This window comes from Engystomops pustulosus, chromosome 2, assembly GCF_040894005.1.
Source record: "Engystomops pustulosus chromosome 2, aEngPut4.maternal, whole genome shotgun sequence".
In the NCBI taxonomy this organism is placed as follows: domain Eukaryota; kingdom Metazoa; phylum Chordata; class Amphibia; order Anura; family Leptodactylidae; genus Engystomops; species Engystomops pustulosus.
The window spans coordinates 260,790,797-260,934,975 of NC_092412.1; the positions used below are offsets into that span (position 1 = coordinate 260,790,797).

At 48.2% G+C, this 144,179-nt stretch overlaps 1 protein-coding gene across 3 annotated transcripts; it reads left to right on the forward strand.

Annotated features, from left to right (window-relative positions):
* The first annotated feature begins 23,754 nt into the window (after positions 1-23,754).
* Positions 23,755-111,375, forward strand: CASR (calcium sensing receptor). 3 transcript variants are annotated; one of them, XM_072138967.1, is made up of 7 exons: positions 23,755-24,046; positions 77,962-78,401; positions 80,227-80,533; positions 82,181-83,008; positions 102,817-103,053; positions 106,360-106,483; positions 109,066-111,375. In XM_072138967.1, the coding sequence occupies exons 2-7, from the start codon at positions 78,217-78,219 to the stop codon at positions 110,466-110,468; spliced, it is 3,084 nt and encodes a 1,027-aa protein (XP_071995068.1). In that variant the 5' UTR covers positions 23,755-24,046; positions 77,962-78,216; the 3' UTR covers positions 110,469-111,375. The 3 variants fall into 3 exon arrangements, with proteins under 3 accessions (XP_071995068.1, XP_071995070.1, XP_071995069.1); XM_072138969.1 differs by lacking the exon at positions 23,755-24,046 and adding an exon at positions 56,657-56,731; XM_072138968.1 differs by lacking the exon at positions 23,755-24,046 and adding an exon at positions 77,014-77,072.
* The last annotated feature ends 32,804 nt before the right edge of the window (positions 111,376-144,179 follow it).

Consider the following 144,179-nt stretch of genomic DNA (forward strand, 5'->3'; position numbering starts at 1 on the left):
TGTATAATCTGTATGTAGTGAGCTCTCCCTAGTGGTGGTGTATAATCTGTATGTAGTGATCCCCCCCTAGTGGTGGTGTATAATCTGTATGTAGTGAGCTCTCCCTAGTGGTGGTGTATAATCTGTATGTAGTGAGCTCTCCCTAGTGGTGGTGTATAATCTGTATGTAGTGATCTCCCCCTAGTGGTGGTGTATAATGTGTATGTAGTGATCTCCTCCTAGTGGTGGTGTATAATCTGTATGTAGTGATCTCCCCCTAGTGGTGGTGTATAATCTGTATGTAGTGATCTCCCCCTAGTGGTGGTGTATAATCTGTATGTAGTGAGCTCCCCCTAGTGGTGGTGTATAATCTGTATGTAGTTATCTCCCTCTAGTGGTGGTGTATAATGTGTATGTAGTGAGCTCCCCCTAGTGGTGGTGTATAATCTGTATGTAGTGATCTCCCCCTAGTGGTGGTGTATAATGTGTCTGTAGTGATCTCCTCCTAGTGGTGGTGTATAATCTGTATGTAGTGATCTCCTCCTAGTGGTGGTGTATAATCTGTATGTAGTGATCTCCCCCTAGTGGTGGTGTATAATGTGTATGTAGTGATCTCCTCCTAGTGGTGGTGTATAATCTGTATGTAGTGATCTCCTCCTAGTGGTGATGTATAATGTGTATGTAGTGATCTCCTCCTAGTGGTGGTGTATAATGTGTATGTAGTGATCTCCCCCTAGTGGTGGTGTATAATCTGTATGTAGTGATCTCCCCCTAGTGGTGGTGTATAATGTGTATGTAGTGATCTCCTCCTAGTGGTGGTGTATAATGTGTATGTAGTGATCTCCTCCTAGTGGTGGTGTATAATGTGTATGTAGTGATCTCCTCCTAGTGGTGGTGTATAATGTGTATGTAGTGATCTCTCCCTAGTGGTGGTGTATAATGTGTATGTAGTGATCTCCCCCTAGTGGTGGTGTATAATCTGTATGTACTGATCTCCCCCTAGTGGTGGTGTATAATCTGTATGTAGTGATCTCCCCCTAGCGGTGGTGAATAATGTGTATGTAGTGAGCTCCTCCTAGTGGTGGTGTATAATCTGTATGTAGTGAGCTCCTCCTAGTGGTGGTGTATAATCTGTATGTAGTGATCTCCCCCTAGTGGTGGTGTATAATGTGTATGTAGTGATTTCCTCCTAGTGGGGGTGTATAATCTGTATGTAGTGATCTCCTCCTAGTGGTGGTGTATAATCTGTATGTAGTGATCTCCCCCTAGTGGTGGTGTATAATCTGTATGTAGTGATCTCCCCCTAGTGGTGGTGTATAATGTGTATGTAGTGATCTCCTCCTAGTGGTGGTATATAATCTGTATGTAGTGAGCTCCCCCCTTGTGGTGATGTATAATCTGTATGTAGTGATCTCCTCCTAGTGGTGATGTATAATCTGTATGTAGTGATCTCCCCCTAGTGGTGGTGTATAATCTGTATGTAGTGAGCTCCCCCTAGTGGTGGTGTATAATCTGTATGTAGTGATCTCCCCCTAATGGTGGTGTATAATGTGTATGCAGTGATCTCCTCCTAGTGGTGGTGTATAATCTGTATGTAGTGATCTCCTCCTAGTGGTGATGTATAATCTGTATGTAGTGATCTCCTCCTAGTGGTGATGTATAATCTGTATGTAGTGATCTCCCCCTAGTGGTGGTGTATAATCTGTATGTAGTGAGCTCCCCCTAGTGGTGGTGTATAATCTGTATGTAGTGAGCTCCCCCTAGTGGTGGTGTATAATCTGTATGTAGTGATCTCCCCCTTGTGGTGGTGTATAATCTGTATGTAGTGATCTCCCCCTAGTGGTGGTGTATAATGTGTATGTAGTGATCTCCTCCTAGTGGTGGTGTATAATCTGTATGTAGTGATCTCCTCCTAGTGGTGGTGTATAATCTGTATGTAGTGATCTCCCCCTAGTGGTGGTGTATAATCTGTATGTAGTGATCTCCTCCTAGTGGTGGTGTATAATCTGTATGTAGTGATCTCCCCCTAGTGGTGGTGTATAATGTGTATGTAGTGATCTCCCCCTAGCGGTGGTGTATAATCTGTATGTAGTGATCTCCCCCTAGTGGTGGTGTATAATCTGTATGTATTGATCTCCTCCTAGTGGTGGTGTATAATGTGTATGTAGTGATCTCCCCCTAGTGGTGGTGTATAATCTGTATGTAGTGATCTCCCCCAAGTGGTGGTGTATAATGTGTATGTAGTGATCTCCTCCTAGTGGTGGTGTATAATCTGTATGTAGTGATCTCCCCCTAGTGGTGGTGTATAATCTGTATGTAGTGATCTCCTCCTAGTGGTGATGTGTAATGTGTATGTAGTGATCTCCTCCTAGTGGTGGTGTATAATCTGTATGTAGTGATCTCCCCCTAGTGGTGGTGTATAATCTGTATGTAGTGATCTTCTCCTAGTGGTGTTGTATAATGTGTATGTAGTGATCTCCTCCTAGTGGTGGTGTATAATCTGTATGTAGTGATCTCCACCTAGTGGTGTGTATAATCTGTACGTAGTGATCTCCTCCTAGTGGTGGTGTATAATCTGTATGTAGTGATCTCCTCCTAGTGGTGGTGTATAATCTGTATGTAGTGATCTCCCCCTAGTGGTGGTGTATAATCTGTATGTAGTGATCTCCCCCTTGTGGTGGTGTATAGTCTTTATGTAGTGATCTCCTCCTAGTGGTGGTTTAAAATCTGCAAGTAGTGATCTCCCCCTAGTGGTGGTGTATAATCTGTATGTAGTGATCTCCCCCTAGTGGTGGTGTATAATCTGTATGTAGTGATCTCCCCCTAGTGGTGGTGTATAATCTGTATGTAGTGATCTCTCCCTAGTGGTGGTGTATAATCTGTATGTAGTGTGCTCTCCCTAGTGGTGGTGTATAATCTGTATGTAGTGATCTCCCCCTAGTGGTGGTGTATAATGTGTATATAGTTAGCTCTCCCTAGTGGTGGTGTATAATGTGTATGTAGTGATCTCCCCCTAGTGGTGGTGTATAATATGTATGTAGTGATCTCCCCCTAGTGGTGGTGTATAATATGTATGTAGTGATCTCCCCCTAGTGGTGGTGTATAATCTGTATGTAGTGAGCTCCCCCTAGTGGTGGTGTATAATCTGTATGTAGTGATCTCCTCCTAATGCTGGTGTATAATCTGTATGTAGTGATCTATCCCTAGTGGTGGTGTATAATGTGTATGTAGTGATCTCCTCCTAGTGGTGGTTTATAATGTATATGTAGTGATCTCCTCCTAGTGGTGATGTATAATCTGTATGTAGTGATCTCCCCCTAGTGGTGGTGTATAATGTGTATGTAGTGATCTCCCCCTAGTGGTGGTGTATAATCTGTATGTAGTGAGCTCTCCCTAGTGGTGGTGTATAATCTGTATGTAGTGATCCCCCCCTAGTGGTGGTGTATAATCTGTATGTAGTGAGCTCTCCCTAGTGGTGGTGTATAATCTGTATGTAGTGAGCTCTCCCTAGTGGTGGTGTATAATCTGTATGTAGTGATCTCCCCCTAGTGGTGGTGTATAATGTGTATGTAGTGATCTCCTCCTAGTGGTGGTGTATAATCTGTATGTAGTGATCTCCCCCTAGTGGTGGTGTATAATCTGTATGTAGTGATCTCCCCCTAGTGGTGGTGTATAATCTGTATGTAGTGAGCTCCCCCTAGTGGTGGTGTATAATCTGTATGTAGTTATCTCCCTCTAGTGGTGGTGTATAATGTGTATGTAGTGAGCTCCCCCTAGTGGTGGTGTATAATCTGTATGTAGTGATCTCCCCCTAGTGGTGGTGTATAATGTGTCTGTAGTGATCTCCTCCTAGTGGTGGTGTATAATCTGTATGTAGTGATCTCCTCCTAGTGGTGGTGTATAATCTGTATGTAGTGATCTCCCCCTAGTGGTGGTGTATAATGTGTATGTAGTGATCTCCTCCTAGTGGTGGTGTATAATCTGTATGTAGTGATCTCCTCCTAGTGGTGATGTATAATGTGTATGTAGTGATCTCCTCCTAGTGGTGGTGTATAATGTGTATGTAGTGATCTCCCCCTAGTGGTGGTGTATAATCTGTATGTAGTGATCTCCCCCTAGTGGTGGTGTATAATGTGTATGTAGTGATCTCCTCCTAGTGGTGGTGTATAATGTGTATGTAGTGATCTCCTCCTAGTGGTGGTGTATAATGTGTATGTAGTGATCTCCTCCTAGTGGTGGTGTATAATGTGTATGTAGTGATCTCTCCCTAGTGGTGGTGTATAATGTGTATGTAGTGATCTCCCCCTAGTGGTGGTGTATAATCTGTATGTACTGATCTCCCCCTAGTGGTGGTGTATAATCTGTATGTAGTGATCTCCCCCTAGCGGTGGTGAATAATGTGTATGTAGTGAGCTCCTCCTAGTGGTGGTGTATAATCTGTATGTAGTGAGCTCCTCCTAGTGGTGGTGTATAATCTGTATGTAGTGATCTCCCCCTAGTGGTGGTGTATAATGTGTATGTAGTGATTTCCTCCTAGTGGGGGTGTATAATCTGTATGTAGTGATCTCCTCCTAGTGGTGGTGTATAATCTGTATGTAGTGATCTCCCCCTAGTGGTGGTGTATAATCTGTATGTAGTGATCTCCCCCTAGTGGTGGTGTATAATGTGTATGTAGTGATCTCCTCCTAGTGGTGGTATATAATCTGTATGTAGTGAGCTCCCCCTTGTGGTGATGTATAATCTGTATGTAGTGATCTCCTCCTAGTGGTGATGTATAATCTGTATGTAGTGATCTCCCCCTAGTGGTGGTGTATAATCTGTATGTAGTGAGCTCCCCCTAGTGGTGGTGTATAATCTGTATGTAGTGATCTCCCCCTAATGGTGGTGTATAATGTGTATGCAGTGATCTCCTCCTAGTGGTGGTGTATAATCTGTATGTAGTGATCTCCTCCTAGTGGTGATGTATAATCTGTATGTAGTGATCTCCTCCTAGTGGTGATGTATAATCTGTATGTAGTGATCTCCCCCTAGTGGTGGTGTATAATCTGTATGTAGTGAGCTCCCCCTAGTGGTGGTGTATAATCTGTATGTAGTGAGCTCCCCCTAGTGGTGGTGTATAATCTGTATGTAGTGATCTCCCCCTTGTGGTGGTGTATAATCTGTATGTAGTGATCTCCCCCTAGTGGTGGTGTATAATGTGTATGTAGTGATCTCCTCCTAGTGGTGGTGTATAATCTGTATGTAGTGATCTCCCCCTAGTGGTGGTGTATAATGTGTATGTAGTGATCTCCCCCTAGTGGTGGTGTATAATCTGTAAGTAGTGATCTCCCCCTAGTGGTGGTGTATAATGTGTATGTAGTGAGCTCCCCCTAGTGGTGGTGTATAATCTGTATGTAGTGATCTCCCTCTAGTAGTGGTGTATAATGTGTATGTAGTGAGCTCCCCCTAGTGGTGGTGTATAATCTGTATGTAGTGATCTCCCCCTAGTGGTGGTGTATAATGTGTATGTAGTGATCTCCTCCTAGTTGTGGTGTATAATCTGTATGTAGTGATCTCCTCCTAGTGGTGGTGTATAATCTGTATGTAGTGATCTCCCCCTAGTGGTGGTGTATAATGTGTATGTAGTGATCTCCCCCTAGTGGTGGTGTATAATCTGTATGTAGTGATCTCCTCCTAGTGGTGGTGTATAATCTGTATGTAGTGATCTCCCTCTAGTGGTGGTGTATAATGTGTATGTAGTGAGCTCCCCCTAGTGGTGATGTATAATGTGTATGTTGTGATCTCCTCCTAGTGGTGGTGTATAATGTGTATGTAGTGAGCTCCCCCTAGTGGTGGTGTATAATCTGTATCTAGTGATCTCCTCCTAGTGGTGGTGTATAATCTGTATGTAGTGAGCTCCCCCTAGTGGTGGTGTATAATCTGTATGTAGTGATCTCCTCCTACTGGTGGTGTATAATGTGTATGTAGTGATCTCCTCCTAGTGGTGGTGTATAATCTGTATGTAGTGATCTCCCCCTAGTGGTGGTGTATAATATGTATGTAGTGATCTCCCCCTAGTGGTGGTGTATAATCTGTATGTAGTGAGCTCCCCCTAGTGGTGGTGTATAATCTGTATGTAGTGATCTCCTCCTAATGCTGGTGTATAATCTGTATGTAGTGATCTATCCCTAGTGGTGGTGTATAAGGTGTATGTAGTGATCTCCTCCTAGTGGTGGTTTATAATGTATATGTAGTGATCTCCTCCTAGTGGTGATGTATAATCTGTATGTAGTGATCTCCCCCTAGTGGTGGTGTATAATCTGTATGTAGTGATCTCCCCCTAGTGGTGGTGTATAATCTGTATGTAGTGATCTCCTCCTAGTGGTGGTGTGTAATGTGTATGTAGTGATCTCCTCCTAGTGGTGGTGTATAATCTGTATGTAGTGATCTCCCCCTAGTGGTGGTGTATAATCTGTATGTAGTGATCTCCTCCTAGTGGTGTTGTATAATGTGTATGTAGTGATCTCCTCCTAGTGGTGGTGTATAATCTGTATGTAGTGATCTCCCCCTAGTGGTGTGTATAATCTGTACGTAGTGATCTCCTCCTAGTGGTGGTGTATAATCTGTATGTAGTGATCTCCTCCTAGTGGTGTTGTATAATGTGTATGTAGTGATCTCCTCCTAGTGGTGGTGTATAATCTGTATGTAGTGATCTCCCCCTAGTGGTGTGTATAATCTGTACGTAGTGATCTCCTCCTAGTGGTGGTGTATAATGTGTATGTAGTGATCTCCCCCTAGTGGTGGTGTATAATGTGTATGTAGTGATCTCCCTCTAGTGGTGGTGTTTAATGTGTATGTAGTGATCTCCCCCTAGTGGTGGTGTATAATCTGTATGTAGTGATCTCCCCCTAGTGGTGGTGTATAATCTGTATGTAGTGATCTCCTCCTAGTGGTGGTGTATAATGTGTATGTAGTGATCTCCCGCTAGTGGTGATATATAATCTGTATGTAGTGAGCTCCCCCTAGTGGTGGTGTATAATGTGTATGTAGTGATCTCCTCCTAGTGGTGGTGTATAATCTGTATGTAGTGATCTGTCCCTAGTGGTGGTGTATAATCTGTATGTAGTGATCTCCCCCTAGTGGTGGTGTATAATCTGTATGTAATGAGCTCCCCCTAGTGGTGGTGTATAATGTGTATGCAGTGATCTCCTCCTAGTGGTGGTGTATAATCTGTATGTAGTGATCTCCTCCTAGTGGTGGTGTATAATCTGTATGTAGTGATCTCCCCCTAGTGGTGGTGTATAATCTGTATCCTAGTGGTGGTGTATAATGTGTATGTAGTGATCTCCCCCTAGTGGTGGTGTATAATGTGTATGTAGTGATCTCCCCCTAGTGGTGGTGTATAATGTGTATGTAGTGATCTCCTCCTAGTGGTGGTGTATAATCTATATGTAGTGATCTCCCCCTAGTGGTGGTGTATAAACTGTATGTAGTGATCTCCTCCTAGTGGTGGTGTATAATCTGTATGTAGTGATCTCCCCCTAGTGGTGGTGTATAATGTATATGTAGTGACCTCCCCCTAGTGGTGGTGTATAATCTGTATGTAGTGATCTCCCCCTAGTGGTGGTGTATAATGTGTATGTAGTGATCTCCTCCTAGTGGTGGTGTATAATGTGTATGTAGTGAGCTCCCCCTAGTGGTGGTGTATAATGTGTATGTAGTGATCTCCCCCTAGTGGTGGTGTATAATCTGTATGTAGTGATCTCCCCCTAGTGGTGGTGTATAATGTGTATGTAGTGATCTCCTCCTAGTGGTGGTGTATAATGTGTATGTAGTGAGCTCCCCCTAGTGGTGGTGTATAATGTGTATGTAGTGATCTCCCCCTAGTGGTGGTGTATAATCTGTATGTAGTGATCTCCCCCTAGTGGTGGTGTATAATCTGTATGTAGTGATCTCCTCCTAGTGGTGGTGTATAATGTGTATGTAGTGATCTCCCCCTAGTGGTGGTGTATAATGTGTATGTAGTGATCTCCCCCTAGTGGTGGTGTATAATCTGTATGTAGTGATCTCCTCCTAGTGGTGGTGTATAATGTGTATGTAGTGATCTCCCCCTAGTGGTGGTGTATAATGTGTATGTAGTGAGCTCCCCCTAGTGGTGGTGTATAATGTGTATGTAGTGATCTCCTCCTAGTGGTGGTGTATAATGTGTATGTAGTGATCTCCCCCTAGTGGTGGTGTATAATGTGTATGTAGTGATCTCCTCCTAGTGGTGGTGTATAATGTGTATGTAGTGATCTCCTCCTAGTGGTGGTGTATAATGTGTATGTAGTGATCTCCCCCTAGTGGTGGTGTATAATCTGTATGTAGTGATCTCCTCCTAGTGGTGGTGTATAATCTGTATGTAGTGATCTCCCCCTAGTGGTGGTGTATAATCTGTATGTAGTGATCTCCCCCTAGTGGTGATGTATAATCTGTATGTAGTGATCTCCTCCTAGTGGTGGTGTATAATGTGTATGTAGTGATCTCCTCCTAGTGGTGGTGTATAATGTGTATGTAGTGATCTCTCCCTAGTGGTGGTGTATAATGTGTATGTAGTGATCTCCTCCTAGTGGTGGTGTATAATGTGTATGTAGTGATCTCCCCCTAGTGGTGGTGTATAATGTGTATGTAGTGATCTCCCCCTAGTGGTGGTGTATAATCTGTATGTAGTGATCTCCTCCTAGTGGTGGTGTATAATCTGTATGTAGTGAGCTCCTCCTAGTGGTGATGTATAATCTGTATGTAGTGATCTCTCCCTAGTGGTGGTGTATAATCTGTATGTAGTGATCTCCCCCTAGTGGTGGCGTATAATGTGTATGTAGTGATCTCCCTCTAGTGGTGGTGTATAATGTGTATGTAGTGATCTCTCCCTAGTGGTGATGTATAATGTGTATGTAGTGATCTCCCCCTAGTGGTGGTGTATAATCTGTATGTAGTGATCTCCCCCTAGTGGTGGTGTATAATGTGTATGTAGTGATCTCCCCCTAGTGGTGGTGTATAATCTGTATGTAGTGATCTCCCCCTAGTGGTTGTGTATAAACTGTATGTAGTGATCTCCTCCTAGTGGTGGTGTATAATCTGTATGTAGTGAGCTCCCCCTAGTGGTGTTGTATAATGTGTATGTAGTGATCTCCTCCTAGTGGTGGTGTATAATGTGTATGTAGTGATCTCCCCCTAGTGGTGGTGTATAATGTGTATGTAGTGATCTCCCCCTAGTGGTGATGTATAATCTGTATGTAGTGATCTCCCCCTAGTGGTGGTGTATAATGTGTATGTAGTGATCTCCCCCTAGTGGTGGTGTATAATCTGTATGTAGTGATCTCCCCCTAGTGGTGATGTATAATCTGTATGTAGTGATCTCCCCCTAGTGGTGGTGTATAATGTGTATGTAGTGATCTCCCCCTAGTGGTGGTGTATAATGTGTATGTAGTGATCTCCCCCTAGTGGTGGTGTATAATCTGTATGTAGTGATCTCCCCCTAGTGGTGATGTATAATCTGTATGTAGTGATCTCCTCCTAGTGGTGGTGTATAATCTGGATGTAGTGAGCTCCTCCTAGTGGTGGTGTATAATCTGTATGTAGTGATCTCCCCCTAGTGGTGGTGTATAATCTGTATGTAGTGATCTCCCCCTAGTGGTGGTGTATAATCTGTATGTAGTGATCTCCCCCTAGTGGTGGTGTATAATGTGTATGTAGTGATCTCCCCCTAGTGGTGGTGTATAATCTGTATGTAGTGATCTCCCCCTAGCGGTGGTGTATAATGTGTATGTAGTGATCTCCCCCTAGTGGTGGTGTATAATCTGTATGTAGTGATCTCCTCCTAGTGGTGGTGTATAATGTGTATGTAGTGATCTCCTCCTAGTGGTGGTGTATAATGTGTATGTAGTGATCTCCCCCTAGTGGTGGTGTATAATCTGTATGTAGTGATCTCCCCCTAGTGGTGATGTATAATCTGTATGTAGTGATCTCCCCCTAGTGGTGGTGTATAATGTGTATGTAGTGATCTCCCCCTAGTGGTGGTGTATAATCTGTATGTAGTGATCTCCCCCTAGTGGTGGTGTATAATCTGTATGTAGTGATCTCCCCCTAGTGGTGATGTATAATCTGTATGTAGTGATCTCCCCCTAGTGGTGGTGTATAATCTGTATGTAGTGATCTCCCCCTAGTGGTGATGTATAATCTGTATGTAGTGATCTCCCCCTAGTGGTGGTGTATAATGTGTATGTAGTGATCTCCCCCTAGTGGTGGTGTATAATGTGTATGTAGTGATCTCCCCCTAGTGGTGGTGTATAATCTGTATGTAGTGATCTCCCCCTAGTGGTGATGTATAATCTGTATGTAGTGATCTCCTCCTAGTGGTGGTGTATAATCTGGATGTAGTGAGCTCCTCCTAGTGGTGGTGTATAATCTGTATGTAGTGATCTCCCCCTAGTGGTGGTGTATAATCTGTATGTAGTGATCTCCCCCTAGTGGTGGTGTATAATCTGTATGTAGTGATCTCCCCCTAGTGGTGATGTATAATCTGTATGTAGTGATCTCCCCCTAGTGGTGGTGTATAATGTGTATGTAGTGATCTCCCCCTAGTGGTGGTGTATAATCTGTATGTAGTGATCTCCTCCTAGTGGTGGTGTATAATGTGTATGTAGTGATCTCCTCCTAGTGGTGGTGTATAATGTGTATGTAGTGATCTCCCCCTAGTGGTGGTGTATAATCTGTATGTAGTGATCTCCCCCTAGTGGTGATGTATGATCTGTATGTAGTGATCTCCCCCTAGTGGTGGTGTATAATGTGTATGTAGTGATCTCCCCCTAGTGGTGGTGTATAATCTGTATGTAGTGATCTCCCCCTAGTGGTGATGTATAATCTGTATGTAGTTATCTCCTCCTAGTGGTGGTGTATAATCTGGATGTAGTGAGCTCCTCCTAGTGGTAGTGTATAATCTGTATGTAGTGATCTCCCCCTAGTGGTGGTGTATAATCTGTATGTAGTGATCTCCCCCTAGTGGTGGTGTATAATCTGTATGTAGTGATCTCCCCCTAGTGGTGGTGTATAATCTGTATGTAGTGATCTCCCCCTAGCGGTGGTGTATAATGTGTATGTAGTGATCTCCCCCTAGCGGTGGTGTATAATCTGTATGTAGTGATCTCCCCCTAGTGGTGGTGTATAATCTGTATGTAGTGATCTCCACCTAGTGGTGGTGTATAATGTGTATGTAGTGATCTCCCCCTAGTGGTGGTGTATAATCTGTATGTAGTGAGCTCTCCCTAGTGGTGGTGTATAATCTGTATGTAGTGATCCCCCCCCTAGTGGTGGTGTATAATCTGTATGTAGTGAGCTCTCCCTAGTGGTGGTGTATAATCTGTATGTAGTGAGCTCTCCCTAGTGGTGGTGTATAATCTGTATGTAGTGATCTCCCCCTAGTGGTGGTGTATAATCTGTATGTAGTGAGCTCCCCCTAGTGGTGGTGTATAATCTGTATGTAGTGATCTCCCCCTAGTGGTGGTGTATAATCTGTATGAAGTGATCGCCCCCTAGTGGTGGTGTATAATCTGTATGTAGTGAGCTCCCCCTAGTGTTGGTGTATAATCTGTATGTAGTGATCTCCCCCTAGTGGTGGTGTATAATCTGTATGTAGTGATCTCCCCCTAGTGGTTGTGTATAAACTGTATGTAGTGATCTCCTCCTAGTGGTGGTGTATAATCTGTATGTAGTGATCTCCCCCTAGTGGTGGTGTATAATGTATATGTAGTGACCTCCCCCTAGTGGTGGTGTATAATCTGTATGTAGTGATCTCCCCCTAGTGGTGGTGTATAATCTGTATGTAGTGATCTCCCCCTAGTGGTTGTGTATAAACTGTATGTAGTGATCTCCTCCTAGTGGTGGTGTATAATCTGTATGTAGTGAGCTCCCCCTAGTGGTGTTGTATAATGTGTATGTAGTGATCTCCCCCTAGCGGTGGTGTATAATCTGTATGTAGTGAGCTCCCTCTAGTGGTGGTGTATAATGTGTATGTATTGATCTCCCCCCTAGTGGTGGTGTATAATCTGTATGTAGTGATCTCCCCCTAGTGGTGGTGTATAATCTGTATGTAGTGATCTCCCCCTAGTGGTGGTGTACAATGTGTATGTAGTGATCTCCTCCTAGTGGTGGTGTATAATGTGTATATAGCGATCTCCTCCTAGTGGTGGTGTATAATCTGTATGTAGTGAGCTCCCCCTAGTGGTGGTGTATAATCTGTATGTAGTGATCTCCCCCTAGTGGTGGTGTATAATGTGTATGTAGTGCTCTCCTCCTAGTGGTGGTGTATAATGTGTATGTAGTGATCTCCTCCTAGTGGTGGTGTATAATGTGTATGTAGTGATCTCCCCCTAGTGGTGGTGTATAATCTGTATGTAATGAGCTCCCCCTAGTGGTGGTGTATAATGTGTATGTAGTGATCTCCTCCTAGTGGTGGTGTATAATGTGTATGTAGTGATCTCCCCCTAGTGGCGGTGTATAATGTGTATGTAGTGATCTCCCCCTAGTGGCGGTGTATAATCTGTATGTAGTGATCTCCCCCTAGTGGTGGTGTATAATCTGTATGTAGTGATCTACTCCTAGTGGTGGTGTATAATCTGTATGTAGTGATCTCCCCCTAGTGGTGGTGTATAATGTGTATGTAGTGTTCTCCCCCTAGTGGTGGGGTATAATGTGTATGTAGTGATCTCCTCCTAGTGGTGATGTATAATCTGTATGTAGTGAGCTCCCCCTAGTGGTGGGGTATAATGTGTATGTAGTGATCTCCCCCTAGAGGTGGTGTATAATCTGTATGTAGTGATCTCCTCCTAGTGGTGGTGTATAATCTGTATGTAGTGATCTCCCCCTAGTGGTGGTGTATAATGTATATGTAGTGACCTCCCCCTAGTGGCGGTGTATAATCTGTATGTAGTGATCTCCCCCTAGTGGTGGTGTATAATCTGTATGTAGTGATCTCCCCCTAGTGGTGGTGTATAATCTGTATGTAGTGATCTCCCCCTAGTGGTGGTGTATAATCTGTATGTAGTGATCTACTCCTAGTGGTGGTGTATAATCTGTATGTAGTGATCTCCCCCTAGTGGTGGTGTATAATGTGTATGTAGCGTTCTCCTCTTAGTGGTGGTGTATAGTCTGTATGTAGTGATCTCCTCCTAGTGGTGGTGTATAATCTGTATGTAGTGAGCTCCTCCTAGTGGTGGTGTATAATCTGTATGTAGTGATCTCCCCCTAGTGGTGGTGTATAATCTGTATGTAGTGATCTCCCCCTTGTGGTGGTGTATAGTCTGTATGTAGTGATCTCCTCCTAGAGGTGGTTTAAAATCTGCAAGTAGTGATCTCCTCCTAGTGGTGGTGTATAATCTGTATGTAGTGATCTCCCCCTAGTGGTGGTGTATAATCTGTATGTAGTGATCTCCCCCTAGTGGTGGTGTATAATCTGTATGTAGTGATCTCCCCCTAGTGGTGGTGTATAATCTGTATGTAGTGATCTCCCCCTAGTGGTGGTGTATAATCTGTATGTAGTGATCTGCACCTAGTGGTGGTGTATAATCTGTATGAAGTGATCTCCTCCTAGTGGTGGTGTATAATCTGTATGTAGTGATCTCCCCCTAGTGGTGGTGTATAATCTGTATGTAGTGATCTCCCCTAGTGGTGGTGTATAATCTGTATATAGTGATCTCCTCCTAGTGGTGGTGTATAATCTGAATGTAGTGATCTCCTCCTAGTGGTGGTGGATAATCTGTATGTAGTGATCTCCCCCTAGTGGTGGTGTATAATCTGTATGTAGTGATCTCCTCCTAGTGGTGATGTATAATCTGTATGTAGTGATCTCCCACTAGTGGTGGTGTATAATCTGTATGTAGTGATCTCCCCCTAGTGGTGGTGTATAATCTGTATGTAGTGAGCTCCTCCTAGTGATGATGTATAATGTGTATGTAGTGATCTCCCCCTAGTGGTGGTGTATAATCTGTATGTAGTGAGCTCCTCCTAGTGGTGGTGTATAATCTGTATGTAGTGATTATCCCCTAGTACTGATGAATAATCTGTATGTAGTGATCTCCCCCTAGTGGTGGTGTATAATGTGTATGTAGTGATCTCCTCCTAGTGGTGATGTATAATCTGTATGTAGTGATCTCCCCCTAGTGGTGGTGTATAATCTGTATGTAGTGATCTCCTCCTAGTGGTGGTGTATAATCTGTATGTAGTTATCTCCCCCTAGTGGTGGTGTATAATCTGTATGTAGTGATCTCCCCCTAGTGGTGGTATATAATATGAATGTAGTGATTATCCCCTAGTAGTGATGAATAATCTGTATGTAGTGATCTCCTCCTAGTGGTGATGTATAATCTGTATGTAGTGATCTCCCCCTAGTGGTGGTGTATAATCTGTATGTAGTGATCTACTCCTAGTGGTGGTGTATAATCTGTATGTAGTTATCTCCCCCTAGTGGTGGTGTATAATCTGTATGTAGTGATCTCCCCCTAGTGGTGGTGTATAATCTGTATGTAGTGATCTCCTCCTAGTGGTGGTGTATAATCTGTATGTAGTGATCTCCCCCTAGTGGTGGTGTATAATCTGTATGTAGTGATCTCCCCCTAGTGGTGGTGTATAATCTGTATGTAGTGATCTCCCCCTAGTGGTGGTGTATAATCTGTATGTAGTGATCTCCCCCTAGTGGTGGTGTATAATCTGTATGTAGTGATCTCCCCCTAGTGGTGGTGTATAATCTGTAAGTAGTGATCTCCTCCTAGTGGTGGTGTATAATGTGTATGTAGTGATCTCCTCCTAGTGGTGGTGTATAATCTGTATGTAGTGATCTCCCCCTAGTGGTGGTGTATAATCTGTATGTAGTGATCGCCTCCTAGTGGTGTTGTATAATGTGTATGTAGTAATCTCCTCCTAGTGGTGGTGTATAATCTGTATGTAGTGATCTCCCCCTAGTGGTGTGTATAATCTGTACGTAGTGATCTCCTCCTAGTGGTGGTGTATAATGTGTACGTAGTGATCTCCTCCTAGTGGTAGTATATAATCTGTATGTAGTGATCTCCCCCTAGTGGTGGTGTATAATCTGTATGTAGTGATCTCCTCCTAGTGGTGGTGTATAATCTGTATGTAGTGATCTCCCCCTAGTGGTGGTGTATAATCTGTATGTAGTGATCTCCTCCTAGTGGTGGTGTATAATCTGTATGTAGTGATCTCCCCCTAGTGGTGGTGTATAATGTGTATGTAGTGATCTCCCCCTAGCGGTGGTGTATAATCTGTATGTAGTGATCTCCCCCTAGTGGTGGTGTATAATCTGTATGTATTGATCTCCTCCTAGTGGTGGTGTATAATGTGTATGTAGTGATCTCCCCCTAGTGGTGGTGTATAATCTGTATGTAGTGATCTCCCCCTAGTGGTGGTGTATAATGTGTATGTAGTGATCTCCTCCTAGTGGTGGTGTATAATCTGTATGTAGTGATCTCCCCCTAGTGGTGGTGTATAATCTGTATGTAGTGATCTCCTCCTAGTGGTGATGTGTAATGTGTATGTAGTGATCTCCTCCTAGTGGTGGTGTATAATCTGTATGTAGTGATCTCCCCCTAGTGGTGGTGTATAATCTGTATGTAGTGATCTTCTCCTAGTGGTGTTGTATAATGTGTATGTAGTGATCTCCTCCTAGTGGTGGTGTATAATCTGTATGTAGTGATCTCCACCTAGTGGTGTGTATAATCTGTACGTAGTGATCTCCTCCTAGTGGTGGTGTATAATCTGTATGTAGTGATCTCCTCCTAGTGGTGGTGTATAATCTGTATGTAGTGATCTCCCCCTAGTGGTGGTGTATAATCTGTATGTAGTGATCTCCCCCTTGTGGTGGTGTATAGTCTTTATGTAGTGATCTCCTCCTAGTGGTGGTTTAAAATCTGCAAGTAGTGATCTCCCCCTAGTGGTGGTGTATAATCTGTATGTAGTGATCTCCCCCTAGTGGTGGTGTATAATCTGTATGTAGTGATCTCCCCCTAGTGGTGGTGTATAATCTGTATGTAGTGATCTCTCCCTAGTGGTGGTGTATAATCTGTATGTAGTGTGCTCTCCCTAGTGGTGGTGTATAATCTGTATGTAGTGATCTCCCCCTAGTGGTGGTGTATAATGTGTATATAGTTAGCTCTCCCTAGTGGTGGTGTATAATGTGTATGTAGTGATCTCCCCCTAGTGGTGGTGTATAATATGTATGTAGTGATCTCCCCCTAGTGGTGGTGTATAATATGTATGTAGTGATCTCCCCCTAGTGGTGGTGTATAATCTGTATGTAGTGAGCTCCCCCTAGTGGTGGTGTATAATCTGTATGTAGTGATCTCCTCCTAATGCTGGTGTATAATCTGTATGTAGTGATCTATCCCTAGTGGTGGTGTATAATGTGTATGTAGTGATCTCCTCCTAGTGGTGGTTTATAATGTATATGTAGTGATCTCCTCCTAGTGGTGATGTATAATCTGTATGTAGTGATCTCCCCCTAGTGGTGGTGTATAATGTGTATGTAGTGATCTCCCCCTAGTGGTGGTGTATAATCTGTATGTAGTGAGCTCTCCCTAGTGGTGGTGTATAATCTGTATGTAGTGATCCCCCCCTAGTGGTGGTGTATAATCTGTATGTAGTGAGCTCTCCCTAGTGGTGGTGTATAATCTGTATGTAGTGAGCTCTCCCTAGTGGTGTTGTATAATCTGTATGTAGTGATCTCCCCCTAGTGGTGGTGTATAATGTGTATGTAGTGATCTCCTCCTAGTGGTGGTGTATAATCTGTATGTAGTGATCTCCCCCTAGTGGTGGTGTATAATCTGTATGTAGTGATCTCCCCCTAGTGGTGGTGTATAATCTGTATGTAGTGAGCTCCCCCTAGTGGTGGTGTATAATCTGTATGTAGTTATCTCCCTCTAGTGGTGGTGTATAATGTGTATGTAGTGAGCTCCCCCTAGTGGTGGTGTATAATCTGTATGTAGTGATCTCCCCCTAGTGGTGGTGTATAATGTGTCTGTAGTGATCTCCTCCTAGTGGTGGTGTATAATCTGTATGTAGTGATCTCCTCCTAGTGGTGGTGTATAATCTGTATGTAGTGATCTCCCCCTAGTGGTGGTGTATAATGTGTATGTAGTGATCTCCTCCTAGTGGTGGTGTATAATCTGTATGTAGTGATCTCCTCCTAGTGGTGATGTATAATGTGTATGTAGTGATCTCCTCCTAGTGGTGGTGTATAATGTGTATGTAGTGATCTCCCCCTAGTGGTGGTGTATAATCTGTATGTAGTGATCTCCCCCTAGTGGTGGTGTATAATGTGTATGTAGTGATCTCCTCCTAGTGGTGGTGTATAATGTGTATGTAGTGATCTCCTCCTAGTGGTGGTGTATAATGTGTATGTAGTGATCTCCTCCTAGTGGTGGTGTATAATGTGTATGTAGTGATCTCTCCCTAGTGGTGGTGTATAATGTGTATGTAGTGATCTCCCCCTAGTGGTGGTGTATAATCTGTATGTACTGATCTCCCCCTAGTGGTGGTGTATAATCTGTATGTAGTGATCTCCCCCTAGCGGTGGTGAATAATGTGTATGTAGTGAGCTCCTCCTAGTGGTGGTGTATAATCTGTATGTAGTGAGCTCCTCCTAGTGGTGGTGTATAATCTGTATGTAGTGATCTCCCCCTAGTGGTGGTGTATAATGTGTATGTAGTGATTTCCTCCTAGTGGGGGTGTATAATCTGTATGTAGTGATCTCCTCCTAGTGGTGGTGTATAATCTGTATGTAGTGATCTCCCCCTAGTGGTGGTGTATAATCTGTATGTAGTGATCTCCCCCTAGTGGTGGTGTATAATGTGTATGTAGTGATCTCCTCCTAGTGGTGGTATATAATCTGTATGTAGTGAGCTCCCCCTTGTGGTGATGTATAATCTGTATGTAGTGATCTCCTCCTAGTGGTGATGTATAATCTGTATGTAGTGATCTCCCCCTAGTGGTGGTGTATAATCTGTATGTAGTGAGCTCCCCCTAGTGGTGGTGTATAATCTGTATGTAGTGATCTCCCCCTAATGGTGGTGTATAATGTGTATGCAGTGATCTCCTCCTAGTGGTGGTGTATAATCTGTATGTAGTGATCTCCTCCTAGTGGTGATGTATAATCTGTATGTAGTGATCTCCCCCTAGTGGTGGTGTATAATCTGTATGTAGTGAGCTCCCCCTAGTGGTGGTGTATAATCTGTATGTAGTGAGCTCCCCCTAGTGGTGGTGTATAATCTGTATGTAGTGATCTCCCCCTTGTGGTGGTGTATAATCTGTATGTAGTGATCTCCCCCTAGTGGTGGTGTATAATGTGTATGTAGTGATCTCCTCCTAGTGGTGGTGTATAATCTGTATGTAGTGATCTCCCCCTAGTGGTGGTGTATAATGTGTATGTAGTGATCTCCCCCTAGTGGTGGTGTATAATCTGTATGTAGTGATCTCCCCCTAGTGGTGGTGTATAATGTGTATGTAGTGAGCTCCCCCTAGTGGTGGTGTATAATCTGTATGTAGTGATCTCCCTCTAGTAGTGGTGTATAATGTGTATGTAGTGAGCTCCCCCTAGTGGTGGTGTATAATCTGTATGTAGTGATCTCCCCCTAGTGGTGGTGTATAATGTGTATGTAGTGATCTCCTCCTAGTTGTGGTGTATAATCTGTATGTAGTGATCTCCTCCTAGTGGTGGTGTATAATCTGTATGTAGTGATCTCCCCCTAGTGGTGGTGTATAATGTGTATGTAGTGATCTCCCCCTAGTGGTGGTGTATAATCTGTATGTAGTGATCTCCTCCTAGTGGTGGTGTATAATCTGTATGTAGTGATCTCCCTCTAGTGGTGGTGTATAATGTGTATGTAGTGAGCTCCCCCTAGTGGTGATGTATAATGTGTATGTTGTGATCTCCTCCTAGTGGTGGTGTATAATGTGTATGTAGTGAGCTCCCCCTAGTGGTGGTGTATAATCTGTATCTAGTGATCTCCTCCTAGTGGTGGTGTATAATCTGTATGTAGTGAGCTCCCCCTAGTGGTGGTGTATAATCTGTATGTAGTGATCTCCTCCTACTGGTGGTGTATAATGTGTATGTAGTGATCTCCTCCTAGTGGTGGTGTATAATCTGTATGTAGTGATCTCCCCCTAGTGGTGGTGTATAATATGTATGTAGTGATCTCCCCCTAGTGGTGGTGTATAATCTGTATGTAGTGAGCTCCCCCTAGTGGTGGTGTATAATCTGTATGTAGTGATCTCCTCCTAATGCTGGTGTATAATCTGTATGTAGTGATCTATCCCTAGTGGTGGTGTATAAGGTGTATGTAGTGATCTCCTCCTAGTGGTGGTTTATAATGTATATGTAGTGATCTCCTCCTAGTGGTGATGTATAATCTGTATGTAGTGATCTCCCCCTAGTGGTGGTGTATAATCTGTATGTAGTGATCTCCCCCTAGTGGTGGTGTATAATCTGTATGTAGTGATCTCCTCCTAGTGGTGGTGTGTAATGTGTATGTAGTGATCTCCTCCTAGTGGTGGTGTATAATCTGTATGTAGTGATCTCCCCCTAGTGGTGGTGTATAATCTGTATGTAGTGATCTCCTCCTAGTGGTGTTGTATAATGTGTATGTAGTGATCTCCTCCTAGTGGTGGTGTATAATCTGTATGTAGTGATCTCCCCCTAGTGGTGTGTATAATCTGTACGTAGTGATCTCCTCCTAGTGGTGGTGTATAATCTGTATGTAGTGATCTCCTCCTAGTGGTGGTGTATAATCTGTATGTAGTGATCTCCCCCTAGTGGTGGTGTATAATCTGTATGTAGTGATCTCCCCCTAGTGGTGGTGTATAATCTGTATGTAGTGATCTCCCCCTAGTGGTGGTGTATAATCTGTATGTAGTGATCTCCCCCTAGTGGTGGTGTATAATCTGTATGTAGTGATCTCCCTCTAGTGGTGGTGTATAATGTGTATGTAGTGAGCTCCCCCTAGTGGTGGTGTATAATCTGTATGTAGTGATCTCCCCCTAGTGGTGGTGTATAATGTGTATGTAGTGATCTCCTCCTAGTTGTGGTGTATAATCTGTATGTAGTGATCTCCTCCTAGTGGTGGTGTATAATGTGTATGTAGTGATCTCCCCCTAGTGGTGGTGTATAATCTGTATGTAGTGATCTCCTCCTAGTGGTGGTGTATAATCTGTATGTAGTGATCTCCCTCTAGTGGTGGTGTATAATGTGTATGTAGTGAGCTCCCCCTAGTGGTGATGTATAATGTGTATGTTGTGATCTCCTCCTAGTGGTGGTGTATAATGTGTATGTAGTGAGCTCCCCCTAGTGGTGGTGTATAATCTGTATCTAGTGATCTCCTCCTAGTGGTGGTGTATAATGTGTATGTAGTGAGCTCCCCCTAGTGGTGGTGTATAATCTGTATGTAGTGATCTCCTCCTAGTGGTGGTGTATAATGTGTATGTAGTGATCTCCTCCTAGTGGTGGTGTATAATCTGTATGTAGTGATCTCCCCCTAGTGGTGGTGTATAATCTGTATGTAGTGATCCCCCCCTAGTGGTGGTGTATAATCTGTATGTAGTGAGCTCCCCCTAGTGGTGGTGTATAATCTGTATGTAGTGATCTCCCCCTAGTGGTGGTGTATAATTTGTATGTAGTGATCCCCCCCTAGTGGTGGTGTATAATCTGTATGTAGTGATCTCCCCCTAGTGGTGGTGTATAATGTGTATGTAGTGATCTCCCCCTAGTGGTGGTGTATAATCTGTATGTAGTGATCTCCCCCTAGTGGTGGTGTATAATGTGTATGTAGTGATCTCCTCCTAGTGGTGGTGTATAATGTGTATGTAGTGATCTCCCCCTAGTGGTGGTGTATAATCTGTATGTAGTGATCTCCCCCTAGTGGTGGTGTATAATGTGTATGTAGTGATCTCCCCCTAGTGGTGGTGTATAATCTGTATGTAGTGATCTCCCCCTAGTGGTGGTGTATAATGTGTATGTAGTGAGCTCCCCCTAGTGGTGGTGTATAATGTGTATGTAGTGATCTCCCCCTAGTGGTGGTGTATAATGTGTATGTAGTGAGCTCCCCCTAGTGGTGGTGCATAATCTGTATGTAGTGATCTCCTCCTAGTGGTGGTGTATAATGTGTATGTAGTGATCTCCTCCTAGTGGTGGTGTATAATCTGTATGTAGTGATCTCCTCCTAGTGGTGGTGTATAATGTGTATGTAGTGATCTCCTCCTAGTGGTGGTGTATAATCTGTATGTAGTGATCTCCTCCCTAGTGGTGGTGTATAATCTGTATGTAGTGATCTCCTCCTAGTGGTGGTGTATAATGTGTATGTAGTGATCTCCTCCTAGTGGTGGTGTATAATGTGTATGTAGTGGTCTCCCCCTAGTGGTGGTGTATAATGTGTATGTAGTGAGCTCCTCCTAGTGGTGGTGTATAATCTGTATGTAGTGATCTCCCCCTAGTGGTGGTGTATAATGTGTATGTAGTGATCTCCCCCTAGTGGTAGTGTATAATGTGTATGTAGTGATCTCCTCCTAGTGGTGGTGTATAATGTGTATGTAGTGATCTCCTCCTAGTGGTGGTGTATAATCTGTATGTAGTGATCTCCTCCTAGTGGTGGTGTATAATCTGTATGTAGTGATCTCCCCCTAGTGGTGGTGTATAATGTGTATGTAGTGATCTCCTCCTAGTGGTGGTGTATAATGTGTATGTAGTGATCTCCTCCTAGTGGTGGTATATAATCTGTATGTAGTGATCTCCCCCTAGTGGTGGTGTATAATCTGTATGTAGTGATCTCCTCCTAGTGGTGGTGTATAATGTGTATGTAGTGATCTCCCCCTAGTGGTGGTGTATAATCTGTATGTAGTGATCTTCCCCTAGTGGTGTTGTATAATGTGTATGTAGTGATCTCCCCCTAGTGGTGGTGTATAATGTGTATGTAGTGATCTCCTCCTAGTGGTGGTGTATAATGTGTATGTAGTGATCTCCCCCTAGTGGTGTATAATGTGTATGTAGTGATCTCCCCCTAGTGGTGGTGTATAATCTGTATGTAGTGATCTCCCTCTAGTAGTGGTGTATAATGTGTATGTAGTGATCTCCTCCTAGTGGTGGTGTATAATCTGTATGTAGTGATCTCCTCCTAGTGGTGGTGTATAATGTGTATGTAGTGATCTCCCCCTAGTGGTGGTGTATAATGTGCATGTAGTGATCTCCCCCCTAGTGGTGGTGTATAATGTGTATGTAGTGATCTCCTCCTAGTGGTGGTGTATAATGTGTATGTAGTGAGCTCCCCCTAGTGGTGGTGTATAATGTGTATGTAGTGATCTCCTCCTAGTGGTGGTGTATAATCTGTATGTAGTGATCTCCCCCTAGTGGTGGTGTATAATGTGTATGTAGTGATCTCTCCCTAGTGGTGGTGTATAATGTGTATGTAGTGAGCTCCCCCTAGTGGTGGCTGTACAATCTGCAGGGAATAGTGTTCAGAGCTGCTAGTGAGTACATTGGGGGTCTGGGAGGGGGTGGTCTGGGCTGCAGTTCTTGTTGTCCTGGGTCATTCCCATACAATATACTGTAGATCTCATCATCCTCTCACATTACGGTTCTTAAGTTTTCACCTACTTAAAGGGAGGATCTACAATTAGTTAACATGACCGGCTCACCTCTCTAACCAGGGCTGGGCCATACCAGGAGCCGTAGGTCATCACACCTAAAGTCTCGTTAACCAGCGTCACATCTGGAGACATTTCCCATAGACTTGTGGTGCAGTGTTGCGCCCTCTAATGGCGTCTGCTTGTATTGCACCCAACAGCCTGAGCTCTGGCAGCTGAGTGGATGCAGCGGTGCCTGCAGAAGAGGAGAGAAGAAGCAGAAGAGCAGAGCCTCAGCCTGAAGACCACAACAGGACAAGTGACAGGACAGGAGGCTGCAGACAGGACAGGACAGAAGAGGGGGAGCAGATAGGACAGGAGAAAAGACTGCAGACAGGACAGTAGGGGGGCGATTCAGACAGGGCAGCACAGGGAGCTGAAGACAGGACAGTAGGGGAGCTGCAGACAGGACAGTGGGGGGCTGCAGACAGGGCAGGACAGGGGGCTGCAGACAGGACAGTAGGGGAGCTGCAGACAGGACAGTGGGGGGCTGCAGACAGGGCAGGACAGGGGGCTGCAGACAGGACAGTAGGGGAGCTGCAGACAGGATAGTGGGAGGCTGCAGACAGGGCAGGACAGGGGGCTGCAGACAGGACAGTAGGGGAGCTGCAGACAGGACAGTAGGGGGGCTGCAGATAGGACAGTACTGGGGCTGCAGACAGGACAGTAGGGCAGCAGCAGACAGGACAGGAGAGGCGGGTGCTCAGGGCTGTGACCAGCCTTGCACAGGACTTCTGGCCATATACTGTGCTGTGCTCTCCTATAGATCCAGGACCAGTTGTGGGACTGTATAATCGAGGACTCTGTAGTGCAGCTTATTTAGGGGCTTCACTGGGAAAGTGTTGGAGGGGGTGTAGGAGTCTAAGCAGTTCCATATTGATATGTATGTGTATAGTGATGTATACATACCTGTGGGTCTATAGGGGTCTGTGTAGTGTTATATGAGGACATCATTGTGTGTACAGTGCTATACAGGGACAGCATTGTGTATAGGGGACATATCTGGTGGTACAGCGCTCTATAGGGCACAGTGTGTATAGGGGTCTGTGTAGTGTTATATGAGGACATCTCTGTGTGTACAGTGCTATACAGGGACAGCATTGTGTATAGGGGTCTTCAGGAGGTCCGGGCACCCTATAGAGCGGCGGCGGTGCCCTGAGAGGGGGGTCAGTGGGGAGCAGGTGTCTGTAACTGATCCCTGCAGGGCTGTGCTGCTCACTGACTACTCAGACTCTGCTGTGCAGGGAACCAGCAGGAGGGTCCGGGGTCTGGATACAGGGGGCTTATATCTCATCACCTATAGACCAAAGAGGATCTACCACACCAGGATCTAAGGACTGAGGGATCCACAGCCTTGTACTCTGCCTCCTTACAGGTAAGTGACCTTCACTTTGGTCTTAAACTTTGCCTGATCCTGTACCAGACCTGAGATCATAAATGTAGATGACACCTGCAGTCCCATGTAAAACCAAAGATAACACAGTGATATCTCTGAGTACAGATCATGTAGTAGATGTGTCCTGCAGTCCCATGTAAAACCAAAGATAACACAGTGATTTCTCTGAGTACAGATCATGTAGTAGATGTATCCTGCAGTCCTATGTAACAGCACAGATAACACAGTGATATCTCTGAGTACAGATCATGTAGTAGATATATCCTGCAGTCCTATGTAACACCACAGATAACACAGTGATATCTCTGAGTACAGATCATGTAGTAGATGTGACCTGCAGTCCTATGTAACAGAACAGATAACACAGTGATATCTCTGAGTACAGATCATGTAGTAGATGTGTCCTGCAGTCCCATGTAACACCACAGATAACACAGTGATATCTCTGAGTACAGATCATGTAGTAGATGTGTCCTGCAGTCCCATGTAACACCACAGATAACACAGTGATATCTCTGAGTACAGATCATGTAGTAGATGTGTCCTGCAGTCCTATGTAACACCACAGATAACACAGTGATATCTCTGAGTACAGATCATGTAGTAGATGTGTCCTGCAGTCCTATGTAACACCACAGATAACACAGTGATATCTCTGAGTACAGATCATGTAGTAGATGTGTCCTGCAGTCCTATGTAACACCACAGATAACACAGTGATATCTCTGAGTACAGATCATGTAGTAGATGTGTCCTGCAGTCCTATGTAACACCACAGATAACACAGTGATATCTCTGAGTACAGATCATGTAGTAGATGTGTCCTGCAGTCCTATGTAACACCACAGATAACACAGTGATATCTCTGAGTACAGATCATGTAGTAGATGTGTCCTGCAGTCCTATGTAACACCACAGATAACACAGTGATATCTCTGAGTACAGATCATGTAGTAGATGTGTCCTGCAGTCCTATGTAACACCACAGATAACACAGTGATATCTCTGAGTACAGATCATGTAGTAGATGTGACCTGCAGTCCTATGTAACACCACAGATAACACAGTGATATCTCTGAGTACAGATCATGTAGTAGATGTGTCCTGCAGTCCTATGTAACACCACAGATAACACAGTGATATCTCTGAGTACAGATCATGTAGTAGATGTGTCCTGCAGTCCCATGTAACACCACAGATAACACAGTGATATCTCTGAGTACAGATCATGTAGTAGATGTGTCCTGCAGTCCTATGTAACACCACAGATAACACAGTGATATCTCTGAGTACAGATCATGTAGATGTGTCCTGCAGTCCTATGTAACAGCACAGATAACACAGTGATATCTCTGAGTACAGATCATGTAGTGGATGTGTCCTGCAGTCCTATGTAACACCACAGATAACACAGTGATATCTCTGAGTACAGATCATGTAGTAGATGTGTCCTGCAGTCCTATGTAACACCACAGATAACACAGTGATATCTCTCTGAGTACAGATCATGTAGTAGATGTGTCCTGCAGTCCTATGTAACACCACAGATAACACAGTGATATCTCTGAGTACAGATCATGTAGCAGATGTGTCCTGCAGTCCTATGTAACAGCACAGATAACACAGTGATATCCCTGAGTACAGATCATGTAGTAGATGTGTCCTGCAGTCCTATGTAACAGCACAGATAACACAGTGATATCTCTGAGTACAGATCATGTAGTAGATGTGTCCTGCAGTCCTATGTAACAGCACAGATAACACAGTGATATCTCTGAGTACAGATCATGTAGTAGATGTGTCCTGCAGTCCTATGTAACAGCACAGATAACACAGTGATATCTCTGAGTACAGATCATGTAGTAGATGTGTCCTGCAGTCCTATGTAACACCACAGATAACACAGTGATATCTCTGGGTACAGATCATGTAGTAGATGTGTCCTGCAGTCCTATGTAACACCACAGATAACACAGTGATATCTCTGAGTACAGATCATGTAGTAGATGTATCCTGCAGTCCTATGTAACACCACAGATAACACAGTGATATCTCTGAGTACAGATCATGTAGTACATGTGTCCTGCAGTCCTATGTAACACCACAGATAACACAGTGATATCTCTGAGTACAGATCATGTAGTAGATGTGTCCTGCAGTCCTATGTAACACCACAGATAACACAGTGATATCTCTGAGTACAGATCATGTAGTAGATGTGACCTGCAGTCCTATGTAACACCACAAATAACACAGTGATATCTCTGAGTACAGATCATGTAGTAGATGTGCCCTGCAGTCCTATGTAACACCACAGATAACACAGTGATATCTCTGAGTACAGATCATGTAGTAGATGTGTCCTGCAGTCCTATGTAACACCACAGATAACACAGTGATATCTCTGAGTACAGATCATGTAGTAGATGTGTCCTGCAGTCCCATGTAACACCACAGATAACACAGTGATATCTCTGAGTACAGATCATGTAGTAGATGTGTCCTGCAGTCCCATGTAACACCACAGATAACACAGTGATATCTCTGAGTACAGATCATGTAGTAGATGTGTCCTGCAGTCCTATGTAACACCACAGATAACACAGTGATATCTCTGAGTACAGATCATGTAGTAGATGTATCCTGCAGTCCCATGTAACACTACAGATAACACAGTGATATCTCTGAGTACAGATCATGTAGTAGATGTGTCCTGCAGTCCCATGTAACACTACAGATAACACAGTGATGTCTCTGAGTACAGATCATGTAGTAGATGTGTCCTGCAGTCCCATGTAACACCACAGATAACACAGTGATATCTCTGAGTACAGATCATGTAGTAGATGTGTCCTGCAGTCCTATGTAACACCACAGATAACACAGTGATTTCACTGAGTACAGATCATGTAGTAGATGTATCTTGCAGTCCTATGTAACATCACAGATAACACAGTGATATCTCTGAGTACAGATCATGTAGTAGATGTGTCCTGCAGTCCTATGTAACAGCACAGATAACACAGTGATATCTCTGAGTACAGATCATGTAGTAGATGTATCTTGCAGTCCTATGTAACATCACAGATAACACAGTGATATCTCTGAGTACAGATCATGTAGTAGATGTGACCTGCAGTCCTATGTAACACCACAGATAACACAGTGATATCTCTGAGTACACATCATGTAGTAGATGTGTCCTGCAGTCCTATGTAACAGCACAGATAACACAGTGATATCTCTGAGTACAGATCATGTAGTAGATGTGTCCTGCAGTCCTATGTAACACCACAGATAACAGTGATATCTCTGAGTACAGATCATGTAGTAGATGTGTCCTGCAGTCCTATGTAACACCACAGATAACACAGTGATATCTCTGAGTACAGATCATGTAGTAGATGTGTCCTGCAGTCCTATGTAGCACCACAGATAACACAGTGATATCTCTGAGTACAGATCATGTAGTAGATGTGTCCTGCAGTCCCATGTAACACCACAGATAACACAGTGATATCTCTCTGAGTACAGATCATGTAGTAGATGTGTCCTGCAGTCCTATGTAACACCACAGATAACACAGTGATATCTCTGAGTACAGATCATGTAGTAGATGTGTCCTGCAGTCCTATGTAACACCACAGATAACACAGTGATATCTCTGAGTACAGATCATGTAGTAGATGTGACCTGCAGTCCTATGTAACACCACAGATAACACAGTGATACCTCTGAGTACAGATCATGTAGTAGATGTGTCCTGCAGTCCCATGTAACACCACAGATAACACAGTGATATCTCTGAGTACAGATCATGTAGTAGATGTGTCCTGCAGTCCTATGTAACACCACAGATAACACAGTGATATCTCTGAGTACAGATCATGTAGTAGATGTGTCCTGCAGTCCTATGTAACATCACAGATAACACAGTGATATCTCTGAGTACAGATCATGTAGTAGATGTGTCCTGCAGTCCTATGTAACAGCACAGATAACACAGTGATATCTCTGAGTACAGATCATGTAGTAGATGTGTCCTGCAGTCCTATGTAACACCACAGATAACACAGTGATATCTCTGAGTACAGATCATGTAGTAGATGTGTCCTGCAGTCCTATGTAACAGCACAGATAACACAGTGATATCTCTGAGTACAGATCATGTAGTAGATGTGTCCTGCAGTCCTATGTAACACCACAGATAACACAGTGATATCTCTGAGTACAGATCATGTAGTAGATGTGTCCTGCAGTCCTATGTAACACCACAGATAACACAGTGATATCTCTGAGTACAGATCATGTAGTAGATGTATCCTGCAGTCCTATGTAACACCACAGATAACACAGTGATATATCTGAGTACAGATCATGTAGTAGATGTGTCCTGCAGTCCTATGTAACATCACAGATAACACAGTGATATCTCTGAGTACAGATCATGTAGTAGATGTGCCCTGCAGTCCTATGTAACACCACAGATAACACAGTGATATCTCTGAGTACAGATCATGTAGTAGATGTGTCCTGCAGTCCTATGTAACACTACAGATAACACAGTGTTATCTGCAGCAGCAGAAATCTATTAACCCTAGGTACCTGTGCAGTGATTCTCTCAGTAACCCTTTCCTGCCATTGTGCCCTGTTACTGGGGGTCAGTCCCATCCACCTCCATTGGGGTCTTGTTTTCTAGGGTGTCTGGTACCAGGTTTGTGTAGTCACTGGTAACCTCAGCTTCCCCTTGTGCATTTTTGGGGGTGATGGGATTTTGTGGATGAGATCCTGTGTCATATCTTGTGGCTCGGTGCTTGGTTCCAGTTTTTGTAGTTTTTGGATAAATTTCCAATAATTTGTAGCTAGAGATGAGCGAGCACTAAAATGCTCGGGTACTCGTTATTCGAGACGAACTTTTCCCGATGCTCGAGTGCTCGTCTCGAATAACGAACCCCATTGAAGTCAATGGGAGACTCGAGCATTTTTCAAGGGGACCAAGGCTCTGCACAGGGAAGCTTGGCCAAACACCTGGGAACCTCAGAAAAGGATGGAAACACCACGGAAATGGACAGGAAACAGCAGGGGCAGCATGCATGGATGCCTCTGAGGCTGCTTAATCGCACCATTATGCCAAAATTATGGGCAACAGCATGGCCATGACAGAGTGACCGAATGAGGCTAGATAGCATCTAAAACATCCAATAATTGACCCTGACACTATAGGGGACGGCATGCAGAGGCAGCAGCGGCAGGCTAGAGAGTGGCATGGCGACATACCCTAAATGGACTCAGGCTTCACCAAAAAAGGTGAAATTATTTCCTCTGTGAACAAAAGGTTGACGGTATGTTTAGTGGATAACACAGCATGGTGGCGACATAGTGACCAAGTTCCATAACGTATCTGGTGAAACACCCGAAAAATGAGCCTGACACAGCTCTTTTGATAAGGGGACGACATGTGGAGGCAGCCATGGAGACGACTTCCATGATTAAGAGCGACAGTATGGGGCATTCATATTGCGCTGCTGTGATTGCAACTTCAGGTCTCCAGCATGGCAGCGACAGATGGGCCGAGTTCCACTATGTATCTGGTGAAACACCTGAAAATTCTGCCTGACACAGCTCGTTTGATAAGGGGATGATGTGCTGCATATCCTCTCGTGCTCCAGCGTCTGGGGTATAGAGAGTTGAAATGGACAGGAAACAGCAGGGGCAGCATGCATGGATGCCTCTGAGGCTGCCTAATCTTGGGATGAAGCTGGCGCTCCACTGCCAGGCGAGCTTTCGCCTGTCCAAGCCCCTGTCTCTAGGCTACTCCCCAAACAGCACTTCTAAGAACCTTTTGTATAAGATCAAGTGTAGTAGCATTCTTATAAGTTTAGGATATGGCGGGTGAGGGGAATGTAAACAGATGCGCAAGAAGCGCTGAAATAATATTGGTAAATGATAAAAGTTTGCCAGTATATTTTGTGGATTACACAGCAGGGTGGCGACAAAGTTAACAAGTTTGATGTGGAATCCATGAAAACAACCCAAAATTCTGCCTGACACAGTTCGTTTGATAAAGGGACGATGTATGGAGGCAGCTATATGGACGACTTTTGGAGCCAGCTAAAAAGACGACATGTGGAGGCTGCTATGGAGACAATTTAATTTGGATAGTGCCTGTATGTGGCAGTCCAAAAAAGTTTTCAAACCAGAGGAGCAGGTAGGTGGCCCTCCAGAAAAATTAAATAAATTGAGTGCCTGTATGTGGCAGTCCAAAAAAGTTTTCAAACCAGAGGAGCAGGTAGGTGGTCCTCCAGAAAAATTGAATAGATTGAGTGCCTGTATGTGGCACTCCCAAAAATTGCTTAAAACAGAGGACCGGGTAGGTGGCCCTCCAGAAAAATTAAATACATAGAGTACTATAGCTAGAGCCAGTTGGCCCTGGCAAAAAATAGCCAGTTTCCTCTGCTTTAGTGTACAAAGAGGAGGAGAAGGAGGAAAATGAGGAGGAGGAGGAGTGGATCAATTATTCAGGTTGAGCTTCCTTCACCTGGTGGAGATTGGAAATTATGAGAAATCCAGGCTTTATTCATCTTAATAAGCGTCAGCCTGTCAGCGCTGTCAGTCGACAGGCGTGTACGCTTATCGGTGATGATGCCACCAGCTGCACTGAAAACCCGCTCGGACAAGACGCTAGCGGCAGGGCAGGCAAGAACCTCCAAGGCGTACAGCGCCAGTTCGTGCCACATGTCCAGCTTTGAAACCCAGTAGTTGTAGGGAGCTGTGTGATCATTTAGGACGATGGTATGGTCAGCTACGTACTCCCTCACCATCTTTCTGTAAAGATCAGCCCTACTCTGCCGAGACTGGGGACAGGTGACAGTGTCTTGCTGGGGTGACATAAAGCTGGCAAAAGCCTTGTAAAGCGTACCCCTGCCAGTGCTGGACAAGCTGCCTGCTCGCCTACTCTCCCTCGCTACTTGTCCCGCAGAACTACGCACTCTGCCGCTAGCGCTGTCAGAAGGGAAATACTGTTTCAGCTTGTGCACCAGGGCCTGCTGGTATTCATGCATTCTCACACTCCTTTCCTCTGCAGGGATGAGAGTGGGAAGATTTTGCTTGTACCGTGGGTCCAGGAGAGTGAACACCCAGTAATCGGTGCTGGAATAAATTCTTTGAACGCGAGGGTCACGGGATAGGCAGCCTAGCATGAAATCTGCCATATGCGCCAGAGTACCAACGCGTAAGAATTCACTCCCCTCACTGGCCTGACTGTCCATTTCCTCCTCCTCCAACTCCTCTTCTTCTGCCCATACACGCTGAACAGTGAAGGACTGAACAATGGTCCCCTCTTCTGTCTCGCCAACATTCTCCTCCTCTTCCTCCTCATCCTCCTCCACCTCCTCCGATATGCGCTGAGAAACAGACCTAAGGGTGCTTTGGCTATCAACAAGGGAATCTTCTTCCCCCGTCTCTTGTGACGAGCGCAAAGCTTCCGACTTCATGCTGACCAGAGAGTTTTTCAACAGGCCAAGCAGCGGGATGGTGAGGCTGATGATGGCGGCATCGCCACTGACCATCTGTGTTGACTCCTCAAAGTTACTCAGCACCTGACAGATATCAGACATCCACGTCCACTCCTCATTGTAGACTTGAGGAAGCTGACTGACCTGACTACCAGTTCTGGTGGAAGTTGACATCTGGCAGTCTACAATCGCTCTGCGCTGCTGGTAAACTCTGGATAACATGGTTAATGTTGAATTCCACCTCGTGGGCACGTCGCACAACAGTCGGTGAGCGGGCAGTTGGAGGCGGCGCTGCGCTGCCCTGAGAGTGGCAGCATCTGTGCTGGACTTCCTGAAATGCGCACAGATGCGGCGCACCTTCGTGAGCAAATCAGACAGATTGGGGTATGTCTTGAGGAAACGCTGAACTATGAGATTTAACACATGGGCCAGGCATGGCACATGTGTCAGTCTGCCGAGTTGCAGAGCCGCCACCAGGTTACGGCTGTTGTCACACACAACCATGCCTGGCTTCAGGTTCAGCGGTGCCAGCCACAGATCAGTCTGCGCCGTGATGCCCTGTAATAGCTCTTGGGCGGTGTGCCTTTTATCGCCTAGGCTCAGCAGTTTGAGCACCGCCTGCTGTCGCTTAGCGATGGCACTGCTGCTGTCCCTAGAGCTACCGACTGATGGCGCTATGCCCACGGATGGTAATTCGTCGGAGGAGGAGGTGGAGGAGGGGTGGGAGGAGGAGGAGGCATAGTAGGCCTTTGAGACCTGGACCGAGGTAGGCCCCGCAATCCTCGGCGTCGGCAGTATATGAGCAGCCCCAGGGTCAGGCTCGGTCCCAGCCTCCACCAAGTTAACGCAATGTGCCGTCAGCGATATATAGTGGCCCTGCCCGGCAGCACTCGTCCACGTGTCCGTGTGGAGGATCATGGAGGCGAAGATGGGGTTTTCGCACGGGAGGTGTTTGGGCCGTGGTCCTGGGCAGGGGGCTGACTATCAGCTGACACAGGGGAAGGAGCAGTGGTGTGCCCGGCTGGAGGTGAACGGGCTTGGTGCCATTGAGTGGGGTGTTTAGCATTCATATGCCTGCGCATACTGGTAGTGGTTAAGCTAGTAGTGGTGGAACCCCTGCTGATCCTGGTTTGGCAAAGGTTGCACACCACAGTCCGTCGGTCATCCGGTGTTTCTTTAAAGAACCTCCAGACTTCTGAAGATCTAGCCCTCGCCACGGGAGCTTGACTACAGGCAACATTTGGCGCTGATGCACCAGCTCTGGCCCTGCCTCTCCGTCTGGCCCCACCACTGCCTCTTCCAACCTATTCTGCTATAGGACTCGCCTCCGTCTCAGAAGCACTGTGTTCACCCGGCCTATCAACCTAGCTTGGGTCTGTCACCTCATCATCCTCCGATCCCTCAGTCTGCTCCCCCCTCGGACTTCCTGCCCTGACAACAACTTCACCACTGTCTGACAACCGTGTCTCCTCATCGTCGGACACCTCTTTACACACTTCTTCCACTATGTCAATAATGTCATCATCACCCACAGACTGCGACTGGTGGAAAACCTGGGCATCGGAAAATTGCTCAGCAGCAACCGGACAAGTGGTTTGTGACTGTGGGAAGGGTCCAGAAAACAGTTCCTCAGAGTATGCCGGTTCAAATGCCAAATTTTGCTGGGAGGGGGCAGACTGGGGGGAAGGAGGCTGAGGTGGAGGAGCTGGAGGAGTGCTGATTTGGGTGGACTGCGTGGAAGACTGACTGGTGGACAAATGGCTAGAAGCATTGTCCGCAATCCACGACATCACCTCTTCGCACTGTTCTGGCCTCAACAGTGCTCTACCACGAGTCCCAGTAACTTCAGACATGAACCTAGGGAGTGTAGCTCTGCGGCGTTCCCCTGCTCCCTCATCAGCAGGTGGTGTCTCACCCCGGCCAGGACCACGGCCTCTGACCCTTGCAGTAGTTGGACGCCCACGTCCACGCCCTCGTCCTCTACCCTAGCCCTCGGGTTAAACATTTTCAAATTTAAAGTGTAAACTTCAAATTTTTTTTTTTTGTGTTTTTTTGTGGTTTTTTTTTAAACAAAACAATGCTATCCTATTGCTATGGCTATTTTCTAACCTACACTGACAGCACACAACTGGATTTTGTGCTGTGCCAGATGATTCTAATTCAATTTCAAAAAATTCAAATCAAACCCCTAATAAATTGTCCCACTTCGGTGTTTGAGGTGGATATGTGCGTCACTAAGAGCTAAACACAAGTCTCCCTGCAAATTACTCACAATATGGTACTAGCTGCACTACTAATAGCAGCAAGCCCAGCCACAAGCAAACCAAAAAAAAGGAAAATATAACGCTATTGTAGGCCTAAGAAGGGCTGTTGGGTTCTTGTAGAATCACTCCTGCCTAACAGTAAGCTAATAGAACAGCCTAACGCTTTCCCTGACCAGCAGCAGCTCTCTCCCTAGCGGCATCCAGAGACAGAATGATCCGAGCAGCGCGGCCAGCGGCTAGTCTATCCCAGGGTCACCTGATCTGGCCAGCCAACCACTGCTATCGACGTGTAAGGGTACCATGTCATGCTGGGTGGAGTGCAGAGTCTCCTGGCTTGTGATTGGCTCTGTTTCTGGCCGCCAAAAAGCAAAACGGCGGGAGATGCCATTTTCTCGAGCGGGCGAAGTATTCGTCCAAGCAACGAGCAGTTTCGAGTACGCTAATGCTCCAACCAGCATCAAGCTCGGACGAGTGTATTCGCTCATCTCTATTTGTAGCTTTTCCTTGGATTTTTTGAGAATATTTGACCTGCTGATAACAGTCCATAGGAGGGGTCAGAGGTTAACATGACATTACATTACATGGCCACACCCTGCTGGGGGGAAGGAATTGTCCTGACACAGATATTGAATCATTAATTAGCCACTCACTGGTTAATTATTAGTATAGCACTTCCTGTTTATTGCCAGGTCAGAGGTCACCACCACCGTCTATAATGAGCTGTAGGCAACATCAAGGTTTCTGCAGGGATCCATAGGAAAATCAGTGGGATCTGAGGAAATCATGTGATAATTTACAGCTAGTTGATTGGCAGATGAGATCTCACTTTCCTGACCGGCACCACGGGAGGAATATTACAGACAGAGGATATATGGAGCGCATGGATTTCTTTATCATTACATTGACCTGAATTTAAACGTCTTCAATTATTATTGTCTTTGTCTTGTTATTTGTCTTAAAGGAGAGATTCACCAACAAGAGAAGGATTTAGATTGGAGAGGAAGGTCTAGACATATCTTGATGGGAGAAAGGCTCTGGAGGTTTCTGAATAGGAGAGAAAGGTCTAGGGGTGTATGGGTGGGATAGATAGGTCTATGGCTTTCTGAGAGACAACAAATGTATGAAAGTGGAGAAGGGTCTGGAGGTGTCTGGATGGGAGAGAAGGGTCTAGAGGTGTCTGGATGGGAGAGAAGGGTCTAGAGGTGTCTGGATGGGAGAGAAAGGTCTAGGTGTGTCTGGATGGGAGAGAAAGGTCTAGAGGTGTCTGGATGGGAGAGAAGGGTCTAGAGGTGTCTGGATGGGAGAGAAGGGTCTAGAGGTGTCTGGATGGGAGAGAAAGATCTAGAGGTGTCTGGATGGGAGAGAAAGGTCTAGAGGTGTCTGGATGGGAGAGAAAGGTCTAGAGGTGTCAGGATGGGAGAGAAGGGTCTAGAGGTGTCTGGATGAGAGAGAAGGGTCTAGGGGTGTCTGGATGGGAGAGAAAGGTCTAGGGTTGTCTGGATGGGAGAGAAAGGTCTAGAGGTGTCTGGATGGGAGAGAAGGGTCTAGAGGTGTCTGGATGAGAGAGAAGGGTCTAGAGGTGTCTGGATGGGAGAGAAAGGTCTAGAGGTGTCTGGATGGGAGAGAAGGGTCTAGAGGTGTCTGGATGGGAGAGAAGGGTCGAGCGGTGTCTGGATGGGAGAGAAGGGTCTAGAGGTGTCTGGATGGGAGAGAAGGGTCTAGAGGTGTCTGGATGGGAGAGAAAGATCTAGAGGTGTCTGGATGAGAGAGAAGGGTCTAGAGGTGTCTGGATGAGAGAGAAGGGTCTAGAGGTGTCTGGATGGGAGAGAAAGGTCTAGGGGTGTCTGGATGGGGGAGAAGGGTCTAGAGGTGTCTGGATGGGAGAGAAGGGTCTAGAGGTGTCTGGATGGGAGAGAAGGGTCTAGAGGTGTCTGGATGGGAGAGAAGGGTCTAGAGGTGTCTGGATGGGAGAGAAAGGTCTAGAGGTGTCTGGATGGGAGAGAAGGGTCTAGAGGTGTCTGGATGAGAGAGAAGGGTCTAGAGGTGTCTGGATGGGAGAGAAAGGTCTAGGGGTGTCTGGATGAGAGAGAAGGGTCTAGAGGTGTCTGGATGAGAGAGAAGGGTCCAGGGGTGTCTGGATGGGAGAGAAAGGTCTAGGGGTGTCTGGATGGGAGAGAAAAGTCTAGAGGTGTCTGGATGGGAGGGAAGGGTCTAGAGGTGTCTGGATGAGAGAGAAGGGTCTAGAGGTGTCTGGATGGGAGAGAAAGGTCTAGGGGTGTCTGGATGGGGGAGATGGGTCGAGAGGTGTCTGGATGGGAGAGAAGGGTCTAGAGGTGTCTGGATGGGAGAGAAGGGTCTAGAGGTGTCTGGATGGGAGAGAATGGTCTAGAGGTGTCTGGATGGGAGAGAAAGGTCTAGAGGTGTCTGGATGGGAGAGAAGGGTCTAGAGGTGTCCGGATGGGAGAGAAGGGTCTAGAGGTGTCTGGATGGGAGAGAAAGGTCTAGAGGTGTCTGGATGAGAGAGAAGGGTCTAGAGGTGTCTGGATGGGAGAGAAGGGTCTAGAGGTGTCTGGATGAGAGAGAAGGGTCTAGAGGTGTCTGGATGGGTAAGATACATCATGAGTTATCTGGACAGGAGAGAAAGGTCTAGGGGTGTCTAGATTTGAGAGAAGGATCTCTGGTTATCTTAATGCATGAGAGAAGTCTAGCAATTTCTGGATGGGGATGAAGAGTCTAGCAGAGAGAGAGGTGGATGCCTACAGGTATCCTGATTCTGAGCACCATCTTGGGAGGATCATAAGAGAAGGGTCGAGTGGTATCTTGATGGGAGAGAAAGGTCTAGGGCTGTTTGGATGAGAGAAAGGGGTCTACAGGTGTTTGGATGAGAGAGAAGAATCTAAGGGTGTCTGGATGGAAAAGAGGAGTCTAGTGGGATCTGGAAAGGAGAGCAGGGTCAAGGGTTGTGTGGATGGGAGAGAAGGGTCTAGGGGTGTATGGTTGTGAGAAAGTGGTCGGGGGGTGCCTGGGTGGGAGATGTAGGTCTTGAGTTATCTAGTTGGGAGAGAAGGATATAGAGCTCCCTGAATGGGAGAGATGTGTCTTTAGGTGTCTGGATGGGAGAGAAGGGTCTAGAGGTGTCTGGATGGGAGAGAAGGGTCTAGAGGTGTCTGGATGGGAGAGAAGGGTCTAGGGGTGTCTGGATGGGAGAGAAAGGTCTAGGGGTGTCTGGATGAGAGAGAAGGGTCTAGAGGTGTCTGGATGGGAGAGAAAGGTCTAGGGGTGTCTGGATGAGAGAGAAGGGTCTAGAGGTGTCTGGATGAGAGAGAAGGGTCTAGGGGTGTCTGGATGGGAGAGAAAGGTCTAGGGGTGTCTGGATGGGAGAGAAAAGTCTAGAGGTGTCTGGATGGGAGAGAAGGGTCTAGAGGTGTCTGGATGGGAGAGAAGGGTCTGGAGGTGTCTGGATGGGAGAGAAAGGTCTAGGGGTGTCTGGATGAGAGAGAAGGGTCTAGAGGTGTCTGGATGGGAGAGAAAGGTCTAGGGGTGTCTGGATGAGAGAGAAGGGTCTAGAGGTGTCTGGATGAGAGAGAAGGGTCTAGGGGTGTCTGGATGGGAGAGAAAGGTCTAGGGGTGTCTGGATGGGAGAGAAAGGTCTAGAGGTGTCTGGATGGGAGAGAAGGGTCTAGGGGTGTCTAGATTTGAGAGAAGGATCTCTGGTTATCTTAATGCATGAGAGAAGTCTAGCAATTTCTGGATGGGGATGAAGAGTCTAGCAGAGAGAGAGGTGGATGCCTACAGGTATCCTGATTCTGAGCACCATCTTGGGAGGATCATAAGAGAAGGGTCGAGTGGTATCTTGATGGGAGAGAAAGGTCTAGGGCTGTTTGGATGAGAGAAAGGGGTCTACAGGTGTTTGGATGAGAGAGAAGAGTTTAAGGGTGTCTGGATGGAAAAGAGGAGTCTAGTGGGATCTGGAAAGGAGAGCAGGGTCAAGGGTTGTGTGGATGGGAGAGAAGGGTCTAGGGGTGTATGGTTGTGAGAAAGTGGTCGGGGGGTGCCTGGGTGGGAGATGTAGGTCTTGAGTTATCTAGTTGGGAGAGAAGGATATAGAGCTCCCTGAATGGGAGAGATGTGTCTTTAGGTGTCTGGATGGGAGAGAAGGGTCTGTTTGGATTTCAGAGAAGGATCTACAGGTGCTTGGAATTGAGAGAAGGATTTAGGGAGATCTCGATGGGAAAGAATGGTCTAGTGGTGTCTGGAAGGGAGAGAAGGGCCTAGGGCTGACTGGATGGTAAACAAGGCTTGAGGGGTGTCGGGATAAGTGAAAAGGGTCTAGGGGGTATCTGAATGGGAGAGAAGGGTCTATGGGTGTCTGGATGGGAGATAGTGGTCTGGGTGGAAGAGATAGGTCTAGGGGTGTCTGGATGGGAGAGTAGGGGAGTGTATGAGAGGATCTAGAGGCTTCTGGGTGGGAGGGAAGCCAAGTCTTCATAGAAGCTCCAAACAATATGACAATATATAGAAATAGTTACAAACGTGAAGCATAAAACATAAAGGAGTAACGGACGTCTGTGGACACTAAGTTTCTTTTTTTTGTTACATTGAATTTCCCCTGAGGGACTATGAGGTACCAGGAACTTCTAGGAGGCCTGTGGCACCAGACTCCATGACGAGACCAGGATGGACATTGCTATTAGGCACTTGTAAGCTAAAAAAATTAAAATCTTGTGGCATTTGGAGAACAAAACGGAAAAACGGAAAGGGTCCGAAGGATGGAGACAATGTTATTTTTGGATACTTAGGGATCCGGCTCTAGCGTTGGGCCATGTTGGGTTCTTTGGATTGATTACGGGTAGAGGCTCTACCTCTCCTTCACTCCACGAGGCGCCTGTATGTTGTAGTGCCGCTCACCCTCAGGGGGTGTAAGGAGCCAAAGGGGGGGGGGGGTCTAAAGACCTTACTATACGGGAGATGCAATGTACTATGGGCCTCACAGGGTTAATTGTCACCTCTTACTGGTCCGTGGAAAGAGCAGCTATTAACCAGAGAACGCAATGTGATTTAATGAGGTGGCCTGACCCCCTGTGAATGTATTAACCCCCCGGCCCCTGCGGCTGTGCTCGCCCATGTAATGCCGCTGCTCACCCTCATCCCGCGCAGAGTAAATAACGCATCCATTATGTCTGACAGAAAACAATCACAGAAGCGCAAACACGGACAATTACCTCCGCCACCTGCTGTACAGACCCCAGACCCCAAACATCTCGGGTTATCAGTATTTATGGCGCCACTTACAGGTTCTGTATGAAGACTCCCTCTAACACAAAGTAATTCAGAGCATAAACCAGACGCCCGGAATATGTATAGAACCAAGAAATCCCCCGTACAGAGACCCCCATAGCAGATACACAAAGCCCCGGACCCCAAACTGGGCCAACCTATAGACGGGCTGGACCACTAGACCACCAGGAACACACATTGAAGACCAGATCTAGTAATTGTGGTCTCCAGACCAGAGCCCAAGTGTATACAGACCCCAAATGGTAAATGGACTGGGCCGGACCACCCAGACCACATCCATGTATGGACCACAAACTAACCCCAGACCAGACCACAAGCCAGACCAGCATATACATCATCCTATACCATAACCCCTTATACACAGAACCCAGACCAGACCTATAGATATACAGACCACAGGCCAGACCTATAGATATACAGACCACAGGCCAGACCTATAGATATACTGACCCCAGGCCAGACCTATAGATATACAGACCACAGGCCAGACCTATAGATATACAGACCACAGGCCAGACCTATAGATATACAGACCACAGGCCAGACCTATAGATATACAGACCACAAGCCAGACCTATAGATATACAGACCACAGGCCAGACCTATAGATATACAGACCACAGGCCAGACCTATAGATATACAGACCACAGACCAGACCTATAGATATACAGACCACAGGCCAGACCTATAGATATACAGACCACAGGCCAGACCTATAGATATACAGACCACAGGCCAGACCTATAGATATACAGACCACAGGCCAGACCTATAGATATACAGACCACAGGCCAGACCTATAGATATACAGACCACAGGCCAGACCTATAGATATACAGACCACAGGCCAGACCTATAGATATACAGACCACAGGCCAGACCTATAGATATACAGACCACAGGCCAGACCTATAGATATACAGACCACAGACCAGACCTATAGATATACAGACCACAGGCCAGACCTATAGATATACAGACCACAGGCCAGACCTATAGATATACAGACCACAGGCCAGACCTATAGATATACAGACCACAGGCCAGACCTATAGATATACAGACCACAGGCCAGACCTATAGATATACAGACCACAGGCCAGACCTATAGATATACAGACCACAGGCCAGACCTATAGATATACAGACCACAGGCCAGACCTATAGATATACAGACCACAGGCCAGACCTATAGATATACAGACCACAGGTCAGACCTATAGATATACAGACCACAGGCCAGACCTATAGATATACAGACCACAGGCCAGACCTATAGATATACAGACCACAGGCCAGACCTATAGATATACAGACCACAGGCCAGACCTATAGATATACAGACCACAGGCCAGACCTATAGATATACAGACCACAAGCCAGACCTATAGATATACAGACCACAGGCCAGACCTATAGATATACAGACCACAGACCAGACCTATAGATATACAGACCACAGGCCAGACCTATAGATATACAGACCACAGGCCAGACCTATAGATATACAGACCACAGGCCAGACCTATAGATATACAGACCACAGGCCAGACCTATAGATATACAGACCACAGGCCAGACCTATAGATATACAGACCACAGGCCAGACCTATAGATATACAGACCACAGGCCAGACCTATAGATATACAGACCACAAGCCAGACCTATAGATATACAGACCACAGGCCAGACCTATAGATATACAGATCACAGGCCAGACCTATAGATATACTGACCCCAGGCCAGACCTCTTTATATGTACAGAATCAGATCCACCCTCGGATTACACACCCAGACCGGACATTATATTATGTGATTGATGAGGTGGAGGCGACGTCTTCCCCTTTAATACACAGAATAAGTCTCTTCTCTTACCCCTCCGGCTTACATTAGTGATGCCGGATACTATCCCTGAGATCTGACCCTCAGCCGTGACATTATAACGACACAAGAGCTTACAGTCTATGAGGATGAGGGGGTGACACAAGAGCTTACAGTCTATGAGGATGAGGGGGTGACACAAGAGCTTACAGTCTATGAGGATGAGGGGTGACACAAGAGCTTACAGTCTATGAGGATGAGGGGTGACACAAGAGCTTACAGTCTATGAGGATGAGGGGTGACACAAGAGCTTACAGTCTATGAGGATGAGGGGGGGACACAAGAGCTTACAGTCTATGAGGATGAGGGGGGGACACAAGAGCTTACAGTCTATGAGGATGAGGGGGGGACACAAGAGCTTACAGTCTATGAGGATGAGGGGTGACACAAGAGCTTACAGTCTATGAGGATGAGGGGTGACACAAGAGCTTACAGTCTATGAGGATGAGGGGGGGACACAAGAGCTTACAGTCTATGAGGATGAGGGGGGGACACAAGAGCTTACAGTCTATGAGGATGAGAAGGTGACACAAGAGCTTACAGTCTATGAGGATGAGGGGGGACACAAGAGCTTACAGTCTATGAGGATGAGGGGTGACACAAGAGCTTACAGTCTATGAGGATGAGGGGGGACACAAGAGCTTACAGTCTATGAGGATGAGAAGGTGACACAGGAGCTTACAGTCTATGAGGATGAGGGGGGACACAAGAGCTTACAGTCTATGGGGAAGAGGGGACGACACAAGAGCTTACAGTCTATGAGGATGAGGGGGTGACACAAGAGCTTACAGTCTATGAGGATGAGGGGGTGACACAAGAGCTTACAGTCTATGAGGATGAGGGGGGACACAAGAGCTTACAGTCTATGAGGATGAGGAGGTGACACAAGAGCTTACAGTTTATGGGGATGAGGGGGTGACACAAGAGCTTATAGTCTATGAGGATGAGGGGTGACACAAGAGTTTACAGTCTATGAGGATGAGGGGGACACAAGAGCTTAAAGTCTATGAGGATGAGGGGGTGACACAAGAGCTTACAGTCTATGAGGATGAGGGGTGACACAAGAGCTTACAGTCTATGAGGATGAGGGGTGACACAAGAGCTTACAGTTTATGGGGATGAGGGGGTGACACAAGAGCTTATAGTCTATGAGGATGAGGACACAAGAGCTTACAGTCTATGAGGATGATGGGGTGACACAAGAGCTTACAGTCTATGAGGATGAGGAGGTGACACAAGAGTTTACAGTCTATGAGGATGAGGAGGTGACACAAGAGCTTATAGTCTATGAGGATGAGGGGGTGACACAAGAGCTTATAGTCTATGAGGATGAGGGGTGACACAAGAGTTTACAGTCTATGAGGATGAGGAGGTGACACAAGAGCTTACAGTCTATGAGGATGAGAAGGTGACACAGGAGCTTACAGTCTATGAGGATGAGGGGGGACACAAGAGCTTACAGTCTATGGGGATGAGGGGACGACACAAGAGCTCACAGTCTATGAGGATGAGGGGGTGACACAAGAGTTTACAGTCTATGAGGATGAGGAGGTGACACAAGAGCTTACAGTTTATGGGGATGAGGGGGTGACACAAGAGCTTATAGTCTATGAGGATGAGGGGTGACACAAGAGTTTACAGTCTATGAGGATGAGGAGGTGACACAAGAGCTTATAGTCTATGAGGATGAGGGGGTGACACAAGAGTTTACAGTCTATGAGGATGAGGAGGTGACACAAGAGCTTATAGTCTATGAGGATGAGGAGGTGACACAAGAGCTTATAGTCTATAAGGATGAGGGGGTGACACAAGAGCTTATAGTCTATGAGGATGAGGGGGTGACACAAGAGCTTATAGTCTATGAGGATGAGGGGTGACACAAGAGTTTACAGTCTATGAGGATGAGGAGGTGACACAAGAGCTTACAGTCTATGAGGATGAGGGGTGACACAAGAGTTTACAGTCTATGAGGATGAGGAGGTGACACAAGAGCTTATAGTCTATGAGGATGAGGGGGTGACACAAGAGCTTGTAGTCTATGAGGATGAGGGGGTGACACAAGAGTTTACAGTCTATGAGGATGAGGAGGTGACACAAGAGCTTACAGTCTATGAGGATGAGGAGGTGACACAAGAGCTTACAGTCAATGAGGATGAGGGGGTGACACAAGAGCTTACAGTCTATGATGATGAAGGGGGACACAAGAGCTTACAGTCTATGAGGATGAGGAGGGGACACAAGCGTTTACAGTCTATGAGGATGAGGGGGTGACACAAGAGCTTACAGTTTATGAGGATAAGGGGGTGACACAAGAGCTTACAGTCTATGAGGATGAGGGGTGACACAAGAGCTTACAGTCTATGAGGATGTGGGGGGGACACAAGAGCTTACAGTCTATGAGGATGAGGGGGTGACACAAGAGCTTACAGTCTATGAGGATGAGGGGGTGACACAAGAGCTTACAGTTTATGAGGATAAGGGGGTGACACAAGAGCTTATAGTCTATGAGGATGAGGGGGTGACACAAGAGCTTACAGTCTATGAGGATGTGGGGGGGGGGACACAAGAGCTTACAGTCTATGAGGATGAGGGGGTGACACAAGAGCTTACAGTCTATGAGGATGAGGGGGTGACACAAGAGCTTACAGTTTATGAGGATAAGGGGGTGACACAAGAGCTTACAGTCAATGACATTCTGCTCCATTCTTTATTCATGGAGGTGTTTTTAGGGCGATTCCCTTGGCTGAGAAGCCGCCCCCCCCCCCCCCCTGAATGGCTGCAGGAGGCTTTACAGGTGCAGGAGACAGGACTGGGGGCATCGCTCACCTTGTCTGCTCCCAACAATCGGAAAGGGGATTCATCAGAGACAATGTCCCCCCCCAGTCCTCAGCCGTCCACTCCCTGCACCTCCTGCAGAATATCCGTCTGTCCCCCAGTCCTCAGCGTCCACTCCCTGCACCTCCTGCAGAATATCCGTCTGTCCCCCAGTCCTCAGCCGTCCACTCCCTGCACCTCCTGCAGAATATCCGTCTGTCCCCCAGTCCTCAGCGTCCACTCCCTGCACCTCCTGCAGAATATCCGTCTGTCCCCCAGTCCTCAGCGTCCACTCCCTGCACCTCCTGCAGAATATCCGTCTGTCCTGATGGTTTCTGGAGAGAAGCGGCTTCTGTGCTGCCCTCCTGGACACCAGGCCTTGCTTCAGGAGTCTCCGCAGTGTCACAGTGCCTGCAGATGCCTCACACCTGCCGCTGCCATTCCTGAGCAAGCTCTGCGATGCTGGGAGCCCCATCCCCAAGCTGAGACACTTGTAAGAGATGGTCCTGGCGCTTGCTGGTCCTTCTTGGGCCCCTGGAGCCTTTTTGGTAACAATGGAGCCTCTCTCCTTGGATTCCTTGATGATGCGATAGATCGGTGACTGAGGTGCAATCTTTCTCGCTGCGATACTCTTCCCTGTTCGGCCAGTTTTGTGCAGTGCAATGATGACTGCACGTGTCTCTTTAGAGATAACCATGGGTAACAGAAGAGAAACAATTATGCCAAGCACCAGCCTCCCTGTAAAGTGTCCAGGGGTGTGATTGTTACTTAATCCTGACACATTGTCCCCAGCCCTGTCCTCATCAGCCCCCGCACCTGTGTTACTGGAGACATCAGTGACACCATGTTACCTGCTCCTATTATACTGCCCAGTGGTCATTGTTACTTACACATGACACATTGTCCCCAGCCCTGTCCCCATCAGCCCCCGCACCTGTGTTACTGGAGACATCACTGACACCATGTTACCTGCTCCTATTATACTGCCCAGTGGTGATTGTTACTTACACATGACACATTGTCCCCAGCCCTGTCCCCATCAGCCCCCGCACCTGTGTTACTGGAGACATCACTGACACCATGTTACCTGCTCCTATTATACTGCCCAGTGGTGATTGTTACTTACACATGACACATTGTCCCCAGCCCTGTCCCCATCAGCCCCCGCACCTGTGTTACTGGAGACATCACTGACACCATGTTACCTGCTCCTATTATACTGCCCAGTGGTGATTGTTACTTACACATGACACATTGTCCCCAGCCCTGTCCCCATCAGCCCCTGCACCTGTGTTACTGGAGACATCACTGACACCATGTTACCTGCTCCTATTATACTGCCCAGTGGTGATTGTTACTTACACATGACACATTGTCCCCAGCCCTGTCCCCATCAGCCCCCGCACCTGTGTTACTGGAGACATCACTGACACCATGGCCGCTGCTCCGCCTAAGGCGCCTGCAATGAAGGGAAATGTGTTTTGGGGGAAAAAGTTCATTTTCTAGGCAACTATTGACTTTGCAATGAATTGCTGTTAATCTGATCCCTCTTTATAACATTCTGGAGAATATGCAAATTACCATTATAACACCTGATGCCGGAGACTTTGTAAAAAGTAACATTTGTATCATTCTCAAATCTTATGGACCTGACTGTACACATATTGCCAGGGACCATACCGAACATAGCCTGCAGAGAGCACAGAGCACAGCACTTGGAACAGCTAAAATCCTAGTGTATGAATCCATATTTCACAGTCCTGCTGCTACCAAGAAAGTACACAAAGGTCTGATAACACATCTCTCTAGGGACAATACATAACACTGGACTGCAGAGAGCACAGAGCACAGCAGTGTGACGTCTGATTACACATCTCTCCAGGGACAATACATAACACTGGCTGCAGAGAGGACAGAACACTGCAGTGTGAGGTCTGATTACACATCTCTCCAGGGACAATACATAACACTGGCTGCAGAGAGCACAGAGCACAGCAGTGTGAGGTCTGATTACACATCTCTCCAGGGACAATACATAACACTGGCTGCAGAGAGCACAGAGCACAACAGTGTGAGGTCTGATTACACACCTCTCCAGGGACAATACATAACACCGGCTGCAGAGAGCACAGAGCACAGCAGTGTGAGGTCTGATTACACACCTCTCCAGGGACAATACATAACACTGGCTGCATAGAGCACAGAGCACAGCAGTGTGAGGTCTGATTACACACCTCTCCAGGGACAATACATAACACTGACTGCAGAGAGCACAGAGCACAGCAGTGTGAGGTCTGATTACACATCTCTCCAGGGACAATACATAACACTGGCTGCAGAGAGCACAGAGCACAGCAGTGTGAGGTCTGATTACACATCTCTCCAGGGACAATACATAACACTGGCTGCAGAGAGCACAGAGCACAGCAGTGTGAGGTCTGATTACACATCTCTCCAGGGACAGTACATAACACTGGCTACAGAGAGCACAGAGCACAGCAGTGTGAGGTCTGATTACACATCTCTCCAGGGACAATACATAACACTGGCTGCAGAAAGCACAGAGCACAGCAGTGTGAGGTCTGATTACACATCTCTCCAGGGACAATACCTAACACTGGCTGCAGAGAGCACAGAGCACAGCAGTGTGAGGTTTGATTACACATCTCTCTAGGGACAATACATAACACTGGCTGCAGAAAGCACAGAGCACAGCAGTGTGAGGTCTGATTACACATCTCTCCAGGGATAATACATAACACTGGCTGCAGAGAGCACAGAGCACAGCAGTGTGAGGTCTGATTACACATCTCTCCAGGGATAATACATAACACTGGCTGCAGAGAGCACAGAGCACAGCAGTGTGAGGTCTGATTACACATCTCTCCAGGGACAATACATAACACTGGGTGCAGAGAGCACAGAGCACAGCAGTGTGAGGTCGGATTACACATCTCTCCAGGGACAGTACATAACACTGGCTGCAGAGAGCACAGAGCACAGCAGTGTGAGGTCTGATTACACATCTCTCCAGGGATAATACATAACACTGGCTGCAGAGAGCACAGAGCACAGCAGTGTGAGGTTTGATTACACATCTCTCCAGGGACAATACATAACACTGGCTGCAGAGAGCACAGAGCACAGCAGTGTGAGGTCTGATTACACATCTCTCCAGGGACAATACATAACACTGGCTGCATAGAGCACAGAGCACAGCAGTGTGAGGTCTGATTACACATCTCTCCAGGGACAATACATAACACTGGCTGCAGAGAGCACAGAGCACAGCAGTGTGAGGTCTGATTACACATCTCTCCAGGGAAAATACATAACACTGGCTGCAGAGAGCACAGAGCACAGCAGTGTGAGGTATGATTACACATCTCTCCATGGACAATACATAACACTGGCTGCAGAGAGCACAGAGCACAGCAGTGTGAGGTGTGATTACACATCTCTCCAGGGACAATACATAACACTGGCTGCAAGGAGCACAGAGCACAGCAGTGTGAGGTCTGATTACACATCTCTCCAGGGACAATACATAACACTGGCTGCAAGGAGCACAGAGCACAGCAGTGTGAGGTCTGATTACACATCTCTCCAGAGACAATACATAACACTGGCTGCAGGGAGCACAGAGCACAGCAGTGTGAGGTCTGATTACACATCTCTCCAGGGACAGTACATAACACTGGCTGCAGAGAGCACAGAGCACAGCAGTGTGAGGTCTGATTACACATCTCTCCAGGGACAATACATAACACTGGCTGCAGGGAGCACAGAGCAAAGCAGTGTGAGGTCTGATTACACATCTCTCCAGGGACAATACATAACACTGGCTGCAGAGAGCACAGCAGTGTGAGGTCTGATTACACATCTCTCCAGGGACAATACATAACACTGGCTGCAGGGAGCAAAGAGCACAGCAGTGTGAGGTCTGATGAGACATCTTTCCGTGGCATAACACTGTCTGTATGGTCTCTAGTGCATCCAAATATGAATAGAGAATATTCTATGTAGAAATGATGATCTACAAGAATATGAATATTTCAGAGATTCTGTGCTGTGTAACACAAATACATGCAGGAAATAAAGCAGACAGGAAACTGCAGTTACTAATTGTTGGACATAGGAGGTTTTATAAATTAGCTTTTTTTCCATCTGTTTGGATGTTTTCCAGGAAAAAAAATATCTTATTACATCTAGTTGAGATCTCGTCTTCCTCTATATTAAATTATAACAGGAAATCTGCAGCTTCATCCACAACAACATATCCTGCCCTGTGTACAGCGAGCAACATAACTATCAGCTCCTATCCTGAATATATGGGCACAGCACAGTACTACTACTCCTATCCTGTATATATGGGCACAGCACTGTACTACTACTCCTATTCTGTATATATGGTCACAGCACAGTACTACTACTCCTATCCTGTATATATGGGCACAGCACAGTACTACTACTCCTATCCTGTATATATGGGCACAGCACAGTACTACTACTCCTATCCTGTATATATGGGCACAGCACAGTACTACTACTCCTATCCTGTATATATAGGGGCACAGCACAGTACTACTACTCCTATCCTGTATATATGGACACAGCACAGTACTGGTACTCCTATCCTGTATATATGGGCACAGCACAGTACTACTACTCCTATCCTGTATATATTGGCACAGCACAGTACTACTACCCCTATCCTGTATATATGAGCACAGCACAGTACTACTACTCCTATCCTGTATATATGAGACCAGCACAGTACTACTACTCCTATCCTGTATATATGGGCACAGCACAGTACTACTACTCCTATCCTGTATATATGGATACAGCACAGTACTACTACTCCTATCCTGTATATATGAGCACAGCACAGTACTACTACCCCTATCCTGTATATATGGGCACAGCACAGTACTACTACTCCTATCCTGTATATATAGGGGCAGAGCACAGTACTACTACTCCTATCCTGTATATATGGGCACAGCACAGTACTACTACTCCTATACTGCATATATGGGCACAGCACAGTACTACTACTCCTATCCTGTATATATGGGCACTGTACAGTACTACTACTCATATCCTGTATATAAAGGCACAGTACAGTACTATTACTCCTATCCTGTATATATGGACACACCACAGTACTACTACTCCTATCCTGTATATATGGATACAGCACAGTACTACTACTCCTATCCTGTATATATGAGCACAGCACAGTACTATTACTCCTATACTGCATATATGGGCACAGCACAGTACTACTACTCCTATCCTGTATATATGGGCACTGTACAGTACTACTACTCATATCCTGTATATAAAGGCACAGTACAGTACTATTACTCCTATCCTGTATATATGGACACACCACAGTACTGCTACTCCTATCCTGTATATATGGGCACAGCACACTACTACTACTCCTATCCTGTATATATATGGGCACAGCACAGTACTACTACTCCTATCCTGTATATATGGGCACAGCACAGTACTACTACTCCTATCCTGTATATATATGGGCACAGCACAGTACTACTACTCCTATACTGTATATATGGGCACAGCACAGTACTACTACTCCTATCCTGTATATATGAGCACAGCACAGTACTACTACTCCTATAATATAAGGGGATTTTTTAGAGAATACACTGAGGTCACCTGCACTTCACCATTTAACCTTCTAACTTACAGGTCTGACAGAAATATTATATATACCTCCCAACCATCCCGGATCCAGCTGGACAGTCCCTGTTTTTGGGCTCTGTCCCGGGGTCCTGCAGGTGATTTGTTACATCGCCATCTTCCACAGGCGCCTGTTGATGATGTCATCTGCCTGCTCACTTTCATGGTGCATACAGCAGGAGGAGGGAAGAGGGGGAATATGTGTGTTATTTTGGGAGCACAATAGGTGGTGTAGTTTCTGTGGGGGGAACAATAAGTGAGCTGCTGAGGGGGCACTAAAGGAGGGGGAACTGCTGGAGGGGGCATTATAAGAGGGGGGACTGCTGGGGGGCACTATAGAGGGGGAACATGCTGGAGGGGGCACTATACAAGGGGGAACATGCTGGAGGGGGCACTATACAAGGGGGAACTGCTGGGGGGATCTATGCGAGGGGGAACTACTGGAGGGGGCACTCTAAGAGGGGGATCTGCTGTGGGGTAGTGCATAAGAGGGGTAGCTGCTGGGGAGGGTACTATAATAGTTGGACTGCTGAGGGTTATTATACAGGGGGGGAGCTGCTAGGGGGCACTATAAGAGGGTAGCTGCTGGGGGTGGAGCTATAAGATGGGCACTGATGGGGGTGCACTATAAGAGGGGGGACTGCTGAGAGATGGTAGAGTATCAGGGGGAGCTGCTAGGGGACACAATAACAGCGAGATCAATTGGGAAGGCTGCATTAGATGGGGATCTGCTGGGGGCACAATAAGAGGAGGAGCTGCTGGGGGGACAATAAGAGGGGGAGCTGCTGGGGGGGAAATATGAGGGGGAGCTGCTGGTGGGACAATAATGGGGGGAGTTGCTTGGGGACACAATAAGAAGGGGACCTGCTGGGGGGACAATAATGGGGGGAGTTGCTGTGGAGGCTCTTTAAGAGGGGAAACTGCTCAGGGGGCACAATAAGAATGGATCTGCTGAGGAGGCTGTATTACAAGGGGGATCTACTGGGGGCAGATTAAGAGGGGGAGCTGCTGGGGGACACAATAAGAGGGGGACCTGCTGGGGGACACAATAAGAGGGGGAGCTGCTGGGGGACACAATAAGAGGGGGAGCTGCTGGGGGACACAATAAGAGGGGAAGCTGCTGGGGGACACAATAAGAGGGGAAGCTGCTGAGGGACACAATAAGAGGGGGAGCTGCTGGGGGACACAATAAGAGGGGGAGCTGCTGGAGGACACAATAAGAGGGGGAGCTGCTGGAGGACACAATAAGAGGGGGAGCTGCTGGGGGACACAATAAGAGGGGGAGCTGCTGGGGGACACAATAAGAGGGGGAGCTGCTGGAGGACACAATAAGAGGGGGAGCTGCTGGAGGACACAATAAGAGGGGGAGCTGCTGGGGGACACAATAAGAGGAGGACCTGCTGGGGGACACAATAAGGGTGGGAGCAGTTGGGGGGACAATAAGATGGGGGGACTGCTGTGTGGGGGTGTAGTAAGGTGTGGATAAAGGCGCAGCGCCGGGCTGTGTAAAACATTTTTTATCCCTCTCTCTCCTGCAGAAGTTGTAGTTGCCCGCACACAGCTCAGATGCGATTTCTGAGAATTTCCCAGGATGCAGTGCAGGGTCACGGGGTCGCCCATACAGGAGTAGCTCCGTGTTCACACCTGGAGATGAATAATCACAGAGCAGCACTGGCAGCGCACCCCGCAGTCATGTGATGTGGGACCCTGTGCTCCTCACCCTCAGCCACAGAACAAGGCTCTGCAGACTATTCCACTGCTGCAGAGCATTGCACCCTGTGCCTCCTTATATATTGTGATAATAAATAATAATAATAATATCCTACATACAGAGTCTTGCACATATTTGGAGGATCTGCAGAGCGATGCTTCGGTTTTGGCAAATGGATACATTGTATAATACATGTGTAATAATATTGTATAATAATGTTGATACTTTGTATCTTTTGGATTCCTTTCTCCTTGTTTGGGCTCTGCTCGGAGTCACTCATTAACCTGTTAAGGGTGGGAGGTAGAAGAGGGCGGGGCTGACTCCCTGCCCCTCTGCACTGGGTGCACATGACTTTCCCTAATCTCATTCCATGATGGGTTTATAGTGGATTCTCATCAACTATGTAGGATAGTCCTCTGCTCTTCCCATATATACAGGATAGGAGTAGTAGTACTGTGCTGTGCCCATATATACAGGATAGGAGTAGTAGTACTGTGCTGTGCCCATATATACAGGATAGGAGTAGTAGTACTGTGCTGTGTCCATATATACAGGATAGGAGTAGTAGTACTGTGCTGTGCCCATATATACAGGATAGGAGTAGTAGTACTGTGTTTTATCCATATATACAGAATAGGAGTAGTAGTACTGTGTTGTATCCATATATACAGGATAGGAGTAGTAGTACTGTGCTGTGTCCATATATACAGGATAGGAGAAGTAGTACTGTGCTGTGTCCATATATACAGGGTAGGAGTAGTAGTACTGTGCTGTGTCTGTATATACAGGATAGGAGTAGTAGTACTGTGCTGTGTCCATATATACAGGATAGCAGTAGTAGTGCTGTGCTGTGTCCATATATACATGATAGGAGTAGTAGTACTGTACTGTGCCTTTATATACAGGATAGGAGTAGTAGTACTGTGCTGTGTCTGTATATACAGGATATGAGTAGTAGTACTGTGCTGTGTCTGTATATACATAATAGGAGTAGTAGTACTGTGCTGTGCCCATATATACAGGATAGGAGTAGTAGTACTGTGCTGTACTATATATACAGGATAGGAGTAGTATTACTGTCCTGTGTCTTTATATACAGGGTATGAGTAGTAGTACTGTGCTGTGTCTGTATATAGAGGATAGGAGTAGTAGTACTGTCCTGTGTCTGTATATACAAGATATGAGTAGTAATGCTGTGCTGTGTCTGTATATACAGGATAGGAGTAGTAGTACTGTGCTGTGTCTGTATATAGAGAATAGGAGTAGTAGTACTGTGCTGTGTCCATATATACAGAATAGGAGTAATAGTACTGTACTGTGCCTTTATATACAGGATATGAGTAGTAGTACTGTGCTGTGTCTGTATATACAGGATATGAGTAGTAGTACTGTGCTGTGCCCATATATACAGGATAGGAGTAATAGTACTGTACTGTGCTTATATATACAGTATAGGAGTAGTAGTACTGTGCTGTGCTCATATATACAGGATAGGAGTAGTAGTACTGTGCTGTGCTCATATATACAGGATAGGAGTAATAGTACTGTACTGTGCCTTTATATACAGGATATGAGTAGTAGTACTGTGCTGTGTCTGTATATACAGGATAGGAGTAGTAGTACTGTACTGTGCCTTTATATACAGGATATGAGTAGTAGTACTGTGCTGTGTCTGTATATACAGGATAGGAGTAGTAGTACTGTGCTGTGTCCATATATACAGAATAGGAGTAATAGTACTGTACTGTGCCTTTATATACAGGATATGAGTAGTAGTACTGTGCTGTGTCTGTATATACAGGATAGGAGTAGTAGTTCTGTGCTGTGTCTGTATATACAGGATAGGAGTAGTAGTACTGTGCTGTGCCCATATATACAGGATAGGAGTAGTAGTACTGTGCTGTGTCTGTATATACAGGATAGGAGTAGTAGTACTGTGCTGTGCCCACATATACAGGATAGGAGTAGTAGTACTGTACTGTGTCCATATATACAGGATAGGAGTAGTAGTACTGTGCTGTGCCCATATATACAGGATAGGAGTAGTAGTACTGTGCTGTGCTCATATATACAGGATAGGAGTAGTATTACTGTGCTGTACCCATATATACAGGATAGGAGTAGCAGTACTGTCCTGTGTCTTTATATACAGGATATGAGTAGTAGTACTGTGCTGTGCCCATATATACAGGATAGGAGTAGTATTACTGTTCTGTGTCTTTATATACAGGATATGAGTAGTAGTTCTGTGCTGTGCCCATATATACAGGATATGAGTAGTTGTACTGTGTCTGTATATACAGGATAGGAGTAGTAGTTCTGTGCTGTGTCTGTATATACAGGATAGGAGTAGTAGTTCTGTGCTGTGTCTGTATATACAGGATAGGAGTAGTAGTTCTGTGCTGTGCCCATATATACAGGATATGAGTAGTTGTACTGTGTCTGTACATACAGGATAGGAGTAGTAGTTCTGTGCTGTGTCTGTATATACAGGATAGGAGTAGTAGTTCTGTGCTGTGTCTGTATATACAGTATAGGAGTAGTAGTTCTGTACCGTGTCTGTATATACAGGATAGGAGTAGTAGTTCTGTGCTGTGTCTGTATATACAGGATAGGAGTAGTAGTTCTGTACCGTGTCTGTATATACAGGATAAGAGTAGTAGTTCTGTGCTGTGTCTGTATATACAGGATATGAGTACTGGTACTGTGTCTGTATATACAGGATAGGAGTAGTAGTTCTGTACTGTGTCTGTATATACAGGATAGGAGTAGTAGTACTGTGCTGTGCCCATATATACAGGATAGGAGTAGTAGTACTGTGTCTGTATATACAGGATAGGAGTAGTAGTTCTGTACTGTGTCTGTATATACAGGATAGGAGTAGTAGTTCTGTGCTGTGTCTGTATATGCTGTTTTCCTATGGTCAGAACAGCCCAGTATGTTATCAGGATGAGATCCCTGGTGTCCATTGTTGTGTCCATTAGTTTACATGAAGATCCCTCCATTACCCCCTCCCTTTAAGTGTTACAGGTAGAATGTGTCTGATCCTATGTATTGTTGATGTATCTTCTAAGGGGTTAATTGTTAATTTTCCACTATTAAACACTTTGAGCTAATGACAGGCAGCAATGTGTAAATTCCGCCTTATCTGTGTCATCTCCCTTTTTCCGATGCTTCGGTAAACTCGGCTAAGCTGTTGTGATTTTGCTTTCACGCTCCTGTCCTTGCATTTTTCCAGTCCAATTAGGTTATTACTAAGACTAAATGAGGCATGGCGCCTCTGAAAGTCACCCGTCACCCGGCCGTGGGGCGCCGCTGCCATTGGCCAGGATTATCCGACTGTGACTGCGGGGAAACTTCTCGCACCTCCCCCGGAATAATATCACCTTCACATTCTTCCGGACGGCGCGACGTCATCATGACCATGTGTGATACTTCATATCTAGGTCCATCAGGGTCCTACTCCATGACACTTCCAGGGGTCTCATGGGAACATATCCATTGTCTTATGTCTGACATGTGGATTTGATCCAAAAGAAGAAGGTTCTTGTAGGTTCTTGTAGGTTCTTGAAGGTTCTTGAAGGTTCTTGTAGGTTCTTGAAGGTTCTTGAAGGTTCTTGAAGGTTCTTGTAGGTTCTTGTAGGTTCTTGAAGGTTCTTGAAGGTTCTTGTAGGTTCTTGAAGGTTCTTGTAGGTTCTTGTAGGTTCTCCTAGCTCTTGTAGTTAGCAGCAGGGACTGTTGCTCCTCCATACTCATCTTCTCCAGGTCTCACAGGTTCTGGGACTGTCACTTAGTAACAATGAGTTTCATCTTCCTCTATAGATTTTGAATTGGGTTTAGGTCTGGAGACGGGACAGAACACTCCTGGACCTTGAAATGCCTTGTATAAAGCTACTCCTCTTAGGTTGCAGCCACATGTTCAGATTCAGTTTTTGAAGCCAAAAGCAGGTGTGGATCATGATGGGTGAGGACTTATTATTAAGAGGTGCTGCTCCTCCCCTCACTTCACTCCTGGTTTGGGCATAGACTGCATCTGAAGAACTGAAGGTGTGGAGGAACCCTTAGTTCTGGCTGTGTGTTTTAGGTCGTTGTTCTGCATTGACCCAGCCACCCCCTTTCTTTATGGTGGAAGACCCAGCCTTGACCCATCTTTATGCTGGAAGACCCAGCCTTGACCCATCTTCTTGGTGGAAGATCCAGCCTTGACCCATCTTCATGGTGGAAGACCCAGCCTTGACCCATCTTCATGGTGGAAGACCCAGCCTTGACCCATCTTCCCAGCCTTGACCCATCTTCATGGTGGAAGACCCAGCCTTGACCCATCTTCATGGTGGAAGACCCAGCCTTGACCCATCTTCCCAGCCTTGACCCATCTTCATGGTCGAATACCCAGCCACCACAAGTATTTATAGACGACCCAGCCTCCACCCATCTTCATGCTGGAAGACCCAGCTACAACCCATCTTCATGCTGGAAGACCAAGCCACCGTCCATCTTCATGCTGGAAGACCCAGCCACCGCCCATCTTCATGCTGGAAGACCCAGCTACAACCCATCTTCATGCTGGAAGACCCAGCCACGAACCCATCTTCAATGACTGAGGGAAGGAGGTTGATCCATCCTTCTTCCATTATGGTGCAGTCATCTTGTTGCTTGTGCAGAAGTTCCCCCGTAGTCTGATGTCCTTCCCATGCTTCTTGGGGTTGTCTTCATCCATCTTCGTTCTCCATACGCAGCAGTTGTAGTTAATATCGCAAAGTTTCATTTTGGTTTCATCTGACAACATGACCTTCTCCTCTGCCTCCTCCTGATCACCCGATGGTCATAGGGGCGGAGCATATGCTGGTGTGATCAGGGGAACCTTTTATGTCCTGCAGGATGATAAGTGCAGAGTAAGAGGGAACACAGGTAATAATGAGTGCAGAGTATGAGGAGCTATTAAATGTAACAAGTGCAGAGTAGGAGGAGCTTCTACATGTAATGAGTGCACAGTAGGAGGAGCTTCTACAGGTGATGAGGGCAGAGTAGGAGGGAACACAGGTAATAATGAGTGCAGAGTATGAGGAGCTTCTACATGTAACAAGTGCACAGTAGGAGGAGCTTCTATGTGTAATGAGTGCACAGTAGGAGGAGCTTCTACAGGTGATGAGTGCAGAGTAGGAGGGAACACAGGTAATAATGAGTGCAGAGTAGGAGGAGCTTTTACATGTGACAAGTGCAGAGTAGGTGGAGCTTCTACATGTGATGAGTGCAAAGTAGGAGGAGCTTCTACAGCTCAGAGAGAACCAGAATTCTTGCTGGTTGGTAGGGGATCAAATACGCATTTCATGTAATAAAATGCTAATTCATTATGTATAAATCATCCAGTGTAATATTCCTGGATTTTTAGACTTTGTCTCTTACAGGTGAACGACCTCTTATTCTTTGTAGGGGGAAAATTAGCTACATTGGCACAGTATCAGGTAATTATTTTTCTCAGCTGTAGATCTATACGTTTCCATGACAACAGACAACAATTTCCTTGTAGTCTGATCCTGTAGTCATAGAAAATCAGTATCTCCTATGGGCACATTACAGAAATCCACAATCTGGAATCTGCTTTCTGGAGTGGTTCCTGGGGTGGGTTCCTCCTCCCTGCACCTTATTATCTAATTGTTTTATTTAGGGTGCGTTCACACGTTGCAGTTAAAACTGCATTGCAATTCGTTTTGGGTTGGTTTTAGGTGATATTACTTATTTTAACAAGTGAAAGACATCAAATCAACAGGTGAATGAAATTTGTGGAGCAGCTTTCTCCTTCAAAATCAAATTCACTCGTTCAGTCCATGTCTTTCACCTATGAAATTGACAAAACTGCACCTAAAACCACCTCAAAACTAATTGCGATGCAGTTTTAACTGCAACGTGTGAATGCACGCTCAGGTGCAGTTTTGTCAATTGAACAGGTGAAAGACATGAACTTAATGGGGGTCATTTACTAAGGGCCGATTCACGTTTTCCCGACGTGTTACCCGAATATTTCCGATTTGCGCCGATTGTACCTGAATTGCCCCGGGATTTTGGCGCACGCGATCGGATTGTGGCGCATCGGCGCCGGCATGCACGTGACGGAAATCGGGGGGCGTGGCCGAGCGAAAACCCGACGGATTCGGAAAAACCGCCGCATTTAAAAAAAAAATTGTGTTGCGAAAATTTCACTCACCTTCATCCAGGATAGGCCGGTGTATTTCGAGGCATTCCAGCGGACTTCAGCGCAGCAGCGCCACCTGGTGGACGGCGGAGGAACTACCATCATAAATCCCGGTCGGACCCGAATCCAGCGCAGAGAACGCGCCGCTGGATCGCGAACGGACCGGGTAAGTAAATCTGCCCCAATGAGTGAGTTTGATTTTGAAGGGGAAACCTGCTCCACAAATGTCTTTCACCTGTTCAATTGACAAAACTGCACCTAAAACCTCCTCAAAGCTGATTGCGATGCAGTTTTAACTGCAACGTGTGACCACACCTGGAGCTTTGTGCATGCTCTGCACCTGGAGCTTTGTGAATGCTCTGCACCTGGAGCTTTGTGCATGCTCTGCACCTGGAGCTTTGTGCATGCTCTGCACCTGGAGCTTTGTGCATGCTCTGCACCTGGAGCTTTGTGCATGCTCTGCACCTGGAGCTTTGTGCATGCTCTGCACCTGGAGCTTTGTGCATGCTCTGCACCTGGAGCTTTGTGCATGCTCTGCACCTGGAGCTTTGTGCATGCTCTGCACCTGGAGCTTTGTGCATGCTCTGCACCTGGAGGTTGTGGGTTCAAATCCCAGGCAAAAACGTATTTATTATTATGGAGATGATTATTATTACTATTATTATTATTGTGAAGATGATTATTAGTAATACAAATTTGGGGTGTGATTAGGGGTGTGAATTAGGGGAAATCGCTGTCATTTTGCCATCATTTTGTCCGTCTGTCTCTTCCGGGATATGTTGAGAGGTATGCTGTATTTATGCACTCAGCTGGGTTATGGTGCTGTATTTATGCACTCAGCTGGGTTATGGTGCTGTATTTATGAACTCAGCTGGGTTATGGTGCTGTATTTGTGCACTCAGCTGGGTTATGGTGCTGTATTTATGCACTCAGCTGGGTTATGGTGCTGTATTTGTGCACTCAGCTGGGTTATGGTGCTGTATTTGTGCACTCAGCTGGGTTATGGTGCTGTATTTGTGCACTCAGCTGGGTTATGGTGCTGTATTTGTGCACTCAGCTGGGTTATGGTGCTGTATTTGTGCACTCAGCTGGGTTATGGTGCTGTATTTATGCACACAGCTGGGTTATGGTGCTGTATTTGTGCACTCAGCTGGGTTATGGTGCTGTATTTGTGCACTCAGCTGGGTTATGGTGCTGTATTTGTGCACTCAGCTGGGTTATGGTGCTGTATTTGTGCACTCAGCTGGGTTATGGTGCTGTATTTGTGCACTCAGCTGGGTTATGGTGCTGTATTTATGCACACAGCTGGGTTATGGTGCTGTATTTGTGCACTCAGCTGGGTTATGGTGCTGTATTTGTGCACTCAGCTGGGTTATGGTGCTGTATTTGTGCACTCAGCTGGGTTATGGTGCTGTATTTGTGCACTCAGCTGGGTTATGGTGCTGTATTTATGCACTCAGCTGGGTTATGGTGCTGTATTTGTGCACTCAGCTGGGTTATGGTGCTGTATTTATGCACTCAGCTGGGTTGTGCACTCAGCTGGGGGTGAGTATTCGGGTTGGTTTACCCCACCATTGACCCCTCCATCCCCAATCCCAAAGACCATTAAGCTTTGTATTTCCACCACTGATTGCTATAACCCTCTGTGCCCCCACTATTATGGACTTACCACCTATTCCCCCCACAATGACCCGGCTTGTCCCCACTACATCCCTCTGTACACAACCCTAAATACTAAAACCACCTGGTGCCCCACTTCTATTAGACCTGCCAATATACTCTGGGCTCTGTTACCCCATCCATGTGTATTATTGGCTCTATGTGCTCCGACTGCCCTGGGTGGATCCGTTTATGACGCCCTCCATAAGTGGACGCCCTAGGCAGAGGCCTGGTGTAGCCCTGATGACCACTACACGTCATGGCGTGGTCTCTTCCTCGTGTCATGTAGCACCTTTATTCTGCATAGGTGGCGGTGCACCCGGGTCATGTAGAGGGGGCTTCTGTCTCCCAGCAGGTGCCCCCTCCCCATGTATTTGGCCAGGAGATACGGATATTTGCTCATCTCTCCAGTGGATTACTCAGCAGCGGAGGCAGGAAGACGCTAATGTGATTTGGAGGGGTGACGGAGGGCACCTGGCGAGGCTTTGTTTGTTCTCGGTGCCCTCTGAATAATTGATGGTCGCTGATGTTTGTTTGTTCCGTGAATTTTCGAGGAGAAGTCTCCGCTCGGAGCCTCCATTTATCCGTCCCTGTAAATCAATGCCGCTGACGCACTTCACATTGCCAGCTCCTTTCCGACAATGAACTCATTAACCATCAATTCTGTGAAATTTTGGAGCTAAAATTGCGATTTAATGGAAGGAGTCGCCTATGAAACCCGGTAAGGGCCGACGCTCCAAATATCCACAATGTCATCTTAATCCAAGACGAAAGGAACAATAATCCTCTCCTTTCTCATTAACCTCTGGGAATGGCGGCCATTGACCAGCGCTGCTTCACGTAATGAATTGTAATGGAGACAAATGATACTAATGCGTCCCCTTCTACTTAAAGGGGGAGATTCACCCTTCACCTGCTGGACAGTATTGCAGAATGGCTCTGTAATGCATGGGGTGGTATAGGGACAGTCAGTATAGAGGCTATAGAGCCCATACAGGACTGAGCTCCACCCCATTGCCTAATTGGTGGCATTAAAGGGGTTAAACCATGAAACACAAGCTCCATTGACTTCTTTGGGACTCCTTGAACCCAGAGAACCTGTCAAGCAAATGAACCCACCCAAAATAAGGACTTCTTTAAAAACCACAATTACAAAGCATTGCCCTCGGCCCCCGCGTTTACCCCGACTCTGTCATTCAGCCACACAAGTGTCACAGTCTCCTCCTATAATGTCCCGTTCTTTCATTCTGTCCCTCATTTTTTCCTCTAACTCCCCATTTAAATTAGGATTTAATGTTCTTGTAGCTATTCAGACACCTGGTAGTGCGCAGGTTACACGATGTGTGACTCTCCACTTCTTCTAGGCTTATTGTTCTCTGACCCTTGAACCTGCTCGGGATAAGTCATTGCTGTCCTTGTCCCCCATGTGAACCATTGCCTGAGGCTTGTTCTGTAAGTTCTATACTTCAACCAAGTTTTAAAAAAAGTAAGTAAGAAGAGTCTGAGCCCTGGGCCACCACTGGTGTCTGGGGAGGTAGGTAGAAAGAAATCTGGGCCTCTGGCCTCCATTAGAGTCCTGCAAGGAGGCAGACTGAGAGGAGTCCTGCCCCAGTCCCTACTATAGTCAGGTGAAGGGGGCAGACTGATAGGAGTCCTGCCCCAGTCCCTACTATAGTCAGGTGAATGGGGCAGACTGATAGGAGTCCTGCCCCAGTCCCTACTATAGTCAGGTGAAGGGGGAAGACTGAGAGGAGTCCTGCCCCAGTCCCTACTATAGTCAGGTGAAGGGGGCAGACTGAGAGGAGTCCTGCCCCAGTCCCTACTATAGTCAGGTGAAGGGGGCAGACTGAGAGGAGTCCTGCCCCAGTCCCTACTATAGTCAGGTGAGGGAGGCAGACTGAGAGGAGTCCTGCCCCAGTCCCTACTATAGTCAGGTGAAGGAGGCAGACTGAGAGAAGTCCTGCCCCAGTCCCTACTATAGTCAGGTGAGGGAGGCAGACTGAGAGGAGTCCTGCCCCAGTCCTTACTATAGTCAGGTGAAGGGGGCAGACTGAGAGGAGTCCTGCCCCAGTCCCTACTATAGTCAGGTGAAGGGGGCAGACTGAGAGGAGTCCTGCCCCAGTCCCTACTATAGTCAGGTGAAGGGGGCAGACTGAGAGAAGTCCTGCCCCAGTCCCTACTATAGTCAGGTGAGGGAGGCAGACTGAGAGGAGTCCTGCTCCAGTCCCTACTATAGTCAGGTGAGGGAGGCAGACTGAGAGGAGTCCTGCTCCAGTCCCTACTATAGTCAGGTGAAGGAGGCAGACTGAGAGGAGTCCTGCCCCAGTCCTTACTATAGTCAGGTGAAGGGGGCAGACTGAGAGGAGTCCTGCCCCAGTCCCTACTATAGTCAGGTGAAGGGGGCAGACTGAGAGAAGTTCTGCCCCAGTCCCTACTACAGTCAGGTGAAGGGGGCAGACCGAGAGGAGTCCTGCCCCAGTCCCTACTACAGTCAGGTGAAGGGGGCAGACCGAGAGGAGCTCTGCCCCAGTCCCTACTATAGTCAGGTGAAGGGGGCAGACTGATAGGAGTCCTGCCCCAGTCCCTACTATAGTCAGGTGAAGGGGGCAGACTGAGAGGAGTCCTGTCCCAGTCCCTACTATAGTCAGGTGAAGGAGGCAGACTGATTGGAGTCCTGCCCCAGTCCCTACTATAGTCAGGTGAAGGGGGCAGACTGAGAGGAGTCCTGTCCCAGTCCCTACTATAGTCAGGTGAAGGAGGCAGACTGAGAGGAGTCCTGTCCCAGTCCCTACTATAGTCAGGTGAAGGGGGCAGACTGATAGGAGTCCTGCCCCAGTCCCTACTATAGTCAGGTGAAGGGGGCAGACCGAGAGGAGCTCTGCCCCAGTCCCTACTATAGTCAGGTGAAAGGGGCAGACTGATAGGAGTCCTGCCCCAGTCCCTACTATAGTCAGGTGAAGGGGGCAGACTGAGAGGAGTCCTGCCCCAGTCCCTACTATAGTCAGGTGAAGGGGGCAGACTGATTGGAGTCCTGCCCCAGTCCCTACTATAGTCAGGTGAAGGGGGCAGACTGAGAGGAGTCCTGTCCCAGTCCCTACTATAGTCAGGTGAAGGGGGCAGACTGATTGGAGTCCTGCCCCAGTCCCTACTATAGTCAGGTGAAGGGGGCAGACTGAGAGGAGTCCTGTCCCAGTCCCTACTATAGTCAGGTGAAGGAGGCAGACTGAGAGGAGTCCTGTCCCAGTCCCTACTATAGTCAGGTGAAGGGGGCAGACTGATAGGAGTCCTGCCCCAGTCCCTACTATAGTCAGGTGAAGGGGGCAGACCGAGAGGAGCTCTGCCCCAGTCCCTACTATAGTCAGGTGAAGGGGGCAGACTGATAGGAGTCCTGCCCCAGTCCCTACTATAGTCAGGTGAAGGGGGCAGACTGAGAGGAGTCCTGTCCCAGTCCCTACTATAGTCAGGTGAAGGAGGCAGACTGAGAGGAGTCCTGCTCCAGTCCCTACTATAGTCAGGTGAAGGGGGCAGACTGATAGGAGTCCTGTCCCAGTCCCTACTATAGTCAGGTGAAGGGGGCAGACTGATAGGAGTCCTGCCCCAGTCCCTACTATAGTCAGGTGAAGGGGGCAGACTGATTGGAGTCCTGCCCCAGTCCCTACTATAGTCAGGTGAAGGGGGCAGACTGATAGGAGTCCTGCCCCAGTCCCTACTATAGTCAGGTGAAGGGGGCAGACTGATAGGAGTCCTGCCCCAGTCCCTACTATAGTCAGGTGAAGGGGGCAGACTGAGAGGAGTCCTGTCCCAGTCCCTACTATAGTCAGGTGAAGGAGGCAGACTGAGAGGAGTCCTGCCCCAGTCCCTACTATAGTCAGGTGAAGGGGGCAGACTGAGAGGAGTCCTGCTCCAGTCCCTACTATAGTCAGGTGAAGGGGGCAGATTGATAGGAGTCCTGTCCCAGTCCCTACTATAGTCAGGTGAAGGGGGCAGACTGATAGGAGTCCTGCCCCAGTCCCTACTATAGTCAGGTGAAGGGGGCAGACTGATTGAAGTCCTGCCCCAGTCCCTACTATAGTCAGGTGAAGGGGGCAGACTGAGAGGAGTCCTGTCCCAGTCCCTACTATAGTCAGGTGAAGGAGGCAGACTGAGAGGAGTCCTGTCCCAGTCCCTACTATAGTCAGGTGAAGGGGGCAGACTGATAGGAGTCCTGCCCCAGTCCCTACTATAGTCAGGTGAAGGGGGCAGACTGATTGGAGTCCTGCCCCAGTCCCTACTATAGTCAGGTGAAGGGGGCAGACTGAGAGGAGTCCTGTCCCAGTCCCTACTATAGTCAGGTGAAGGAGGCAGACTGAGAGGAGTCCTGCCCCAGTCCCAACTATAGTCAGGTGAAGGGGGCAGACTGATAGGAGTCCTGCCCCAGTCCCTACTATAGTCAGGTGAAGGGGCAGACTGATAGGAGTCCTGTCCCAGTCCCTTCTATAGTCAGGTGAAGGGGGCAGACTGAGAGGAGTCCTGTCCCAGTCCCTTCTATAGTCAGGTGAAGGAGGCAGACTGAGAGGAGTCCTGCTCCAGTCCCTACTATAGTCAGGTGAAGGGGGCAGACTGATAGGAGTTCTGCCCCAGTCCCTACTATAGTCAGGTGAAGGAGGCAGACTGATAGGAGTCCTGCCCCAGTCCCTTCTATAGTCAGGTGAAGGAGGCAGACTGAGAGGAGTCCTGCTCCAGTCCCTACTATAGTCAGGTGAAGGGGGCAGACTGATAGGAGTCCTGTCCCAGTCCCTACTATAGTCAGGTGAAGGGGGCAGACTGATAGGAGTCCTGCCCCAGTCTCTACTATAGTCAGGTGAAGGGGGCAGACTGAGAGGAGTCCTGCCCCAGTCCCTTCTATAGTCAGGTGAAGGAGGCAGACTGAGAGGAGTCCTGCTCCAGTCCCTACTATAGTCAGGTGAAGGAGGCAGACTGAGAGGAGTTCTGCCCCAGTCCCTACTATAGTCAGGTGAAGGAGGCAGACTGATAGGAGTCCTGCCCCAGTCCCTTCTATAGTCAGGTGAAGGAGGCAGACTGAGAGGAGTCCTGCTCCAGTCCCTACTATAGTCAGGTGAAGGGGGCAGACTGATAGGAGTCCTGTCCCAGTCCCTACTATAGTCAGGTGAAGGAGGCAGACTGAGAAAAGTCCTGCCCCAGTCCCTACTATAGTCAGGTGAAGGGGGCAGACTGATAGGAGTCCTGCCCCAGTCCCTACTATAGTCAGGTGAAGGGGGCAGACTGATTGGAGTCCTGCCCCAGTCCCTACTATAGTCAGGTGAAGGGGGCAGACTGAGAGGAGTCCTGTCCCAGTCCCTACTATAGTCAGGTGAAGGAGGCAGACTGATAGGAGTCCTGCTCCAGTCCCTACTATAGTCAGGTGAAGAGGGCAGACTGATAGGAGTCCTGCCCCAGTCTCTACTATAGTCAGGTGAAGGGGGCAGACTGAGAGAAGTTCTGCCCCAGTCCCTACTACAGTCAGGTGAAGGGGGCAGACCGAGAGGAGTCCTGCCCCAGTCCCTACTATAGTCAGGTGAAGGGGGCAGACTGATAGGAGTCCTGCCCCAGTCCCTACTATAGTCAGGTGAAGGGGGCAGACTGAGAGGAGTTCTGCCCCAGTCCCTACTATAGTCAGGTGAAGGGGGCAGACTGAGAGGAGTCCTGCCCCAGTCCCTACTATAGTCAGGTGAAGGGGGCAAACTGAGAGAAGTTCTGCCCCAGTCCCTTCTATAGTCAGGTGAAGGGGGCAGACTGATTGGAGTCCTGCCCCAGTCCCTACTATAGTCAGGTGAAGGAGGCAGACTGATAGGAGTCCTGCCCCAGTCCCTACTATAGTCAGGTGAAGGGGCAGACTGAGAGAAGTCCTGCCCCAGTCCCTACTATAGTCAGGTGAAGGGGGCAGACTGATAGGAGTCCTGCCCCAGTCCCTACTATAGTCAGGTGAAGGGGGCAGACTGAGAGGAGTCCTGCCCCAGTCTCTACTATAGTCAGGTGAAGGAGGCAGACTGAGAGGAGTTCTGCCCCAGTCCCTACTATAGTCAGGTGAAGGAGGCAGACTGATAGGAGTCCTGCTCCAGTCCCTACTATAGTCAGGTGAAGAGGGCAGACTGATAGGAGTCCTGCCCCAGTCTCTACTATAGTCAGGTGAAGGGGGCAGACTGAGAGAAGTTCTGCCCCAGTCCCTACTACAGTCAGGTGAAGGGGGCAGACCGAGAGGAGTCCTGCCCCAGTCCCTACTATAGTCAGGTGAAGGGGGCAGACTGATAGGAGTCCTGCCCCAGTCCCTACTATAGTCAGGTGAAGGGGGCAGACTGAGAGGAGTTCTGCCCCAGTCCCTACTATAGTCAGGTGAAGGGGGCAGACTGAGAGGAGTCCTGCCCCAGTCCCTACTATAGTCAGGTGAAGGGGGCAAACTGAGAGAAGTTCTGCCCCAGTCCCTTCTATAGTCAGGTGAAGGGGGCAGACTGATTGGAGTCCTGCCCCAGTCCCTACTATAGTCAGGTGAAGGAGGCAGACTGATAGGAGTCCTGCCCCAGTCCCTACTATAGTCAGGTGAAGGGGCAGACTGAGAGAAGTCCTGCCCCAGTCCCTACTATAGTCAGGTGAAGGGGGCAGACTGATAGGAGTCCTGCCCCAGTCCCTACTATAGTCAGGTGAAGGGGGCAGACTGAGAGGAGTCCTGCCCCAGTCTCTACTATAGTCAGGTGAAGGAGGCAGACTGAGAGGAGTTCTGCCCCAGTCCCTACTATAGTCAGGTGAAGGAGGCAGACTGATAGGAGTCCTGTCCCAGTCCCTACTATAGTCAGGTGAAGGGGGCAGACTGATAGGAGTCCTGCCCCAGTCCCTACTATAGTCAGGTGAAGGAGGCAGACTGATTGGAGTCCTGCCCCAGTCCCTACTATAGTCAGGTGAAGGAGGCAGACTGATAGGAGTCCTGCCCCAGTCCCTACTATAGTCAGGTGAAGGGGCAGACTGAGAGAAGTCCTGCCCCAGTCCCTACTATAGTCAGGTGAAGGGGGCAGACTGAGCGGAGTCCTGCCCCAGTCCCTACTATAGTCAGGTGAGGGAGGCAGACTGAGAGGAGTCCTGCCCCAGTCCCTACTATAGTCAGGTGAAGGGGGCAGACTGAGAGAAGTTCTGCCCCAGTCCCTACTATAGTCAGGTGAGGGAGGCAGACTGAGAGGAGTCCTGCCCCAGTCCCTACTATAGTCAGGTGAAGGAGGCAGACTGATGGGAGTCCTGCTCCAGTCCCTACTATAGTCAGGTGAAGGGGGCAGACTGAGAGGAGTCCTGCCCCAGTCCCTACTATAGTCAGGTGAGGGAGGCAGACTGAGAGGAGTCCTGCTCCAGTCCCTACTATAGTCAGGTGAAGGGGGCAGACTGAGAGGAGTCCTGCCCCAGTCCCTACTATAGTCAGGTGAAGGAGGCAGACTGATGGGAGTCCTGCTCCAGTCCCTACTATAGTCAGGTGAAGGGGGCAGACTGAGAGTAGCCTGGGAATTGGCTCTTCACTAGTGCCACATGAAAAGGAATATCTTTCGGTCTTTCAGCTTGAATGGATATTACATAGCGATTATTCTGAGGAATGGATGATATTAGGTTTCATGACTCCTCCATTAAAAGACAATTTCAGCTAAAACCATCTCCCTGAAATTAAATGACTTCAATTTTGAAAAAAGCCTCCAAGGTTTTGGGTAAATGCTCCAAGCAAAAATGTATCCGGTAACATTCATAGAACAAACATCAGAGACAATAAATATGAAGGATGTGGTCTTCATCCTGCTCATTCCTGGCTCCCTGACCTAAGTGTTATTAGTCGGGGTGAACCTACATCCATCCATTGAATAGGACACCCTGGTTTCTGGAGTCCCATGCTGTTGCATAGGTGGGGCTATGAAAAACCCCACCATGATGTTCGGGAGTGAGATGGGACATGGAGCCAACACATGGACTGCTCTTTACAATCCAACTGATTTGGTCCTCGCTGGGATTGACCTCTCTTGTTATCAGGTCCAAGTTATGGGTGGCTACATCTACATCGGTAAAGACTGAAGGCAAATATGTGTTTTGGGGATTTTTGGGGCCAGCGGTTTCTATAATTTCAGAGAAAATGTTCTTCAGATCTACTAGATGGTGTAAGTCATTTCTGGCTTTCTCTGTTTTGGCCATGGTAGAATTTTTCTGGATTTGCAGGTTCCTCCTGCCATCGTGTGTTCACTTTTCTGAGAGTTTGTATGGACAGAAGGTTCTTCATCCCCTGTTAGTCCTCACTGCACCCTGACAGCTCCTTGAAGGACACTGGGACCTCGATAGAAGCCATTAATCCCCTCTATCTCGGATGGTTATGGAAGGTTCACAGAAGACCTCTGAGTGGACCTTGGGATACCCCAAATTCATGGGCTTACATTTTTAAGCACTTAGGTCCCAAAGTAAGATCTTGACAGGTAAGAAGTCAGCACGGTATAGACAGATGGGGATCTCCTCACCTGGGAGACCTCGGAGAGATATCACGACCAGACAGATGGAGCCGGGCGTGGGGGGGGGAGCCCGGTGATCACATCGTCTCATAGACACAACACCAGTGACCTGGGAGACAGATTTAGGGCGTTTAGATGAATAACAATCCATTAGTCACAGGAGGAGCTCATCAGCCCGATCTATACAGAGGCCAATAGTCCAAATTACAGACAATTAGGGAGTGATGGATACAATCTATTGTCTCTCGTTATCAGCCACTTAACACGTCGATTGACTGCGGTGTCACTGAATGTGATGTAGAACGGGCAGGAAAATCCCTGGTCCTAAGAATAGTGGAAAAAATCCTTGTTATAAACCGACAATGTTCACTAGAGATCAGTGGAGATGAGTGGACTGGATGTCTGCGTTGAATTCGGGGAGCGCCCAAATTACTAGCTACATAGGGGCCCCAACTTTCTATAATGACTGTTCAGTGGCCACTCGTCTCTAATGTACACCCTGATATCTTGCAGCCCCCGCACATCCAGGACTGTGTGTGATCCCACCAGAAGCCAGGATGTGAATGTAGCAGCTCTCTCTCCCTCTCTCTTAGCAGGAAATCCTGGAACCATCTCCAGCAGTTCATCAGTAAATTGTTATCTTTCATATTCACTCATTGACATAAAAATAATACAAGGAGAAGGAGTAGAACCTGAAAAATGCAGTAGAGGCGTCTCCAGCAGTTTCTTTCGAAGGTTTTCCAAGACACTGTCCAGAAGAAGCCTCTGAAGAATCTTCTGATGAAGGACCAAGTCCTAATCAGACTGAAAAATGACTGCATCCTCCGACGTGTCCATCCGAGCCGGTCATTTATTCTTACAGATGAGGAAGCTTCTTCTTTATCACTGATGGGGACCTCATCCTCATGGTCCTTGGGTTCTCTGTAGAGATGTTCTTGTAGTGGGGCTCAAGGTGTTAGGAAGTAGATGAGAGACTCCTAGATCAGGTCAGGTCTCACCTTGCAGCCCGGATCCCAGACTTCTCGTTAATTATTTATATTTCAGCGATGATGAGAAAGGACGAGGAGCTGCATCTTCTCTGCGGTGCCCAGAACCATTACTCACAGTTACTGGCAATGGACCTAATGGCCCCAGAGCTTTGTGGTCGCCTCAGAACCTCTCATTATTGAAGTCAGGAATTCTGCCATCGACCCAGTCTATATGTAAATGATGAAGTGTTCAGAGCCTGGAGAGACCCAGGACTTGTAACATAATGTTTCTACGGGATTGGGAGCAGCACCGCGCCTCTGCTTCATATACTACACACGAAGGGTTCTGCAGGGTTCTGGTCTTATTTGGATCCCTGCATTAATTCTCTCTTCCCAGAGTTATGGATCAACCTCTGTGTAAATTATCTACCATTCACACCACAGGGGTCATATAGAAACATGTGACCTCAGTGCACTATGCGTATAGCACATACATCACGTAACTTCCAGGTAACTGCTCACTTTCTCATAATGTGCCGATAGCATAGCGAGGGGAAAGAGGGAAGTTTCTTAGAATAGGGTTGTACTTAAGTGCTGCACTCACTACTCTGCTGCTGGTGCAGTCACTGTGTACATACATGACATTACTTATCCTGTACTGATCCTGAGTTACATCCTGTATTATACTCCAGAGCTGCACTCACTATTCTGCTGCTGGTGCAGTCACTGTGTACATACATGACATTACTTATCCTGTACTGATCCTGAGTTACATCCTGTATTATACCCCAGAGCTGCACTCACTATTCTGCTGCCGGTGCAGTCACTGTGTACATACATGACATTACTTATCCTGTACTGATCCTGAGTTACATCCTGTATTATACTCCAGAGCTGCACTCACTATTCTGCTGCTGGTGCAGTCACTGTGTACATACATGACATTACTTATCCTGTACTGATCCTGAGTTACATCCTGTATTATACTCCAGAGCTGCACTCACTATTCTGCTGCTGGTGCAGTCACTGTGTACATACATGACATTACTTATCCTGTACTGATCCTGAGTTACATCCTGTATTATACCCCAGAGCTGCACTCACTATTCTGCTGCTGGTGCAGTCACTGTGTACATACATGACATTACTTATCCTGTACTGATCCTGAGTTACATCCTGTATTATACCCCAGAGCTGCACTCACTATTCTGCTGCTGGTGCAGTCACTGTGTACATACATGACATTACTTATCCTGTACTGATCCTGAGTTACATCCTGTATTATACCCCAGAGCTGCACTCACTATTCTGCTGCTGGTGCAGTCACTGTGTACATACATGACATTACTTATCCTGTACTGATCCTGAGTTACATCCTGTAAATCTTTTATTTTATATATAAAAATGAAAAACATTACAACAATAAACATAAATCAAGCCATAACTTCTGGCAAAACAAAACAATAATAATAATAACAAAACAATAATACAAACTAAAAGAGACTTACGAAAATCTCCTGGCCCAGCCACACACACACCACACAATCAGCATTATAAAACAAAAAACAAAACCTTCACCCAATCCCACCACCTAATTTTATTTTTTTATTTTTTTATTTTTTTTTTTTTTATAACTTTTTATAATAATTTTTTTTTTTTTTTTTTTTCCATAAATAACTAAAGAATACACAGCAAAAAAAAAGACAAACAGGAAATAAAAACATTAAATATAACTAACTAAATCCCACGCCCATCACCCTCCCACCCAGACACTGGTCTAACGTCCAAAGTCCGCGCTATATAGTCCAGACCAGTGCCCAGGATCATATTGTCCAAATCCCGTCCACCCCCCTCCCAACCTAACACCCTAACACCAACACCCCAAAACCAACCAATTTATATACACATTAACTATAACTACATAAATACACACTGTACACAAGATACAAACACATTAAACTTATCAACATATAACAAACCAACCACATAAAGCCCAGGTTCGGCTCCTGCAAGCCCTACATCACTATAACCTCAGATACAAAACAAAAATCTACAGTGTCAGCTTCAGCCCAACACCAGGAGCGGAGATGACAGACTAAGGGACACTAAAGGAGAACCCCCTCCAAAGGAGAGAGGCCCTCCCCGTGCCCAGCCTCTCATACTCCAGAGAGCGCACCTTCACCAGGTCACCCAGAATGTTCCTAACCACCTCATCCACCGGGAGGATTTTACGCTGCGTCGATACTAAACACCGTGCGTTCCACGTGTGGTACCTGACCACTAGACTGACTAGAAATAACGTGCAGCGGTCCCGGCCACCCAGGCCTCTGAATGCTCCATAGGCCCACTCCGCATAGGAGAGACCGGCCAACCCGGGCCAATGGAGGGAAGCGCCCACCCGGTTGTACACCTCTGTGTTAAAGGGGCACTGAAGCAGGAAGTGGTCCATGCTCTCCAGCAGGCCACCGCACTCCTCCCGGGGACAACCCCTTTCCTCAGAGCTCCTACACTTCAGATTGTCCCTCACACACAGCTTTCCATGGAAGCAGCGCCAAGTCAAGTCCCAAAACTTCAAGGGGATCCTGATGGAATTCAAAAGACCTAAACCCACCCCCAGATCCCGACTTGGGCAATCCCTGAGGGCCAGAGGCTTCTGGAAATGGGTCAACAGAACCCTTTTGTCAAGGAGTTTCCTCGACATGGTCCTGATCTCCCACATTCCCAGACCCCACCGGCGAATCACCTTCAGAACCGGGGTAGCGTAAGCCGGAAGATGCCCATGCGGTGTACGGAGATCCTTCACTCGCCCTCCTGTCTCCCATTCCTGGAAGAAAGGCCGAAACCATCCCCTGCAGGAGTATACCCACGGAGGAGCCCTCTCTTTCCAGAGGTTTGCGATATTGATCTTAAGAAAAGTATTCACTAGGAACACCACAGGGTTGACCATACACAACCCTCCTTGTCTCCTCGTGCGGTAAGTAACCTCCCTCTTGATTAGGTTCAGCCTATTCCCCCATAACAGCTGGAAGAACAGACTGTAGACCCGAGTCCAGAGGGGTTCTGGCAACATGCACACACTGCCCAGATATATCAGCAATGGGAGCAGGTAAGTTTTAATCAAGTTCACCCTTTCCCTGAGGGTCAAAGACCAACCCTTCCACTGGTCCACCTTCTGGGCGGCGATCTTAAGACTGCCATCCCAGTTTTGCATGGGGTAATCCCCCTGGCCAAATTCGATGCCAAGAACTTTGGCAGAGTCTTGGGGCCCTGGAAGAGTGTCCGGGAGATCAAAGCCTGGATCCCCCTCTCCCAGCCAGAGACTCTCACACTTATCCCGGTTGATCTTGGACCCAGAAGCCTCTGAGTAGCGGTCAACCTCTGACATCACCCATTGCGCCTCCCCTCTCGAGGACACAAAAACGGTGACATCATCGGCGTACGCTACCACCCTTAGAGTGGCTTCCGGTGCCGCCTGGTCCATCCCGACTCCCACCAACGGCCCACGATCAACCCTCCTAAGGAATGGGTCAATCGCGAACACGTATAAGAGTGGGCTCAGAGGACAACCCTGGCGAACACCAGACCCGACCTCAAAAGAGCGGCCAATCCAACCGTTCACAAGCGGGAAACTCTCTGCCCCTGCGTACAAAACCTTTAGCCAATTGACAAACTCCCCCGGCAGGCCATACCTCAGAAGGACAGACCAGAGGTACTCGTGGTTAACCCGATCAAACGCTTTTGCCTGATCCAAGGACAGCAAGTACCCCTTCCAGTTACCAGCCCTGCCCTGCTCCACTGCCTCCCGAACACAGAGCACAGCACTAAATGTACTGCGGCCTGGAACAGAGCAGTGCTGGGTCCCCGAAAGGAGCCGGGGTGCAAACTGCACCAGCCGATTAAACAGCACCTTTGCCAAAACCTTTCTGTCCGTATTGAGAAGCGCTATGGGACGCCAGTTCTCAATACGAGATCGGTCCTTACCCTTTGACAGAATGATCAGGGCAGACCTCCTCATTGACTTCGGCAGAGCGCCCGAGGAAAGACACTCATTGAATACCTCAGTCAAGAGGGGAACCAAGGCGTCCTTAAAGGTCTTATAAAACTCAGATGTTAAGCCATCCGGACCTGGCGATTTCTTGAGGGCGAGCCCTTCAATCGCCCGGCTAACTTCCTCTTCACTGATCATCTCTGTCAAAACATCAAGAGAGGGGTCTACTCCTGGCTCAGGGACAGTTTCAGCCAGGAAAGCCGACATCACATTCCGATCTAGATCCTTCCTGCCCAAGAGGTGTGAGTAGAAGGATCTGACGACCTCCAGAATCCCTGATCTGGACCTTTTCAGGGATCCCGTACTGTCAACCAGTCCTGTGACAACTTTACCATTCACTGACATCTTGCAGTTTCTGTAAGGGTCGGGCGAGCGGTATTTCCCGTAATCCCTCTCAAAAACCAAAGATGCGTGTCTATCGTACTGACACCTCTTCAGCAAGGATTTCACTCTGGAGATGTCCTCACGACTACCTCCAGTCGAGACGAGATGCTCGAGTTTCCTCCTCAGGCCCTGATACAGGCGGTACCTGTCCAGGCTCCTGAGGCTCGAGAGCTGGCGGAAGAATCTCGCCACCCTTTTCTTGAGCATCTCCCACCACTCTGACTTACTGCTACAAAGGCCCAGCAATGGTACCTGGCTCTGAAGAAAGTCCTCAAAGGATTGTCTGATCTCCGCTTCTTCCAGGAGAGACGAATTGAGCTTCCAGTAGCCTCTTCCCATCCGGGGGGTCTCTGTAACATTCAGAGAAAACAAAATTAGACAGTGGTCGGAGAACTCCACCTCAACAACGGACACTGCTGAAGAAATGGCTTCCTCCTTTAAATAAAACCTGTCTATTCTAGACCTGCAGCTACCCCTATAATAGGTGAACCCCGCGTGGCCTGGGGTGTGCCGGATGTGGACATCCACCAGGCGAGCCTCACTGGCTATGCTATTAAGAGCGACGCTATCATAAGTCAGCTTGTCTCTGGAACCTCCCCTATCCTGGGACCTCGTGACAGCATTGAAGTCCCCTCCAAAGACCACCTGCCGACTAGTAAAAAGGTAGGGCTTGATCCTCATAAAGAGACACTTCCTGTCCCACTTGGACTGGGGACCATAGATATTAATTAGGCGAAGTTCTTGTCCCTTCATGAGGACATCCAGGATCAGGCACCTCCCCATTTCTAACTCAATAACTCGTCGGCATTCTACCGGTGCGGTAAAGAGGACCGCCACTCCGCTATACGGCTCGGCCGCAAGAGACCAATAGGAAGGCCCGTGTCTCCATTCCCTCTTAGCTTTAAACACGGCCGCCAAATCTGGCAGCCTGGTCTCCTGCAAAAATAAAATGTCGGCTTCAACACGGCCGAGAAAATCAAAGGCTGCAAATCTAGCCGCATCAGACTTAATGCTGGCGACATTAATGGACGCCAGCGTCAACGGAGTGGGTGCCGCCATCATGAGTGATTGAGTTAAACGGCTTTTTTCTTATTGCTTCCCCTCCCCCGACTCTCCTCTGACGATGATCCCCTTTCTTTTTTCCCATCAGATTTAGGGCAACTTCTTTTTAATGAAATTGTGGTGTCCATGTTATTATTGGACCCCAAGGACCCACCCGGACCACCCTCTCCTTCGTCCTTGTCTCCTGACTCTGAGTCAGTCTCCCACTCTGAGGACCCAGCTTCCCCAGAGGATAGAGACTCGGCGCCCCCTACAGGCTGCTCCGCCGCCACCTCCAGAACCCCACCCTCAGCCTCTCTTCCCGAGGAGGCGATCTCATCGAGGGTGAGGAACCGGTTGGAAAGCTCAACCAGAGGGGAGGAAGTTTTCCCTTCCTTAGGTACCTTAGATGCGCCGCGCTTTTTCTTTTTCTGCTTGCGCTTATTTTCTAGCCAAATCCGGTTATCCTCATCCATACTCTCATAATGGGAGGACGTGGAGGACATGGCACCTTTCTCGCGCTCCATCCTCCTGACCTCCTCATCCAACTCATCATCCCTCAGGGCCTCAGTAGCAAGACCAGCCTCTGAGGAAGGACCAAGGGTCACCCCAGCAACCTGAGGCTTCCCCAGTTCTCTCCCTTTTTGTCTGGCTTCAAGCCGCCTCAACTGAGAAGGTGACTTATTCTTACTTTTCTTCACAGGCCCCTCAGCTCCTCCACCTCTGCTGGTACCTTCCCCAGCAGAAGCAACCTCATGGCTCTCCTCCACTGGGGTCACAACCGCATTGGCAAAGGAGCGAGGACAACGGCTGAAAGGGTGACCAAGCTCACCACACAGGTTACACCTAATGTCCTTACAGGATGCAGCGAGATGACCTAGCCCACCACACAAAGCGCACTTCTGCACTTGGCAGCTGGCGCTAAAGTGTGTGGGGTCACCGCACCTGTGACAGACCTTCGGCTGCCCCTGGTAGAAAATCAGGATTCTGTCCCGTCCAAGAAAGGCTGAAGAGGGAATGTGGGCGACTGTGCCGCCTGAACACTTCAACTTCATCATGAAGGTCCAGGCTCCAGACCAAATGCCAAATTCATCGCGGTTTTTCTGAGGTACCTGAACTACTTCGCCATAACGACTTAGCCAAGTCATGATGTCCATGCAAGAAAGTGACTCGTTACGGGTCAAAACGGTCACCTTCTTGACTGTGTTTTGGCGAGACACTGCTTGCACAGCAAAGTCTCGCCATGCGGGCTCGTTCTTTGCCAGCTCATAATTTGACCAGAAGAGCTCTAAGCCCTCCGGCCGAACAAAGCTGACATCGAACTCCGGAGTACCATAAGGATGTATCAGGGCAAAGATGTCACTAGCCCTGAAGTTCATCTTCAGGAGGAGCTCCACCACCCTTGACCTGGGTGGGCATGCGTCACTGCCCCTCCAGCGAAGACGAACCACATTCCTACGGGAAGCTCCGGGCCCAGTTGTGGGTAAAGACCATACAGTCTCTCCCCCCCTTTTCTCTTGGAAGGCTGCCAGACCATGCCTGTCTGTCCAGAAGGACAGATCAACCTCTCTTCCCTCTACAGTGATTGACTTTTCCCCTCTCCTGAGAGCCTCCAGAAGACGCCTTTGCAAAACGCTGTTCCCAGAGCCAGGAGACAAGGAGTTAACCCCACTTGCCCCAGCAGTGACACTCGCATAGCTCCTTATGGGAGCGGCCACCACTGGGGGTGCAGAAGGTCCAGCACGCACAACAGGATCACCCCCCTCAGCACCATTCACCACTCCCACACTCATCACACTATGTGCATTACTGCCTCGCTTCCTTGCATCACTCACACCAGCTGGGCCAGGAGGACCTGGGGTTGCCTCGGCGTCACTGGGCACTGGGGGTAGAGCCACCTCCATAGCTGATACAGCCTGAGAAGAGGCAGCTCCAACCCCGATCTTAAAGGTGCCCTCTGCCTCATTGGCATTAACCCCTTGTTGTCCAGTAGTTTTTTTAATATTTCTGCTCTGCTGCTCGCTGGATGCAAGAGGCCACTTGCCCTTGCAGACTCCGGACAGTCTTTTTGTGCCCTCTCCAGGGTCTGATGATCCAATGCAAAACAACACTTTTCCTGCTCCTTTCTCTGCAGGCTGTTCGGGATGCTTGGGAGGCGCCGCACCACAAGCCCCAGCAGCCCCATCACACTGCCGCTGCTCACCGGAGCTAGATGCAGCCACAGTGCTAGGGGCCACAGGAGCCAACGCCACTGCCCCTGGCACCGGGCCACCCCCCCCTCCCACTGGGGGGCAGCGCACAGTACCAGGACCTGCCGGATCGCCCTCACTGTCCGGCCTTTCGGCCGATGCCTTCCCTGCACCATCCTTGCTACTGCAAACAAGGCTGGTGCTCTGCGCCATGATGGAACGTGGCTTTGCACTCTCCCCGCACCCTGGCACCGAGTCCACTGCAGGATTCGTGCTGGGCTGGGTAACGGGGCCTACACGACAGGCTGACACTGCTGCCCGCCCGGAGGAAACAGGGAGGGGACGAAACACCAGATTCACCTCCTGAGACGCCTTGGTCTTCTTGGGTCTCGTCTTCTTCCTCTTTTGGTCGTCACTCGGGATATCATCACCAAAGGAAAAGTTCTGGAGGTGAACTGGAGACTCAAGCTGACGTATCTGAGCCATTAGCGCCCCCCCCTGGCCGCTGTCATCACTTTCCTCCTCCAGGTTGGCAGAGCCGCAGCCTGATGGTAATGGCGCTTGCTCTGCAGGCAGCCTGTCGTGCGAGGCCTGCTGGTGTTGGTGCAGGCCACCAGACGGACACGGCAGGTCTTCCTCATCTTCCTCATCATCGCCATCATCCGCCTGGATCTGAAGCCCCTTCAGTTTTCTTAACTGCTCCAGGCGCATGTCATCAAACCGGGCGTCATTCTCCAACTTTTCACGGAACGGACCACTGTGCTCGCGGATTAGATGTCGCTTCTCCTGCAGAGCGGTGACCTCGGCTTTTAGTCTGTCTATGGTGGTAAGTAGATCAGACTTTTTCTTTCTCTGCGTAGCCACCCCCGCTAGGGCCAAGGTCTCCCTTATCTCCTCCTGGAGCCTCCTCAGCGCTTTTCCAGCTTCCTCGTACTCACGGAGGTGCTCAGCAATCCGGGAGCCATAGATGGTAGCAGACTCCCGGGCCTTAAGATCACCCCATGCTTTTTGCACACCTCCGTGAGCACCCAGCTTTCCAGCTGAACCACCCAGCTTTCCCGCACATACATCCAGCTTTCCAGGAGGAGCACTCAGGCTGATGTCACTTGCCTTGATCTTCTGTGTTCCGGAGACCTTGCGGCTTCCCTGGGTCTTGGGGGTGGCAGCCGAGGTCACATCGCTGCGTCCTTGGCTCCGGGCAGATCTTCTCACCCCCTCCGATTTGGCCGGTAACTGGCTTCTCCTGCCCCCCGCCGGCCTGGTCCGGGAGACAGGAGCCTGGGATTTTCCTGCAGAATTCATCCCACAGAACCCACTCCCTCCCTGGGGAGGAGAGAGCAGGCCTGGGTGGATTGGTCTTCCACCAGGTGGTGCAGGAGCTCAGCAGCACACAACCACACCCTTCAGTAGCACACAGCAGAATGAGATTGCACTCACTATTCTGCTGCTGGTGCAGTCACTGTGTACATACATGACATTACTTATCCTGTACTGATCCTGAGTTACATCCTGTATTATACTCCAGAGCTGCACTCACTATTCTGCTGCTGGTGCAGTCACTGTGTACATACATGACATTACTTATCCTGTACTGATCCTGAGTTACATCCTGTATTATACCCCAGAGCTGCACTCACTATTCTGATATTAATGACCTACAGTTTTATTATGGGCTGTTATTTGCATTCACAGTCTTATATTTCTCCTTTCTTTAGGGCGATGGCTATGACATGACCATACTTGGACGTTACCCGAAGACGGCAATGGCAAAAACCACATTGGTGACATTACCACTACAGCGACAGCCTCTCCTGCACCTCTTCCACTGTAGAAATGAGGCCGTGGGCCTCCACAATCCATAGCAGGGACATCAGTGATATTCAGCTTTCCCAGTCTCTACCTGGCATTGTGCTTCATGCCACAAGTTCTCCCCATCCTTCTTCTGAACCCAGACACCACAAAGGAGAAGGATGAACGACTACATCCGCTGCCTACTGCTCCTCAGCTTGGTAATCGACACGTCCACCTATGGACCAAACACCAGAGCCCAGAAGAAGGGAGACATCATACTCGGTGGCCTCTTCCCCATTCATTTTGGAGTTAATTCTAAAGATGAGATCTTGGAGTCAAGACCAGAATCCCTTGAATGTACCAGGTAAGGGATCCAGAGGCTACGGGTTTACCGTTATATGTGCAGGGCTGATATGTAGACATGAACTTCCCTGGGGCTCTGGAAGTCTGGAAGATGGAGCAGATGATGGGTATGGTAGTCAGACAATGAATCATGTGGATGATGGAGATGATAGTAAAAGGATGGACTAACCATGGAGATTATAAACATATCATAAGCAGAATGGTCTGGGCTTTGGTCGCCTTCTCAGGTGTCTTGTAGGCCATGCATTCTCCATTAGGAATCCTTGGTAAGTTATGTGAAAATAATTGGGTAAAGATAAACCTTGCCTCCAGCGCTGCCTAAATAAGGCATCTCCAGTAGATCTGACCAGCACAAAGCCAAGTGATATGACACAGGATAATAGCCACACCCGTACATCCCCTCAACAAGATGTCACTTCCCACCTCTAGGCAACACCGTGCCAATGTCAGTTCATCTCATCAGTACAGTATAGATGGTATGCAATGAGGGAGCGGCTTGGACTAGAAGCTCACGCAATAGTAATCCCTAAGCATTTCTCAGCTGTCCCTGCCTAACTGCCCAGTCTACCTTAAGCAGTAGGTGACAACAGGTTGATATTCCCTTCCCGTGCCCGAGTGCAAACACAGAGACTAGATGATAGAAACATAGTCACCAAATATGGTCAGAACCAAGAGCACAATGCAGTACAGAATCAACAGGGAAAACAGATAGTCAGAAAACAGGAAAAAGGGTCAAGGAATTCAAGATACAGAAGTCAAGATAAACAACTACAAACTCCAAAGAAGAAGCAATCACGGGGGAAATGTCAGGCAACCCTTTATTAGGTTTAACATTCTTGACAAGGTAGACCAGCAGTGGAGAAATGTGAGTGGTGGACACTTCTGTCTATCTCAGCTAAGGTAACTGTCTACAACCCAGAGCAAAATCAACAGGAGACAGATGGTGTGGAAATCAGTGTATCCTCACCAGCACACCCTCAGTTGTAGTTCATGGACAGAGGACAGTGCTGACGCCTTGTGCAGCTTATTCTTATCGGCATATGGAATATTAAAGGCCATGCATGCTCTGTCGGGGATCCTGGGTAAAGAATATGCAAATAAATTCTTCAGGGTGAGAAAGGAAATCTATGCCTCTATATAAACCTTCAGACATGACGTGGGATAATAGTCAAATCACTAAGTAGCCAACCTACAGGATAGGGGATAAATGTCTGATAACTGGGGCCAACGTCTATGCTGTACGCAGAATGGGGGATTAGTAGTCTCCGTGACCTGCCCTAATCCGATTAGGATCTCCGGGAACATCTCTCCTGTAAGCCTTCCTGATTATGTCCCATTGTGTTCCGTGGATATCAGTTTGAACATGTCCTTAAACTTCCAACAAAGCCAGAATGCACCTAATAATGCCCACATTAGGGGGTGGTGAAAGGTCTCCTTTAAGAGTCTTGTTCTTTCTTGAGGGAATATCCCCTTTATTAATAAACCATCCCTTTAATTTTGGTTCCCTTGAAAATTTAGTGTTTGTGGCCGACATCCATCTCACGACAATCAGTGGCGCAATTTACAGTCATAGCAATCTATCCGGATTGTAGTCAAGGCCGTGAGTGATGGAGGAGCTTCCTTCTTGGGGACCATGCTGAACCTTCTGATGACTGTAGATGGTTGTGGGTGGGGAGGTCATGTGATGAGAATCCCGCGGCTGACAATAGATCAAAGTGTTGCTATAATTAGTTAATGAGCGGAATGTTCTGATCTCGTGATAATATTTACTTTTGCTCCTGGAGGTTCTCACCATTGTCTCGTCCTCCGTTTCTCTCGTTTTGTAGATACAACTTCCGTGGGTTCCGCTGGTTACAGGCCATGATATTTGCGATTGAGGAAATTAATAACTCCTCCACCCTACTGCCCAACATCACCCTGGGATACAGGATCTTTGACACGTGTAACACGGTATCCAAGGCCCTGGAGGCCACGCTCAGCTTTGTGGCGCAGAACAAGATCGACTCCCTGAATCTTGACGACTTCTGTAACTGTTCGGAGCACATGCCCTCCACCATCGCTGTGGTGGGAGCCACCGGCTCCGGAATATCTACCGCCGTGGCCAATCTGCTGGGACTATTCCATATACCTCAGGTGAGAAAAGAAGGGGCAATTTATGTGTCAAATCATTGGACCCAAACATGACAAAGATCTAGAAAAATCACCAACATATTTGCATATTTGCAAAACCCTTGGGCTCTGTCAATCCCCTGCATTACTTGTACTGCCCGGACCACCAACAGTATTGTATAAAGATGAATCAAAGCTGGTGCACAGAGGAGCAACTGGGTAATTAAGGTTCTGGGATGATAGGATTAGAGAACAAGATAATTATGGGATTATAGTACAAAGTGATAAGGTTATGAGTGGATTAGAGTGCAATGTTATAAAGTTGTAAGTGGATTAGAGTGTAAGGTTATAAGGTTATGGGTGGATTAGAGTACACGGCTTTAATGTTATGGGTATATTAGAGTGCAAGGTTATAAATTTATAAGTGGATTCGAGTGTAAGGTTATAAGATTATGGGTGGATTAGAGTAAAAGGTTATAAGGTTATGGGTGGATTAGAGTGCAAGGTTAAAAGGTTATAAATGGATTATAGTACAAGGTTATAAGATTATGGGTGGATTAGATTAAAAGATTATAAGGTTATGGGTGGATTAGAGTGCAAGGTTATAAGGTTATGGGTGGATTAGATTAAAAGGTTATAAATTTATAAGTGGATTCGAGTGTAAGGTTATAAGATTATGGGTGGATTAGATTAAAAGATTATAAGGTTGTGGGTGGATTAGAGTAAAAGGCTATAAGATTATGGGTGGATTAGATTAAAAGATTATAAGATTATGGGTGGATTAGAGTGCAAGGTTATAAAGTTGTGGGTGTATTAGAGTAAAAGGTTATAAAGTTATAGGTGGATTAGATTGCAAGGTTATACATTTATGGGTGGATTAGAGTGTAAGGTTATAAGGTTATGGGTGGATAAGAGTAGAAAATGATTAGGGTTATATGTGTATTATGATATAAAGTAATCAGATTATGCATGGATTAGAGTACAAGTACCGTTTAATATGATTTTGGTTTATTTAGTTTAGAAAACAGACCGGAATAGACAAAGATCTTTTTAATGATCAATTTACACCTCTCACCGTCACCATGACAATAGGGCTACACCTAGAGGAAAGATGTATCCCCATTGTCAGGAACCTGCTGCCAGGAGATGATCTTTTTGCCTTCCCTTAGATCTTATTGGCTGGAGCATTTATCTTAATGATATTGTTTGTACATCGTTATGGGCGGGGAGCGGCGGTGGCTGTTTTTTATTGTTGGAACAATCTCAGGTCTCATAATAAGACTTTGTGCTGACGGAGACAATAACCACAAACCACAGAACAATCAACGACCGGAGGAATAAATAAGAGTCTAATTAATGTCTAATGTGTATACAACATAGACCCATCCGCATAAGAGTGAAGACCAGAACCTCATAATCATAACAAATATCCAGCCCATAACTTCTGGGGGTGCAGGGGGTTGGGTTGCAACTGGGTCAAAGAGGTTTAGGGGGCCCATAAGGTGTCACTTTCCCCTATGAGAAGACGAGTGCTATACCATACATTACAGTCAGGGCCGGGCATGGACTTTGCACTGGGGCCTATCACCAATGGTTCAGTCCACGTTTCCCCCTGTATTATGCCTATTATCTATACCCCGTCTCACTCCTCCCGTCCTTGTCTCTCTTCAGGTTAGTTACGCCTCCTCTAGTCGTCTTCTGAGCAATAAAAACCAGTACAAATCCTTTCTGCGGACCATGCCCAATGACGAGCACCAGGCTACGGCCATGGCCGACATCATTGAGTATTTCCAATGGAATTGGGTGGGAACCATCGCCGCAGACGATGACTATGGCCGCCCAGGGATTGAGAAGTTTCGGGAGGAGGCAGAAGAGCGAGATATCTGCATAGACTTCAGTGAACTCATCTCACAATATTCCCCCATCGAGGAGATTGAGAAAGTGGTCGAGATGATCCAGAACTCAACGGCTAAAGTCATTGTGGTCTTCTCCAGTGGTCCGGACCTCGAGCCCCTGATTAAGGAGATTGTAAAACGCAACATCACAGGCCGGATCTGGCTCGCCAGCGAGGCCTGGGCCAGCTCTTCAATAATTGCCATCCCGGAATACTTCCATGTCATCGGAGGCACCATCGGATTTGCGTTACGGGCAGGACAGATCCCGGGGTTTCGTGAATACCTCCATAAAGTGCACCCCAAAATGTCCAGCAACAACGGTTTTCTCAAAGAATTCTGGGAGGAAACGTTTAACTGTTACATGCAGGAGGGATCTAAGAAGAACATGGAGCACGGTAACATCACAGCGTGCACGGGGCAGGAGAACATCACCAGCGTGGAGACCCCTTACCTGGATTATACTCATTTGCGGATATCTTACAATGTCTACCTAGCGGTGTATTCTATCGCCCACGCACTGCAGGACATATACACCTGCACCCCCGGAAAAGGACTCTTCGCCAACGGCTCGTGCGCAGATATCAAGAAGGTGGAAGCCTGGCAGGTAGGTGGCTCTTGTTATAGATGAAGCTATTCCAGGTGTAATGACATCACTCACTCCCATTCTATGTGATGCTGAGCTGGTGTATCTAAGCCTTCCATGGGTGATACAGTGAGTGGGTTCCCACTGTTTTCCATTCTATGTGATGCTGAGCTGGTGTATCTAAGCCTTCCATGGGTGATACAGTGAGTGGGTTCCCACTATTTTCCATTCTATGTGATGCTGAGCTGGTGTATCTAAGCCTTCCATGGGTGATACGGTGAGTGGGTTACCACTGTTTTCCATTCTATGTGATGCTGAGCTGGTGTATCTAAGCCTTCCATGGGTGATACAGTGAGTGGGCTCCCACTGTTTTCCATTATATGTGATGCTGAGCTGGTGTATCTAAGCCGTCCATGGGTGATACAGTGAGTGGGTTCCCACTGTTTTCCATTATGTGTGATGCTGAGCTGGTGTATCTAAGCCTTCCATGGGTGATACTGTGAGTGGGCTCACACTGTTTTTCATTCTATGTGATGCTGAGCTGGTGTATCTAAGCCTTCCATGGGTGATACGGTGAGTGGGTTCCCACTGTTTTCCATTCTATGTGATGCTGAGCTGGCGTATCTAAGCCTTCCATGGGTGATACGGTGAGTGGGTTCCCACTGTTTTCCATTCTGTGATGCTGAGCTGGTGTATCTAAGCCTTCCATGGGTGATACAGTGAGTGGGTTCCCACTGTTTTCCATTCTATGTGATGCTGAGCTGGTGTATCTAATCCGTCCATGGGTGATACAGTGAGTGGGTTCCCACTGTTTTCCATTATGTGTGATGCTGAGCTGGTGTATCTAAGCCTTCCATGGGTGATACTGTCAGTGGGCTCACACTGTTTTTCATTCTATGTGATGCTGAGCTGGTGTATCTAAGCCTTCCATGGGTGATACGGTGAGTGGGTTCCCACTGTTTTCCATTCTATGTGATGCTGAGCTGGCGTATCTAAGCCTTCCATGGGTGATACGGTGAGTGGGTTCCCACTGTTTTCCATTCTGTGATGCTGAGCTGGTGTATCTAAGCCTTCCATGGGTGATACGGTGAGTGGGCTCACACTGTTTTTCATTCTATGTGATGCTGAGCTGGTGTATCTAAGCCTTCCATCGGTGATACAGTGAGTGGGTTCCCACTGTTTTCCATTCTATGTGATGCTGAGCTGGTGTATCTAAGCCTTCCATGGGTGATACGGTGAGTGGGTTCCCACTGTTTTCCATTCTATGTGATGCTGAGCTGTTGTATCTAAGCCTTCCATGGGTGATACGGTGAGTGGGCTCACACTGTTTTCCATTCTATGTGATGCTGAGCTGGTGTATCTAAGCCTTCCATGGGTGATACAGTGAGTCGGTTCCCACTGTTTTCCATTCTATGTGATGCTGAGCTTGTGTATCTAAGCCTTCCATGGGTGATACGGTGAGTGGGTTCCCACTGTTTTCCATTCTATGTGATGCTGAGCTGGTGTATCTAAGCCTTCCATGGGTGATACAGTGAGTCGGTTCCCACTGTTTTCCATTCTATGTGATGCTGAGCTGGTGTATCTAAGCCTTCCATGGGTGATACAGTGAGTCGGTTCCCACTGTTTTCCATTCTATGTGATGCTGAGCTGGTGTATCTAAGCCTTCCATGGGTGATACGGTGAGTGGGTTCCCACTGTTTTCCATTCTATGTGATGCTGAGCTGGTGTATCTAAGCCTTCCATGGGTGATACAGTGAGTCGGTTCCCACTGTTTTCCATTCTATGTGATGCTGAGCTGTTGTATCTAAGCCTTCCATGGGTGATACGGTGAGTGGGTTCCCACTGTTTTCCATTCTATGTGATGCTGAGCTGGTGTATCTAAGCCTTCCATGGGTGATACGGTGAGTGGGTTACCACTGTTTTCCATTCTATGTGATGCTGAGCTGGTGTATCTAAGCCTTCCATGGGTGATACAGTGAGTCGGTTCCCACTGTTTTCCATTCTATGTGATGCTGAGCTGGTGTATCTAAGCCTTCCATGGGTGATACAGTGAGTGGGCTCCCACTGTTTTCCATTCTATGTGATGCTGAGCTGGTGTATCTAAGCCTTCCATGGGTGATACGGTGAGTGGGTTCCCACTGTTTTCCATTCTATGTGATGCTGAGCTGGTGTATCTAAGCCTTCCATGGGTGATACAGTGAGTGGGCTCCCACTGTTTTCCATTCTATGTGATGCTGAGCTGGTGTATCTAAGCCTTCCATGGGTGATACAGTGAGTGGGTTCCCACTGTTTTCCATTCTATGTGATGCTGAGCTGGTGTATCTAAGCCTTCCATGGGTGATACAGTGAGTGGGTTCCCACTGTTTTCCATTCTATGTGATGCTAAGCTGGTGTATCTAAGCCTTCCATGGGTGATACGGTGAGTGGGTTCCCACTGTTTTTCATTCTATGTGATGCTGAGCTGGTGTATCTAAGCCTTCCATCGGTGATACAGTGAGTGGGTTCCCACTGTTTTCCATTCTATGTGATGCTGAGCTGGTGTATCTAAGCCTTCCATGGGTGATACAGTGAGTGGGTTCCCACTGTTTTCCATTCTATGTGATGCTGAGCTGGTGTATCTAAGCCTTCCATGGGTGATACGGTGAGTGGGTTACCACTGTTTTCCATTCTATGTGATGCTGAGCTGGTGTATCTAAGCCTTCCATGGGTGATACGTGGACAGGATCAGATAGCCCAGTGACCGCAGAGCTTGCACTCTAGCTGCAGTGCGGTCACATGTATTGTGATAGGATACATTGTAGCGATTAATGACAGGAAGGGCGGAGCCTGATACGGATTTTTTGTTTTCTAAGTGTCGCAGTTTCCCCCATAAATACAAACCCCAAGTATCAAATCCTGTGCAACACAATAAGGGAAGTGTCCGGAAAGCGGCGCCCCCCGGGTGACAATACTCACACTTACACACAGTTTATATAACTCCGCACACACTACAAGCCAGGAGATGTGAGAACTGACTTTCCTGTATATACAAGGGGGTGGAGTTCATCCCGGGTCACATAACAAATTGTCCTCATTAGACTGGGGCACTGGCGCCTAACACCTGCTGACCCCTGCGGGTGACGAGGTCTGAACTAGTTTAGGACATCAATTAATTACTCAATGCCCCACATTTATCAGAACCAGTACAGCGTGTACTATGTGCAGTGTCCTGTGTACTATGTGCAGGGGGTGTGTACTATGTGCAGGATGTGTACTATGTGCAGGGGGTGTGTACTATGTGCAGGGGGTGTACTATGTGCAGTGTGTACTATGTGCAGTGTCCTGTGTACTATGTGCAGGGGGTGTGTACTATGTGCAGGATGTGTACTATGTGCAGGGGGTGTGTACTATGTGCAGGGGGTGTACTATGTGCACGGGGTTTACTCTGTGCAGGAGGTGTACTATGTGCAGGGGGTGTGTACTATGTGCAGTGTCCTGTGTACTATGTGCAGGGTCCTGTGTACTATGTGCAGGGTGTGTACTATGTGCAGGGGGTGTACTATGTGCAGGGGATGTACTATGTGCAGGGGGTGTACTATGTGCAGGAGGTGTACTATGTGCAGGGGATGTGTACTATGTGCAGGGGGTGTACTATGTGCCGGGGGTACTATATGCAGGGTCCTGTGTACTATGTGCAGGGGGTACTATGTGCAGGGTCCTGTGTACTATGTGCAGGCTGTGTACTATGTGCAGGGTCCTGTGTACTATGTGCACGGGGTGTGTGCTATGTGCAGGGTCCTGTGTACTATGTGCAGGGGGTGTGTACTATGTGCAGTGTCCTGTGTACTATGTGCAGGGGGTGTGTACTATGTGCAGGATGTGTACTATGTGCAGGGGGTGTGTACTATGTGCAGGGGGTGTACTATGTGCACGGGGTTTACTATGTGCAGGAGGTGTACTATGTGCAGGGGGTGTACTATGTGCAGTGTCCTGTGTACTATGTGCAGGGTCCTGTGTACTATGTGCAGGGTGTGTACTATGTGCAGGGGGTGTACTATGTGCAGGGTATGTACTATGTGCAGGGGGTGTACTATGTGCAGGAGGTGTACTATGTGCAGGGGATGTGTACTATGTGCAGGGGGTGTACTATGTGCCGGGGGTACTATATGCAGGGTCCTGTGTACTATGTGCAGGGGGTACTATGTGCAGGGTCCTGTGTACTATGTGCAGGCTGTGTACTATGTGCAGGGTCCTGTGTACTATGTGCAGGGGGTGTACTATGTGCAGGGGGTACTATGTGCAGGGGGTGTGTACTATGTGCAGGGGGTGTACTATGTGCAGGAGGTGTACTATGTGCAGGAGGTGTACTATGTGCAGTGTGTACTATGTGCGGTGTGTACTATGTGCAGGGGGTGTACTATGTGCAGTGTGTACTTTTTACAGTGTGTACTATGTGCAGGGGGTGTGTACTATGTGCAGGGGGTGTACTATGTGCAGGGGTTGTGTACTATGTGCAGGGGATGTGTACTATGTGCAGGGGGTGTACTATGTGCAGGGTGTGTACTATGTGCAGTGTGTACTATGTGCAGGGGGTGTACTATGTGCAGGAGGTGTACTATGTGCGGTGTGTACTATGTGCAGTGTGTACTATGTGCAGTGTGTGTACTATGTGCGGTGTGTACTATGTGCAGGGTGTGTACTATGTGCAGTGTGTACTATGTGCAGGGGGTGTGTACTATGTGCAGGAGGTGTACTATGTGCAGGAGGTGTACTATGTGCAGTGTGTACTATGTGCGGTGTGTACTATGTGCAGGGGGTGTACTATGTGCAGTGTGTACTTTTTACAGTGTGTACTATGTGCAGGGGGTGTGTACTATGTGCAGGGGGTGTACTATGTGCAGGGGGTGTGTACTATGTGCAGGGGATGTGTACTATGTGCAGGGGGTGTACTATGTGCAGGGTGTGTACTATGTGCAGTGTGTACTATGTGCAGGGGGTGTACTATGTGCAGGGGGTGTACTATGTGCAGGGGGTGTACTATGTGCAGGAGGTGTACTATGTGCGGTGTGTACTATGTGCAGTGTGTACTATGTGCAGTGTGTGTACTATGTGCGGTGTGTACTATGTGCAGGGTGTGTACTATGTGCAGTGTGTACTATGTGCAGGGGGTGTGTACTATGTGCAGGGGGTGTACTATGTGCAGGGGGTGTACTATTTGCAGGGCGTGTACTATGTGCAGGTTGTGCACTATGTGCAGGGGATGTGTGCTATGTGCAGGGTGTGTACTATGCCCAGTGGGTACTATGTGTAGGGGGTGTACTATGTGAAGGGGGTGTACTATGTGTAGGGGGTGTACTATGTGCAGGGTGTACTATGTGCAGGGGGTGTGTACTATGTGCAGGGGAGGTGTACTATGTGCAGGGTGTGTACTACGTGCAGTGTGTACTATGTGCAGGGTGTGTACTATTTGCAGGGTGTGTACTATGCCCAGTGTGTACTATGTGTAGCGTGTACTATGTGAAGGGGGTGTACTATGTGTAGGGGGGTGTACTATGTGCAGGGTGTACTATGTGCAGGGGGTGTGTACTATGTGCAGGGTGTACTATGTGCAGGGGGTGTGTACTATGTGCAGGGGATGTGTACTATGTGCAGGGTGTGTACTATGTGCAGGGGATGTGTACTATGTTCAGGGTGTGTACTATGCCCAGTGTGTACTATGTGCAGCGTGTACTATGTGAAGGGGGTGTACTATGTGTAGGGGGGGTGTACTATGTGCAGGGTGTACTATGTGCAGGGTGTGTACTATGTGCAGGGTGTGTACTATGCCCAATGTGCAATATGTGCAGCGTGTACTATGCTAAGGGGGTGTACTGTGTGCAGGGGTTTTGCTATGTGCAGGGGGTGTACTGTGTGCACTGTGTACTATGTGATGTGTGTACTTTGTGCAGGATGTACTATGGGCAGTGTCCTGTGTACTATGTGCAGTATGTACTATGTGCAGTGTGTACTATGTGCAGTGTCTACTATGTGCAGTGTGTATTATGTGTGGTGTGTACTATGTGCAGAGTGTGTACTATGTGCAGGGTGTACTATGTGCAGTGTCCTGTGTACTATGTGACGTGTGTACTATGTGCAGTGTGTACTATGTACAGTGTGTACTATGTGCGGTGTGTACTATGTTCAGTGTGTACTTTGTGCAGTGTGTACTATGTGCAGGTTGTGTACTATGTGCAGGGTGTATTATATGCAGGGTGTGTACTAAGGGCAGGAGGTGTACTATGTGCAGGATGTGTACTATGTGCAGGATGTGTACTATGTGCAGTGAGTGTACTATGTGCAGGGGGTGTACTATGTGCAGGGGGTGTACTATGTGCAGGGGGTATACTATGTGCAGAGAGTGTACTATGTGCAGAGGGTGTACTATGTGCAGAGGGTGTACTATGTACAGGGGGAGTACTATGTGCAGGGTGTACTATGTGCAGGGGGTGTACTATGTGCAGGGGGTGTACTATGTGCAGGGGGTGTACTTTGTGCCGGGTGTACTATGTGCAGGGTGTACTATGTGCAGTGTCCTGTGTACTATGTGCAGTGGGTACTATGTGCAGTGGGTACTATGTGTAGTGTGTACTATGTGCAGGTTGTGTACTATGTGCAGGTTGTGTACTATGTGCAGGGTGTACTATGTGCAGGTTGTGTACTATGTGCACGGTGTACTATGTGCACGGTGTACTATGTGCAGGGTGTGTACTATGTGCAGTGTGTACTATGCGCAGGGTGTGTACTGTGTGCTGGGGGTGTATTATGTGCAAGGTGTACTATGTGCAGTGTGTACTATGTGTAGGTTGTGTACTATGTGCAGGATGTGTACTATGTGCAGGGTGTGTACTAAGTGCAGTAGGTGTACTATGTGCAGTAGGTGTACTATGTGCAGGGTGTGTACTATGTGCAGAAGGTGTACTATGTGCAGGGGGTGTACTATGTGCAGGGGGTGTACTATGTGCAGGGTGTGTACTATGTGCAGGGTGTACTATGTGCAGGGTGTACTATGTGCAGTGTCCTGTGTACTATGTGCAGTGGGTACTATGTGCAGTGGGTACTATGTGTAGTGTGTACTATGTGCAGGTTGTGTACTATGTGCAGGGTGTACTATGTGCAGGTTGTGTACTATGTGCACGGTGTACTATGTGCACGGTGTACTATGTGCAGGGTGTGTACTATGTGCAGTGTGTACTATGCGCAGGGTGTGTACTGTGTGCTGGGGGTGTATTATGTGCAAGGTGTACTATGTGCAGTGTGTACTATGTGTAGGTTGTGTACTATGTGCAGGGTGTACTATGTGCAGGGTGTGTACTAAGTGCAGTAGGTGTACTATGTGCAGTAGGTGTACTATGTGCAGGGTGTGTACTATGTGCAGAAGGTGTACTATGTGCAGGGGGTGTACTATGTGCAGGGGGTGTACTATGTGCAGGGTGTGTACTATGTGCAGGGTGTACTATGTGCAGGGTGTACTATGTGCAGTGTCCTGTGTACTATGTGCAGTGGGTTCTATGTGTAGTGTGTCCTATGTGCAGGGAGTATACTATGTGCAGGGTGTGTACTATGTGTAGTGTGTACTTTGTGCAGGGAGTATACTATGTGCAGGGTGTGTATTATGTGCAGTGTGTACTATGTGCAGTGTGTACAAGGTGCAGTGTGTACTATGTGCAGTGTGTACTATGTGCAGTGTGTGCTTTGTGGCGGGGGGTGTACTATTGCAGGGGGTTTACCATGTGCAGGGGGTTTACCATGTGCAGGGGGTGTACTATGTGCAGGGTGTACTATGTGCAGGGGTGTGTACTATGTGCAGGGGATGTGTACTATGTGCAGGGGGTGTACTATGTGCAGGGTCCTGTGTACTATGTGCAGGGGGGTGTGCTATGTGCAGGGGGTGTGTACTATGTGAAGGGGTGTGTACTATGTGCAGTGTCCTGTGTACTATGTGCAGGGGGTGTGTACTATGTGCAGTGTCCTGTGTACTATGTGCAGGGGGTGTGTACTATGTGCAGGGGGTGTGTACTATGTGCAGGGGGTGTGTACTATGTGCAGGGGGTGGTGTACTATGTGCAGGGGGTGGTGTACTATGTGCAGGGGGTGGTGTACTATGTGCAGGGGGTGGTGTACTATGTGCAGGGGTCCTGTGTACTATGTGCAGGGGTCCTGTGTACTATGTGCAGGGGTCCTGTGTACTATGTGCAGGGGTCCTGTGTACTATGTGCAGGGGTCCTGTGTACTATGTGCAGGGTGTGTACTATGTGCAGGGGATGTGTACTATGTGCAGGGTGTGTACTATGCCCAATGTGCACTATGTGAAGGGGGTGTACTATGTGCAGGAGGTGTACTGTGTGCACTGTGTACTATGTGAAGTGTGTACTTTGTGCAGGATGTACTATGGGCAGTGTCCTGTGTACTATGTGCAGTGTGTATTATGTGTGGTGTGTATTATGTGCAGCGTGTACTATGTGCAGCGTGTACTATGTGCAGGGGGTGTACTATGTGCAGTGTGTACTATGTGTAGTGTGTACTACGTGCAGTGTGCAGTGTGTACTATGTGCAGTGTGTACTATATGCAGTGTGTACTATGTACAGGGGGTGTGTACTATATGCAGGGGGTGTGCTATGTGCAGGGGGTGTACTATGTGCAGGATGTGTACTATGTGCAGGAGGTGTACTATGTGCAGGAGGTGTACTATGTGCAGTGTGTACTATGTGCAGGGTCCTGTGTACTATGTGCAGGGTCCTGTGTACTATGTGCAGTGTGTACTATGTGCAGTGTCCTGTGTATTGTGCAGGGGGCATGTTGTAATAAATCTGGCGCCCCCTGCATAGCTCCAAGGGTACCAGGTTTTTTTTATGCACCTTTAACATAGGGCGTTCGACAGACTTAAAATGACTCTAAAATGACTTTAAATATTGGGTTTTCAGATTCTGCGGCTCAGTACATCTCATGATATTTCAGAATATATTATTCAGTCTTGTTAATGTTTTACAATAAAAACACTTATTTTGTGAATATTAATAAGAATAAAAAATAATTTTTTTTCCAATCAACAGAAGTAGTTGGGGCTTGTTTTTTATGTAATGTAATTTTACAAAAAAAAAGTACATTTTCACTGCGTTTACCAAGCATTGTGATAGATTTGCTTTTTTTTAATAGAGGATGAAAAGAAAATTAAATTCGAGTTCTGATTTTTTTTCATGTTTTTCTTTAAAATTATTTTTGGCCCAGAAAGAGACGAGTTCAGAACCAAATTATTCAAATTCAACCGATAGCAATAAACATAAGTGCAAAAGACAAACACAGACCCCAGACCAGAGAATGAATCCAGACTAACCCCCAGACCAGACAATAATAATAATCAGCACCACAGACCGGTCACTGAATGATAACATCAGGATGAATCTTCCGGGTCGGAATCTCCGTTATTATTAAGAGTTAATTCTGGGGAAGGTGATTTTTAACTAAGGGGACACCAGATCTGACAATCAGAGACACGTAATAGCTTCAAGACAACGACCCCTAAATAAGACAATAGATTGTGATGTAGAGTCCAGATCGGTCAGCACTTTAAAAAGCCAAAACCCAACCTTAGACCAGAACCTGAAGCTGGAACATAGAACCAGCACCAGGACCTAGTACAGAGCAACGCTCTGACCCCTGCACTGTCCGCTGTACCATGACACGGTCCCTGCGCTGTCCGCTGTGCCATGACACGACCCCTGTGCTGTCCGCTGTACCATGACACGGCCCCTGCGCTGTCCGCTGTGTCATGACACGACCCCTGCGCTGTCCGCTGTACCATGACACGACCCCTGCGCTGTCCGCTGTGCCATGACACGACCTCTGTGCTGTCCGCTGTGCCATGACACGGCCCCTGCACTGTCCGCTGTGCCATGACACGTCCCCTGCGCTGTCCGCTGTGCCATGACACGACCCCTGAGCTGTCCGCTGTGCCATGACACGACCCCTGTGCTGTCCGCTGTACCATGACACGGCCCCTGCGCTGTCCGCTGTGTCATGACACGACCCCTGCGCTGTCCGCTGTACCATGACACGACCCCTGCGCTGTCCGCTGTGCCATGACACGACCTCTGTGCTGTCCGCTGTGCCATGACACGGCCCCTGCACTGTCCGCTGTGCCATGACACGTCCCCTGCGCTGTCCGCTGTGCCATGACACGACCCCTGAGCTGTCCGCTGTGCCATGACACGACCTCTGTGCTGTCCGCTGTGCCATGACACGTCCCCTGCGCTGTCCGCTGTGCCATGACACGACCCCTGCGCTGTCCGCTGTGCCATGACACGACCCCTGCGTTGTCCTCTGTGCCATGACAGGACCCCTGCGCTGTCCGCTGTGCCATGACACGACCCCTGCGCTGTCAGCTGTGCCATGACACGTCCCCTGAGCTGTCCGCTGTGCCATGACACGACCCCTGCGCTGTCCGCTGTGCCATGACACGACCCCTGCGCTGTCCGCTGTGCCATGACACGACCCCTGCGCTGTCCGCTGTGCCAAGACACGACCCCTGCGCTGTCCGCTGTGCCATGACACGTCCCCTGAGCTGTCCGCTGTGTCATGACACGTCCCCTGCGCTGTCCGCTGTGCCATGACACGTCCCCTGCGCTGTCCGCTGTGCCATGACACGTCCCCTGCGCTGTCCGCTGTGCCATGACACGTCCCCTGCGCTGTCCGCTGTGCCATGACACGTCCCCTGCGCTGTCCGCTGTGCCATGACACGTCCCCTGCGCTGTCCGCTGTGCCATGACACGTCCCCTGCGCTGTCCGCTGCGCCATGACACGTCCCCTGCGCTGTCCGCTGTGCCATGACACGTCCCCTGCGCTGTCCGCTGTGCCATGACACGACCCCTGCGCTGTCCGCTGTGCCATAACACGACCCCTGCGCTGTCCGCTGTGCCATGACACGTCCCCTGAGCTGTCCGCTGTGTCATGACACGTCCCCTGCGCTGTCCGCTGTGCCATGACACGTCCCCTGCGCTGTCCGCTGTGCCATGACACGACCCCTGCGCTGTCCGCTGTGCCATGACACGACCCCTGCGCTGTCCGCTGTGCCATGACACGACCCCTGCACTGTCCGCTGTGCCATGACACGACCCCTGAGCTGTCCGCTGTGCCATGACACGACCCCTGCGCTGTTCGCTGTGCCATGACACGACCCCTGCGCTGTCTGCTGAGCTCCAGCTGATGCTGTTTGTTCTCTAATGTTCTGTAACAAATCTCCGAATCCACACGTTCTCTATGTACTGATCAGGATAGGACCGGACCCGGGATTATACAGGATACAGGGGTAACGAGGACAATACAAGGGGCTCTGAATACTAATATAGGTTCTGGCATCACACAGCGGATCCAGTGACTAATTATAAGGCTCCATCCTGCAGAGCCAAATCCAGCAAAATAATCAGGAAAAAGCCGGAAGGATTAACAACACGGATTGTCCAGAGCAACGGAAGACAGGACTCTGTATCTTATACACAAGGTCATTAGGAAGTATTGTCTTCTATTTTATTGTTTGTAAAGAAATAGAAGATATTGTAACCTTCAAGAGAAAGGAGGAAGAAAAGCAAATCTTGTAACTGATAATAATACAGCCATAATGATAAGTAATGTCATGTATGTACACAGTGACTGCACCAGCATCAGAATAGTGAGTGCAGCTCTGGGGTATAATACTGGATGTAACTCAGGATCAGTACAGGATAAGTAATGTCATGTATGTACACAGTGACTGCACCAGCAGCAGAATAGTGAGTGCAGCTCTGGGGTATAATACAGGATGTAACTCAGGATCAGTACAGGATAAGTAATGTCATGTATGTACACAGTGACTGCACCAGCAGCAGAATAGTGAGTGCAGCTCTGCAGTATAATACAGAATGTAACTCAGGATCAGTACAGGATAAGTAATGTCATGTATGTACACAGTGACTGCACCAGCAGCAGAATAGTGAGTGCAGCTCTGGGGTATAATACAGGATGTAACTCAGGATCAGTACAGGATAAGTAATGTCATGTATGTACACAGTGACTGCACCAGCATCAGAATAGTGAGTGCAGCTCTGGGGTATAATACTGGATGTAACTCAGGATCAGTACAGGATAAGTAATGTCATGTATGTACACAGTGACTGCACCAGCAGCAGAATAGTGAGTGCAGCTCTGGGGTATAATACAGGATGTAACTCAGGATCAGTACAGGATAAGTAATGTCATGTATGTACACAGTGACTGCACCAGCAGCAGAATAGTGAGTGCAGCTCTGCAGTATAATACAGAATGTAACTCAGGATCAGTACAGGATAAGTAATGTCATGTATGTACACAGTGACTGCACCAGCAGCAGAATAGTGAGTGCAGCTCTGGAGTATAATACAGGATGTAACTCAGGATCAGTACAGGATAAGTAATGTCATGTATGTACACAGTGACTGCACCAGCAGCAGAATAGTGAGTGCAGCTCTGGGGTATAATACAGGATGTAACTCAGGATCAGTACAGGATAAGTAATGTCATGTATATACACAGTGACTGCACCAGCAGCAGAATAGTGAGTGCAGCTCTGGAGTATAATACAGGATGTAACTCAGGATCAGTACAGGATAAGTAATGTCATGTATGTACACAGTGACTGCACCAGCAGAATAGTGAGTGCAGCTCTGGGGTATAATACAGGATGTAACTCAGGATCAGTACAGGATAAGTAATGTCATGTATGTACAGTGACTGCACCAGCAGCAGAATAGTGAGTGCAGCTCTGGGGTATAATATAGGATGTAACTCAGGATCAGTACAGGATAAGTAATGTCATGTATGTACAGTGACTGCACCAGCAGCAGAATAGTGAGTGCAGCTCTGGAGTATAATACAGGATGTAACTCAGGATCAGTACAGGATAAGTAATGTCATGTATGTACAGTGACTGCACCAGCAGCAGAATAGTGAGTGCAGCTCTGGAGTATAATACAGGATGTAACTCAGGATCTGCACTTACTTTAGAAGACTTTTCATAAGTCTTCCCTAATGTGTGTGTGTATTACTGGCTTTGGCCAGTGTTGGATTTTGTTATGTTGTTCATGATGTTATTTCCCATGTGTCTTTGCTCTTATGTTACTCCTCCCATCCTGTGATGTCACATCCTGTTAGCGCTGTGTCTCTCCTGTGGCAGACATGTTGCTCTGAGCTGGAGGAAAGATTTAGTTTTGATCTTTATGTGTCAACCCTGAAGGTCAAGTCAATAAAACTTCCTGAGGCTCCAGCATTGTATCGTCTCATGTAGCGGGTGGCGCTGGGGAGTGAGTATAGCTTTCACTTGTACTGAGATGCATCAGGAACGTCTGTAACCTATCGGTGGCAGAATAGTAAGAACAAATCTCCATCTGCTATGGCTGGATGTTACACACAGTCTGTGTGTAAACTAAAAGGGAAGCAGAAGCCCAGATAAAAAATCTTCAAACTGAAAAGGAAGAAGCAGCAGAAATCTTGGCCAAGTTGAAAGTCCTTGAATAGCATCAGGCCACGATACTGATCTACACTGACAGATCCTAGGAGAAGTGGAAGATGCAGCCAACCGGACCACTGACTACATTATAAATCCATCATCGCCTGAACCTTCTGCAACATCCCCCACCGGGGCCTAGCCTTTTCTCGGGGCCTGGAGTCAGCCGGGGCCCGCAGTACCTGAGTGGCTGGCGGTTGCGGCCTGGGCACGCTAGTGTCACGGTGCTTGGTATGGGGAGCGGAGGGCTGTCCTACAGCCTGGCAGGTCTCCAGCAGGTGGTGTTGGCAAGAAATGATGAGGGAGAGGCTGCTATAGTAGTTCTCCCTGGGGCAAACCTTTGGGGTCTGGAGCATGAGTCCCAGTGTAGTGGACAGGGTGCCCGTGATGGTGACAGCCGTAGTAGCAGGGACCAGACGGAGGCAGACGTTGAACAAAAGTAACTTACAGTTCTTTATTGGAACCGACAGGAACAGTAGCAATGTGCCTTGACAAATGGTAGAATGCTGGAGATGCAGTTGGAGGGAGCCACAGGAGTAGATCACCACCTGGATGCAATGGCAGGCTGGGAGATAGCTGTGTCCTGGAAGGATGCTTCACCTTGTCCGGGGTTGTCTCAGATATCATCCTTGAAGGTAGGATGATACCGCTTTCCTCTCACTAACTAACTCACTCCACTCAGGCAGGGAGCTGAGCTCTCCTGCTCTCTGACTAACTGGTCTGATCTGGTCTGGTGTGCTGACTGCACTGACTTGCTTAGCTGAACTGAGCTGTGTCAGCTCTAGCCTAAGACTAACTAGAACTTTCCTGACCAGGGGTTTTATTACTCCCACTGGTCAGGTGGTGGCTACTCCTCCAATTACATCTCAGCTCACAGATACAACCACATGTGAATGGTTGCTGGAATTGCATCACATAAAACAATTAACTCCTGCCTTGCCAGGCAGACTCTACCGCTGCAGTGTTCCCCTGTGTTATGTAGTGACATGCTGTGGGGCTGATCAGACCCTACACAGACTGCAAGCTACATGGTGGGACGTATTCACAACAACCCCTCTGCCTTGCATTGGCAGGAGTGTTGCACTTCTTTCAGCCGAAAAACGTAACTTTAAAAACAGAAACTTCAGAATTGCATAGACCCTCACTGCTTGTATCACTCACTAGTGACAAGGTAACCACCAGCATCCAGCCAATATCTTCTAATGAGGCTAAACTGCAGCTCAATCCTCGTGCTGTGTCTAACCACAGTCTTCTTCTCCACAAGCTCCGCAACGTATCCAGCCACAGGAAGTGGGGAATCGGACAAGTTGGACTTGACCAGATATACAATAAGCTGGCAGCTCAGAAACATTAGTTTCTCTAAGTTTGATGAACCTTCTGAAAATGATAGAGCCTGGAGATCAACCTTTACACCTTTGAGTTCTTCATTTCTAGATGACTCCTTATCTAAGAAACTTCAAGCATTTCCAAAGCTCCAGGATCCGAGGGACTTACTGCAGGAATTAGAATTGGCCAAAATAGACCCACGTCTGTCAGGACCAAGTTACCTCGAAACTTCAGCTAAATCTGTAGGTTTTTTGCAAATTTGTTATTTTTTTCAAATGTCACACAAAAATAGCAAACTTCTGCAACCCCTTGTAGACTTTTTCCTCAGCCTGCTGGCGTACTTGGATTATTTCAGGGCTTCTATGCCAGTGACGTGGTGCAGAGGACCTGATAAATATCCCCCAAATACTCTAATTGCACCTGCCCTATACACAGAGGACCCATCCTCTAAAAGAATCTCCTGGGCTCAGCACAACGTTCTCTCATTGAGTTTGTAGTGTGTTACAAGTGTTGTTCTTCTTCAAACCACATTCCAAATACTGTCAGTCTGTCATCGAGTGTCCTGAATGCGGTGGTGACACGTTACACCTATGCATCTTACTTCATCGCCTCACAACCTCGCACAGGACCTAACACTGACAAAATGCACGGCAGGAAGTCACCAGCTCTAGATTCAGCCATAACTATTCTCTTCCCGCATTGAAAAGCAGAGCCAAGGTGTCCGGTCCAGGTCTACCCAGAAGGGCAATCTGAAAAGGCCACGTATGCAACTATAGATGGACAGAGCCACCGGTCTCCAGGAAATCCGAAATTCTTGGAGATCCTTGGTGTAGAGAGTGAAGCCACATCCTGAAGCTTTTACACCTGCATCTGGATTTTACTTGTTTCTGCATTTATTCATACATTCACCTACGTGCCCCATATTAGGGTTGTGTCCTTTGGCTACTTTAATCTTGGTAGTTCCTCTTTCCTTTCTCTTTTGTTATTTCTACATTTTTATCATGTGGGTGCTGCTCTTTCATCCAGGTGCTGAGTTCTGCCTTCTCTTGTAAAGGGACTGCGCATGCGCGGCAGTGCAGACAGGCCTCCACAAAGCCTTGTACTGTGGGTCTGCGCAATTCCAGATGGGTGCCAGGAGATAGAGCAGTTCATTGTCGATTCATTGTATTTCACCCGGTCTTCATTCATCTCCGCTATAGTCTGGCTTCTAATACTTCATTCTTACATTCTGGGGGTTTATGCTGAGATCCAGTGTGATATCCCGGTCTCTCTCCTTATTCATCTCCATCGTCTTGTTCCTTCTTTCCTTTGTTAGATGCATTTTGTCTCATCTATGAATATATTTCATTCTGTTTGCTGCCATTGGGCGCTTGTGGTTTATATACAATTGTTTCATAGAGAGATCTGATTTTATATTAATGTAACCTGCATTCTTCATATTTGTAGGGTGTTATTGGATATGTTTTGTAGGTTTGGTCCTATATTTTCTACATACTATCTAGTCTTGTATTGTTTGGTTGTATCTGGTCGTGTAGAGACTTTTGGCAGAAGAACCACTTTATAAGTCATCTCACCAATTAATGGGGATACTTGTACACCCTGACCAACATTAGGTGGTGATGAAAGTATCATCATATATCATCATCCAGGGCCGGGATGAGGGGTAGGCGAGGGTACATTATCACCTAGGTTACTACCCTCATATTCTACCCTGGAGGCCCCGTCCTGGCCCCCAATAGCCATTAGTGGTACTAGCATCACATAATGCTGATTGCTGGATGCAGGCAGCAATGATACTTCTGCCTGCGCCCGTGTGTCACCGAGGCATTATTTTTCTAAACAGCATATTTTTATACACAGGGGGGATGTGCTGGGCAACCTATATACAGGAGAAATATACTGGGCTATCTATATACAGGGGGCATGTGCACACCACCTATATACAGGGAGGCATGTGACAGGGCCACCTATATGCCAAGTATACTATAAGCTAAAGAATATGCATAGGTGCTGGTGTAAAACAAAATCTATAATTTGCTTTTATGCAGAATGAACCTTGAAAATGCTCTAGCTACACTGATGCAGAAAATATCTTCTTTAATCCCTGTGCTGAGTGGTTTTTCTGAAATTCAAGATAATGAGGCTCTGTCACTCTTGTGCCTGGGCTTGGCGCTTTTCCTCTTACACTGTTCAGGAGAATGATGTAATCACTGACAGGCAGAAGTAATCAATTGCTGCACCATCCCCCAGCTGCTGTGTATGAGTTATCCAGCTCAGGTTGATTAGTCCTGTCTAGACAGTGCAGACAGCTCGTGTAATGTGTTTATGTACTGCAAGAAGCATGTAATCCAGCTTTCCCAAGGTCTTCAATGTCATAATTGTTTTTTTCAACAAAACCACCCAGCTCAGGGATTAAACAAGATATGTTTCTGCATCAGTGTAGCTACAGCAGTCTCAAGGTATGTTTGCTTCACAATGCATTAAATCAAAGGCATACTTCCTATAAATATGATTTAATGAGGGGCAACTATATGGTAGTATATATTATAATATAGTATAGTATATATCTGTATATGCAGGGGGAACATTCTGTAGCACTTTTGCTGAAGTGACCTACTTTTATTTTGCGCTCTACTTTTTGGCCTTTTTGTAGACGACGCCTGGACCGGCTCTGATTCTGTTTCTTTTTTTTCTACAATTTTAAAGAGGACAAGTGATTTTGCCTGTTTTCCCGGAGCACCAAAATGCCTCGTACTTGGGCCGCAGTGGGGCCTAGCCTTTCTTGTGGCCTGGATGAGGTCAGGGCCAGGAATACCTGAGTGGCTGGCTGCTGCGGCCTTGCGGGCATGCTATGGTCACGGTGCTTGGTGTACGGGAGAAGAGGTCCTGTCCAGAGCCGGGCAGGTCTCCAGAAGGTGGTGTGTGCTAGAAAATGAAGGGAGAGGCTGATGGAATAGGCTTCTCCCTGGGACAGCCCCGATGTGTAGATAGGGATCCCTGGTGGTGGGGGATGGGGAGCCCTTGATGGTGAAAAGCCTAATCCAGGGATCACTCTGAGGCACGTTGTGCAAAATAACTCACAGTTCTTTATTAGAACTTGGAACAACAGGCGACGGCTTTAACATCAGCAGAACTTCAGCTGGAAGGAGATAACTGGCGCAGGTCCGCAGGAAGGTGGTTGCTCACAGCCTGGATGATGGCTTTAGGCTGGGCTGTTAACACATGTCCTGATGGTGGATCTCTGTCCTCGGGCCTAGTCTCTTGGGACTGACTAAGGTGTCAGGCAGCTGGCATGAGACACCTCTGCATCCTGGTCTGGAACACTGATTGACTCAGCATGTGACTGACATGTCTCTATAGATTGACTACAGACTGAGTATGTGCTCCCACCCACGAGGGGCTTTATAAACTCCCCCTTGTGAGGTAGCACGTGTCCCACCAGCAATTACAGAGCATATCATTGGACAGTATCATTAACACAGTTAACTCCTTGCCTCTCAGGCTGCAGTTACTAAGTTTACCACGTTAGAGCCCCCGGATGAGTTGCGCAGGCGCACCAGACGATTCCTGCCAGAGATCTTCTAAGAGTTCATAGGATCCGTCCACTATGTAATGGTTCATACAGGGCCCCATGTGGACAACCACCTGACTTAGGCCGGGAAATTGTGGTTGATGTTTGTTTGTATAAAAGCTACAAACCTTTAATCTCAATGAGGGACTGAACATCATTCCTAATCCTTATGGTGCAGTCATTGGGGGCAGATTTACTTCCCGGTCCATTCGCGATCCAGCGGCGCGTTCTCCGTCGAGGATTTGGGTCTTCTGGCGATTCAGTAAGGTAGTGCGCCCAATGTCCACCAGGTGTCGCTGCTGCGCTGAAGTCCGTTGGAGTTCACCATCCGTTGCTGGGTAGAGGTAAGTGTGTGTCAAGCTACCCATTTTTAAAAAAAATTCCACTGTTTTTCCGAATCCGTCGGGTTTTCCGATGGCCACGCCCCCCCCCCCCCCCGATTTCCGTCGCATGCATGTTGGCACAATCCGGTCGCATGCAGAGATCTTGATCCCTTGAAGGACTAGAAGGTGGAAAGAAATTCATAACCCCTGGGTCTCATAGACCTTTCCCAGTGAAGATGGTGAGGTTCCTAAGGTAGAGGTGAACATCACCAAAGAAGGTGACTCCGCGCCCTTCATCAGACGTGTATCCTAGATGGTTCTCCTCTTGCCTGTTGAGAAGTCAATGGACTGCACCAAGACCAGTTGTCTACACTACAGACTGGGAATATCAGCGTTGGACTATTTCTGTCCATTCTAGTTATTGTTGTGTTTTTTCTTGTTTGCATTTTGTTTTTCTGGTGCCAGAAACTTTGTTGGAAAACCAAATGGAAATTACCTGTAACATCAGTAACTATATAGAAATCCCTTGGCTTGTGGGGTCCAACTGGTTCCTATTATTGTCTATGTATTCAATGCATTTCTACCTGTGACCACTGTTGGTTATTGTTCTTACAGTATTCACCACTAAGGGTGGGCGGACCAGTTTGACCAGTTCGAAACTAAAAGCTCTGTTTGGGTTTGGTACTGAACCGGAATGCTCGCTGGTAAAACCCATGATCGGTGCTGGCAATTATCGTGGGTGTTAACTCACAGACATTGATGATCCTTGGGAGAATGGCACCATGGTGGTGTTACCGCCATTGTGTGTGTGGGGGGGTTGCTTCTATCTGAGGTCTTATCCATTGTGTGCTCCTCTCTGCATCTCCTCTTGCATCTGGTGAAGCTATAGCGAGTTCAGGACCTACCATTCACTTGTACAGAGATGCTGCTCACAATCAGGGACTTGTTTGTACCTTGCTGGCACAATACGGGGGATCCACCCTCGGAGTATAACACAGGATGATGATAGGTTAACATTATCTGTAATTTATAGGTTATTGACGTTGATCACTAACCCTCTGATGTTCTCTTATGTTCTAGGTCCTGAAACATCTGCGGCATCTTAATTTCACCAATAACATTGGGGAACAGGTTGACTTCAATGATTTTGGGGACCTGGTGGGGAATTACACCATCATTAACTGGCACCTGACCAAGGAGGACGGATCGGATGAGGTCGTCTTTGAAGACATCGGCCACTACAATGTCTACGCCAAGAAGGGAGAGCGGCTCTTCATCAATGAGAGCAAGATCCTATGGGGCGGGTTCTCCAGAGAGGTAGGCGGGGTTATGTGAAATAGGAGGTGTGGCTTTGTATGCTGGACATGGTATTGAGGATTGCATATACTATTACATTGTAACTAGATATAAGCTCCTTGAGCAAAACCTGTTTCGCCGAACATGAGCCCTACCCGAAGGTAAGCCTTAGCTGTTCAGAGTAGGTCTAAGATATAACCCCTTCTCCAAAAATAAGGCCTAGTTACAAATGACTAGAGATGAATCAGAGAACTATAGACTATAACTTACCGGCTTATTACAGCAGTCAGTAGGTGCACTATGTCTGATGTGACTCCATTCTATGGCACCACATCGGAAGAAGATTCCAGGACAATGCGTCCTTTCTCCTCTTTAAAATTACACCAGAATTGTGTTTCTAGGCGCCTTGGTTCACAAGACCTCGCTGTTTAGAAGTCTTCTCCCCTCATTGGAAGGAAGCATGGAGAAAGTGGGGGAGCAGGGAGCTGCAGGGAAGAGGGAGCTGAGGGGAGGAGGGATCTGCAGGGAGGAGGGCGCTGCAGGGATGAGGGAGCTGCGGGGAGGAGGGAGCTGCGGGGAGGAGGGAGCTGCGGGGAGGAGGGAGCTGCGGATAGGAGGAAGTTGCGGGGAAAAGGGAGCTGCGGGCAAAAGGCAGCTGCGGGGAAAAGGGAGCTGCGGGAGGAGGGAGCTGCAGGGAAGAGGGAGCTGCAGGGAGGATAGAGCTGCAGGGAAGAGGGAGCTGCAGGGAAGAGGGAGCTGCAGGGAAGAGGGAGCTGCGGGGAGGAGGGAGCTGCAGGGAGGATAGAGCTGCAGGGAAGAGGGAGCTGCAGGGAAGAGGGAGCTGCAGGGAAGAGGGAGCTGCGGGGAAGAGGGAGCTGCGGGGAGGAGGGAGCTGTGGGGAGGAGGGCGCTGCTGGGGTTAAAAGAGAGCACTGTGGGGAAGAGGGAGCTGCGGGGAGGAGGGAGCTGCAGGGAGGAGGGCACCTCGGGGATGAGGGCACTGTGGGGATGAGGGAGCTGCGGGGAGGAGGGAGCTACGGGGAGGAGGGAGCTGCGGGGAGGAAGGAGCTGCAGGGAGGAGGGAGCTGCAGGGAGGAGGGAGCTGCGGGGAGGAGGGAGCTGCGGGAAGGAGGGATCTGCAGGGAGGAGGGCACCTCGGGGATGAGGGCACTGTGGGGATGAGGGAGCTGCAGGGAGGAGGGAGCTACGGGGAGGAGGGAGCTGCGGGGAGGAAGGAGCTGCAGGGAGGAGGGAGCTGCGTGGAGGAGGGAGCTGACAGATGCAATGTACTACAAGCACTCACATGGATAGGAGAGGCTCATATAAGGAACGTGCCGCTGCAAGACATGAGGAATTGGAGGCAATGAATCAGAAGTCAATAAAGTCACCAGGAAATATGGAAGTCAGAGATTGGAGATAAAGATGTTAAGAAATTCAATAGATTTGATTACAATTTGATTTTATTTTTAAGAATAAGTGTTGCTTTTTGTGCATGGAATATAACAAGACATTGGGGGTCGCGTTTTTGTGACTGGTTAACCGAATTTTTCTGCTTTGCGACGATTTCCCCTGAATTGCCCCGGGATTTTGACGCACGCGATCGGATTGTGGCGCATCGGCGCTGGCATGCATGCAACGGAATTCAGGGGTCGTGGCCGTAAAAAAAACCGGCAGATTCGACAAAACCGCCGCATTAAAAAAAAAAAGTGTCGTTCGGCGCGCGCTTACCTTCACCCACGATAGCTCGGTGAACTTCAGTGCGTTCCGATGCTCTTCAGCGCAGCAGCGCCACCTGGTGGCTGTCGGAGGAACTACCTTAATAAATTCCGGCCGGACCCGAAACCACCGCAGAGAACGCGCCGCTGGATCGCGAATGGACCGGGTAAGTAAATCTGCCCCAATGTTACCCATTTTTAGGAGCAAAAAATAACATAGATCCCTGTCTTATTTTTGGAGAAAAGCGTTTGTGCAGGAGTTGTGGCGTCTCCACCGTGAAATCCGTGCGGAGCTCCTCACTCTCAGTTACATCCTGTGAGGGCGAAAGACCGTAGCGCCAGTCAGCGCCATCTGCAGTGTTACTCAGTTTACAGATCTGTGTGCATGTAGCGCCACCTGCAGGATATGACCTTGTATTACACATTTTATCGGGGATGAGGGCACTGTGGGGATGAGGGAGCTGCGGGGAGGAGGGAGCTACGGGGAGGAGGGAGCTGCGGGGAGGAAGGAGCTGCAGGGAGGAGGGAGCTGCAGGGAGGAGGGAGCTGCGGGGAGGAGGGAGCTGCGGGAAGGAGGGATCTGCAGGGAGGAGGGCACCTCGGGGATGAGGGCACTGTGGGGATGAGGGAGCTGCAGGGAGGAGGGAGCTACGGGGAGGAGGGAGCTGCGGGGAGGAAGGAGCTGCAGGGAGGAGGGAGCTGCGTGGAGGAGGGAGCTGACAGATGCAATGTACTACAAGCACTCACATGGATAGGAGAGGCTCATATAAGGAACGTGCCGCTGCAAGACATGAGGAATTGGAGGCAATGAATCAGAAGTCAATAAAGTCACCAGGAAATATGGAAGTCAGAGATTGGAGATAAAGATGTTAAGAAATTCAATAGATTTGATTACAATTTGATTTTATTTTTAAGAATAAGTGTTGCTTTTTGTGCATGGAATATAACAAGACATTGGGGGTCGCGTTTTTGTGACTGGTTAACCGAATTTTTCTGCTTTGCGACGATTTCCCCTGAATTGCCCCGGGATTTTGACGCACGCGATCGGATTGTGGCGCATCGGCGCTGGCATGCATGCAACGGAATTCAGGGGTCGTGGCCGTAAAAAAAACCGGCAGATTCGACAAAACCGCCGCATTAAAAAAAAAAAGTGTCGTTCGGCGCGCGCTTACCTTCACCCACGATAGCTCGGTGAACTTCAGTGCGTTCCGATGCTCTTCAGCGCAGCAGCGCCACCTGGTGGCTGTCGGAGGAACTACCTTAATAAATTCCGGCCGGACCCGAAACCACCGCAGAGAACGCGCCGCTGGATCGCGAATGGACCGGGTAAGTAAATCTGCCCCAATGTTACCCATTTTTAGGAGCAAAAAATAATATAGATCCCTGTCTTATTTTTGGAGAAAAGCGTTTGTGCAGGAGTTGTGGCGTCTCCACCGTGAAATCCGTGCGGAGCTCCTCACTCTCAGTTACATCCTGTGAGGGCGAAAGACCGTAGCGCCAGTCAGCGCCATCTGCAGTGTTACTCAGTTTACAGATCTGTGTGTATGTAGCGCCACCTGCAGGATATGACCTTGTATTACACATTTTATTAACTATGTTTTTTTTCCTAACAGGTTCCTTTTTCCAACTGCAGCAGAATCTGCCAGGAGGGCACCCGGAAGGGCATCATCGAAGGGGAACCCACCTGCTGCTTCAGCTGCGAGGACTGTCCCGATGGAGAATACTCCGATGAGACAGGTAACGGGTCCTGCTGTGTATTGTATGAATTTTTCCTGGACACTGTAGGTACATTGGAAGACATCTAGATGTGGTGTGAGCCAACCAGGGTCATTCCTCCTGGGCTCCGTCTTCTCAATCATGCTGTGGAGCCCCAATCACCTGCAGCATCTTGGTGTTTTCTGAACCCGGATGGGAGCGGTCATACAAGTTTATAGGAAAATTACTCAACAAGGAGAATCCTAAAAAAATTCCCCCCACCCCAGTCATTGAAATATATAATTATTATAAACCCTGCGTATATCAATACAACAGCTGAACAAAGCTCAGTACAAAAAACAGCACCAGAACCAAGCTCACCAGAGAAATAAAGCCCCAAAACGTTATTATATTTTTATAGATTTTCAAAATCTATGTGCAAATCGCACATTGGGGGCCCAATTCGCATTTTTCCGACGTGTTACCCAAATATTTCCGATTTGCGCCGACTTTCCCTGTATTGCCCCGGGATTTTGGCACACGCGATCGGATTCGGAAAAAACGCCGCATTTTTTTTTTTTTTTTTAAATGTCGCGGGACACGTGCTTACCTTCACCAAGTATAGGATTGTGAACTCCGGCAGACCTCGGAGGACTTCAGCGCAGCAGCGACACCTGGTGGACATCGGAGGAACTACCTTAGTGAATCGCCGGAAGACCCGAATCCACAGCACAGAACACGCCCCTGGATCGCAATTGGACCGGGTAAGTAAATCTGCCCCATTGTAATGAATGGGTTAAAACGAGACAGCCTCAGGTCTTTGGAAGACCCAAGGCTGTAATTGCAACCGATCTTTGTTCCCCAATGATGTCACAGGGAGCAATGATTTTCCCCAAGATGGTGGCGCCCATACTATCACCGATCCCAGGTTTTAGCGGTAAATCTTTGCTGCAATATGCAGCAAATACTTATCGGCTATGGAGAGGGCTCAGCCCATGCACCGCACTGTAGTATTTCGGTGCATGTCAGGAATGGGTAAATGGGCATCTTGCAATGTTGCTGTATAACAGGGGGCATTGTCCTTCATGAAAATTGCTAACTGATTAAATGATCAATCTATGGAAGGAACCACATGTTGCTACAGAAGATTCTCTTACTTCTCTTCACTCTGTCATGTCGCAGTATGACAGGTCCATCTCTTGCTGCAGAAATCATTCACCAAACCCTGACACTTCCTCCACCGCCTCTCACTGACTTCTTTGCACACTTTGGGTTCACTCTCTCCCCAGTTTGTCGATGAACATAATGTTTCCCATCAGATCCAAGTAAATTAAACTCGCTTTCTTCACAAAAAAATGAACAGAGAACCTTCTGTTGTGTCCATACAACCTGCTGCTCGGTAAAGATGAGTGTAGCCTTGTGACTCTTACTGCTCACGAGAGGTTTGGTCACTGCAGAGACGGCTTACGGTCCAAATACATTTAAACGTTGGGATACTGTATGAGGAGACAGATCCTTCCCCTGTTTTGGGCTGAACTGGATGCAATTCCAGCTGCAGTGATGAAACAATTCCCCGTGGAGATTCTCTGCGTTATCCTGTCCTCTCTTGCATTTGTCTTTTGGGGTTGACCAGACTTCTGATTTTGTGATGTTGTGAAGATAGGATATTGTAGAAATCACAGACTTGGAACAACTTCTCTTGCTATGGCTGATAAGGTCACTCCCTTGGACAACCTGCTGCCGGTTTCAGTCACATTGGATCAGCAGAACATTTATACAAAGTCAGTGACATCTGGAAAGTTTGGTGCCGGTTACATTGGGTTTTCTCATATAATAAAGGAAATCAGCACCAGGTGTCAGATACTATAAAAACACCAATGACCTGCAGGGATATGAAAGTGTCTCTTACTTTTACCAGTGTCTTCTACAATCATCTCATTTGCATTATTATTCTGTGCTTTACAGTATATACAGTTTATGAAATAAATTAAAGGGATACTCTCATGTGGGCATTGATAAATAAGAGAATTCATCTTCCATAAATATACATTTCTTCAGTTTGATGTTATTAATAAAATATACCTGTGTGAAGATAATTTCCCTAAAATTTAGTCAAGTTAAAAAACAGGATTGCTGTCCTTTGATACGACCACCCCTTGCGGAATTGATTGAATAAATAAACAAATAGTTTTTGTTTATGAAATGTCCCACATCAGTCCTGTTGTAACACCGAATCCAGTTGGTCAGGCAGGGCTCAATAGCTCATGTCTGGCCACAGCTGCCAGGGAGTGGAGGTGGTCGTATCCAAGGAGGCTATCTAGTTTCTGAGGGAAGTAATAGCTACGTTTATGGGAAATTATCTTCACAAAATAAATGTGAATGCCTAGATGAGAATACTCCTTTAAAATACTGTTATTTATCCATGATAAGATATATTCACATAGGACTAAACAATTTAGACATAGCGCAGCCTTGACACAATACTGGCGGAAGCGCATGATAAATATATAAGCAGATTACACATGTATTTAAGCGCAAGCTACAATACAGTTATGATGTGGCAATTGTGCTGTTTCGATTACCCTTATGTTACATCTAATGTTCCCGTTTTTCTTCCATGTCAGATGCCAGCGCCTGTGAGAAATGTGCCACCGATTACTGGTCCAATGAGAATCACACTTCCTGCATCGCCAAAGAGATAGAATTCCTATCCTGGACGGAGCCCTTCGGAATAGCTCTGACTATGTTCGCCATCCTTGGCATTTGCCTCACGTCCTTCGTGTTCAGTGTTTTCATCAAGTTTCGCAACACTCCCATTGTCAAGGCCACCAATCGAGAGCTCTCGTATCTCCTCCTCTTCTCTCTGTTGTGCTGCTTCTCAAGTTCCTTGTTTTTCATTGGAGAACCCGAGGACTGGACATGTCAGCTGCGGCAGCCGGCATTTGGTATCAGCTTTGTCCTGTGCATTTCCTGCATCTTGGTGAAGACCAACCGTATCTTGCTTGTGTTTGAGGCCAAAATTCCCACCAGCTTCCAGAGGAAATGGTGGGGCTTGAACCTCCAATTCCTTCTTGTATTTCTATGTACCTTTGTTCAGATTGTGACCTGCATCATCTGGCTTTACACAGCTCCACCAAAGAGTGCAAAGAACCACGAGGATGAGATAATTTTTGTCATCTGTAACGAGGGATCCTTGATGGCTCTCGGCTTCCTGATCGGCTACACTTGTTTGTTGGCAGCAATTTGCTTTTTCTTTGCCTTTAAAGCCAGAAAACTGCCAGAAAATTTCAACGAAGCAAAATTCATCACTTTCAGCATGCTCATCTTCTTCATAGTTTGGATCTCCTTCATCCCGGCTTATGTAAGCACCTACGGGAAGTACGTATCTGCCGTTGAGGTCATTGCCATCCTGGCCTCCAGTTTTGGCTTGCTAACTTGTATCTTCTTCAATAAAGTCTACATCATATTGTTCAAACCATCCAGGAACACGATTGAGGAGGTCCGCTGCAGCACCGTAGCTCATGCTTTTAAGGTTGCAGCAAGAGCAACTCTGAGGCGTAGCAATGTATCACATAAAAGGTCTAACAGCTTAGGAGGGTCATCAGGTTCCACACCTTCATCATCTATCAGCAGCAAAAGTAACCATGATGAACACTTTGCTGCGGCAGAGCGAGCCAGGAGCTGCAAGCAGAAGGTGAGCTTTGGCAGTGGCACCGTCACCTTGTCGCTAAGCTTCGATGAACCTTCCAAAAATTCTGTGTCCAACAAGGCTATGAGACCCAAAAACTCACTGGAGGCAAAGAACAGTGACGAGAGCTTGATGAGACACAAGGCTTTGCTTCCGCTACAAAACAGTGATGTTGGCAGTGAGTCCAGCTTCAGAACGGCTTCCAACGTCGATGAGTCTGAAGCGCAGAATTTTACCAGTCAAGCCAACACGGACAAACCCAGCATGGCGGCTTCTTCCGTTCATGAGGAGAAGAAGGATGTTGATGGATCTATCACGGAAAACATGATGAACTCCTAAGGACTCTACGATTCTATAGAACTTTCTGTGTTGTGTTCAGTTCAGACCTTGAGACAGTGTTGTTGATCAAAGACTCCTTTCTTCTCGAAAACAAAGGACAGTTCTTTCGAAGTGTTGGTGGATCCTTACGAGGAACAAGCACTGAATTTACTGGAGATTTCTTTCTCCATTTGTGTATTGCTGTTAATGGACCTAGAAGATTACGTCCTTGCGTTGTTGTGTTTTGGTCACTTAGCCTTCCTACAATTTTCCTGTCCAATGTGATGTGTAACCAGATGATCTGCTCCATTGTTATCCCTTCGAGGTGAGACCCTGTCCTTCTCGGTGGCCACATTCAGGGCCAGATGTATGTGTAAGACTCTTGTCTGTTCTATGAAGTTATTTCCATCATCTATTAATCACTTAGGATGTTTTGATGCTTATTTATTGGTTTGTTCGTGGTGGCATAGAGGTCAGTATTTCTCCCAGGAAGTGTGGGGGGGGGTCTCATGAATTATTCTGGGGTCCCTCCTACATTTCTCTCTCTTGTAATGGATTAATAAAAGCCAAAATCCAAACTTAATCTATGTATTTAACTCATCCCCAGAAACCGTATGGTAGATTCCGTACTGATTGGGGTCCCATCGGTTGTAGACCTTTCCCCGTGAGCCTCAATCCTATAATTCTTTGAGGACCCTCATCTGTATGTGTCCTGTATCCAAGTCTCATCACTTTTTCTCTTGTGTATCACGACATCGTACCCGGCACTGAAGAGACGAGTCAAAGCCGGCGCCGTCTGTGTTTTATGTAGATTTTCTCATTTGTGACCCTATGGTGTTGTATAAATGTTAGTGACCTTTATCGTGTCCCTCGGTGATACAGCGTGGACTCCTCCATGTGTCCTCTCATTGTTTTAGTGCAGCTTCTTGTCAACATTTAATAAAAACGTTGCTTTATTTTTCTGGTTTTATTCTGCCGTCCGTCTCTCTAACTGTTCTTGACATGTACAATCATCCCCAAACCTGAGGAACGGCACCAACACCAGCACCATAATATCCCATAATAAATCCCAATTACATTGACAAATGCATCCACGTAACCAAAACTATGGATGGCAACACATTTGTGGGTGTGAAATAAGGTGAGAATCCTCTGTATCAATCAATCAAGGTTACAGTTATATTAGTGCAGCAAGGACAAACTTAGAAAGATTAACCCTTTCAGGACCTGGCCCTTTTTTGTTTTTTCATTTTCATTTTTTACTCCCCATGATCAAAAATCCATAACTTTTTTATTTTTCCATGTACAGAGCTGTGTGACGGCTTATTTTCTGCGTAACAAATTGCACTTCATAGAGATGGTATTGAATATTCCATGCCGTGTACTAGGAAGCGGGAAAAAAATTCCAAATGCAGTGAAATTGGTAAAAAAACGCATTTGTGCCGCCTTCTTGTGGGCTTGGATCTTACGGATTTCACTGTGCGCCCCAAATGACATGTCTACTTTATTCTTTGGGTCGGTACGATTACGGGGAGACCAAATTTGTATAGGTTTTATAATGTTTTCATACATTTAAAAAAATTAAAACCTCCTGTACAAATATTTTTTGGGGGATTTTGCCATCTTCTGGCGCTAATAACTTTTTTATACTTTGGTGTACTGAGCTGTGGGTGGTGTCGTTTTTTGCGGATTTTGATGACGTTTACAATGTTATCAATTTTAGGACTGTACGACCTTGTGATCACTTTTTATAGAATTTTTAAATTTTTTTAAATGACAAAAAAAGTGCCATTTTCGAATTTGGGCGCGATTTTCCGTTACGGGATTAAACGCAGTGAAAAAACGTTATCATATTTTGATAGATCGGGCATTTTCGGACGCGGCGATACCTAATGTGTTTATGATTTTTACTATTTATTTATATTTATATCAGTTCTAGGGAAAGGGGGGTGATTTGAGTTTTTAGGGTTTTTTATTATAATTTTTTTTTTTTTAACTTTTTTTTATTTTTATTTTTAGTACTTTTCAGACTCCCTAGGGTACTTTAACCCTAGGGGGTCTGCACGATCCTATCATATACTGCCATACTACAGTATGGCAGCATATGGGGATTTTACTCCTCATACATTACAATGTGCTGATAGCACATTGTAATGCATGGGTTAACCAGAAGTAGCCTCGGGTCTTCGCGAGACCCGAGGTTACCATGGCGACGGATCGCCGCTCCCCGATGACGTCACGGGGAGCGGCGATCCTCGAAAAGATGGCGGCGCCCACGATCGCCGCATTGCCGGCGGCGATCGAGGTGAAAACACCCGCGATCGGTGCTAGCACCGATCGCGGGTGTTACCGGTAACCTTTGCTGCAATATGCAGCAAAGACTTACCGGCTATGGAGAGGGCTCAGCGCGTGAGCCCTCTCCATGCACCAGCGGCCGACCCGTGACGTGCTATTACGTCACGGGTCGTGAAAGGGTTAAAGAATTAAAGTGTAACTGTAAAGCTACTGACCAATAGTTTTTGGCACAGCTGGAGAGAGACTGAGATAACAATTCCAGAGATACTTGTATCCTGCTTCTGGCTTCTTCCTATCCTGAGATATAAGGTAATAGATAAGTGAGGCCATCTGTGATCTCCTCTCAGCTTCTCCTGAAGTGGGCCGGACTTCCTGGTTGTGACATCAGCTCAGGGCAGTGAGGCCAGAGCAAGGGCATTCACGTGAATGTGCACAGACAGCTCAGCCAATCAGGAGACAGAATCAGTGTTACTGATTGTACAGAGATCTAGTGCAGAGCGAGACCGGGGAGACACAGAGCACTGAATCTCTGCATCACACAGTTATCTACTACATAAAAGAAAAATTAATTACTATTAAGGATGTGTTTGTTAAACCTCCTCTTTTCAGCTGTTCTGATGCATTTGAAAATGCATGTGTTACTGCCACGTGTGAACGCACCCTAAAATATCTCCCCCTACACTTTAAAAAAACCTACTTAGGAATAAAAAGACAAACACATGGCAGCATCACAGTATATATATATATATATATATATATATATATACACACACACTGAAACACACACACTGAAACCTCCTCAGAAGACCACCTCTCTGATAGGAAAAATATATTTTTTTTATTCAATCACTGATTAATTTTTCTTTTTTCCAATATACTGTATAGAAGTTGCCTCCTATCTGCAGATCGCCCCTTTCCTGTACAGTGAAATCTGCTCAGAGAGGCTTCCCTGTATATACACCGTGCTGTGAGTGCAGGTTCTGATCCAGGCATTACAGCTGATGGGGAGCCTGAGTGTGCCCTCACACTTTCATAATACACTTTTCTACTATATCCAAACTATCAAACACAAACAGCCCTGCTACATACCATCCCTGATATGTAATTGGATGACCTGAAGCATGTGATCAGTCATATGCTAATGACATCATGGCTGGTCCTGCAGCTGCTGAGAGCTTTTACTGACCCTGAGAGTGCATTTCCTAGTAACCCCTTCCCTCAGTCTCTCTGACCCTGAGAGTGCATGTGCTAGTGACCCCTCCCCCAGTCTTCCTCTCCTCTGTCTACCTACGGAATCACTTGGCAACCAATATACACAAAGTATAGTCAGTCCTGGCTCCTCCACAGGACCTTGTCATATATAGTCAGTCCTGGCTCAGAGATGAGATAATGAGATCCATGAGATGCTTATAAAACACAATGACAGTAAATAAAATAAAATACATCAATAAAGGTAAGTCTATGTACACTGCTGCTTGAGCAGGAAGTGCCTGTGTCTGTGCTGGTCTTGGGGTGCAGGGGTTGGGGCAGGAGGCAGAGAGAACTGCAGTGTGCAGACAAAATAAGCTATTCATGAGAAGAATCTGACTATAGTCAGAAGATGTATGGTCATATCCAGGGACAACCAAAATTGTGTACAGCAGGACTGATAGAGACAGGTTGGAATTATATCTTTGAAATGCTGTATTTTTTTAATAATGAATTAGAATGATAATGAATGATGAATATATAAAAATCTGGTGGGAGGAATACCCCATGAATGTAAAGGAAATCGCATTGAGGCCCTGACCCTGCTGTGGAGAAGCTTAAAAATACTATTGAGGCTATGTAATAAATGTAAAGGGTCTGGGAACAGACTGAAGACATAGAAAAAGATGGTGACTGAGTCTAATCCTCTTGTCACGTGTCCCTACCTACTTGCCTTACTGTTCCCTAGGGGGTAAGGGACAATTTGAAGATGATAACTCCTTGTGCCAAAGTACAAAAACTGAGACGAAAACAAGACAAAACAAACGCAGTAGCATATTATCCCGAGCCGGGTCACAACAGAAAGGGAAAGTACAGTATAGAATTACAAGGCAGAATGAAAGTCTGAATACAGGCAGAAGGTCAAGATAAAACAAAGCACCATGATCCAGCTGCAACTTCAAACCGGGCTCGCTTCTTTATTAAATACACAAATTATTGATGACACCTCGGAACCATGACGACCAAGGCATTTATGAGTATAGGACCCTTATTGAGCAAAGAGTAACGGTGTTATATGCACCAGAAACACTTTGCCCCTCTTTATTTTGATGTTTCACAGTCAGATACCAGTCCAGCAAACAGCGCAACCACAACCAGACTTGGCACAAGCTGTCAGGCTGGGCAAGTGGTGACATACTCACCTTGCAATGTCCCTGCAGTATACAGAACGGCCCAAATCAGATAATACCACCCTGATAAGGGCAATCCCACTATCAGGAACCTGCTAACAGATCCTAAGAGACCATGCAAGAGGATACAGAGAACTTACTTCATCTGGTAGCTACTGAACAGTGAAGGAGAAGGATAAGAAGAAGCCAGAGACAGATCACACAGAAGGACAAACAACAGATACACACAAACAAGCAGAGTTGGACAGAACCGGGTCAAAACCAAGATGGCGACGAAGCACAGTGTCAAATAACTAGAGAGAGATCAAGAAAAAGTAGTCAAATTCAAACACACAGAATAGCAAAGAAATATCTAGCAGAAAATGGGAAAAAGTATAAGTATAAAGCAAGTTGTAATGGAACTGGTAGGTATATAGAAAGTTCCTGGATGCCGCCCCCAGCTGCTGACTGGATCGGCCATCCATCACTCCGGTAACCCTTGCTGGACAGAGCTGAGCTGCAGAGGAGCTGGGTGAAGTTCAAAGTAGCAGCAACCCTACAGGTTACAAACTGAGAAGACTCAATGCCCTCTAAGCCGCCATCCGTGGACAGAAAACGATGCTGCCGTGGATGTTAGACACATGAAGCCTGGTATAATGTTGTAACTGGACCGTTTGGTTTCGTTCTGTGTGAATCTCTGCTGGACACTTGGTCTGCGCTTGGTACGTGACAAGTCTGGCGGCCACCACCGAGCTCTGGGCTCACTTTATTTTTAACCACTTAGATGCCGTAGCAACATAATCTTGGGAGTTAGAGGTGGAGGGATCGGTCCCCTCTGATCCTGGGCAGGAGAGCCAAGTGTCAGCCGCACCACGTCACCTGCACCTGCAAGTCATTATACAAGAATTATTATCAATTGTGTAAAACCAATCAGCCTGATGTACCCAATGTCCCAATGTATGTTCTGCTCCGGAACTTTTATGCGTTGTTAACCCTTGGGTGACTAGTATTTACACGGCCTTCCTCAGGCTGCACTCACTCTCTCACCCGCTTGGTATTTATTGTGGATCCTCAGATTTCTGCCCCGGATGAGAAGCTCCACGTTGGGATTCACTGCACAAAATAACTTCCACGGCACATGAAGAAGGTTTTATTTACCTACCCTGGAGGAGGATTGTCAATGGGCTGCATGTGACACTGACGTCCATACATTGGTGCGTTATAACACAGGTGGGTCGAGGGGGGGCAAACCAAAGATCATTGGCGATGTATAAATAAGGGAGCGCTGTATGCAATTATTAAAAGGGTTATGTATACAATTAATAAGGGAGCGCTGTATACAATTATTAAAAGGGTTAACTGTACAATTAATAAGGGGGTGCTGTATACAATTATTAAAAGGGTTAACTGTACAATTAATAATGGGGTGCTGTATACAATTATTAAAAGGGTTATGTATACATTTAATAAGGGGGTGCTATATACAATTATGTATATACATCAGGGTGGGTCTTTATATAAATTAGAGAGAGTGCTTTACACAATAATAAGGGGGTGCTGTATACAATTCATTAGAGGACTGCTGTATACCATTAATAAGGGGATGATGCATACAATTAATAAGGGGGTGCTGTATACAATTATGTATATACATCAGGGTGGGTCTTTATATAAATTAGAGGGAGTGCTTTACACAATTAATGAGGGGGTGCTGTATACAATTCAGTAGAGGAGTGCTATATACAATTATGAAAAGGGTTATGTATACAATTAATAAGGGGGTGATGCATACAATTAATAAGGGGGTGATAGATACAATTAATAAGGGGGTGATGGATACAATTAATAAGGGGGTGATGCATACAATTAACAAGGGGATGGATACAATTATGTATATAAATCAGGGGTGGGTCTTTATATAAATTAGAGGCAGTGATGTATATAAGAGGAGGTGCCACATGTTAATACTAGGAGGTGCTGTGTATAGATTCAATTATTCATGGGGGTCTCTGCACAAAGATTAAGTAGGGAGTAGTATTTGAGGGGTTGCTGAATACATGAGGGGGTGCTGTATGTAAATCATAAGGGACTTGTATATAAATTAATCAGGGGGTGCTGTTAATGATTCAGGGCTGTTTCTAAATTAGAGGAGGTGCTAAATGTAAATTCATTAATTAATGGGGCCCTTTAAATGAATTATTTTGGGGATGCACTATATAAATTAATTATGGGGAGCTGCATATAATTGAGGGGTACAGTCTAAATTACAGTGGTTGGTGTAGATACATGAATTCGGGAACCAGTAAATAAAATGCTGCTGCTTTTAAATGAATTAGGAGGAGCTTTACATAATATTCAAGGGGGCGGAGTGGAGACATGAACAATTAATTAGACATATGTCAGTATATTATATGTAAGAACCTGCCAGCACTGATTGCAGGTGATACTGGGGGGAGGTGGAGCCATTTAAAGGGTTTACAGCTGTGATCGGTTCTTGATGTTCAGATTCGGATCCAAACCCACCGGACCCAAATACTGCTGGGTCTCTATCACTATTAGGAGATACAGTAATTATAATAATATATTGAGGGGATCTCTGTATTGTTATATAATATGATCTGTCGTGTTATTACATTATGTTACCCAGGGGGCGCTATAGACCTTCCCCTACATAATACAATAAGAGATCGGGTCCCTCCTCCCATTGTTATGAGCTGCTCCTCAGGGGTATATAAGCCGGGGTGGAGGTTCCTAGGAATAGACCTCAGAGCTAGCACTCACAATGGCCGCCGTGCACTGTACATCATTACTTGTCTTTGCTGTTATCACCCAGCGCTGGACTTATGGACTGTTTGAGGATGTCCATAAAGAAGCCAAATCTGCCGACTCTGCCGTACAAGATCTGATTGACTCGGTGAGTAACATCCTCAGCCTCATGCTATAGCACCCGGCTGCCAGGACCTTCTCATATATAGTCAGTCCTGGCTCCTCTACAGGACCTTCTCATGTATAGTCAGTCCTGGCTCCTCCACAGGACCTTCTCATATATAGTCAGTCCTGGCTCCTCCACAGGACCTTCTCATGTATAGTCAGTCCTGGCTCCTCTACAGGACCTTCTCATATATAGTCAGTCCTGGCTCCTCTACAGGACCTTCTCATATGTAGTCAGTCCTGGCTCCTCCACAGGACCTTCTCATATATAGTCAGTCCAGGCTCCTCCACAGGACCTTCTCATATATAGTCAGTCCTGGCTCCTCCACAGGACCTTCTCATGTATAGTCAGTCCTGGCTCCTCTACAGGACCTTCTCATATATAGTCAGTCCTGGCTCCTCTACAGGACCTTCTCATATATAGTCAGTCCTGGCTCCTCTACAGGACCTTCTCATATACAGTCAGTCCTGCCTCCTCCACAGGACCTTCTCATATATAGTCAGTCCTGGCTCCTCTACAGGACCTTCTCATATATAGTCAGTCCTGGCTCCTCCACAGGACCTTCTCATATATAGTCAGTCCTGGCTCCTCCACAGGACCTTCTCATATATAGTCAGTCCTGGCTCCTCCACAGGACCTTCTCATATACAGTCAGTCCTGGCTCCTCCACAGGACCTTCTCATATACAGTCAGTCCTGGCTCCTCCACAGGACCTTCTCATATATAGTCAGTCCTGGCTCCTCCACAGGACCTTCTCATATACAGTCAGTCCTGGCTCCTCCACAGGACCTTCTCATATATAGTCAGTCCAGGCTCCTCCACAGGACCTTCTCATATACAGTCAGTCCTGGCTCCTCCACAGGACCTTCTCATATACAGTCAGTCCTGGCTCCTCCACAGGACCTTCTCATATATAGTCAGTCCTGGCTCCTCCACAGGACCTTCTCATATATAGTCAGTCCTGGCTCCTCCACAGGACCTTCTCATATACAGTCAGTCCTGGCTCCTCCACAGGACCTTCTCGTATACAGTCAGTCCTGGCTCCTCCACAGGACCTTCTCATATACAGTCAGTCCTGGCTCCTCTACAGGACCTTCTCATATATAGTCAGTCCTGCCTCCTCCACAGGACCTTCTCATATATAGTCAGTCCTGGCTCCTCCACAGGACCTTCTCATATATAGTCAGTCCTGGCTCCTCCACAGGACCTTCTCATATTTAGTCAGTCCTGGCTCCTCCACAGGACCTTCTCATATATAGTCAGTCCTGGCTCCTCCACAGGACCTTCTCATATATAGTCAGTCCTGGCTCCTCCACAGGACCTTCTCATATACAGTCAGTCCTGGCTCCTCCACAGGACCTTCTCATATACAGTCAGTCCTGGCTCCTCCACAGGACCTTCTCATATATAGTCAGTCCTGGCTCCTCCACAGGACCTTCTCATATATAGTGAGTCCTGGCTCCTCCACAGGACCTTCTCATATACAGTCAGTCCTGGCTCCTCCACAGGACCTTCTCGTATACAGTCAGTCCTGGCTCCTCCACAGGACCTTCTCATATACAGTCAGTCCTGGCTCCTCTACAGGACCTTCTCATATATAGTCAGTCCTGCCTCCTCCACAGGACCTTCTCATACATAGTCAGTCCTGGCTCCTCCACAGGACCTTCTCATATATAGTCAGTCCTGGCTCCTCCACAGGACCTTCTCATATACAGTCAGTCCTGCCTCCTCCACAGGACCTTCTCATATATAGTCAGTCCTGGCTCCTCCACAGGACCTTCTCATATACAGTCAGTCCTGGCTCCTCCACAGGACCTTCTCATATACAGTCAGTCCTGGCTCCTCCACAGGACCTTCTCATGTATAGTCAGTCCGGGCTCCTCCACAGGGCCTTCTCATATATAGTCAGTCCTGGCTCCTCCACAGGACCTTCTCATATACAGTCAGTCCTGGCTCCTCCACAGGAACTTCTCATATACAGTCAGTCCTGGCTCCTCCACAGGACCTTCTCATATATAGTCAGTCCTGGCTCCTCCACAGGACCTTCTCATATATAGTCAGTCCTGGCTCCTCCACAGGACCTTCTCATATACAGTCAGTCCTGGCTCCTCCACAGGACCTTCTCATATACAGTCAGTCCTGGCTCCTCCACAGGACCTTCTCATATACAGTCAGTCCTGCCTCCTCCACAGGACCTTCTCATATATAGTCAGTCCTGGCTCCTCCACAGGACCTTCTCATATATAGTCAGTCCTGGCTCCTCCACAGGACCTTCTCATATACAGTCAGTCCTGGCTCCTCCACAGGACCTTCTCATATACAGTCAGTCCTGGCTCCTCCACAGGACCTTCTCATATATAGTCAGTCCTGGCTCCTCCACAGGACCTTCTCATATATAGTCAGTCCTGGATCCTCCACAGGACCTTCTCATATATAGTCAGTCCTGGCTCCTCCACAGGACCTTCTCATATATAGTCAGTCCTGGCTCCTCCACAGGACCTTCTCATATATAGTCAGTCCTGGCTCCTCCACAGGACCTTCTCATATATAGTCAGTCCTGGCTCCTCCACAGGACCTTCTCATATACAGTCAGTCCTGGCTCCTCCACAGGACCTTCTCATATATAGTCAGTCCTGGCTCCTCCACAGGACCTTCTCATATATAGTCAGTCCTGGCTCCTCCACAGGACCTTCTCATATACAGTCAGTCCTGGCTCCTCCACAGGACCTTCTCATATATAGTCAGTCCTGGCTCCTCCACAGGACCTTCTCATATATAGTCAGTCCTGGCTCCTACGCAGGACCTTCTCATATATAGTCAGTCCTGGCTCCTCCGCAGGACCTTCTCATATATAGTCAGTACTGGCTCCTCCACAGGACCTTCTCATATATACTCAGTCCTGGCTCCTCCACAGGACCTTCTCATATATAGTCAGTCCTGGCTCCTCCACAGGACCTTCTCATATATAATCAGTCCTGGCTCCTCCACAGGACCTTCTCATATATAGTCAGCCCTGGCTCCTCCACAGGACCTTCTCATATACAGTCAGTCCTGGCTCCTCCACAGGACCTTCTCATATATAGTCAGTCCTGGCTCCTCTACAGGACCTTCTCATATTTAGTCAGTCCTGGCTCCTCTACAGGACCTTCTCATATACAGTCAGTCCTGGCTTCTCTACAGGACCTTCTCATATATAGTCAGTCCTGGCTCCTCTACAGGACCTTCTCATATATAGTCAGTCCTGGCTCCTCCACAGGACCTTCTCATATACAGTCAGTCCTGGCTCCTCCACAGGACCTTCTCATATATAGTCAGTCCTGGCTCCTCTACAGGACCTTCTCATATTTAGTCAGTCCTGGCTCCTCTACAGGACCTTCTCATATACAGTCAGTCCTGGCTCCTCTACAGGACCTTCTCATATATAGTCAGTCCTGGCTCCTCCACAGGACCTTCTCATATATAGTCAGTCCTGGCTCCTCTACAGGACCTTCTCCTATATAGTCAGTCCTGGCTCCTCCACAGGACCTTCTCATATATAGTGAGTCCTGGCTCCTCCACAGGACCTTCTCATATATAGTCAGTCCTGGCTCCTCCACAGGACCTTCTCATATATAGTGAGTCCTGGCTCCTCCACAGGACCTTCTCATATATAGTCAGTCCTGGCTCCTCCACAGGACCTTCTCATATACAGTCAGTCCTGGCTCCTCCACAGGACCTTCTCATATATAGTCAGTCCTGGCTCCTCCACAGGACCTTCTCATATATAGTCAATCCTGGCTCTTCCGCAGGACCTTCTCATATATAGTCAATCCTGGCTCTTCCGCAGGACCTTCTCATATATAGTCAGTCCTGGCTCCTCTACAGGACCTTCTCATATACAGTCAGTCCTGCCTCCTCCACAGGACCTTCTCATATATAGTCAGTCCTGGCTCCTCCACAGGACCTTCTCATATATAGTCAGTCCTGGCTCCTCCACAGGACCTTCTCATATATAGTCAGTCCTGGCTCCTCCACAGGACCTTCTCATATATAGTCAGTCCTGGCTCCTCCACAGGACCTTCTCATATATAGTCAGTCCTGGCTCCTCCACAGGACCTTCTCTTATATAGTCAGTCCTGGCTCCTCCACAGGACCTTCTCATATATAGTCAGTCCTGGCTCCTCCACGGGACCTTCTCATATATAGTCAGTCCTGGCTCCTCCACAGGACCTTCTCATATACAGTCAGTCCTGAGTCCTCCACAGGACCTTCTCATATACAGTCAGTCCTGGCTCCTCCACAGGACCTTCTCATATATAGTCAGTCCTGGCTCCTCCACAGGACCTTCTCATATATAGTCAATCCTGGCTCTTCCGCAGGACCTTCTCATATATAGTCAATCCTGGCTCTTCCGCAGGACCTTCTCATATATAGTCAGTCCTGCCTCCTCCACAGGACCTTCTCATTTACAGACAGTCCTGGCTCCTCCACAGGACCTGCTCATATATAGTCAGTCCTGGCTCCTCCGCAGGACCTTCTCATATATAGTCAGTCCTGGCTCCTCCACAGGACCTTCTCATATATAGTGAGTCCTGGCTCCTCCACAGGACCTTCTCATATATAGTGAGTCCTGGCTCCTCCGCAGGACCTTCTCATATATAGTCAGTCCTGGCTCCTCCACAGGACCTTCTCATATATAGTCAGTCCTGCCTCCTCCACAGGACCTTCTCATATATAGTCAGTCCTGCCTCCTCCACAGGACCTTCTCATTTACAGACAGTCCTGGCTCCTCCACAGGACCTGCTCATATATAGTCAGTCCTGGCTCCTCCGCAGGACCTTCTCATATATAGTCAGTCCTGGCTCCTCCACAGGACCTTCTCATATATAGTGAGTCCTGGCTCCTCCGCAGGACCTTCTCATATATAGTCAGTCCTGGCTCCTCCACAGGACCTTCTCATATATAGTCAGTCCTGGCTCCTCCACAGGACCTTCTCATATATAGTGAGTCCTGGCTCCTCCACAGGACCTTCTCATATATAGTCAGTCCTGGCTCCTTCGCAGGACCTTCTCATATATAGTGAGTCCTGGCTCCTCCACAGGACCTTCTCATATATAGTGAGTCCTGGCTCCTCCACAGGACCTTCTCATATATAGTGAGTCCTGGCTCCTCCACAGGACCTTCTCATATATAGTGAGTCCTGGCTCCTCCACAGGACCTTCTCATATATACATACCTCCCAACATTTGTGAAAAGGAAAGAGGGATAAAATGGCGGCACGCGTAGCGTGCCACGGCGATCCCCCTAAGCCACACCCCCAATCACTCCCTGGCCACGCCCCAAATTTTAGCCATATTAAAATAATAAAAATCATCTCAATAAAAAAAAAAAAAAATTATCCTCATTGTGATTTGAACCCAGAACCTGCAGTGTCCATGTACAATAATAACACAGCACCTCAACCCACTGAGCTATAATCTCAGTGTTAACAAGGTGGAGAATTCTGGTAACTAAGAACTATGACTATATACTGCCTTGGTATATAGGGAGGGATCTTCTCAAATTATTGTAATTATTGAGACTATTATTATTATTATTAGTATTATGGAGATTATTATTATTATGGAGATTATTATTATTATTATTATTATTATTATTATTATTATTATTGAGTTGATTATTATTATTTTTACCATTATTAATAATCATCTCCATAATAATAAAAATAATAAAATTTATAATAATAATAATAATAGTCTCAATAATTACAATAATAATCTCTGAGAAGATCCCTCTCTATATATCAGTGCATTAGTCTGTATCACAATGTAACACTGGCTGATAACACTTCTTAGTTACCAGAAATCCTCAGCTCTGTATCACTGGGCTTATATCTCAGTTGGTTAAGGCTCCTGTCTATGGTGCAGAGGGTCCCAGGTTCGATTCTCAGCCTGGCCAAAACTTTATTTAATTATATAAAGAGCTTGTGTCTGGGGAAGCCCTGGAGACCATATATGGACAGATACTGATCCGAACCTGATGACGTGGTCCCTGCTCTCCGCTAAGCCGACACTTCTCTGAAAAGGATTCCCTCCCGATGTCTGCTCTGGGGAACCCTAGGAGATGCAGTGACCATATATGGACAGATGCTGATCTGAACCTGATGACGTGGTCCCTGCTCTCTGCTAAGCCGACACTTCTCTGAAAAGGATTCCCTCCTGATGTCTGCTCTGGGGAACCCTAGGGGATGCAGTGACCATATATGGACAGATGCTGATCAGACCTGATGACGTGGTCCCTGCTCTCTCAGCTAAGCCGACACTTCTCTGAAAAGGATTCCCTCCCGATGTCTGCTCTGGGGAACCCTAGGAGATGCAGTGACCATATATGGACAGATACTGATCTGACCTGATGACGTGGTCCCTGCTCTCCGCTAAGCCCGACACTTCTCTGAAAAGGATTCCCTGCCCGATGTCTGCTCTGGGGAACCCTAGGAGATGCAGTGACCATATATAGACAGATGGTGATCTGACCTGATGACGTGGTCCCTGCTCTCCGCTAAGCCCGACACTTCTCTGAAAAGGATTCCCTCCCGATGTCTGCTCTGGGGAACCCTAGGAGATGCAGTGACCATATATGGACAGATCTGATCTGACCTGATGACGTGGTCCCTGCTCTCCGCTAACCCGACACTTCTCTGAAAAGGATTCCCTCCCGATGTCTGCTCTGGGGAACCCTAGGAGATGCAGTGACCATATATGGACAGATACTGATCTGAACCTGATGACGTGGTCCCTGCTCTCCGCTAACCCGACACTTCTCTGAAAAGGATTCCCTCCCGATGTCTGCTCTGGGGAACCCTAGGAGATGCAGTGACCATATATGGATAGAGATCTGAACCTGATGACGTGGTCCCTGCTCTCCGCTAACCCGACACTTCTCTGAAAAGGATTCCCTGCCCGATGTCTGCTCTGGGGAACCCTAGGAGATGCAGTGACCATATATGGACAGATGCTGATCTGAAGCTGATGACGTGGTCCCTTGCTCTCCGCTAAGCCCGACACTTCTCTGAAAAGAATTCCCTCCTGATGTCTGTAGAAGCCATTCTGTACTGTGAGTTCAGACTTTCAAAGTATTTACTATGGGGACACAGCGCGGGACAGAGCGGGACCTGGGGGGAGAATCCGTGACAATCTCATAGCTGCCCGTGACGCGGGGCAGAGGTACGAAAAACGGGAAAGTCCCGTCAAAATCGGGACGGTTGGGAGCTATGTATATAGTCAGTCCTGGCTCCTCCGCAGGACCTTCTCATATATAGTCAGTCCTGGCTCCTCCACAGGACCTTCTCATATATAGTCAGTCCTGGCTCCTCCACAGGACCTTCTCATATTTAGTCAGTCCTGGCTCCTCCACAGGACCTTCTCATATATAGTCAGTGCTGGCTCCTCCGCAGGACCTCAGCGCTGTTACTTGTACAATGGTGATGGACTCTTGTCTAGAGCTAGAGATTAATCTTTTCAATGATTTACAGAAATTGAGAAATATTAGTGAAAACGAATACAATTAAATGAGTGGGAGGTCTATAAGGGGTTACGTAGCAATTTACAAGACATTTGGAGAAATATTTCCGATTCAGACCCAAATCAAACCTGAAAACTTTGACAAAGCTCCTAATAATGAGATCCTGGCCGATTCTCTCCTTTGTATCTATAAGTCGCTGATACATTGTCAGGTTTACGTTGCGGTTACATCACATTTGCCTCCATGACTGACCTGAGACTTGACGTCTTGGACTCCTACAATCTGCTCGTTGCTTTATTAGTTCTGTCCGTGATGTTGTATCTGAGAATTTCCCATTCTAATCTTTTTGCTAATGAGGTAGTCGGTGCTGCGGTCACAACCTCACCACTTGTAGGGTGTGTCCCGTCTGGAATATCATGCTCTCTGGGACACCCTGAGTGCACCAACTGTCTCATTAGCATACGGATTAAACAGGGAACATCTTGGGAATGCATCATAGACACAAAGTAACAAAGGAAGGTTGGAAAGCACATTTCTCTACTACATGTTTTCTAATGATTGGTCAGAATCTTCCGTAAATCAGCAGTATCAGTGAAAATGGAAAAGGTTTTCTGGGGCCCTTAATCTAATCCACGGGACAGGTTATTAGTAGAGATGAGCGAGCACTAAAATGCTCGGGTACTCGTTATTCGAGACGAACTTTTCCCGATGCTCGAGTGCTCGTCTCGAATAACGAACCCCATTGAAGTCAATGGGAGACTCGAGCATTTTTCAAGGGGACCAAGGCTCTGCACAGGGAAGCTTGGCCAAACACCTGGGAACCTCAGAAAAGGATGGAAACACCACGGAAATGGACAGGAAACAGCAGGGGCAGCATGCATGGATGCCTCTGAGGCTGCCTAATCGCACCATTATGCCAAAATTATGGGCAACAGCATGGCCATGACAGAGTGACAGAATGAGGCTAGATAGCATCTAAAACATCCAATAATTGACCCTGACACTATAGGGGACGGCATGCAGAGGCAGAGGCAGCGGCAGCAGGCTAGAGAGTGTCATGGCGACATACCCTAAATGGACTCAGGCTTCAAACCAATGGGTGGCAGAGAGGAACCAAAGGAGGTGAGCAAGAAGCGCTCAAATAATATCGGTACATGATAAAAGTTTGCCAGTATATTTTGTGGATTACACAGCAGGGTGGCGACAAAGTTAACATGGAAGCCATGAAAACAACCCAAAATTCTGCCTGACACAGCTCGTTTGATAAGGGGACCATGTATGGAGGCAGTGAACTAGTAGTAGATTAAAGGTGCTGCAGTTAAAACTATGTTAGTTGGATCTTGGCATGGAGTTGGCGCTCCGCTGCCAGGCGAGCTTTCGCCAATCCAAGCCCCTGTCTCTAGGCTACTCCCCAAACAGCACTTCTAAGAACCTTTTGTATAAGATCAAGTGTAGTAGCGTTCTTATAAGTTTAGGATATGGCGGGTGAGGGGAATGGAAACAGATGCGCAAGAAGCGCTGAAATAATATCGGTAAATGATAAAAGTTTGCCAGTATCTTTTGTGGATTACACAGCAGGGTGGCGACAAAGTTAACAAGTTTGATGTGGAATGCCCTGTAATAGCTCTTGGGCGGTGTGCCTTTTATCGGCTAGGCTCAGCAGTTTGAGCACCGCCTGCTGTCGCTTAGCGACGGCACTGCTGCTGTGCCTAGAGCTACCGACTGATGGCGCCATGGCCACGGATGGTAATTCGGAGGAGGAGGAGGTGGAGGAGGGGTGGGAGGAGGAGGAGGTATAGTAGGCCTTTGAGACCTGGACCGAGGTAGGCCCCGCAATCCTCTGCGTCGGCAGTATATGACCAGCCCCAGGGTCAGACTCGGTCCCAGCCTGCACCAAGTTAAGTGTAGTAGCGTTCTTATAAGTTTGGGATATGGCGGGTGAGGGGAATGTAAACAGATGCGCAAGAAGCGCTGAAATAATATTGGTAAATGATAAAAGTTTGCCAGTATATTTTGTGGATAACACAGCAGGGTGGCGACAAAGTTAACAAGTTTGTTGTGGAAGCCATGAAAACAACCCAAAATTCTGCCTGACACACCTCGTTTGATAAGGGGACGATGTATGGAGGCAGTGAACTAGTAGTAGATTAAAGGTGCTGCAGTTAAAACTATGTTAGTTGGATCTTGGCATGGACCTGGCGCTCCGCTGCCAGGCGAGCTTTCGCCAATCCAAGCCCCTGTCTCTAGGCTACTCCCCAAACAGCACTTCTAAGAACCTTTTGTATAAGATCAAGTGTAGTAGCGTTCTTATAAGTTTAGGATATGGCGGGTGAGGGGAATGTAAACAGAAGCGCAAGAAGCGCTGAAATAATATCCCTAAATGATAAAAGTTTGCCAGTATATTTTGTGGATAACACAGCTGGGTGGCGACAAAGTTAACAACTTTGATGTGGAATCCATGAAAACAACCCAAATTTCTGCCTGACACACCTCGTTTGATAAAGGGACGATGTATGGAGGCAGCTATATGGACGACTTTTGGAGGTAGCAATGGAGACAACGTGTGGAGGCTGCTATGGAGACAATTTAATTTGGATAGTGCCTGTATGTGGCAGTCCAAAAAAGTTTTCAAACCAGAGGAGCAGGTAGGTGGCCCTCCAGAAAAATGGAATAGATTGAGTGCCTGTATGTGGCAGTCCAAAAAAGTTTTCAAACCAGAGGAGCAGGTAGGTGGCCCTCCTGAAAAATGGAATAGATTGAGTGCCTGTATGTGGCAGTCCAAAAAAGTTTTCAAACCAGAGGAGCAGGTAGGTGGCCCTCCAGAAAAATGGAATAGATTGAGTGCCTGTATGTGGCACTCCCAAAAATTGTTTAAAACAGAGGACCGGGTCGGTGGCCCTCCAGAAAAATTAAATACATAGAGTACTATAGCTAGAGCCAGTGGGCCCTGTCAAAAAATAGCCAGTTTCCTCTGCTTTAGTGTACAAAGAGGAGGAGAAGGAGGAAAATGAGGAGGAGGAGGAGTGGATAAATTATTCAGGTTGAGCTTCCTTCACCTGGTGGAGATTGGAAATTAGGAGAAATCCAGCCTTTATTCATTTTAATAAGCGTCAGCCTGTCAGCGCTGTCAGTCGACAGGCGTGTACGCTTATCGGTGATGATGCCACCAGCTGCACTGAAAACCCGCTCGGACAAGACGCTAGCGGCAGGGCAGGCAAGAACCTCCAAGGCGTACAGCGCCAGTTCGTGCCACATGTCCAGCTTTGAAACCCAGTAGTTGTAGGGAGCTGTGTGATCATTTAGGACGATGGTATGGTCAGCTACGTACTCCCTCACCATCTTTCTGTAAAGATCAGCCCTACTCTGCCGAGACTGGGGACAGGTGACAGTGTCTTGCTGGGGTGACATAAAGCTGGCAAAAGCCTTGTAAAGCGTACCCCTGCCAGTGCTGGACAAGCTGCCTGCTCGCCTACTCTCCCTCGCTACTTGTCCCGCAGAAGTACGCACTCTGCCGCTAGCGCTGTCAGAAGGGAAATACTGTTTCAGCTTGTGCACCAGGGCCTGCTGGTATTCATGCATTCTCACACTCCTTTCCTCTCCAGGGATGAGAGTGGAAAGATTTTGCTTGTAACGTGGGTCCAGGAGAGTGAATACCCAGTAATCGGTGCTGGAATAAATTCTTTGAACGCGAGGGTCACGGGATAGGCAGCCTAGCATGAAATCTGCCATATGCGCCAGAGTCCCAACGCGCAAAAATTCACTCCCCTCACTGGCCTGACTCTCCATCTCCTCCTCCTCCAACTCCTCCAACTCCTCTTCTCCTCTGCCCATACACGCTGAACAGTGAAGGACTCAACAATGGTCCCCTCTTGTGTCTCGCCAACATTCTCCTCCTCTTCCTCCTCATCCTCCTCCACCTCCTCCGATATGCGCTGAGAAACAGACCTAAGGGTGCTTTGGCTATCAACAAGGGAATCTTCTTCCCCCGTCTCTTGTGACGAGCGCAAAGCTTCCGACTTCATGCTGATCAGAGAGTTTTTCAACAGGCCAAGCAGCGGGATGGTGAGGCTGATGATGGCGGCATCGCCACTGACCATCTGTGTTGACTCCTCAAAGTTACTCAGCACCTGACAGATATCAGACATCCACGTCCACTCCTCATTGTAGACTTGAGGAAGCTGACTGACCTGACTACCAGTTCTGGTGGAAGTTGACATCTGGCAGTCTACAATCGCTCGGCGCTGCTGGTAAACTCTGGATAACATGGTCAGTGTTGAATTCCACCTCGTGGGCACGTCGCACAACAGTCGGTGAGCGGGCAGTTGGAGGCGGCGCTGCGCTGCCCTGAGAGTGGCAGCATCTGTGCTGGACTTCCTGAAATGCGCACAGATGCGGCGCACCTTGGGGTATGTCTTGAGGAAACGCTGAACTATCAGATTTAACACATGGGCCAGGCATGGCACATGTGTCAGTCTGCCGAGTTGCAGAGCCGCCAGCAGGTTACGGCCGTTGTCACACACAACCATGCCTGGCTTCAGGTTCAGCGGTGCCAGCCATAGATCAGTCTGCGCCGTGATGCCCTGTAATAGTTCTTGGGCGGTGTGCCTTTTATCACCTAGGCTCAGCAGTTTGAGCACCGCCTGCTGTCGCTTAGCGACGGCACTGCTGCTGTGCCTAGAGCTACCGACTGATGGCGCCATGCCCACGGATGGTAGTTCGGAGGAGGAGGTGGAGGAGGGGTGGGAGGAGGAGGAGGCATAGTAGGCCTGAAACACCTGGACCGAGGTAGGCCCCGCAATCCTTGGCGTCGGCAGTATATGACCAGCCGCAGGGTCAGACTCGGTCCCAGCCTCCACCAAGTTAACCCAATGTGCCGTCAGCGATATATAGTGGCCCTGCCCGGCAGCACTCGTCCACGTGTCCGTGGTCAGGTGGACCTTGTCAGAAACGGCGTTGGTCAGGGCACGGATGATGTTGTCTGACACGTGCTGGTGCAGGGCTGGGACGGCACATCGGGAAAAGTAGTGGCGGCTGGGGACCGAATACCGAGGGGCGGCCGCCGCCATGAGGTTGCGAAAGGCCTCGGTCTCTACTAGCCTATAGGGCAGCATCTCCAGGCTAAGCAATCTGGAGATGTGGACATTAAGGGCTTGGGCGTGCGGGTGGGTTGCACTATATTTGCGTTTCCGCTCCAGCGTCTGGGGTATGGAGAGCTGAACGCTGGTGGATGCTGTGGAGGATCGTGGAGGCGACGATGGGGTTTTTGTGGCAGGGTCCTGGGCAGGGGGCTGACTATCAGCTGACACAGGGGAAGGAGCAGTGGTGTGCACGGCCGGAGGTGAATGGGCTTGGTGCCACTGAGTGGGGTGTTTAGCATTCATATGCCTGCGCATACTGGTGGTAGTTAAGCTAGTAGTGGTGGAACCCCTGCTGATCCTGGTTTGGCAAATGTTGCACACCACAGTCCGTCGGTCATCCGGTGTTTCCTTAAAGAACCTCCAGACTTCTGAAAATCTAGCCCTGCCCGCAGGAGCCCTCGCCACGGGAGCTTCACTAGTTGACACATTTGGCGCTGATGCACCAGCTCTGGCCCTGCCTCTCCGTCTGGCCCCACCACTGCCTCTTCCAACCTGTTCTGGTCGAGGACTCTCCTCCGTCTCAGAAGCACTGTGTTCACCCGGCCTATCAACCCAGCTTGGGTCTGTCACCTCATCATCCTCCGATCCCTCAGTCTGCTCCCCCCTCGGACTTCCTGCCCTGACAACAACTTCACCACTGTCTGACAACCGTGTCTCCTCATCGTCGGACACCTCTTTACACACTTCTTCCACTACGTCAAGAAGGTCATCATCACCCACAGACTGCGACTGGTGGAAAACCTGGGCATCGGAAAATTGCTCAGCAGCAACCGGACAAGTGGTTTGTGACTGTGGGAAGGGTCCAGAAAACAGTTCCTCAGAGTATGGCGGTTCAAATGCCAAATTTTCCTGGGAGGGGGCAGACTGGGGGGGAGGAGGCTGAGGTGCAGGAGCTGGAGGAGTGCCGATTTCGGTGACATGGGTGGACTGCGTGGAAGACTGACTGGTGGACAAATTGCTCGAAGCATTGTCCGCAATCCACGACATCACCTGTTCGCACTGTTCTGGCCTCAACAGTGCTCTACCACGAGTCCCAGTAACTTCAGACATGAACCTAGGGAGTGTAGCTCTGCGGCGTTCCCCTGCTCCCTCATCAGCAGGTGGTGTCTCACCCCGGCCAGGACCACGGCCTCTGACCCCTGCAGTAGTTGGATGCCCACGTCCCCGCCCTCGTCCTCTACCCCTAGCCCTCGGGTTAAACATTTTGAAAATGAAAGTTATAACTTTAATTTTTTTTTTACTTTTTTTTGTGTTTTTTTGTGTTTTTTAGTTTTTTTTTTGTGTTTTTTAGTTTTTAAAACCAAACAATGCTATCCTATTGCTATGGCTATTTTCTAGCCAAGTATGAAAGCACACTGCTATGCCAGATGAGATGACGCTGAGTTATTAAAAAAATAAACGTAAAATAAAAAAGGAAATGGCAGACTGTGCCTAATTGAAATCCAACCCCTAATAAATTTTCCCACTTCGGCCTTTGCTATGGATATGTGCGTCACTAAGCGCAGAACACAGCGGTCGCAAGTCTCACTACAAATTGCTCACAATTGGCTAGTAGATGCACTGCAGAAACTACAGCCACCAGCAGATCAACCAGAAATCAAATATATATAACGCTACTGTAGGCATAAGCCGTTTGGATTCTCCTATGGCTATTTTCTAGCCAAGTATGAAAGCACACTACTATGCCAGATGAGATGACACTGAGTTATTAAAAAAATAAACGTAAAATAAAAAGAAACTGGCAGACTGTGCCTAATTGAAATCAAACCCCTAATAAATTTTCCCACTTTGGTGTTTGAGGTGGATATGTGTGTCACTAAGAGCTAAACACAACGGTAGCAAGTCCCCCTGCTAATTCCTCACAATATGGTACTAGCTGCACTACTAGTGCCAGCAAGCCCAGCCACAAGCAAACAAAAAAAAAAAAGTATAACGTTATTGTAGCCCTAAGAAGGGCTGTTGGGTTCTTTGAGAATCACTCCTGCCTAACAGTAAGCTAATAGAACACCCTAACGCTTTGCCTGACCAGCAGCAGCTCTCTCCCTAGCGGCATCCAGACACAGAATGATCCGAGCAGCACGGGCAGCGGCTAGTCTATCCCAGGGTCACCTGATCTGGCCAGCCAACCACTGCTATCGACGTGTAAGGGTACCACGTCATGCTGGGTGGAGTGCAGAGTCTCCTGGCTTGTGATTGGCTCTGTTTCTGGCCGCCAAAAAGCAAAACGGCGGGAGCTGCCATTTTCTCGAGCGGGCGAAGTATTCGTCCGAGCAACGAGCAGTTTCGAGTACCCTAATGCTCCAACCAGCATCAAGCTCGGACGAGCATGTTCGCTCATCTCTAGTTATTAGTAGTTGATAAACTAGTGAATGACACCCAGCACCCAGGACCCCAACTATCAGCTTAATGCATTGATCATTGTATCACTACACTAGTGATGGAGCAGAAGGCAGACAGCTCCACCCATGGTGTAGTGGCAGGACGGCAGAACTAGGGCTATAGCTCCCATAGAAGGAAGGAACATTTATAATATACATTGTATACTCCTCCTATCTGTGTAATATCCATCACAGCTCCAAGTCACACAGTGCAGATTATAGAAATCTAATAATCTGTCTATAGGTTTATATAGAACTCGCTGTAGCTCCCGACGCTGCCCACGATAGTAAATAACTTCTCTTAGCTACAACAAAATAGAAAGGGTTAACAAAAATATTTTATATGTATCTATAGACTGTCTCTGACCCTTTTCTGTCACTGACCGTCCCTTTTTTTTAAACTTTTTTGACCGTCTCTGTCTTTCGCAACCTTTTTCGGGGACTGTCTTTCAGGGACTATCTGTCATTGGAAGTTTTTTTTCAGGACTGTCTTTCACTGACAGTATCTTTAAGTGATTGTCTGTCCCTGGTAGTCTCATATGAGGGACTGTCTGTCACTGGTAGTCTCATATCAGGGACTGTCTGTCCCTGGCAATCTCATATGAGGGACTGTCTGTCACTGGCAGTCTCATTTCAGGGACTGTCTGTCGCTGGCAGTCCCATATCTGGGACTGTCTGTCACTGGCAGTCTCATTTCAGGGACTGTCTGTCGCTGGCAATCTCATTTCAGGGACTGTCTGTCGAAAACACACATACACACATACATGTTATATACATCTATACATACATCACACACACATATAATCATATACATGTATATACTTCTGATCATTTATGTCTTTACATTCTATAATAATCTGTTTCTTCTCTTATTATCTTGTGTGTCATCAGGTAAAGGAGGAGTTTGTGCAAATTTCTCATGTAGATCCCGGGAAGTTTCAGGCTTTGTCATACAGGATGGAACCTATTTATGGAACGTACTACTTCATCAAGGTAAGTGGCCTCCAGCGCAAGAGGAGGGGCCTAGGAGTAACACGGAATATAACATAGTATCCGGTTATTGGGGCAGATTTACTTACCCGGTCCATTCGCGATCCAGCGGCGCATTCTATGCGGTGGATTCGGGTCCAGCCGGAATTCATTAAGGTAGTTCCTCCGCCGTCCACCAGGTGGCGCTGCTGCTCTGAAAAGCATCGGAACGCGCTGGAGTTCACCGAGCTGGGCTGAGTGAAGGTAAGTGCAAGCTTTGAGACAGATTTTTTGTTTTAAATGCGGCTCTTTTTCCGAATCCGTCGGGTTTTCGTTCGGCCATGCCCCGGATTTTCGTCATGTGCATGCCAGCGCCGATGCGCCACAATCCGATCGCGTGCGCCAAAATCCCGGGGCAATTCAGGGGAAATCGGAGCAAATCGGAAATATTCGGGTAACACGTCGGGAAAAACGCGAATTGGGCCCTTAGTAAATGACCCCCATTGTGTCTGATCCTACGGAGGGGGACGTGTAGTGATGATAAGTTACCACTAGGGGGCGCTGTGTAATAACCCCCTCCGTCCTCCCCATGTGCTGAGTCCTGTCCCTCTGTCTCCTCCCCATGTGCTGAGTCCTGTCCCTCTGTCTCCTCTCCATGTGCTGAGTCCTGTCCCTCTGTCTCCTCCCCATGTGCTGAGTCCTGTCCCTCTGTCTCCCCTCCATGTGCTGAGTCCTGTCCCTCTGTCTCCTCCATGTGCTGAGTCCTGTCCCTCTGTCTCCTCTCCATGTGCTGAGTCCTGTCCCTCTGTCTCCTCTCCATGTGCTGAGTCCTGTCCCTCTGTCTCCCCTCCATGTGCTGAGTCCTGTCCCTCTGTCTCCTCTCCATGTGCTGAGTCCTGTCCCTCTGTCTCCTCTCCATGTGCTGAGTCCAGTCCCTCTGTCTCCCCTCCATGTGCTGTGTCCTGTCCCTCTGTCTCCTCTCCATGTGCTGAGTCCTGTCCCTCTGTCTCCTCTCCATGTGCTGAGTCCTGTCCCTCTGTCTCCCCTCCATGTGCTGAGTCCTGTCCCTCTGTCTCCTCTCCATGTGCTGAGTCCTGTCCCTCTGTCTCCTCTCCATGTGCTGAGTCCAGTCCCTCTGTCTCCCCTCCATGTGCTGTGTCCTGTCCCTCTGTCTCCTCTCCATGTGCTGAGTCCTGTCCCTCTGTCTCCCCTCCATGTGCTGAGTCCTGTCCCTCTGTCTCCTCTCCATGTGCTGAGTCCTGTCCCTCTGTCTCCCCTCCATGTGCTGAGTCCTGTCCCTTTTTCTCTCCTCCATGTGCTGAGTCCTGTCCCTCTGTCTCCTCTCCATGTGCTGAGTCCTGTCCCTCTGTCCCCTCCATGTGCTGAGTCCTGTCCCTCTGTCTCCCCTCCATGTGCTGAGTCCTGTCCCTCTGTCTCCTCTCCATGTGCTGATTCCTGTCCCTCTGTCTCCTCCATGTGCTGAGTCCTGTCCCTCTGTCTCCTCTCCATGTGCTGAGCCCTGTCCCTCTGTGTCCCCTCCATGTGCTGAGTCCTGTCCCTCTGTCTCCTCTCCATGTGCTGAGTCTTGTCCCTCTGTCTCCTCCCCATGTGCTGAGTCCTGTCCCTCTGTCTCCCCTCCATGTGCTGAGTCCTGTCCCTCTGTCTCCTCCATGTGCTGAGTCCTGTCCCTCTGTCTCCCCTCCATGTGCTGAGTCCTGTCCCTCTGTCTCCTCTCCATGTGCTGAGTCCTGTCCCTCTGTCTCCTCTCCATGTGCTGAGTCCTGTCCCTCTGTCTCCCCTCCATGTGCTGAGTCCTGTCCCTCTGTCTCCTCTCCATGTGCTGAGTCCTGTCCCTCTGTCTCCTCCATGTGCTGAGTCCTGTCCCTCTGTCTCCTCTCCATGTGCTGAGTCCTGTCCCTCTGTCTCCTCTCCATGTTCTGAGTCATGTCCCTCTGTGTCCCCTCCATGTGCTGAGTCCTGTCCGTCTGTCTCCTCTCCATGTGCTGAGTCCTGTCCCTCTGTCTCCCCTCCATGTGCTGAGTCCTGTCCCTCTGTCTCCCCTCCATGTGCTGAGCCCTGTCCCTCTGTCTCCCCCTCCATGTGCTGAGTCCTCTCCCTCTGTCTCCTCTCCATGTGCTGAGTCCTGTCCCTCTGTCTCCCCTCCGTGTGTTGAGTCCTGTCCCTCTGTCTCCTCTCCATGTGTTGAGTCCTGTCCCTCTGTCTCCTCTCCATGTGCTGAGTCCTGTCCCTCTTTCTCCTCTCCATGTGCTGAGTCCTGTCCCTCTGTCTCCCCTCCATGTGCTGAGTCCTGTCCCTCTGTCTCCTCTCCATGTGCTTAGTCCTGTCCCTCTGTCTTCCCTCCATGTGCTGAGTCCTGTCCCTCTGTCTCCCCTCCATGTGCTGAGTCCTGTCCCTCTGTCTCCTCTCCATGTGCTGAGTCCTGTCCCTCTGTCTCCTCTCCATGTGCTGAGTCCTGTCCCTCTGTCTCCTCTCCATGTGCTGAGTCCTGTCCCTATGTCTCCTCTCCATGTGCTGAGTCCTGTCCCTCTGTCTCCTCTCCATGTGCTGAGTCCTGTCCCTCTGTCTCCTCTCCATGTGCTGAGTCCAGTCCCTCTGTCTCCCCTCCATGTGCTGTGTCCTGTCCCTCTGTCTCCTCTCCATGTGCTGAGTCCTGTCCCTCTGTCTCCTCTCCATGTGCTGAGTCCTGTCCCTCTGTCTCCCCTCCATGTGCTGAGTCCTGTCCCTTTTTCTCTCCTCCATGTGCTGAGTCCTGTCCCTCTGTCTCCTCTCCATGTGCTGAGTCCTGTCCCTCTGTCCCCTCCATGTGCTGAGTCCTGTCCCTCTGTCTCCCCTCCATGTGCTGAGTCCTGTCCCTCTGTCTCCTCTCCATGTGCTGATTCCTGTCCCTCTGTCTCCTCCATGTGCTGAGTCCTGTCCCTCTGTCTCCTCTCCATGTGCTGAGCCCTGTCCCTCTGTGTCCCCTCCATGTGCTGAGTCCTGTCCCTCTGTCTCCTCTCCATGTGCTGAGTCTTGTCCCTCTGTCTCCTCCCCATGTGCTGAGTCCTGTCCCTCTGTCTCCCCTCCATGTGCTGAGTCCTGTCCCTCTGTCTCCTCCATGTGCTGAGTCCTGTCCCTCTGTCTCCCCTCCATGTGCTGAGTCCTGTCCCTCTGTCTCCTCTCCATGTGCTGAGTCCTGTCCCTCTGTCTCCTCTCCATGTGCTGAGTCCTGTCCCTCTGTCTCCTCTCCATGTGCTGAGCCCTGTCCCTCTGTGTCCCCTCCATGTGCTGAGTCCTGTCCCTCTGTCTCCTCTCCATGTGCTGAGTCTTGTCCCTCTGTCTCCTCCCCATGTGCTGAGTCCTGTCCCTCTGTCTCCCCTCCATGTGCTGAGTCCTGTCCCTCTGTCTCCTCCATGTGCTGAGTCCTGTCCCTCTGTCTCCCCTCCATGTGCTGAGTCCTGTCCCTCTGTCTCCTCTCCATGTGCTGAGTCCTGTCCCTCTGTCTCCCCTCCATGTGCTGAGTCCTGTCCCTCTGTCTCCTCTCCATGTGCTGAGTCCTGTCCCTCTGTCTCCTCCATGTGCTGAGTCCTGTCCCTCTGTCTCCTCTCCATGTGCTGAGTCCTGTCCCTCTGTCTCCTCTCCATGTTCTGAGTCATGTCCCTCTGAGTCCCCTCCATGTGCTGAGTCCTGTCCGTCTGTCTCCTCTCCATGTGCTGAGTCCTGTCCCTCTGTCTCCCCTCCATGTGCTGAGTCCTGTCCCTCTGTCTCCCCTCCATGTGCTGAGCCCTGTCCCTCTGTCTCCCCCTCCATGTGCTGAGTCCTCTCCCTCTGTCTCCTCTCCATGTGCTGAGTCCTGTCCCTCTGTCTCCCCTCCGTGTGTTGAGTCCTGTCCCTCTGTCTCCTCTCCATGTGTTGAGTCCTGTCCCTCTGTCTCCTCTCCATGTGCTGAGTCCTGTCCCTCTTTCTCCTCTCCATGTGCTGAGTCCTGTCCCTCTGTCTCCCCTCCATGTGCTGAGTCCTGTCCCTCTGTCTCCTCTCCATGTGCTTAGTCCTGTCCCTCTGTCTTCCCTCCATGTGCTGAGTCCTGTCCCTCTGTCTCCTCTCCATGTGCTGAGTCCTGTCCCTCTGTCTCCTCTCCATGTGCTGAGTCCTGTCCCTCTGTCTCCTCTCCATGTGCTGAGTCCTGTCCCTCTGTCTCCTCTCCATGTGCTGAGTCCTGTCCCTATGTCTCCTCTCCATGTGCTGAGTCCTGTCCCTCTGTCTCCCCTCCATGTGCTGAGTCCTGTCCCTCTGTCTCCTCTCCATGTGCTTAGTCCTGTCCCTCTGTCTTCCCTCCATGTGCTGAGTCCTGTCCCTCTGTCTCCCCTCCATGTGCTGAGTCCTGTCCCTCTGTCTCCTCTCCATGTGCTGAGTCCTGTCCCTCTGTCTCCTCTCCATGTGCTGAGTCCTGTCCCTCTGTCTCCTCTCCATGTGCTGAGTCCTGTCCCTATGTCTCCTCTCCATGTGCTGAGTCCTGTCCCTCTGTCTCCCCTCCATGTGCTGAGTCCTATCCCTCTGTCTCCCCCTCTATGTGCTGAGTCCTGTCCCTCTGTCTCCCCTCCATGTGCTGAGTCCTGTCCCTCTGTCTCCCCTCCATGTGCTGAGTCCTGTCCCTCTGTCTCCTCTCCATGTGCTGAGTCCTGTCCCTCTGTCTCCTCTCCATGTGCTGAGTCCTGTCCCTCTGTCTCCTCTCCATGTGCTGAGTCCTGTCCCTCTGTCTCCTCTCCATGTGCTGAGTCCTGTCCCTCTGTCTCCTCTCCAAGTGCTGAGTCCTGTCCCTCTGTCTCCCTCTCCATGTGCTGAGTCCTGTCCCTCTGTCTCCTCTCCATGTGCTGAGTCCTGTCCCTCTGTCTCCCCTCCATGTGCTCTGTCCTGTCCCTCTGTCTCCTCTCCATGTGCTGAGTCCTGTCCCTCTGTCTCCCCCTCTATGTGCTGAGTCCTGTCCCTCTGTCTCCTCTTCATGTGCTGAGTCCTGTCCCTCTGTCTCCTCTCCATGTGCTGAGTCCTGTCCCTCTGTATCCTCTCCATGCGCTGAGTCCTGTCCCTCTGTCTCCCCTCCATGTGCTGAGTCCTGTCCCTCTGTCTCCTCTCCATGTGCTGAGTCCTGTCCCTCTGTCTCCTCTCCATGTGCTTAGTCCTGTCCCTCTGTCTTCCCTCCATGTGCTGAGTCCTGTCCCTCTGTCTCCCCTCCATGTGCTGAGTCCTGTCCCTCTGTCTCCTCTCCATGTGCTGAGTCCTGTCCCTCTGTCTCCTCTCCATGTGCTGTGTCCTGTCCCTCTTTCTCTCCTCCATGTGCTGAGTCCTGTCCCTCTGTCTCCTCTCCATGTGCTGAGTCCTGTCCCTCTGTCTCCCCTCCATGTGCTGAGTCCTGATCCTCTGTCTCCCCTACATGTGCTGAGTCCTGTCCCTCTGTCTCCTCTCCATGTGCTGAGTCCTGTCCCTCTGTCTCCTCTCCATGTGCTGAGTCCTGTCCCTCTGTCTCCTCTCCATGTGCTGAGTCCTGTCCCTCTGTCTCCTCTCCATGTGCTGAGTCCTGTCCCTCTGTCTCCTCTCCAAGTGCTGAGTCCTGTCCCTCTGTCTCCCTCTCGATGTGCTGAGTCCTGTCCCTCTGTCTCCTCTCCATGTGCTGAGTCCTGTCCCTCTGTCTCCCCTCCATGTGCTCTGTCCTGTCCCTCTGTCTCCTCTCCATGTGCTGAGTCCTGTCCCTCTGTCTCCCCCTCTATGTGCTGAGTCCTGTCCCTCTGTCTCCTCTTCATGTGCTGAGTCCTGTCCCTCTGTCTCCCCCTCTATGTGCTGAGTCCTGTCCCTCTGTCTCCTCTTCATGTGCTGAGTCCTGTCCCTCTGTCTCCTCTCCATGTGCTGAGTCCTGTCCCTCTGTATCCTCTCCATGCGCTGAGTCCTGTCCCTCTGTCTCCCCTCCATGTGCTGAGTCCTGTCCCTCTGTCTCCTCTCCATGTGCTGAGTCCTGTCCCTCTGTCTCCTCTCCATGTGCTTAGTCCTGTCCCTCTGTCTTCCCTCCATGTGCTGAGTCCTGTCCCTCTGTCTCCCCTCCATGTGCTGAGTCCTGTCCCTCTGTCTCCTCTCCATGTGCTGAGTCCTGTCCCTCTGTCTCCTCTCCATGTGCTGTGTCCTGTCCCTCTTTCTCTCCTCCATGTGCTGAGTCCTGTCCCTCTGTCTCCTCTCCATGTGCTGAGTCCTGTCCCTCTGTCTCCCCTCCATGTGCTGAGTCCTGATCCTCTGTCTCCCCTACATGTGCTGAGTCCTGTCCCTCTGTCTCCTCTCCATGTGCTGAGTCCTGTCCCTCTGTCTCCTCTCCATGTGCTGAGTCCTGTCCCTCTGTCTCCTCTCCATGTGCTGAGTCCTGTCCCTCTGTCTCCTCTCCATGTGCTGAGTCCTGTCCCTCTGTCTCCTCTCCATGTGCTGAGTCCTGTCCCTCTGTCTCCTCTCCAAGTGCTGAGTCCTGTCCCTCTGTCTCCCTCTCGATGTGCTGAGTCCTGTCCCTCTTTCTCCTCTCCATGTGCTGAGTCCTGTCCCTCTGTCTCCCCTCCATGTGCTCTGTCCTGTCCCTCTGTCTCCTCTCCATGTGCTGAGTCCTGTCCCTCTGTCTCCCCCTCTATGTGCTGAGTCCTGTCCCTCTGTCTCCTCTTCATGTGCTGAGTCCTGTCCCTCTGTCTCCTCTCCATGTGCTGAGTCCTGTCCCTCTGTATCCTCTCCATGCGCTGAGTCCTGTCCCTCTGTCTCCCCTCCATGTGCTGAGTCCTGTCCCTCTGTCTCCTCTCCATGTGCTGAGTCCTGTCCCTCTGTCTCCTCTCCATGTGCTTATTCCTGTCCCTCTGTCTTCCCTCCATGTGCTGAGTCCTGTCCCTCTGTCTCCCCTCCATGTGCTGAGTCCTGTCCCTCTGTCTCCTCTCCATGTGCTGAGTCCTGTCCCTCTGTCTCCTCTCCATGTGCTGAGTCCTGTCCCTCTGTCTCCTCTCCATGTGCTGAGTCCTGTCCCTATGTCTCCTCTCCATGTGCTGAGTCCTGTCCCTCTGTCTCCCCTCCATGTGCTGAGTCCTATCCCTCTGTCTCCCCCTCTATGTGCTGAGTCCTGTCCCTCTGTCTCCCCTCCATGTGCTGAGTCCTGTCCCTCTGTCTCCCCTCCATGTGCTGAGTCCTGTCCCTCTGTCTCCCCTCCATGTGCTGAGTCCTGTCCCTCTGTCTCCTCTCCATGTGCTGAGTCCTGTCCCTCTATCTCCTCTCCATGTGCTGTGTCCTGTCCCTCTTTCTCTCCTCCATGTGCTGAGTCCTGTCCCTCTGTCTCCTCTCCATGTGCTGAGTCCTTTCCCTCTGTCCCCTCCATGTGCTGAGTACTGTCCCTCTGTCTCCTCTCCATGTGCTGAGTCCTGTCCCTCTGTCTCCTCTCCATGTGCTGAGTCCTGTCCCTCTGTCTCCCCTCCGTGTGTTGAGTCCTGTCCCTCTTTCTCCTCTCCATGTGTTGAGTCCTGTCCCTCTGTCTCCTCTCCATGTGCTGAGTCCTGTCCCTCTTTCTCCTCTCCATGTGCTGAGTCCTGTCCTTCTGTCTCCCCTCCATGTGCTGAGTCCTGTCCCTCTGTCTCCTCTCCATGTGCTTAGTCCTGTCCCTCTGTCTTCCCTCCATGTGCTGAGTCCTGTCCCTCTGTCTCCCCTCCATGTGCTGAGTCCTGTCCCTCTGTCTCCTCTCCATGTGCTGAGTCCTGTCCCTCTGTCTCCTCTCCATATGCTGAGTCCTGTCCCTCTGTCTCCTCTCCATGTGCTGAGTCCTGTCCCTCTGTCTCCTCTCCATGTGCTGAGTCCTGTCCCTCTGTCTCCCCTCCATGTGCTGAGTCCTATCCCTCTGTCTCCCCCTCTATGTGCTGAGTCCTGTCCCTCTGTCTCCCCTCCATGTGCTGAGTCCTGTCCCTCTGTCTCCTCTCCATGTGCTGAGTCCTGTCCCTCTGTCTCCCCTCCATGTGCTGAGTCCTGTCCCTCTGTCTCCCCTCCATGTGCTGAGTCCTGTCCCTCTGTCTCCTCTCCATTTGCTGAGTCCTGTCCCTCTATCTCCTCTCCATGTGCTGTGTCCTGTCCCTTTTTCTCTCCTCCATGTGCTGAGTCCTGTCCCTCTGTCTCCTCTCCATGTGCTGAGTCCTGTCCCTCTGTCCCCTCCATGTGCTGAGTACTGTCCCTCTGTCTCCCCTCCATGTGCTGAGTCCTGTCCCTCTGTCTCCTCTCCATGTGCTGAGTCCTGTCCCTCTGTCTCCTCTCCATGTGCTGAGTCCTGTCCCTCTGTCTCCTCTCCATGTGCTGAGTCCTGTCCCTCTGTCTCCTCTCCATGTGCTGAGTCCTGTCCCTCTGTCTCCTCTCCATGTGCTGAGTCATGTCCCTCTGTCTCCTCTCCATGTGCTGAGTCCTGTCCCTCTGTCTCCTCTCCATGTGCTGAGTCCTGTCCCTCTGTCTCCTCTCCATGTGCTGAGTCCTGTCCCTCTGTCTCCCCTCCATGTGCTGAGTCCTGTCCCTCTGTCTCCCCCTCTATGTGCTGAGTCCTGTCCCTCTGTCTCCTCTCCATGTGCTGAGTCCTGTCCCTCTGTCTCCCCTCCATGTGCTGAGTCCTGTCCCTCTGTCTCCCCCTCTATGTGCTGAGTCCTGTCCCTCTGTCTCCTCTCCATGTGCTGAGTCCTGTCCCTCTGTCTCCTCTCCATGTGCTGAGTCCTGTCCCTCTGTCTCCTCTCCATGTGCTGAGTCCTGTCCCTCTGTCTCCTCTCCATGTGCTGAGTCCTGTCCCTCTGTCTCCTCTCCAAGTGCTGAGTCCTGTCCCTCTGTGTCCTCTCCATGTGCTGAGTCCTGTCCCTCTGTCTCCCTCTCCATGTGCTGAGTCCTGTCCCTCTGTGTCCTCTCCATGTGCTGAGTCCTGTCCCTCTGTCTCCCTCTCCATGTGCTGAGTCCTGTCCCTCTGTCTCCTCTCCATGTGCTGAGTCCTGTCCCTCTGTCTCCCCCTCTATGTGCTGAGTCCTGTCCCTCTGTCTCCTCTTCATGTGCTGAGTCCTGTCCCTCTGTCTCCTCTCCATGTGCTGAGTCCTGTCCCTCTGTCTCCTCTACATGTGCTGAGTCCTGTCCCTCTGTCTCCCCTCCATGTGCTGAGTCCTGTCCCTCTGTCTCCTCTCCATGTGCTGAGTCCTGTCACTCTGTCTCCTCTCCATGTGCTGAGTCCTGTCCCTCTGTCTCCCCTCCATGTGCTGAGTCCTGTCCCTCTGTCTCCTCTCCATGTGCTGAGTCCTGTCCCTCTATCTCCTCTCCATGTGCTGTGTCCTGTCCCTCTTTCTCTCCTCCATGTGCTGAGTCCTGTCCCTCTGTCTCCTCTCCATGTGCTGAGTCCTGTCCCTCTGTCCCCTCCATGTGCTGAGTACTGTCCCTCTGTCTCCTCTCCATGTGCTGAGTCCTGTCCCTCTGTCTCCTCTCCATGTGCTGAGTCCTGTCCCTCTGTCTCCCCTCCGTGTGTTGAGTCCTGTCCCTCTGTCTCCTCTCCATGTGTTGAGTCCTGTCCCTCTGTCTCCTCTCCATGTGCTGAGTCCTGTCCCTCTGTCTCCCCTCCATGTGCTGAGTCCTGTCCCTCTGTCTCCCCTCCGTGTGTTGAGTCCTGTCCCTCTGTCTCCTCCATGTGCTGAGTACTGTCCCTCTGTCTCCTCTCCATGTGCTGAGTCCTGTCCCTCTGTCTCCTCTCCATGTGCTGAGTCCTGTCCCTCTGTCTCCCCTCCCTGTGTTGAGTTCTGTCCCTCTGTCCCCTCCATGTGCTGAGTACTGTCCCTCTGTCTCCTCTCCATGTGCTGAGTCCTGTCCCTCTGTCTCCTCTCCATGTGCTGAGTCCTGTCCCTCTGTCTCCCCTCCGTGTGTTGAGTCCTGTCCCTCTGTCTCCTCTCCATGTGTTGAGTCCTGTCCCTCTGTCTCCTCTCCATGTGCTGAGTCCTGTCCCTCTTTCTCCTCTCCATGTGCTGAGTCCTGTCCCTCTGTCTCCCCTCCATGTGCTGAGTCCTGTCCCTCTGTCTCCTCTCCATGTGCTTAGTCTTGTCCCTCTGTCTCCCCTCCATGTGCTGAGTCCTGTCCCTCTGTCTCCTCTCCATGTGCTGAGTCCTGTC

Bases quoted from the DNA above. Each gene is read 5' to 3' on its own strand.
- CASR (XM_072138967.1), top strand. From the start codon at position 78,217: ATGAACGACTACATCCGCTGCCTACTGCTCCTCAGCTTGGTAATCGAC. The intron at 78,402-80,226 runs GTAAGGGATCCA...CTCGTTTTGTAG, and splicing joins GAATCCCTTGAATGTACCAG to ATACAACTTCCGTGGGTTCC. The intron at 106,484-109,065 runs GTAACGGGTCCT...CTTCCATGTCAG, and splicing joins AGAATACTCCGATGAGACAG to ATGCCAGCGCCTGTGAGAAA.